General features: G+C 38.9%; 6 protein-coding genes across 9 annotated transcripts; 5 read left to right on the top strand and 1 right to left on the bottom strand.

Moving 5' to 3' along the window:
* Positions 1 to 38,794: 38,794 nt before the first annotated feature.
* Positions 38,795 to 40,204, bottom strand: LOC148294380 (uncharacterized). Its single transcript, XM_088253733.1, has 4 exons — positions 39,668 to 40,204; positions 39,316 to 39,542; positions 39,185 to 39,233; positions 38,795 to 38,869 (listed from the first exon to the last, which is right to left on the bottom strand). Exons 1-4 carry the CDS (start codon positions 40,202 to 40,204, stop codon positions 38,795 to 38,797), a joined length of 888 nt encoding a protein of 295 aa, XP_088109859.1.
* A 3,880-nt stretch (positions 40,205 to 44,084) lies between these two features.
* On the top strand, positions 44,085 to 57,214 carry LOC110758050 (glucose-inhibited division family A protein). Its single transcript, XM_088253393.1, has 13 exons — positions 44,085 to 44,533; positions 46,302 to 46,450; positions 46,922 to 47,013; positions 48,037 to 48,150; positions 49,109 to 49,439; positions 50,607 to 50,786; positions 51,692 to 51,772; positions 52,055 to 52,273; positions 52,452 to 52,594; positions 53,585 to 53,751; positions 55,496 to 55,713; positions 55,882 to 55,974; positions 56,684 to 57,214. Exons 1-13 carry the CDS (start codon positions 44,329 to 44,331, stop codon positions 56,882 to 56,884), a joined length of 2,193 nt encoding a protein of 730 aa, XP_088109519.1. The 5' UTR covers positions 44,085 to 44,328; the 3' UTR covers positions 56,885 to 57,214.
* A 10,326-nt stretch (positions 57,215 to 67,540) lies between these two features.
* On the top strand, positions 67,541 to 72,855 carry LOC110758071 (sucrose-phosphatase 2). 3 transcript variants are annotated; one of them, XR_015835973.1, is made up of 10 exons: positions 67,549 to 67,909; positions 68,021 to 68,326; positions 68,812 to 68,913; positions 69,518 to 69,712; positions 69,825 to 70,115; positions 70,921 to 71,107; positions 71,585 to 71,631; positions 71,750 to 71,854; positions 72,079 to 72,690; positions 72,798 to 72,855. XR_015835973.1 is itself a non-coding variant. In XM_021959863.2 (9 exons), the coding sequence occupies exons 1-8, from the start codon at positions 67,748 to 67,750 to the stop codon at positions 71,808 to 71,810; spliced, it is 1,347 nt and encodes a 448-aa protein (XP_021815555.2). In that variant the 5' UTR covers positions 67,541 to 67,747; the 3' UTR covers positions 71,811 to 71,854; positions 72,079 to 72,855. The 3 variants fall into 3 exon arrangements, 2 of the variants coding, with proteins under 2 accessions (XP_021815555.2, XP_021815554.2); XM_021959863.2 differs by having other exon boundaries at positions 67,541 to 67,909; positions 71,754 to 71,854; positions 72,079 to 72,855; XM_021959862.2 differs by having other exon boundaries at positions 72,079 to 72,855.
* A 7,372-nt stretch (positions 72,856 to 80,227) lies between these two features.
* GALS1 (glycosyltransferase family protein (DUF23)) lies at positions 80,228 to 82,712 on the top strand. The gene is made up of 2 exons (XM_021959865.2): positions 80,228 to 81,559; positions 81,828 to 82,712. The coding sequence occupies exons 1-2, from the start codon at positions 80,409 to 80,411 to the stop codon at positions 82,249 to 82,251; spliced, it is 1,575 nt and encodes a 524-aa protein (XP_021815557.2). The 5' UTR covers positions 80,228 to 80,408; the 3' UTR covers positions 82,252 to 82,712.
* A 2,458-nt stretch (positions 82,713 to 85,170) lies between these two features.
* On the top strand, positions 85,171 to 87,386 carry LOC110758075 (PLATZ transcription factor family protein). Of its 2 annotated transcripts, none has more exons than XM_088253633.1 (5): positions 85,171 to 85,411; positions 85,525 to 85,652; positions 85,784 to 85,977; positions 86,125 to 86,340; positions 86,614 to 87,386. In XM_088253633.1, exons 3-5 carry the CDS (start codon positions 85,810 to 85,812, stop codon positions 86,929 to 86,931), a joined length of 702 nt encoding a protein of 233 aa, XP_088109759.1. In that variant the 5' UTR covers positions 85,171 to 85,411; positions 85,525 to 85,652; positions 85,784 to 85,809; the 3' UTR covers positions 86,932 to 87,386. The 2 variants fall into 2 exon arrangements, with proteins under 2 accessions (XP_088109759.1, XP_021815558.1); XM_021959866.2 differs by having other exon boundaries at positions 85,172 to 85,411; positions 85,765 to 85,977.
* A 3,613-nt stretch (positions 87,387 to 90,999) lies between these two features.
* On the top strand, positions 91,000 to 92,109 carry LOC110758040 (uncharacterized). The gene has a single exon (XM_088252959.1). It carries the CDS (start codon positions 91,156 to 91,158, stop codon positions 91,816 to 91,818), a length of 663 nt encoding a protein of 220 aa, XP_088109085.1. The 5' UTR covers positions 91,000 to 91,155; the 3' UTR covers positions 91,819 to 92,109.
* The last annotated feature ends 20,729 nt before the right edge of the window (positions 92,110 to 112,838 follow it).

Raw genomic sequence — 112,838 nt, forward strand, 5'->3', positions numbered from 1 at the left:
CAACCACAGCCTCATACACTTCTCCCACAGATCACTCCATCCTCCACCTTCCCATCATTTCCCAAACACAATCCATACAATCCACACCATCTACACCACTTTGCATCTCTAGCTGCAGCATACATGGTGGAAGCTGTGAGAAGCTCTTCAACAACATAATTCGTTCTTCACGGGTTTTTCTTACCCTCACCATGTTTATTATGATTCAAATGTATTTTCCATTAATATGGTGTAACTAATTACCATAGCTAGGGTTTCAATGTAGCATGACAAAACAGTTTCATGTTTTCAAGTTAATGTTACTCTTTGTTGATTACTTCTAATTTTTTGGTCTCATTCACTTGTTCTTAGTTGAATCTTTATGCATGTTTAAATAGCTGGCCACTATTAACACCTGCATGTTGGTTATCTTGTTCAAGTTTACATAAACACCATATGACTCTTGAACTGATTAATGAATGAGTGGGTATGCATTTAGGACAAACACCATGTTTAAATGTTTACTTAGTTTCTTAGTGTTCTTCTCAAGCTTAATGGATTTAGATTTATAATTTAGACTAAACACCATAGCTAAATTGTGTTTCTGAGTACTTGATTAAAACCAAACACCATATGGATAATCATATATAAGAAAGAACGAACTCCATAAATTGAATTAATCAACTTGGATGATTGTTAACTTGTAGTTTGAAATTGGATTGTCATGGTGCAGTTGAACCCCTAGTGCTTGTTTCATTGTCTCTAAATTTTCTAAAACATCTGCTTGCTAGTCACTTGCTATTTTGCATTCCCTTTTAGTAGTTTTTAGTCACTTGCTATTTTGCATTCCCTTTTAGTTGTTTTCACTCCAAACAAACTAAACTCAACCTCATTTAAATTCTGTTTAGTCTTAGGGTTACTTGTGAGTCTAAGTAGCAGTAATAAGTGTCTTTCATCCAAGTCTCTGTGGAACGACCTCATTCTTGCATTCCTATACTATAATTGGTTCGTGCACTTGCGAGAAATAGATAGAGTAAAATCTATCCAACAGGAAGGAAGATATTCTTTCCCTCAAATGGAGAGATTGAGTCAATTAGGGATTTGGATTAGAATCAAATCCCTAATTGATGATAATGTCCCCAAAATAAGATAATATCCTAAATTGATGATAAGATCTTTAATTGATGATCATACTCCCAAATAAAGATAATATCCCATATTTAAGATACTATCCCTATTTTTTGTCTCAATTAATTGGCCAAATAAATGGGCTCAATTACTGACCTAGGTGATATTCTTCTTGTCCATGTGGTGCCTTGTGATTGGAAGCCGGAATATTTGTTCCCACATTACCTCCCACGAACGTGAAGTAGCCTGATGTGGAGTGTCTATCAGTAATATTGTCTGCCAAATGTGCCTATGTATATCCTTCAACCTTCAAATGTCCATTCTAATGGGAAAATAGTCCATTCCTAGGAGCAAACTTCAAATAACTCAAGATACGCATTTCAACCTCTATATGATCCTCACTCGGAGATAGCATGAACTGACTAATGACACTAACTGCGTAAGCGATATCAGGTTGAGTATGTGATAGATAAATTAATCTTCCAATTAACCTTTGGTATCTCTCCTTGTTAGTAGAAATTTGATTAGGATATACTCCAGGTGATGAACAAGAGTATCCACTGGTTTACACCCCAACATACTAGTTTCAGTAAGCAAATTCAACACATATTTTCGTTGTGATAGAAAAATTCCACCACTTGTACAAGCTTCAATTCCCAAAAAGTACTTCAAACTCCCCAAGTCATTCATTTGAATTCGGAAGCCAAATATCTGTGAAGCTTCTGAATCTCATCAGCATCATCACATGTGACCATAATATCATCAACATAGATAATCAACAAAGTAATCTTACCACCCTTGCTTTTGATAAATAAGGTATGATCATAGTTTCCTAGACAATATCAATATCATTTCATGGCTTCGTTAAATCTCCTAAACCATGCTCGAGGTGATTGCTTTAAGTCATAAAGTGCTTTCTACAACCTGCACACTTTACCTGAGCCATCTATCATTCCATAGCCATGTGGAAAGTCCATGTACATTTCCTATTCTAGATCCCAGTGCAAAAATGCTTTCTTCATATCAAACTATTTCAAAGGCCAATCTAGGTTAGCTGCTAAAGACAATAAGACACGAATGGTATTCAATTTTGCTACTGGTGCAAAAGTCCTATGATAATCCACACCATATGTTTGTGTGTACCCTTTGGCTACTAACCTCACCTTGTATCTATCAATCATTCCATTTGCTTTATATGTTTGATGTTGAACACCCATATGCATCCCACTGGTTTCTTCCCTTTTGGTAGTGAGACTACATCCCACGTCCCATTCTTCTGTAGTGCCTCTATTTCTACCTTAATAGCATATGTCCATTTTGGATCTTTCAAAGATTCTTCAACTTTGTTTAGAATCTTGATTGTCACCATTTGATTCCCAATTTCTTGATATTATGGTGACAATCTATGAGTGGACACATATTGGGCAATAGAATATCTTGTCTTCCCTTCTGGTGGTTTCCTATGATTATGTTTAAGAGGCAATTGATAAGATCTCTCAACATTAGTATTGGTTAATTTATTAATTTCCAAATTGCTTACTTTAGAAATATCCAAAGGAGTATGAGTGTGTATTATAAGATCAAGAGAAGGGGAATCAGCCGCAATGCTCCGGTCGGTTGGGGCAGATGAACACTCCACCCCCCTTCATACTCATATACCATTTTTCTTAGGATTCTCAGTAAAGTTTTGTTTGTGGCCTTCGCTTGACCATTTCCTTGTGGGTAATAAGGCGTGGAGCCACGATGCTTGATGCCATAGCCATTAAGTGTCGAGCTTACTTACTTGTTAACAAACGGCGTGCCATTGTCAGTGACGATTTTGTATGGGATTTCGAACCTGCACATGATGTACTCACGAATGAAATTTGAGATAGCAGCCCCCGTGGCCTTCTGAAGAGGAACCGCCTCAACCTACTTGGTGAAATACTTAATGGCCGTGAGGATCCATATGTAGCCATCGGAGGGTGGATGGATAGTCCGGATCAAGTCAAGCCCCCAAGTATGAAAAGGCCAAGGAGTGCGCATGTCCCCAACAGCTCAAAATGACACGTTCCTTCTTTCAACAGCTTGTGGTTAGGCACTTTTAGCAGCTCGGGATGTGGTGGCTCAGCATGGCTGGGAGTTCGAGACTCGTCATGTACCTTAAACCAACTCGGTCCTTCAAGTGTACTTGTACTCGTCTCTCCTTGAAGGGCATAATTAGACAACTCAGTGGTGAAAACTATCTCGGCTTCCAAGAAGTTGACATCCATAGTAACATACTATTTGTGTAGAAAGATGGTAGGAAAGATATCCTTTATGTTGTGGTGTAAAGCCAATGAAGCCACATCGAAGGACACAAGGGTTAAATTTACTCATTTGATGCTTGTGGAGATGAAAATAAGCCACACATCCAAAAATGCATGGGGTATGGTGTAATGTGGAGGACAAAGATACATGAAGAGCCAAGGCATAGAAGGCCTACATGAAGGGATCTAGTTCATCAAGTAGATAGCATATGTGACTACGTCAACCCAATAATGTGACAGAGCTGATGTACCAATAAGAATAGAATGGGCCGCATGTTCTTGCGTTGAGGAACTCCATTCTGTTGAGGAGTCTAAGGACAAGTAGTTTCATGCAGAATCCCATATTCTTGAAAAAACTGAGATAATTCGCCACCATTGTTAGAACAGAGAACCTTGATAGGAAGTGAAAATTGTGTTCTGATCATCTGATAGAAAATCCTAAAGATAGAGCCAACATCACTTTTATGTTTCATCAAATATAACCAAGTCATCCAAGTGCAATCGTCCACAAAAGTAACAAACCATCTAATTCCAATATGAGTAGGGACATGAGAGGGACCCCATACATCAGAATGTATTAAATAAAATGAAATGGTTCTTTTATGAAAACTTAGAGGGTAATAAACTTGATGACTCTTAGCCAAAATGCAAGCATCACATTTTAATTATGAGTCACAAACTCCAATAGACAATGAAGGAAGCAAATGACGCAAAAACCAAAAGAGGCATGCTTAAGACGACGATGCCACAACCAAATTTTCTTAATCTTCTCACTATCCATTCCATGAACCTGATGAGCCGGACTCGACACAACATCATGAACATAGTATAATCCCCCTTTCTTAGTACCACGCCCAATGATCTCCCAAGTCTGGATATCTTGGAGCAAGCAAAAACTTGGAAATATTAATACAATACAATCTAGTTGTTCTATAACTTGGTTTACAGAAAATAAGTGATTTGATAGAGCAAGAACAAGTAAGATGTGATGTAAAGATAGGGATGCAATGAGGGCAATATAACCAACCCCTGTCAAGGGTGTGGTTTCACCATTCGTAGTAACTACGTACACTATCTCTATGAGGAGTAGTCATATATTGAAACAAGGATTTATCATAAGGCATGTGATTCACGGCACCCGAATCAATAATCCAACCTGTTTCACATGCGTCAGACACAATTAGGGCTTTCTCAGGGTTACATGTATCTTCGTAAGAATAATAGAGAAAAAGTTGGGACATAAGAGACAAAATTATTGTGGTAATAGGAGTGTGAGAAGGGACCGGTGTGGCAGCAACAGCAACCACGACAAGCCCGACCCCAACCCCAGTGTCGGCGGTCTTGGCATGGCATGTGGATCAAGCTCGTTATGCTTCGAGTCGTTTTCTCTGCTCCAAATGCCATTCGGGAAACCCATGTTTATGAAAGCAAGTACCTTTGGCATGTTTGATTCCGTTGAAAAATGTTTACTGCAAGTCATCCTTGTCTTCCTTTTTAGATGTATGAGGAACACAAGGAGCCATTATGTTAAGGATCTTGGAAATCATGGCAACATATGGATCACTAACAACTTCGCTGGAACCAAGCATAGTAGTTTGATGTTGGGTAATCCTGTTGTCAATGCTGATAAGAAATATAGGCGAACGATAGGGGGTCAAGTATTGACTAAAGAATCTAGGCCAACAATAGGGGTTGGGCCAGCCAATCAAGGTATGGGAGACATGCTAAACCTTACTTTGATACCAAGAATCATATAAATTCCCCGAATTGAAAAAAAAAGAAAAAGAAAAGAAAAAGTTAAAGAGTGGCCCCATGTGAGGGGCAGTGTTGAAAATAAGTCCCACATCAGAAACTTGATCAAATAAAATACACCATATCATGAATGGTTCCACTACGAACAACATTGAGGCTTTTGTGATAAAATCCCACACCTACTAGGTTTTGTGGTTAAGTTGGGGATAATCGACGTTGTTAGTAGTGCACCATAGGTCCATCCCTCTGAAATCTTAATATGGTATCAGAGCGGGCTGATTGACTGGGCCTGAATGACTGAATCTTTATCCTTACCCCTTACCTAGTATGTGGTATCCACGTGTTGGGTTTGAATGTTTGACTTCACTGTCGACTTGGCTCCACGTGTAGCCCACTATGTGGTGGTCTCACGTGAGTGGGCGTGTTAGTTTATCAATTTACCAAGAAGAAAACACAACTCAAAGTTTTGAAAGACGGTGGTGGTGAAGTGATCGGTTCATAATTGTATATCATTTTGTACCCTTCTAGCTTATGATTTGGTTATGTTTTTGAGTTAAACTTGTGCTTTTAATCCTTTTTGTGTTTATCTTTCAGTTCATTGAGCTTTAGGTAATAATGATGGCTTTGGATAGTAAATGATGCAATCCATGCATGTTAGGGCCTAATTTGGATGAATGGATGAAGAGCTTAAAGACAAACTCAATTTTGGCTACGGTCCCCTACCAGCCCAGTTTCGTAGGTCATATTGCAAGCTTTGTTTCAGCAACCTACATAGCTCGGATGAGGCCACATTCTTCATGAAAGTTGTTCCAATGGGTGTGTAATATAACATATCCAAAATTCAGCCCCATTGGATAAATATGGAGTCTGTTACCTAGCAAACACAGAGCCATGCTCAGGATGGATTTTATCAGCGCGCAAAAATGAGTTAGCAATTTGTTTTGGCCTTAACTTCCTCCTCCGACCTTGGATTGGCCCAAATGATATATGGCTGGAAAGAAGACATTCTGAACTTCAAGTTTGAGTGCTTAAAGTCTTAATTTGCTTAAGGGAAGCCCAATTCGTAAGCCCTTGAAGTTGCTGGTCATGCTGACCTCAGGATGAGCTATTATTTCTGGTTGGAAGCTTGGTCATGGTGACATGAAGATGAGCTAGGGCTGCTGGTGGGATTTATTAGTGAAGTGCATCAACCATTTCAGATTTTATAATGCAAGTGTTGTATGCATTAGTGAAGTGCATCAACCATTTCAGATTTTATAAAACAAGTGTTGTATGCATTAGCCATACTTAATTCAGATTTTCAGCTTCCTTAGGCCTATATATAGTGAGGTTTCCCAAGCTTGTAAACACACCCCAAGGGGGGGAGCTCTCAAACACTTCTCTAGAGCTCCCTTCCCTTCTCTCCCTCAAATTCTCTTAATTTTGCTTTCTAGTTCTCAATTCTAGCTTTCCTTTTGCTTCTTAGTTGTAGTTTATTTTTCTTTGTAATGTAAATTCTTTTCTTAAGTTTTCAAGTTGAATTAGTTTCCAAGTTTCAATTATGGTTTTTGTTCTTATTCATTATGCTTATAAGTTAATATGCTAGTTTGAATGATTGATCACCATTTAGGCTTGCATGTTAGCTATCTTGGTTTGAATTAAGAGTAGACACCATGCTTTAATTCGAATTGAACTATGAATAGGAAGAGTATGTATGGACATTCGACAACAGGGATTAGATACATGCTTGGTTGTTTAAATTGTTCTTCTATGCTTAATGGGTTCCTAATGCTTAATTTTAGGTTAGACAACAAATGATCAAATTAGGGAATTAGGAACACAAGGTTATGACCAAACACCATGGCTTAATCATACTTTAGCTAGAATCAATCCGTTAATCTAATTGAACTTGGGAACTTATTTGCTTGAGTTATTTCTTCCTTGTTTTATTTATTTCCCTTCTTTTTCATTTCTGTTTTGTGTAGGGAAAATGAATTGAATCATTCAATCACCAATCCTCGTGGGATCGACCTCGCACTTACATACGCTATACTACCGAACGGCTCGTGCACTTGCGAGTATCACAAGTTGAGGATGCAGCTGAATCCATTTTGGTGCAGCTGTATCTACACAACATGAAGCGCCCGTTGATACGAAGCGATGGTGAACTGGTTCTATGATATTAGAGAGGCACCACTTTCTGCTCTGCGAGGCGCATCTACGTGAGGAAGAAGAAGACAGTGCGCTATTTTTTCTGAGGTGTCTGGTCGACGTTGTTTTGTCACTAGAGGTTGAGTTTCATCCTAAGTGGAAGGGATTCATATTGGTCTTGTTAAGAGAGGCCCGATGCGATGGTTTGTGCAAGTAGTATTCTAAGTTCTTGTTAAGAGATTCATATTGGCCATTGGACTAGGGATGGTACGTTGAACTCTTACACAGTTGGGTGCGTTGCTAAAGTAAGAAAGCCTCCCAAAATTGGCTGGTGAAAATTGGGTCTCGATCACTAGTGATTGATTTGGGCATGCCATGAAGTTTGAAGAGATGTTGCACAAACTATTATGCTACCTTAGATGCGGTGTAGGGGTGGGCCAAGGGAATGAAGTGAGCATTTTTGGTGAAACGATCAATGACCAGTAGAATGGAGTTCTTTCCCTTGGATGCCCAAAGCCCTTCAATAAAATCCATGGCTATATCTTGCCACGCATCAATAGAATGGCCAGTGGTTGTAGCAACCTGGGTGATGTATGGTCTCATAAGTCTGGCATTGGCAAGTGTTACAAGCGGCCACATAGGTTAATATCAGAGCGTGCACCTGACCAAAGAAAATTGCGACTTAGTCTTTTAAATGTGCGCAAAAAACCATAATTCCATGTTGTGACAGTGGAGTGAAACTCATGAAGGAGTTTCGGCCTGTTGGAAATATGCCCTAAAAGCCAGTCATGGGATGAAATCTTTTACAGTGTGTTCGAATGAGGGAGTTTAATTTTTCATAGAATTTGTAAATGATGGAATTTGTAATTGCATCATTTAAAATTTCGCCAGTTGCAAATTTCAGTGGTTTGGATGTCATGTATGTAGAATTTGGAAAATGACTGAAATTACTGTTGAGGCCCAAAAAATCTCAAGGAAGGTTCGTGCATATTTTAGGCCCAATACATTATCATGCTATTAAAGGTATGTAGAGGCCCATCAAATATGGCTACGAAGTGCCTAAACAAGCTTTGATATTTGCGCCATGCCAAATGAGACTACAATTTGGCATGTTGGGTGGTCATAATACAAGTTTTCCTATTTCACATGCAAACGTGTAAAGTTTAATAATGTCACATGCCTGAGCTCACCTAGCCTGCTGCTTCATCAAGAATTATCTAACACATCCCTAAGCCACTGCAATGCAGCGTAACCCAAGCATAATAAGCACACAAATAACATGCCATGCCTAGCGACTTCTGTTGTGTAGATTTAGCTCCACCAAAATGGATTAAGCTGCATCCTCAACTTGTGATACTCGCAAGTGCACGAACCGTTGGTAGTATAGCATATGTAAGTGCGAGGTCGATTCCACAGGGATTGGTGATTGAATGATCCAATTCATTTTCCCTACACAAAACAGAAATGAAAAAAAAAGGAAATAAATAAAACAAGGAAGAAAGAAAATAACTAACTCAAGTAGATAAGTTCCCAAGTTCAATTAGATTAATGGATTGATTCTAGCTAAAGTATGATTAAGCCATGGTGTGTGGTCATAACCTTGTGTTCCTAATTCCCTAATTTGATCATTTGTTGTCTAACCTAAAATTAAGCATTAGGAACCCATTAAGCATAGAAGAACAATTTAAACAACCAAGCATGTATCTAATCCCTGTTGTCGAATGTCCATACATACTCTTCCTATTCATAGTTCAATTCGAATTAAAGCATGGTGTCTACTCTTAATTCAAACCAAGATAGCTAACATGCAAGCCTAAATGGTGATCAATCATTCAAACTAGCATATTAACTTATAAGCATAATGAATAAGAACAAAAACCATAATTGAAACTTGGAAACTTATCAAACTTGAATACTTAAGAAAGAATGTACATTACAAGAAAAATAAATTACAACTAAGAAAACATTAAAGAGAGACTAAGAGAACTTTGAGGAAGAAAGGAGAAGTGTTTGGGAAAAGTGTTTGAGGACATGGAGGCTTTTTGGAGAAGAAAGTAGAAGTAGAGAGTTGTTTGAGAAAGTGTTTGGAGAACATGGAGAATGTTTGTGAACTTGGAGACTTTGGGAACTTAGGGAGTGGAGAGAAAGGTGTTTGTGAAGTGTTTGAGACATGGAGACTTTTGGAAGAGAAGGGAAATGTGTTTGGGAAATTTGGAGAAGGGAGGAGAAGTGTTTGGAGAACTTTAGAGATGGGAGAAGTGTTTGAGAGATTTGGAGAAGAAAATTTAGTAGAATGATCTTATTACAACAATTGAGAACTACAAAGGAAACTAAGAGAATTTGAGGGAGAGAAGGGAAGGGAGCTCTAGAGAAGTGTTTGAGAGCTCCCCCCCTTGGGGTGTGTTTACAAGCTTGGGAAACCTCACTATATATAGGCCTAAGGAAGCTGAAAATCTGAATTAAGTATGGCTAATGCATACAACACTTTGTTTTATAAAATCTGAAATGGTTGATGCACTTCACTAATGCATACAACACTTCCATTATAAAATCTGAAATGGTTGATGCACTTCACTAATAAATCCCACCAGCAGCCCTAGCTCATCTTCATGTCACCATGACCAAGCTTCCAACCAGAAATAATAGCTCATCCTGAGGTCAGCATGACCAGCAACTTCAAGGGCTTACGAATTGGGCTTCCCTTAAGCAAATTAAGACTTTAAGCACTCAAACTTGAAGTTCAGAATGTCTTCTTTCCAGCCATATATCATTTGGGTCAATCCAAGGTCGGAGGAGGAAGTTAAGGCCAAAACAAATTGCTAACTCATTTTGCGCGCTGATAAAATCCATCCTGAGCATGGCTCTGTGTTTGCTAGGTAACAGACTCCACAATTATCCAATGAGGCTGAATTTCGGATATGTTATAGTATACACCCATTGGAACAACTTTCATGAAGAATGTGGCCTCATCCGAGCTATGTAGGTTGCTGAAACAAAGCTTGCAATATGACCTACGAAACTGGGCTGGCAGGGGACTGTAGCCAAAATTGAGTTTGTCTTTAAGCTCTTCATCCATTCATCCAAATTAGGCCCTAACATGCATGGATTGCATCATTTACTATCCAAAGCCCTCATTATTACCTAAAGCTCAATGAACTGAAAGATAAACACAAAAAGGATTAAAAGCACAAGTTTAACTCAAAAACATAACCAAATCATAAGCTAGAAGGGTACAAAATGATATACAATTATGAACCGATCAAATACCCCCAAACCTAGATTTTGCTAGTCCTCGAGCAAAACAAAAGGAAAACAAAGATAAAAACAAACAAGAAGTTAACTAGACCACTTTCGTAGGTAACTCGATTGCATTGAGCATATGCAACAAGCCTTTAAACCTCTAGGCATCCCTAGTAGGAGGAGTTGTGTCTCCTGAGGGTTTAACAGATACGATACCCACAAACGTTTTACTGACTCTGTAAAACAAGGTAATTAGAAAACTTAAAAGATTGTTAGTCCGTAAGCAAAATAAAAAACAAAAACAAAAATAATTACAAAAACAAAACAAAAATAAAAATAAAAATAAATAAATAAAAACTCAAAACAATCTTTCCGAACATTTTATGAAGATAAATGACTCATGCACATGACTCAAAAGTTTAAAAGCTCAATTTTAGACATTATTTACAAGGCGGCAAAGTTCAAAACATAACATGTTCAAAGTGTATTAGTGTGATAGCCAAATGCAACAAATTCCCCAATCTTAGTTTTCACACAATTTCAAAAATCATACCAAGCACAAATGCTACTTCAAATCTCACCGAAGTTGTCCTCTCACAAATGAATCACTCAGAAGAGGGCTACAATGCAACACTCAATTATAAACATGAGATTAGAGTTAAATCATAAGGGACTTAACTCAAAATAGGAAAATGAAGAACTTGCATTAATATGATCTCAAGAAGGATGCCAAACACTTAAAAGTAGAAAAATGGATGCAATTCAACCACATGACATTTAAGATCAATTTAGGTCTTTAGTATAGGTTGTAATGGGGCCAAAGGTGTAAGGTGAGTAAGAAATGAAAGGTATGGATAATACAAAGTCCAAGGAACTCGCAATGTAAGAGCATAAAACAATTGTTTACAAGACTTCGAATCATCACGATTAGATTTTTTTTTCTTTTACATGATCAAAACTCCTTATACCTTCATTTACATTGATTCAAACTCCTTTCCAAACACCAAATTATTTTGAAGGCCCAAAAATGAATTTTCAAACAACCGCCACTTAATCACAACTTTCTCTTTTCTTTCACCAATTGTGTGATTTTTTTTTATTTTTTTTTTTGGATGTAATATCCCTTCCCAAACTTAGCCTGAAAAACACATCCGAATTAGAGCTCATGAATTCCTTAGAAAGGTAAATATTTGTTTTTCGGGCTAAGGTGAGGAAATATAATTGGTAAAATGAAAGAAAAGGTTTACATGTAGGCTCAAAATGGTAAACAATGGAAAATCATGCTTAAGCATGCATAAGGTTAGCTTGAAAGGCACAAACGATCCAAAGAAGGCCTTAATATCACTTCTTAAAATGTCATGAAGTCAAATTGCATAAGAATGAATGACTTTTAAGTGATCAACCAAATCAATGAATAATGAGATCAAACAACAACTTTGATGACAAGAAAATAAGAGTATGTGTATAACACTCATGAAATGAAGCACAAGGCTCAAAAGCTCACATTATATGGTTATATAAGTCTAATTTATGCTTGATACAATTATTTGGGTCATGCAAATCCTTTAATTGGAAAATTATGAAACAAATGGCAAGTGCAAAGAAGGTTTCGAGCATGTCATGCTAGAACGATGCCAAATTAATTAATTAATTAATTTTTTTTTTACAATAAAAATTTACAAGGAAAACAAAATAAATAATAAATAAAATTCAATTTTCATTTAAGTCATGCAAACATTTATCACAATCTCATCAAATGTGTTCGGAAAGTGAATAAAATCAAAATCAAAATCAAAATCAAAATAAAAGCAAGACTTAACAAAATAAAATAAAAATAAAAACAAGCAAATAAAAAAATAAAAAAATAAATTAAGGAAAAACCAAATTTACATGCTAAACTCCAATACCCCCAAACCTAGAAATGAACATTGTCCTCAATGTTTAAAATTTAGGCACAAGCAATGTCAAACATAACAATTGAAGGTATTAAAGCAAATAAATAAATAAATAAAACAAAAAACAAAAATAAAATAAAATAAAATAATTACAAAATAAAAAATTACAAAACAAACAAACAAATAAAAAGAAATGAAACAGTAAAACAGTCGAAACAAAAAGCCCTAAACAGACAGTCTTACGCAAACCAAAACCCAAACAATTAAAAGCCCAACCCAAAAGAAAGTTAACCCACCTTGAAACCTAAACAACGGTGAAAACCCGACCCACAATAAAATCCGAAGCCCAGACGTTTATTTTTTATTTTTTATTTTTATTTTTTTTAATTTAAAAAAAAAATGTGCATTGGGAGTGCAAAGAGTGTGATTTCTGAAAGGGAAGAGCGTGGTCCCTGATGCCTTGGTTCCTGGGGAGTCACGGGTGAAAGGGGTAAGGGACGTGTCGGCGTGCAGAGGCAGCAGTCACATCCCCCAAGCCAGAATTATTGGCTTCTTGGGTGAAGCGGGACGACTTTTTCACTAGAAGGTGGTGAAAGGTGAAAATGCAATTAAGGGGGTTGGGAAACGGGTGCGGCGACATATAGAGATAAGCGGTAAGGGCCGCACAGAACTCAGAACCGCAGCGGCTAGGGTTTAGCAGACTAAGTCTATAAAAGGTAAAAAGAAAGGGTAAAAAAAACACAAACTCAGAAACACACAAAAGAGAAAAGAAAGAAAGAAGAAAAGAGAGTGAGAAATCAAATGGCCTCTAACTACCCATTTTCGTTGGATCTCAACCTAGCTCCACCGACTCAGACACGAGGCCAAGCAACGGCACCAGTATGGATGCCCTACTTTGCTTCCGCACGGGGGCCTGTGACAGTAACTGACTCAATACTCCTGGACAACGATGTTGCCATTGGAGTGGCTAGAAATTTAGTGACTCCTAAAGATATACGTGTTCTGGGGACAAGGGATGACAACCGGGTCGTGAGCGATGCCCTGGCACTGAGCGTGCAGAGTACGGCAACAGTCGCAAGTTTGGGTCATCGCCTACTTGCGAAGTCCCATGAGGTAGAGGTGCTGAAAGGTCAGTTGGCGGCGGAGCGAAGTATGGTTGAGGAGTGTCAGACTGCTATAAAAAGCTTGAAAAGGGAGAGGTCAAGGATAGTGGAGGTGAATCGACACCAGCTAGAAGTATTGCGGGACGAGAATAAAAACCTATCAAAAATGGTAGAGTTGTACTCTCGCGACATGCGAAAACAGCTGGAGGACCTAGACCGACCGGGTAAACGCAAACAAGCAGATCGCGAGAGTAGTTACGCTCAAGCTAAGATTGCGATCTTTGGGAGCTCAAGTGATGAGCCCCAAGAAGCTGTGCGTGAAGCCCCGGAAGAGGACAGCCAGAGGGCCAAACTCAAAGCTCCAATGGTCGAGACACCAAGCACCGAGAAAAAATGATTTCCTACTGCATTATTGTTGTTTTTATTTTATTTTGTTGTTTTTGTATTTTCGTTATTTTGTTTCGGAAATAAAAGAGTAAGGTTGCAGAAAGAAAAAGAAAAAGAAAACACACTTCCCAACTAAAATAAAACAAAGACGACAAACGGAAAAGAAAACACATTTCCCTAACTAAAATAAACTAAAGATGATAGCCGAAAGGGAAAAGCAAAAACACAAAGCTCTAGAAAATGAAAGTAACGGGCAAAAACATTAAACACCAGAAAACACGGAGGAAAAAAAAAGAAAAGTAAAGTAAAGGTGCTCCCCCTTGAAGCGATTAGGTCGAGCATGCCCGGGAAATCCGAAATGGTGTTGGCTCTCTCTCATCAGCATATGTCTATTTAAACCACACCTCTGCAAGCGGATGATACCCAGCATTTCTTCCTGCAAACTCAAGGAAAAACATCAAAAAATTCAGAAGCAAAACAAATGGCATCCTCATGCACTCACCTTGATGATCTCAACCTTGAGCTCTCACTTGCACCACCGAATGCCCAAACAAGGGCTCCTCCAAACACTGTCTTTCCAAACTCTTCATATCATCACGGCACGGCCTCAAACTTTGCTGAGGCAATACCGAACTTTTCTGAGGCACTGTCGAACAAAGCAGTGCTGCTAGGAGGCATGATTAGCAGCAAGCTCACTCCGACAGATCATCTGCATGTGGCACAGAGGTCTGATAAGGCAGCGGTAGAGGAGTCCCACAATTTAACTGTGCTCCACGCGGTCTCCGCTACCAATTTGGGCATGCGATTACTGGCGAGGACAAGGGAGTGTGCCGCGATGAGCGAGGAAATAGTTTCCTTGAAGGCTATGGTGGCGGACTTGCAGAAGCGGCTCTACTGTGCCAATCAGCACGTGGAAGCACTGCAGAGAAAAAATGAGGACCATGTGGAGTTGCTGCAGATTCTACAAGTGCGAGAAAATAGAGGCAAGCCATGATGATGATGGAGATGAAGAAGATGAAGAAGATGATGATGAAGATGATGATGATGTTGTTATTTTGTTATTTTGTTTTTTTTGTTTTTGTTTTTTTTTGTTTTTTTGTTTTTTTTTGTTTTTATGCAATGTTTGAATTGAAATAAAGTTTGTTTTTAACACTCAGAGAAAAAAAACTAACTAACTAACCATACCACGTAAATAAATACATAAACTAACTTAACAAAACAAAAACAAAGACTTAACAGAAAAGAAAACAAAGAAAATAAAAAATATAAAAAAAAAAAAAAAAAAAAAACTTAATTTAAAACACACGAATATACAAGCAACTCATGGATGACCAGTTAAGGGCCTCAGAAAACACAGCCAGGGGATCCGGGAAGGTTGGAGGGGTCACAATGGTCCCGCTTAAAACCCAAACTTCTTAGACACCGAAGGTGTCGCCTATAGAACTCCTAGACACTGTATTGACGGAAGTGCTCACTGGAGTTACCATAAGTCAGCTCATATGAAAAATCTTTTTAAAATTTTTAAGATAAGAAACAAAAACAAATTAAGATAAAATGGAACAACAAACCATAAACGAAAATGAACTAAGTACTCTAAACAAATTCAAACAAACAACATAAATTGTTGTACTAAAAGAAACAAACCAATAAACCAAAGAAAAACACAAACAGCACTTTCTATCACCCGTTTATCACCATTTGGACAGATTCGTTTCTATGTTTTTCAACTTCGACCTCTGTTCAGTTTTTAGGCTATAACTTTCCAACCGTAAGTCCAAATTTTACGTTCTTTATATGGTTGGATTCAGCACAGAAAAACAAAGAACTCAACGCGGACCAAAAGGTAAAAACAATGACGGAAAGAAACATAATTCAAAGAAGAGAAATGATTGAAATGCTCCCCCTTGAAGCGATTAGGTCGAATGTGATGCACTTGGAGGTCGCGACTTCTCCCATTGCTCCACACTTCCCATTCTTATGATTGAGGTTGCCATCTCTCTCCATTTTTATTAAGCTATCATAAATTGCTAAAACAAACACACAAACTTGAAATGGAATTAAAAGGATTAAGAAATAAAAACTAAAATGAAAAGGAAAATCAACACACATCCAATTCCATGCTTCAAAGCAACAAGCACCAATGGGTTGTGTAAGCTGGGACTTAAACCCAGTTCTCTTGCTTGTTGGGCAATTGTCCTTTTCTGTTGGACTACAAACACAACTTGTCCATTAACGTCATTAACTTTAAAACTTGAAATTGTCTAGAAAAACATGAAAATGAAAAATAAAAATAAAACAAGTAGGGAAAAGAAATAGAACCAAACTATGTTGCCAATCCCCGGCAACGGCGCCAAAAACTTGTTGTGTAGATTTAGCTCCACCAAAATGGATTAAGCTGCATCCTCAACTTGTGATACTCGCAAGTGCACGAACCGTTGGTAGTATAGCATATGTAAGTGCGAGGTCGATTCCACAGGGATTGGTGATTGAATGATCCAATTCATTTTCCCTACACAAAACAGAAATGAAAAAAAAAGGAAATAAATAAAACAAGGAAGAAAGAAAATAACTAACTCAAGTAGATAAGTTCCCAAGTTCAATTAGATTAATGGATTGATTCTAGCTAAAGTATGATTAAGCCATGGTGTGTGGTCATAACCTTGTGTTCCTAATTCCCTAATTTGATCATTTGTTGTCTAACCTAAAATTAAGCATTAGGAACCCATTAAGCATAGAAGAACAATTTAAACAACCAAGCATGTATCTAATCCCTGTTGTCGAATGTCCATACATACTCTTCCTATTCATAGTTCAATTCGAATTAAAGCATGGTGTCTACTCTTAATTCAAACCAAGATAGCTAACATGCAAGCCTAAATGGTGATCAATCATTCAAACTAGCATATTAACTTATAAGCATAATGAATAAGAACAAAAACCATAATTGAAACTTGGAAACTTATCAAACTTGAATACTTAAGAAAGAATGTACATTACAAGAAAAATAAATTACAACTAAGAAAACATTAAAGAGAGACTAAGAGAACTTTGAGGAAGAAAGGAGAAGTGTTTGGGAAAAGTGTTTGAGGACATGGAGGCTTTTTGGAGAAGAAAGTAGAAGTAGAGAGTTGTTTGAGAAAGTGTTTGGAGAACATGGAGAATGTTTGTGAACTTGGAGACTTTGGGAACTTAGGGAGTGGAGAGAAAGGTGTTTGTGAAGTGTTTGAGACATGGAGACTTTTGGAAGAGAAGGGAAATGTGTTTGGGAAATTTGGAGAAGGGAGGAGAAGTGTTTGGAGAACTTTAGAGATGGGAGAAGTGTTTGAGAGATTTGGAGAAGAAAATTTAGTAGAATGATCTTATTACAACAATTGAGAACTACAAAGGAAACTAAGAGAATTTGAGGGAGAGAAGGGAAGGGAGCTCTAGAGAAGTGTTTGAGAGCTCCCCCCCTTGGGGTGTGTTTACAAGCTTGGGAAACCTCACTATATATAGGCCTAAGGAAGCTGAAAATCTGAATTAAGTATGGCTAATGCATACAACACTTTGTTTTATAAAATCTGAAATGGTTGATGCACTTCACTAATGCATACAACACTTCCATTATAAAATCTGAAATGGTTGATGCACTTCACTAATAAATCCCACCAGCAGCCCTAGCTCATCTTCATGTCACCATGACCAAGCTTCCAACCAGAAATAATAGCTCATCCTGAGGTCAGCATGACCAGCAACTTCAAGGGCTTACGAATTGGGCTTCCCTTAAGCAAATTAAGACTTTAAGCACTCAAACTTGAAGTTCAGAATGTCTTCTTTCCAGCCATATATCATTTGGGTCAATCCAAGGTCGGAGGAGGAAGTTAAGGCCAAAACAAATTGCTAACTCATTTTGCGCGCTGATAAAATCCATCCTGAGCATGGCTCTGTGTTTGCTAGGTAACAGACTCCACAATTATCCAATGAGGCTGAATTTCGGATATGTTATAGTATACACCCATTGGAACAACTTTCATGAAGAATGTGGCCTCATCCGAGCTATGTAGGTTGCTGAAACAAAGCTTGCAATATGACCTACGAAACTGGGCTGGCAGGGGACTGTAGCCAAAATTGAGTTTGTCTTTAAGCTCTTCATCCATTCATCCAAATTAGGCCCTAACATGCATGGATTGCATCATTTACTATCCAAAGCCCTCATTATTACCTAAAGCTCAATGAACTGAAAGATAAACACAAAAAGGATTAAAAGCACAAGTTTAACTCAAAAACATAACCAAATCATAAGCTAGAAGGGTACAAAATGATATACAATTATGAACCGATCAACTTCCTTTACTGCCAGACCACCAGACAAGCTTAAGTGGGCCTAAGTCAGGTAAATGTTTGGGGCTTGCTAAGCAGGTTGTAGTGTGGATGGGCACAAAGGTCCACAAAGCCCATAGAAAATATTGGATACTAGAGACTTTGGGCTGCTTAGGAGCACCAAAGTCCAAGCTCATTCCTTTAATTCTCCCATGTGGGCAAGCAAATGAGATATTCTTCAAGCACTCCCTATTACTCGATAGAAACAAAGCCTTTTCTAGCATTACCCACTGAAAATAAGTTGTTTCCGGCACTTTCTTTTACCCATAGGAAATAATTAATTTCTAGTACCTAGTTTCACCAGTTGAAAAATAGCATGTCCAGTGCTTCATTTTAACCCGTTGGAAATAGGCTGTTTCTAACACTTTCCTTTACCTATTGGAAATAAGGGAAACCCTCACCCTCTATAAATTGGCATTCATGGCTCAAGCATAGGGGACCATTCTTCAGTCATCAAGCCCCCTCATTTGGTTGCTACAAGCATCCCAACAGCCATCAACCCCATTCTTTAGTCATCACACCTCATTTGGCTGCTGCAAGCATCCCAGCAGCCATAAACTGTTGTTAATATTATGTTAACTGCAATTATACGGGGCAATTAGTAGTATAGCAAGACAAGTACGAGGTCGTACCCATGAAGACTGAGAAGTTAAAACTAGTTATATACTTAGATTACCAAATTCAAGAAAGTAGGAGATTATGTCTAAAACAGAATTTAAAGCAAGAGTGGTTGTGATTGTTGAACAAAATAAGCAAAATGAAATTGCAAACAAAAACAAGTAAACAAATGTAACAAAGAGTGGTTTTAAGAGATGGAAAACAGATTTGGAGACTAGGGCATTTGAATCACCATAACAATTCAATTCTGGGTTATAAGGAGTCAAGTAACAAGTCTAATTCATATTCAAAGATTGATTCTAGCTAAAGTATGATTAGGCCATGGTGTCTAGTTCTAACCTTGTATTCCTAATTCCCTAATTTGATCATTTGTTGTCTAACCTAAATTAAGCATTAGGAATGCATTAAGCATAGAAGAACAATTTAAACAGCCAAGCATGTATCTAATCCCTGTTGTCGAATGTCCATACATACTCTTCCTATTCATAGTTCAATTTGAATCAAAGCATGGTGTCTACTGTTGATTCAAACCAAGATAGCTAACGTACAAGTTCTAATGGTGATCAATCATTCAAACAAGCATATTAACTGGTAAGCATAATGAATAAGAACATGAATCATGAATCCAACTTGAAACTCCAAACTTGAAACTTATAAACCCAGAATATTCATGTTAGGTTACATCGAAGCCCTAGTTATGAAATTAGCTGCTCATAATGGAAAAGAAACTTAGATAGAAATGAGAAAACATAAGGAATGCAATAAGAGTAGAAAAACCCCTTTTATGAAGTTCTTGTGGTGTCCAAGACTTCTTCAAGTGCTTCTCCACGTCTAATGCTTCTCCAAGAGCTTCCCCACGTCTAGAATGATGTATGACAGCTAGTAGGTGATTTGGGATGAGTTTGGGTGAGTGGTGATGGCTAAGAAAAAGGAAATTCGTAGGGAAATGGAAGGGAGGTTTTTTGGAGCTGTTTGGTGATTTGGGGTAATTTAGAGTATTGGGTTGATTGCTAGAGTGTATGGGGTTGATGGGAGTGTATGAGGATGATTTCTGGATGTGTTGATGGAATGATGGAAGTGTGGAGGATGGGTGAAGTGAATTTTGTAGCTTGATGACTTCTCTATTTATAGGGCTAAGAGGGAGGAACATCATGATGAAATCCAACACCACCATTCCTCCTTTAATACAATCCATAACTCCCACTTTATCTTGTCTATGTTAGTGTGGTTGGAATCAATCACATCCCATACTTCTTTGCTGTACCTCAAGCTTTCTTCACATGGGTGTTCAAAGGTGTTCAATTGTGGCTGCCTTTTGTTGCCACCATGTGGGTTTTCTTTTGGTTGCTGGAAATAAAAGATTCTTATGAACCAGGCTTGGTGTAGGTAGGCCTGAGGTTTTAATATGTATCCAATGGGGCTCACATTTGGATATGTTATAATAGACACCCATTGGAACAACTTGTATGAAGAATGCATTCCCATCTTAGCAGTACAAGTGTACGTTTTGGGCCTTGCAAGTTGACTGCCGAAAATAGACTGGAATGTATGGTGTGCATTTTGATGGGCCCACGGATTGGGCTTGACTTCATCAATTGATACGTTTTAGCAGTCCATCTTGCAGTTCAGAATCTCTTCTTTCCAACCACATATAAATTGGGCCAATACAAGTTGGGAGGAGGAAGATAAGGCCGAAACAAATTGCTAACTCAGTCTGCTCATTTTTGCACCATTTTGCATCTTTTCCTATCCAAAGCCACCATTGCTACCTAAGGCCCAATGAACTGAATGATAAACAGAAAAGGGATTAAAAGCACAAGTTTAACTCAATAGCATAACCAAATCATAAGCTAGAGGGGTACAAACTGATATACAATTATGAACTGATCATAAACCCCTTTCTTCAGTCATCACACCTCCTTTCTAGTTGTTGCATGCACTCCAGCCATAACCTCCTCTCATTGAAGCCATTATTCCATGTAAAGTACATACACAAACAAAACCCCAAGTCTTTACTTCATCCTCCTACCTCTAGAACTCATAAACATCTCTAAGAGTTATACCTATAAATACCATAGCCTTCAAATTCTCAAGCTATGCATTCCATCACCATAGTCAAAGCCTCATTAACCACAAAAATCTCATAAAAGCCTTCTTCCCAAGCTCAAGAATAGCCAACACCAAGGAAACACATGAATTCTCATTTGCCAAACTTGTGGGTCTTTAGCTCCCACCCCTCATACCTCTTTTGCCAAGCCCTTTCTTAATTTTGTCTCAAACTTTAAATATCTTTTGCATTTTGTTGAACAAAAAAAAATTCAAAAAAAAAAAAAAATTCAAACATGGGTTTGGATAAGCCCCAAATCGTAGGGTCTCACACTATGCTTGTTTTCAAAACAAGTTTTAAACACCCAGGAAGTCAAATTAATTGTTCCTAATCTTATGCCTAGAGAAAAGGAAGGGATCATGATTCAATAAATAAGGGAAAAGGATAATATTATAAAGGGGAGGAGGAATCCAATTTGAATGAGGATTCTTCCATCTCAAATCTCTCTCATAAGGACTCTATAAAAAGGAGGAGATGAAAGAAAAGAAGGAGGCAATACAAGAGCAAAGGGAGGGCTGACAGATTTCTACAAAGAGCAACAAGCACGGGATAAAGAAATTCGATATGAATTTCTTTGTTCATTGTTCTTAAAGGTAGCAAGACAGTGAGATTTCTCTCACAGATGCCTTGAGCATCCAAAGCCACAAACAAACAGCAAAAGAAGAATAGCCCATGATGTGGGGGAGAACCCACCATGAAGTCAAAGACAAAGGGGGAAGGCAACCGTGAGGCTGTGAAAAAAAAAGGCTTATGAAACAGAGCAAACCAATGCTCCAAATCAATGAAATTGGCAGTTTCAATCCATCATGGGTGGCGACCCGCAAATCAAACAAATGGATGGCAATCCATGTTGGGTGGCAACCCACAAATCAATAATGCTCCGCCGAGTGAATCTCCATGCTCTGCCGAGCAAATCTTCATGCTCTGTAGAGCGAACCCCCATGCTTGGGTATAAAACCCACAAATCAAACAAATTGATGGCAATCAATGTTGGGTGGCAAACCACAAATTAGATTCTATGGATGATAAACCCATTTTGGGATTAAACCCATCACCAACAACAATCAATTGATGATATTCTTGCTGCCAGCAAACAAGAGGAAATCATGCCTTTTATTTGGTTTCAGCACCATGGATAAGGCACATAAATATCATTAGAAAGTCTCAAGCAAACAACATAAAGCTGTTGTGATGACAATGATCCACCAGCAAGAAAAAATGTCATTTCCCTTTGCCCATGGCAGTCAAGAAGTCATAAAGAAGATCTCAATTGCTACTGTCAGATGGGATGAAGTCCGCCACTTTGCTACAAGTTTTGGAATTGCTAAATTCGTATATGCTCCACTAAGTCACATACACGAGGCCAGGAGGAATAATGGATGTTTAGAAAAATAAAAAGAAGATGGATGATTAAGCCCTCTCTATTATGTGCGGGCAGCTCTGAAAGCCAATTCAAATGACAAAGCAAGTAATATAATCGGTGAACAAGTATTTATAAAATAGCTTAAACACACCACCTAATATGGCATTCAAGAATTCCCAATACAAGGCTGCTGTCAGAGGGTCCAATTTATTCCATTTGCTGTTGTTAGCATCAAGAAAACTATAAAGATGTGATGTAGGTTCGGTTCTACCAATTAAAAAAGAGACTAATTTATATTTGCTTTGCCAAGACCAGGAGGGGTGAAGGCAAATAAAAAAGAATTGGATAGAAAGCTCTTGTGGTGATTAATCCACCACATGAAAAATCAAAAGGAAAGAAGCAGCACAGTGCCTTCCTTTTGTGATACATCATGTCTCAAACTTTCACAGGCCCACATACTCAAGGCAAGTTCGAGAAAGCCAAAACACAAGGCTTCACTCCTGGAAGGATCTCCATCTCAAGTACGTCTACAATGGTAGTTTTGCTCAAATTCAAAGCTAAGTCAATCAGGGACTACCAAATCAGTTGAAGTGGGGCTTCATGGGTTTGTTGTACAAAGTCACAAAGACCATGCAACAAGTCCGGGAGCCAACGAACAGTCTAAGTTATGCCTAGGAAAATATTGGCTATCAAGTGAAAGGAAATATCTCAAGACCTGACGTCTCTAATCTCGCATCTCAAGATTTGATGGTATTACATATGATGGGCTCATCCCATTACAAATCTCAAGCTCAATGGAATTGTCCATTAAAAATCCGATTGGCAAACAATTTGTCCGAGTTCTTAAATTCACAAATCATGGATTAGTGGGTTCAAATCCAAAGCACCCATTAATTCCCAAGGCATCAAATGAAAGCTCATGAAGTGCTGTAAAATCACATCAAAAGCTTCATCGGTGTAAAACCACATCAAAAGCCTAAGTGGTACAAAATCACTTCAAAAGCCCCACTAAGAAATGTGGGAATCAATCATTGTGGCAAGGAAGCTATTCAAAAAGGAGTGTCAAGCGACTCAACCATGTTGTGACAGTGACTCCAGTCCAAATAAATGATTGGTCATGCCCCGAGCATCTAGCTCAATTTCAAAAGATACCAAAGGAGCATCAATATGCATTAACGGGAATCACAAAAGCCCATTAATCTCAAATCCTCCAAATCATGCATGGATACAAATGCATGTGTCAATGATCAAATTAAATTAGCGAGTTCATCAAAATTGCCCATTAGTTTTCTTTGATATTGATGATGGAAAAATGGTGTAAAACCATTCCAAATTTTCTCATGGGTCATCTACCTTTACAAATTGCAATGAGATCACATTCAAATTTCTCAAACACAAATGCTTAATTAGTGGGCCACAGTTACCCATTAATTTCCAAATCAATTTTGAACTACGCTGGTTTGATCCCATCAAGGGTACGTAGGCACCATACCAATAGACGCAATCGCAACCAAATTCGAATCCTTGGTTTATTCTAACCAAATTCGCCAAAACACTTTTCCAAGTGCAAATGTCAATTTTAGGAAATTAGTGGTGTTTAAACCCAAAATGAACTGCCAATGAGGACGAGACACGTGGAAGAAATCGAGCTTGGTCAGGGACGCCCTCGGCACCCTACCTACCGATCGCCCCATTAGGGCAACACCCTCTCGTGGGACACGTGGCATGCTCCCCAGCGACGTCCACAGTCCCACATCGAAATTATCAACAAAATGCACACCTCCCAAGGCCTATAAAAGAGGCCAACTACCTCAAAATAGAGGTAATCAGAACTTACGGCATACAAGCCTATTGATCTGTCAGTTGAACTTTCTATTCCCGAACTTACTTAAGCATCGGAGAGCCTTCAGCCGGTACCACACCGGTGCCCTAGGTCTTACCGTGCGTTTGCTCATATTGCAGATCACGTTGACTACCGAGGCACCAAGAATACCGAAGGCATAAAATTACTAAGTTGACCCTCAAAGTCAGAGAACCACTTTTTGGCGTCAACAATTTGGCGCCGTCTGTGGGAAACGATAAAATCGACCCTTTATCCCAAACACATGGGGACCACTGAAAAAACTGCGTTCCTACTGCAGGACGGGATGCCGTACGGTATGCCAAGCGGGGTTAGCCCTGCACCACCCCCATATACCCCGGCAACTAATCCACCTGTACTCCAACCCGCTGAAAATGCGGAGCTTTTAGCCCAAGTCGTGTCCCTTCGGCAGGACATGGCTAGGTTACAAGAACACAACAATTTCCTCTCATCCAGGGTGGACGAAACACAACAACTGCTAAACCAGCAGCAAACGCAAAATATCCAGACCGATCGAACTTCCGAGAGCCTACAGACTCCCCGTCGGCAGAGGAAGGGCAAGAAGGTGGCAAAGGCAACGCCTGCGCCGTCAAAACAATTGGTAGTCCCGGCACCAAAAAATAAGCCCCATGTGCCGAAGAAGGTCTATTCCGATTGCCGACACAGGTTGTTAGAGCGAGAAGTCGAACGGCAGACCGAATGGCAGGAATCGCCGATCAGGATAAATGCCCACCTGGACGATCCCCGACTGAGAAACATGGGGAGGAAGTAGCCGATATGGAGGATACAAGTCTTGGAATCAACGGCAGAGTCTGACCCAGAGTACGCTACTTCCACCAATCGGTCATCGTCCTACCGTTCGGCAACGCCGACGAAATTCTCTGAAGTTAACCCTATCAGGTCCCAGCAGCGATCGGTGCATCAAACCGCGGAGGAGATACCGGACAGGGACCTGATCGGTTCATAATTGTATATCATTTTGTACCCTTCTAGCTTATGATTTGGTTATGTTTTTGAGTTAAACTTGTGCTTTTAATCCTTTTTGTGTTTATCTTTCAGTTCATTGAGCTTTAGGTAATAATGAGGGCTTTGGATAGTAAATGATGCAATCCATGCATGTTAGGGCCTAATTTGGATGAATGGATGAAGAGCTTAAAGACAAACTCAATTTTGGCTACAGTCCCCTGTCAGCCCAGTTTCGTAGGTCATATTGCAAGCTTTGTTTCAGCAACCTACATAGCTCGGATGAGGCCACATTCTTCATGAAAGTTGTTCCAATGGGTGTATACTATAACATATCCGAAATTCAGTCCCATTGGATAATTGTGGAGTCTGTTACCTAGCAAACACAGAGCCATGCTCAGGATGGATTTTATCAGCGCGCAAAATGAGTTAGCAATTTGTTTTGGCCTTAACTTCCTCCTCCGACCTTGGATTGGCCCAAATGATATATGGCTGGAAAGAAGACATTCTGAACTTCAAGTTTGAGTGCTTAAAGTCTTAATTTACTTAAGGGAAGCCCAATTCGTAAGCCCTTGAAGTTGCTGGTCATGCTGACCTCAGGATGAGCTATTATTTCTGGTTGGAAGCTTAGTCATGGTGACATGAAGATGAGCTAGGGCTGCTGGTGGGATTTATTAGTGAAGTGCATCAACCATTTCAGATTTTATAATGGAAGTGTTGTATGCATTAGTGAAGTGCATCAACCATTTCAGATTTTATAAAACAAGTGTTGTATGCATTAGCCATACTTAATTCAGATTTTCAGCTTCCTTAGGCCTATATATAGTGAGGTTTCCCAAGCTTGTAAACACACCCCAAGGGGGGGAGCTCTCAAACACTTCTCTAGAGCTCCCTTCCCTTCTCTCCCTCAAATTCTCTTAGTTTTGCTTTCTAGCTCTCAATTCTAGCTTTCTTTAATGTTTTCTTAGTTGTAATTTATTTTTCTTGTAATGTACATTCTTTCTTAAGTATTCAAGTTTAATTAGTTTCCAAGTTTCAATTATGGTTTTTGTTCTTATTCATTATGCTTATAAGTTAATATGCTAGTTTGAATGATTGATCACCATTTAGGCTTGCATGTTAGCTATCTTGGTTTGAATTAAGAGTATACACCATGCTTTAATTCGAATTGAACTATGAATAGGAAGAGTATGTATGGACATTCGACAACAGGGATTAGATACATGCTTGGTTGTTTAAATTGTTCTTCTATGCTTAATGGGTTCCTAATGCTTAATTTTAGGTTAGACAACAAATGATCAAATTAGGGAATTAGGAACACAAGGTTATGACCACACACCATGGCTTAATCATACTTTAGCTAGAATCAATCCATTAATCTAAATTGAACTTGGGAACTTATTTGCTTGAGTTACTTATTTCTTTCTTCCTTGTTTTATGTTCTTTGTTTTTGTTTCTATTTTGTGTAGGGAAACTAAATTGGATCATTCAATCACCAATCCTCATGGGATCGACCTCGCACTTACATACGCTATACTACCGAACGGCTCGTGCACTTGCGAGTATCACAAGTTGAGGATGCAACTGAATCCATTTTGGTGCAGCTGTATTTACGCAACAGGACCCTGTCATTTGCCTCCTCCTTCAAAGGGTACAGAAGATGGAGGACGATCGAACTCGTTCTCAGGAGCCAGACTGGGGAAGGCTCCGGCCAAGACCCTTCACCGAACACATAAGGCGCTCCCGGCAAGACAGAGACGTACAGCCCCTACGCATAACCCCTTACACAGGAGTGGAGGATCCACTGACACACCTTCATTCTTTCCAATCGGCTGTAGGGTGCCGAGGGCTAAGCGACGAAGGACTGTGCCTTCTGTTCCCCTCTTCGCTCACAGAAGCGGCTCTGAACTAGTTCTACCGTCTGGAACCAGGAACGGTAGATTCCTTCGACGAGCTAAAACAGATTTTCCTGAACCATTTTATGATTCAGACGGACAGACTGTATTCTGCCGATGATCTGTATACCATCCGGCAGAGAGATGACGAACCATTGCGTGAGTATGCCGCACGATTCAGCCATGAATACTCGAGATGTCCAGATACCGATGACAGGGCAGCCTACGGCGCCTTCAAGAGTGGCCTACGGTCCTCACACTTTCGGTATCTGGTACCCAACAACAATTGGCGTACCTACGATGAACTCATGAAGCAAGCGGCAATCCACGCCAAAGCTGAATACTTCAACTCGAGGGCCGAGCCGTGGGCTCGGCAGAGCGAACCCATACAGCAGTCCTCCACGGCACAGGCATCGCCGTTCGCGCCAGCAGCGCAAACTGCCGGATTACCTTGAAAGCCACAAGGGCAAAGATGCCGGAAGCTCCCAAAAGGGGCATTCCAAGAAAAACAAGAGCAGGTACGGAAGGGACAGCTACCGAGCCATACTACCGGCGCATAACCAGGGGACAAAGGTGTACACCCTGCTCAATACCTCCTACGAGGCGGTGCTGATGAACGAAAACGAGATAATCCCGAAGCCATCGTTCCGAAAGCCTAGTCGGCAGGACGGCCGGGACACAGGAAAATTCTGCCGATACCATCAGCAGAACAGCCACAATACCGAAGACTACATAAGCTTGCGAAAGATCGTCGAACGGCTAATTCGGGAAGGTAAACTGGATCAGTACATAGCCGCACGCGAAGATGCCGAAAGTCAGGTGGGAACCCATCACCTTTTCTGAGGAAGAAGAGGAGGGGATCATCTACCCGCACTACGACCCTATGATAATCCGAGCAGAGATTGCCGAATTCGATGTCGGACGAATTCTGATCGACACTGGCTGTTCGGTAAACGTCATCTTCGCCGATGCATTTAAAGAACTCGGAATAGATGATAGCCAGGTCAACCGGCGACTCTCGCCTCTCCTTAGCTTCTCGGGAGACTTGGTCTAGCCGATCGGCAGTGTCAGCTTGCCGATCGCCTTCGGCACAGCCCCACGAAGGACTATGGTCTACGACCAGTTCCTTGTCGTGGACTGTCCGACGGCCTACAACGTCATAGTCGGCCGAACGGCACTCTCGGCGATCAAGGCCCACTTATCCCCCCACATGCTGCTCATGAAGTTCCCAACCTGCTACGGCACGGGGGCAATCAGGGGCGACCAGTTGAGCGCTCGGAACTGCTACGCCACGGCACTGAAGTCGACAGCCCATCAAAAGCAGAAAGAGACCTTCACGGTCGCAGGCTTGCCGAATGGCAATGAACCAGTGGACGATCCAAGGGAGGAAACGCCCACTCCGGTGACACAACCTGCCGAGGATCTCGAAACGGTGGCGCTGGACGAGCGTCAACCGGATCGGTGCGTGAGAATCGGTACCATGTTAAACGCCACCCTCCGTGCCGAATTCATCCAGTTCCTTCGGCAGAACTCAGAGGTCTTTGCCTGGTCGTACAACGATATGCCGGGCATATCCCCTGATGTCATCAGCCACAAGCTGAGCATCTCACCGGCGTTCAAACCTGTTAGGCAAAAGCGCCGATCCTACGATGCCGAACGGTATGAAGCTATGAAGAACGAAGTAGACAAACTCATGACCATAGGCTTCATCCGGGAGGTTGTGTACCCGGACTGGTTAGCGAACTCTGTCATGGTTCGGAAGGCAAAAGGTGGACGGCGCATGTGCCAAGACTACACAGACCTGAACAAGGCTTGTCCGAAGGACAGCTTCCCGTTGCCACGCATCGATCAGCTGGTTGACGCCACTGCCGGTCACGAACTGCTAAGCTTCATGGACGCATACTCCGGATACAACCAGATCTTCATGCACCCTTCCGATAGCGAACACACGGCGTTCATAACAGACAAAGGCCTATATTGTTATAACGTCATGCTGTTCGGCCTAAAGAATGCGGGGGCAACCTACCAGAGGCTGGTCAACCGAATCTTCGCTGAGCAGATCGGCAGTACAATGGAGGTCTATGTGGATGACATGCTAGTAAAGAGCCGAACGGCAGGAGAGCATCTGAAAAACCTATCACTCATGTTCGGCATCTTGAAGGATTACCGAATGAGACTCAACCCAACGAAGTGCGCCTTCGGCGTATCTTTCGGGAGATTCCTCCGTTTCATGATCAGCCAGATGGGTATCGAGGCAAACCCCGATAAAATCAAGGCCATAATCGACATGGAGGTGCCGAAGACACAAAAGGACATCCAGAGCCTTACTGGGCGAGTAGCAGCCCTCACTCGCTTCATCTCCAAAGCCATAGACAAGTGTGCACCGTTCTTTAAAGCCTTGAAAGGGGGCAAACATCATATAAAGTGGACTGCCGAATGTGATAAGGCGTTTCAAGACTTGAAGGACTACATGGGCAGAGCTCTGCTACTGTCAAAACCCCTCCCTGGGGAAATACTCTCTCTATATCTATCGGTATCCAACACTGCCGTCAGCTCAGTACTAATACGGAACCCGGAGAAGGCAGAACTGCCGATTTTTTACGTCAGTAAAGCCCTACAGGGGCAGAGTCACAGTACCCTCCACTTGAGCAGCTGGCTTTAGCCCTGGTCGTTTCTGCCCGGCGACTGCGACCTTACTTCCAGGCCCACACCATCAATGTCCTAACCAACCAACCTCTTCGGCAGGTTTTTCAAAAGCCAGAAACATCCGGTAGGCTGGTAAAATGGGCGATTGAACTGGGAGAGTTCGACGTACAGTTCAAACCCAGACCTGCCGAGAAGGGACAAGCCATAGCAGACTTCATCGCCGAACTGACACCTTCGGAGGCATCAGAACCTGAAAAAACCCTCCGTAGGAAAACCTACTGAACGACAGTCGTCTCAACCAGTCAACTCCTGCCTGGATCCTACACGTGGATGGCTCGGCAAACCAACAAGGGTGCGGAGCTGGCCTGGTACTCACCGCTCCCGATGGAACCAAAATTGAATATGCCATCAGGTTCGGCTTCTGAACGTCCAACAACAAAGCCGAATACGAGGCACTTTTGGCCGGCCTACGGCTCGCCAGAAGCATGGGGGCCATTCAGATCAGCATCTACAGCGACTCGCAGCTGATAGTGAACCAGGTAATTGCCGATTTCGCAGCGAAGGACGCGTCAATGTCGGCGTACCTCACGGCAGCACACCAACTGCTAAACAAATTCCAGGCATACGAAATTCGGCAGATACCAAGAAACGAGAACAGTCATGCCGACGCCCTCGCTAGGCTGGCTTCGGCAATCAACGACAAAGTGGGCCGAAAGATCCCCGTCGAGATACTGACCCTACCGAGCACCACCGTTGCTGAGATCTGCGCTATAGAGTATAACGTCACGTGGATGTCGCCTATTCATGCTTACCTAACAAACGACACCCTTTCTGGAGACAAGGCCAAGGCAAGACAGCTGCGTTACTGATCGGCAAGGTACGTCGTCATCAACGATGTTCTGTACAATCGTGGCTATACCACCCCATACATGAAATGCATCACCGAAGAGCAGGGCGAATATGTCCTTCGGGAGATCCACAGTGGAGTCTGCGGCAATCATTCTGGCTCCAGGTCCCCGGCAGACAAGGCCTTTCGGTAGGGCTACTATTGGCCATCCATGCACAGGGATGCAATCGCGATGGTAAAGAAGTGCGACAAGTGTCAACGGTTCGGCAATATCCCGCACCTGCTAGCCGAACCCCTCACCCTGATCGTGAGTCCATGGCCGTTCGCACAATGGGGACTCGACCTAATCGGTCCAATGCCGCAGGGCAAGGGACAGGTTAAGTATGCAATCGTTGCCGTGGACTACTTCACAAAATGGGTTGAGGCCGAAGCCTTAGCCACCATAACGGCAGCAAGGGTTGAAGAGTTTGTCTGGACCAATATCTGTTGCCGCTTCGGCATCCCCTACGCCATCATCACTGATAACGGCAGACAGTTCAATTCGGAACTCTTCAGGCAGTTCTGCACTCGCCTCAAAATCAACCTGTTCTTCGCCTCGCCAGCTCACCCTCAATCGAACGGACAGGTAGAGGCCGTAAACAAGATTATCAAGAAACTCTTGAAACGGCAGCTCAACAGTGCTAAGGGCGCCTGGCCGGAGAAGCTTCCCGAAGCTCTGTGGGCCATTCGAACGTCCTACCGAACCTCAACAGGGGAAACTCCCTTCAGCCTTGCATTCGGCTTAGAAGCCGTTGTCCCAGTTGAAATCGGTGAGTCTTCCTACCGAACGGAAAGCTTCGAGCCGAAGGCAAACGAGGCTGCACTCGCGCTGAGCCTAGACTTGATCGAAGAGCGTCGAACGATAGCCAACCTTCGGAACGAAGCATACAAACAGCGCGTCTCTCGGTATTACGACTCAAGGGTCAGACCCCGCTCCTTCAGAATCGGAGACTGGGTTATGCGCAAGGTTTCGCTTGCAACCAAAAACCCAACGGAGGGAACCCTCGGACCGTCCTGGGAAGGACCCTATGAAGTCATCGGCATCCTTCGATCCGGTACCTACAGGCTCCGAGGCACAGATGGGAAGACCCTCGGTCACCCATGGATTGTGGAACATCTTAAGAGTTATTTTAAATAAGCCCCCTAGCCAACGGCAGGATGGAATTTGTATTTTTGCCTACGGCACATATATATGAAAGGAGATTGTCCAGAATTGTACATGTTTGGAACGTTGTAGCCTACGGCATTTTTTCAAAAAAATGTTTCGGTAGGGCCCATTATATACGAGCCACAGCAATATTGCCTACGACAATTAAAAGCAACACGCTAGTGTATTTACTACCGACTCCAACTTAACTTCATCTATTTTCAAGTTTTTTGGACAACACACATTGGGTACAAGCCAACGGCAGTACCGTGCTCTGGAATTACCTACGGTATTCTCATCACACACAAACTACTTAAAACCAGTACGGTACCCTAGACTTGCCCACGGCACCTCTATAGGGAAATGGTTATTAGAATCTAGTGCCTACCGACGGTACCACAACTACTTTGGGTGTGTCTACCGAAGGTAGAGACACTTTGCGAATCCAAAGCAAACAAACTCCTAAGTGGCCAACGGCCCAATCGGTAATTATCCTAAGCAGTTAATAGCCTACGGCAGTAACAAGCATGGATGCAATTCGAACATAAAGTAATCAAAAACGCACAAAGTTTGATAAAAACAAATATTACTTAAATTAAAAATGCCCTCGGCATTAAGGTGTTCAGAAATTTTGCCAACGGCAATAAGCAAATACAAAACAATTAGCAAATTTTGAAAGGACTCAGGTTTCGGCACCAGGAGCGGCGTCAGGAGCGGCATCAGGGGCCCCCTCGGTATCAGGGCCATCGGTGTCTTCTGGGGCGTCCTCCCCTTCATACTCTTCGATCATCTCCTCAGTGACACCTTCCGGCAGAGTAGGGGGATCGGTAGCGAAGTTCAAGTTGAGTTTCTGCCCTGGGTTGAACCGCTTGAAACGGTAGATGAGGTCCGCCATCTCAGAAGCCACCTCATTATCCAGGAGAGTGGTAAACTCAGCTGAGGAACGGTAGCCCCTAATGGCTTCATCAACGGCAACCTCGATCTCCGCCGCCTTCGACCGCTCGGAAGGCTCGAGTGCCGCCTGCACAGCCCCCTTAGCCTCCTCGGCATCCTTAGCCGCCCGCTCTGCACAGCCCCCTTCGCCTCGTGCGCTTGGATCTGCCGTTCTGCAGCGTGCATAACATGAACGAGATTGGCGTGGTCCTGGAGGGCCTTCGTTGCGTCGGCTACCTTGGCGTGGTCCTGGAGAGCCTCTTGGCACGCTCGACAGCTGTGATGGCCCTCTTCATGCACAGCCACATATACATCGACGCCTGAAAGGTGAAGCCACAAGTCAGTACCGAGCGAAGGATAACAACAACAAAAAGACAATGGGAGTCAAAAGGTTACCGTGGCCTGGAGACGGAAGGCGCGCCCCGCCTCTTCCCGAAGGGCCTTCTTCGGCAACTCGTCTATCTCAGACAAGTCCATCTGCGAACCCACAATCATGTGGTTCGCAAACTGGACCGTCTTTGAAGGACACGCCAGTGTGACTGCCTCGGTAAGCCCCCCTACGTCCTCGGCGGCGAAGATGGCCCTCGGGGGATCGGTAAGCCGCACCCGCTTGGTAGTGGAAACGGCATCCAGATCCACCTGTATGGGCCGCTTCCCGGAAACCTTGGAGGTAGCAGCCTCGGCTCCCTGATTCGGGCTGAGCAACGGCTCGTCCGTCGGCGCCCTTCTGCTCACAGGATCGGCATGGCGCTACCTCTACCGTTCGGAGAGGGGCTGCTCCTCGAAGTCAGCTTGGGCAACCCTCTCGGCAGAAGCCTCTGGCTGCCGTTTCAGCCTCTTCCTCTTGGCAGCCACTTGGAGGCGCCTCTTCGAGGTTTCGGACATCTTCTTAACCTCGACAGTCTTCCTGGCCTCAGACACTACATAAACGAAACGGTGGGATTAGCCGAAGAAAAAAAAAGAAAAAAAAAAAAAAGAAAAAAAAAAAGAGACAAAAGGAAAAGGTCAAGTGAACTTACTCTCGGCAAGGTTAGCTAGGCAGGCTCTGATGAGGTTTTCGGTAAAAAGGAACTGCGGGTATTCCCTGTCACCGACAGGAACTTTCAACCTCACTTTGTCTATCTGCCGAAGCTCTGATTGGGTTGCCGTGGGCTGCTTCAGTTTGCCTGCAAAAAATAACAGAACAGATTAGTCCATTGAGCGAGATATGTGACTTACCGATTGGCATGGTAGCAACCTACTGGCAATCTGGAAAGTGGTGGGGATGTGGAAGCGAACGGGCACTCCCGAGGGCGATTCCCAATCGCTAGAGAGTAGCACCCGCCGATTCCTCCAGGACTTCTGAGAAGTCGGCAGGGCAGCTAAAAAATGGCCCCTTTCGGAAGCCTTGAGACAGTTCGCCTGAACCCAGCCACCATGATCGGTACTCTTGGACTTGGTGATGCTGTATAGGTGGGAGAACTGCTCGGAAGAAGGCCCCTCCTCATCGGCAAGTCCGAATGCCGTTACAACCCCCATCAGGACGGCCCAGAAGTTCGGATTGAACTGCCCAGGGGCATACCCAATTTGAGCCAAAATCCTTTGAAGTGGAGGCTGCAACGGCAGCCTAACGCCCTGCTGAAGGACATCAGTGAAGAACGCAACCTCGCCGTCCTTGGGGTTGCTCAGGGATTCGGTAGGGCCCGGGATCCTCATCCCTACCGAATGGGGGATCATGTACTCTGCCCTAATCTTCGCCAGCTCACGGTAGGTTAGCTTATTGGGCGATAGGTAATCTACATCGAGCAGCTGCTCCCTCGCTACCCCCATCGGTACCCTTTGGTTCCCGCTGTTCACTATCGTTACCCTCGGCAGGGTAACTGGCTCGGAAGACTCTCCACGACCAGAAGTGGAAGCCTCCGGACGGTGACTAGAAGATGCCTCTGGCATCCGAGCGTCTTCCACCTGAGGTTCGGAATGCAGGCCCAACCCAGCTTGACGACCGTCACTATACACGACCGCCAACGGTAGGGGCTGACTGGTCATAAGCCCCTTACCGATCCCATGGGTGGGCGCAGGTCTGAACCTCTCGCCAACGACCTCAACCTCAGAGTCGTTATCACTCTCCGTATCTTGACCCGTCTCCTCACTTTCGGTATCCCTTCCCCTATTTGGAGACTCATCTTCGAACGCGTTGGGCTCACTCTCGAAGCCTGACTCGCTATCAGACATCTACAAAAAACAACGGAAGGAAACTGCAGGGTACTATCCTACCGATGCCTACGTCTCTACCTATGACAACTAGACTACCGAACCACACCCCACTTGCATAAAGTTCTAAGTCTAGTTCAAACCAATGAGGGACGTACGCATAATGAAAGGAAAGGAAATAAGAGTTACCGAACGGTACCTTATGTAAATTGAGGTGTAAAGACGAAAATCGTTTTGCCTTTCGAATGATCCGCCGAAAATCGCCTCTGGTACCGTTAGCTGTTGTCGGAAATCGCCTCTGATATCGTTTGCTCTCGTCAGAAATCGCCTGGACAGAGCTCTCGCCTCACTCACAAATGCAAAGTGAGTCTCGCCTCAAAGACCCCTCCTATTTATAGGGCGAAAGTTGCAACGGTACGCCTCGAAAGACCAAACGGCGCATTAATGATGCCGCTCTGCGTGATTTGACACGCCACGTGTCATACGCTGAGTGGAACCTCTGACAGCGCGCTGGGTACAGAAGACGAATCGTCACCCTGCCACATCACTCCTCTTCCCAGTGCTTAGATCGCGAAGGAATAGCCAAACTTGCCCAAGTTCATGATCGATCGGCAGCCCCCTCGGAACCACTTACACACGCAAGGTGCTACCGAACGGTAGCCCTCAAAGTGACGACTCTTGGGCTCCCAGACGGGGATTGCCGAACGGATCGACCTGATCCAAGGAACGGGTGCCGCCTTAGCCAAACTACCGAACGGTAAGGCGATCATGTAACTACCGAAGAACAAGCAAGTCCCCAACCGAGAAATCTAGACTGAGAACTTGGGGGACTCCTGTTTATACCCAAAATGAACTACCAATGAGGACGAGACACGTGGAAGAAATCGAGCTTGGTCAGGGACGCCCTCGGCACCCTACCTACCGATCGCCCCATTAGGGCAACACCCTCTCGTGGGACACGTGGCATGCTCCCCAGCGACGTCCACAGTCCCACATCGAAATTATCAACGAAATGCACACCTCCCAAGGCCTATAAAAGAGGCCAACTACCCCAAAATAGAGGTAATCAGAACTTACGGCATACAAGCCTATTGATCTGTCAGTTGAACTTTCTATTCCCGAACTTACTTAAGCATCGGAGAGTCTTCGGCCGGTACCACACCGGTGCCCTAGGTCTTACCGTGCATTTGCTCATATTGGAGATCACGTTGACTACCGAGGCACCAAGGATACCGAAGGCATAAAATTACTAAGTTGACCCTCAAAGTCAGAGAACCACTTTTTGGCGTCAACAAGTGGGTTAATCAAAATTGCTCATTATTTTTCTTGGACATTGACAATAAGAAATTCTCATGGGTCATCTACCCATGCAAATTTCAATGAGATTAAATTCAAATCTCTCAAACACAAATTCTCAATTAGTGGGCCACACTTACCCATTAATTTCCAATTGTTCCCATGAAGTCAACTACCCATGCAAATTTCAATGAGATTAAATTCAAAACTCGCAAACACAAATTCTCAATTAGTGGGCCATACTTACCTATTAATTTCCAATTTTTCTCATGGGTCATTTACCTATGAAAATATGTAAATCTCCAAATTGTCTCAAAGACACAAATTCTTGATTAGTGGGCCACACTTACCCATTAATTTCCAAATCAATCCGAACTACGTTGGTTTGATCCCATCAAGGGTATGTAGGCAGTCTAGCATGCTGATAGACGCAATCGCAACCAAATTTGAATCCCTGATTCATTTTTAACTAAATTCACCCCAAACACACATCAAAATCGAATCCCTGGTTTATTCAGCTAAATTCACTCAAACACTTTTTCAATCAAATTCATTCAAATTCCCTCATTTGCAATGAGTCATTTATTCATTGCAATTCTTTGAACTACTAGTGGCTTGATTCTCGCAAGGGATACGTAGGCACCCTGAGGTTCGACTTAGGGGTAGCTGCAAAACCAAACACACATGTTATGTTTCTTTATGATGGAATCAAAGGGTTTTCCCTTGAAGCAAGGGATTGTAATTAAGAGACTTGCGTCTCGAATGGGTCGAACCTAAAATAATAAAACCCCATTATTTAATTAGTGGTGGTGAAATTATGTTGGGAGGTTCACATTTTTCTTCAACACATTTCCAACTCAAGGAGCCAATGAGGAGTCCAAACAAAGCACTCCCTAAGATCCACCCTTTTTCATAGTGTTTCGGGCCTAGTTCTTGCTAACTAAGGAATGGGGCACATAAAGGCTTGATGCACTTCACTTATGGCAGCCCATCCAAGTCTTTTGAAGGAAAAATACCCCAACAATTACAAATTCACATGTTTTGGATAGTTATGAGAGAATTCTCGACGGAAATTACAACACATCTTTTTTTTATTTATGAATTTATGAACCATACCGTTATTAAAAAAAAAACTGGCAATACATGACAAGCATTGTTATAAAACATGAGTTTAAAAAAGCAGTACCTGTTGTAGCAACTAACCATGACAAGTGCTACTGTTATAAACAAGTTTTAGTAGCAACTAACCATGACAACATATTATAAAAAACAATGCAATTTAAAAAAAGTTTAATTCACCGACAACAAAAGAGTGAAATGGTCAAACCAATTATTCCAATAATGTTTTAATAAAATAAAAATAACAAATGAAAGATTTCAACCGAATGTGAAATGTCTCTACGCCCTTGGTGAAATAAACATCAACAACATTCGTTTTTTTTTTTCTTTTCTCTAAATTGGAATTACCTTCAACATGAGAAACCATTTCTCATGTTCTATGAACCAAGTGCATGCCTTCAATTCTTCGTCTCGAATTGCAATGACTTCATTATATATTTATGTTGGATCAAGTTTTTGTGTAATAGCATTGATAAAGTGTTTCAAAGATAAAGCCATTTTAGTGACTGAGTCAACAAGAACATTAGTAGTACCTCTTTTCTTTGGTGAGGGAATATCAGAAGGTGTTTGATTTCTTTTCTTTGGACAACTAGAGCTAGGTGAAACATCATCAATGAGAGAGCTCTCAAAACTAGGTGTATCACCTTCCAAATCAACAGTATTATTGAGTTCAGTCTCATGGGTCATAACCTCAGGAGCTTCTACACATGTTTTAGCACTCTCTCCAGTAACTCTATCTTTGCCACATAAATCCACTATATCATCCTAATTTGCAATTACCTTCCACCGAAGAGGTCTAGCATAACTATCAAGTAGAAAGTAAAAAATAAATAACCGTTTATTTACCACAAAAATTTTATTCATAAAAATATATAATTGCATATTAAATTACCTTCACATACTTATCCCAGACATTTTCTTCATTTACATTGATAATCTTTTTTGTTGCATCCCAAATGAATCCACTCTGACGTAATATATCACTAGCTATACCATAATACCTTTTCCACGTCTTAACACAATTTCGTATGTTATGAGCACTTACTTCAATATTGAATTGTGTAGACAATGTGGCAACAACGATGTTGTAAGCAATTGCTTTCGAACCACCATCTCTTTGACTGATCTAGCGCTCTTCTCGAAGTGTATTAGCTAACGAACGCTCCATTTGTATATTCCTACGGAAGTAAGCTTTGTCATCTCCTTCATTTTCATTACCTTGCTTGTCTTTTCTTTTCCTCTGCTTTAGTTAGTTAGTTTTTTCCGTCAACTTATTTATTTGAAATGATTATAACTACAAAATTAATCAATAGAATAAACATAAAGAACATAATAAAAACATGAAGCTAAATAATAAAGAACAATAATAAACAAAAACAATCAATAGACATGATTAAATGCTAACAATTCATACATAAATTTAACATGAGATAGTTCCAACTCAATTAACATATCATGCTTGGAAAATCATGAATTAGTGGCGCCTCGTGCTTGATAATCATGAAACATCTACATTGCTAATGTATCCCGAAAAGTAGTCCATTGATCAGTAACATGAACACTTGTGATCCTATTTGCATTACTCTTTAATATAGAATGATTTGATATCTCATGATCCATGGAAGCTAAAAACCCCAAATCTTGATATTGTAGCACATGGTCATTGTGTTGCCCGATTCGAATGAAGTTATGCAATACAAAGCATGCATTTATAATCCTAATTTGTGTTTTAATATTGAAAAATGATGGCTTACGCAATATACTTCATCGTTTTTCAAACAACTCAAATGACCTTTCAATTAAATTCGTTGCAATTGAATGGTGTAAGTTAAATAATTCTTTATAATTTTGAGGCCAATTGTTTCCAGTACATTCATATCTAGTTCCTCGAAAAGGTGCTAAAAAACCAAGTCCATTAGCATATCCCGCATCCACAAGATAATACTTATCAACAATAGAAAAAGTTTCAAAGAATTGTTAGTTATTTATACCTAAATTTTTGGGTATTTAACAAGTAGTATAATAAATTACCACTTGAAACTTGAAATGAATTATCTCTCGCTAAAGCATCTCGCAAAACACGAGCTTCAAAAGTAGAACCCTCCCATCCGGATAGTACATATATAAATTGTAGATATGGATCACAAACTCCTAAAACATTGGTGAAAATATCACCCTTTCTATTTCTATATCTTGGTCTATCCTCAGCAGACACCGTTACTGGAATGTGAGTTCCATCAAGTGCCCCAATACAATTCTAATGACATAGAAGAAGAAAAAACAAAAATCATCTTAAGATAAGTGGTAAATGTATAACATGAACATACTTTTTCATTTTGTCCAAAAAAAAAAATATTCTTTTTTCTTTAGTAATAAAATTACCTCAAACCACTTCCACTTGTCTCTTTCTGAACCACCAATAGCACATGGTTGAAGTTTCAAATATTCTTGACTTAATCTCATCATTGCACGCAACACATCATTAAATTGGCAGCTAATTGTTTCCTTAGAACGATAATAGTCAAAACTAATGACCCTGAACTTCAAGTTGTGAGCAAGTATTTTTAGGAATATAGCAATGGATTCCTCAATAGAAACATTTCTTGTCCGAGCCAATCCACATATTTCATGTAAAATCGTACATAAGCTCTTAAATGCATTCTTGCTTACTCGTAATGGTTCAATACAATCAACCTCCTTCCCATTATACAAACAGTTCAAGCGACATTGCCTTTCTTCATCCCAATCACGTGAAGGCACTTTAACCAAATAATTTTCATTATACCATGCGATAACAATAGCAATCATAGATGTAATTGTACCAAGAATAATTGTCATTTTCTTCCTGTTTTCTTCTTCATGTTTAGCACGCTTGCGACTTAAGTGTGTCAAGAAGTTATCTACATCACCACTAGCCATACATGTTTATATGCATAAATAATCTTATTATGTAATCTACTTAACTTAGAACCATAACAAAGGATGAACCAATTGATGTTAGATAAGACTATGGCATAAAAAACTCTATAAGTAAAATAGATCGGTTTGTATACTAATTCATAGTCATACTTATATGAAAATTGTGACTGCAAAACTCATGAAGTAGCTAAAGCATGAAGAAATGGACTACATGACTTGTCTTGTTATGCTTGGAATAATGTGCAAACTAGTGGAAGTCAATAAGCATACGAATTAAAACATTTTCAAACTTTTGAAGCATATCACAAAGGAGACATTCAAACTTCATTATGAATTTTGAGACATAAAAGTATCATATTATAAGAAGAGTAGAGAATGATGTCTGGATAGCTAAGATTGCCTTGATAAGAAGAGCCAATACTCTTGTCAAATTGAAAGGTAGAGAGGAAGAATACCAGAGATAAGGTATGCTGTCATCATATCAAAAGGATGAGTAAACTAAATAGCATACACAAAAGCTACTCAACACAACTAGATTATTGAAGGATCACTTAACACACTCATAATATTGTATAGCACTTACATACATAGAAAATTGTGCTCATTCTATTATCTGTTTTTCTTTCAGTAAACTTTTTCATATGGTCAAAGCTCTCTCAAATGCTAACATTTCACTCACTGAAAGAATACATGATATTCAATTTTTTCCCTTGTATGCAGTAGGATTACCAATGACAACTTCACTAGAAGAATACTTATTCAATTTTCCCTTTTATACAATACAACTATTTAGGACTAACAAGCACAACAATTTCTTCATGTCTTAAGGTGCAAAAATCTTTCCCCTATAAATTACTTAATGTAAAATAGCTATAATCCAACAAAAGAATCAATAATTGATCTCATTGATCACATAAACGGAAAAAAAAAACTTGTAAGCAAACAACATATTATATCAAAACTCAAATTCGTGTCCCCAAAATTAGAATCAAGAAACAACCAATGCAGCACTGAAAAGGAGAAATATATACACTCATCGATAGAGGAGAGAATGATAGCTCAAACTTTTACCTTGATTGAGAGAGTCAAAATACGCTTGTCAGATTGAAAGGAAGAGAGGAACAAAACCGAAGTGATGAGGCCTGCTTCCATCACATCAAAAAAGATGAGTTAAGAGACATTAAACCGAATGGCAACGAAACAAATGGAAAACTGAAGTTAGATTTGCCCATCTTCTCTCTCTGTTTTTGTCTCTCCTTGTAGAAGATGTAGATGAGGCCTGCTCTTTATTGAGGAGATTTGGGTGCGCAGAAAATCTCAATTCCCGCTCGGTCGAGAATTTCACAATTCAGTCTATTTTCATACAATTTCAACTCGAGATTTTGGATTGGGAAATCCCGAGATATTTTCCACGCATAATTTGCCAAATTCTAAGTTCAATTTGCCAAACAGAGGACTTTCCCTTTTCCACGCTTCAAATCCCGACTTTTCCTAAAATCCCGAGTTATTTTACCTCATCCAATGGATATTTCAATTAACTAACTATTGAAGTTAAATAATAATGGAAATAATGTCGTTTTAGATAAAGGTTCACGTATCGCACATTACCTCACCATTCAGAACCCAATAGATCGCACTCGCATAAAGTACTCTTTGGATAAGTATTTAGGATGATAATTAAATCAATGACTATAGGGATTAGTTGATTGGGTCAACATTAATTAAAGAGTTAATTAATCACTTTGATTTAATAAGATGTGAAATGAGCATGAAATATAAATTGGGTTCCAAGGCCCATTGGGCTTGGACCCATTTGGGCATCTAAAATTAAGTTGTATGTGACAACTTAAATTGAGAAGAGTCCAAGAAACATAAGAGGGCCTACCACACCATATGGGTATTGGGTTTGACCTAACTCATGGGAAATGGGGTCATGTGATGACCCAATTTAAGTGACAAGGCTATACAAGCCAATCTCTGACTTAGGGTTCTTTAGGGTTTCACTTTGTACGAGGCAAGAGGAAGAGATAAAATCAAGGTCTTCCCTTTGTACACAAAGTGGCCAGCCATTACAAGGGGGTTGTGCTAGCATACTTAAGCCTTCCTTGTAATCTCATCCTTCCAAAGAGAAGCTTTAGTGTGGTGAATTTGGAGGTTGCATCCCTTGATTCAATTTGGTGAGAGCTCATCAAAGGGAAGCAGGATTTGGAAGTCAAGCATCCCATGTGTGTTGTTGGTGACTTGCCTTGCCACTGCAGCTCCTCATACTCACTTGTTGACCAATGGCTGTTTCCTCTTTCTTTTATTTTTTATTTAATGTTACCAATAAAAGGGATGGGCTAGATAAGGTTTGTATTTGGGTTTTTTGACGAGCAAGGCTTGGTTTTTTTTTTTTTCAAGGCAACAGTCAAGGTTTTTAAAAAATAGATAAGATTTTCAAATCTTGTCCAATTTTTTTTTTGGAAATGTTTAAAAAAAATAAAATTAACATATCATAATATACATTAAAGCAAAATAAATTTTCATATTATGAAAATAGCACGTATATAAAATTATAGCAAATATAGAGCTCCAGATATAGAGTCCTGTTGTGAGAGTGATATTCTGTAATAGTTATTATCAAATTATATTAAAGATTTCATCGGAGCTCTAAATGAGGCTCTATTACTTATTGGGCTGAGTATAAGGATAAGAATGACAATACCATCTCTGGTACATCCCCCAACCGGGAATTTCTACAAGGGTACATGGTCTAATACCCCCTTGGACTATCACGCTAATTGAAATGTCCACCCCGAACAAAAATTTCAGCCAATTTAGCCTTCGTATTATATTTAATCGCCAATTTCACCCCTGCCGTTAGGTTTACCCCAATTCCATCCAAATGACCGTCAAAAAAACCACGTGAGAGGCACGTGAGCACGTGATTCACTGTTGAATTAAATTTAATTTTTTAAAGTTTAAAATAATTAAATTGTTAAAACTACAAAACTGCAACCAAAAAAAAAAAAAGAAAAAAAAAAGGGAAGGCAATCATCGTCTTCCCCAGCCCCTTCCTCCTCACATGCAGCTCAAGAGCAGGGGTAGCCAGCTCGGACGGAGATGGATAAAACAAGGCGGAATGTTTGCTTCAGTTCGAGATCTATAGCTAGTTATAGATGCATATCCAGTTCCTAGGCCCGCAGCATACCTTCCGATTTGAGAGCCATAGCCAGTTGTGAAACCCGTTGATCCAGTTGGTTTCAGAAGCAAGGGTAGCATCCCAGCCTCCTTCCAGCAGCGCATTCTTTGATTAGCTAGTCCAGTGTGCAGCAACCATTTCACCAGCAGAACTAGTTTCCCTTCCCGACGAGCTTCAAAGTCTCCACGATTTCGCCTTCGCGAATCTTCCTTATATTGCCATGCGGATCAATTTCAGAAACCCTTTCGTGCAGGGCCCTACAAATTTCCGCCTTCCAAAAGCTTCTCACTTCGAATTTAATCTTGGGGTGTGTCAAAGTGTTCACCTTGAGCTGTTCTGGAACAAAAGAAGGGTTAGGGTTAGGGTTAGGGTTAGAGGAGGTGGCAGAGAGGGTGGAGATTAAATTTTAAAGGTTGCCAGTATAGCCGGGCGGCTATACCGTTTAAATATATTACATTACATTTTCCTTATTTTCTTAATGCATTACCTTGTAAAATGTCAAATTTACCCTTATATTTGACAGGCATTTGGATGGAATTGGGGAAAACCTAACGGCAGGGGTGAAATTGGCGATTAAATTTAATACGAAGGCTAAATTGGCTGAAAAAATAATTCAGGGTGGACATTTCGACAAGCCAAATAGTCCAGGGGGGTTTTCAACCCTTTACCCTTTCTACAATTTGAGAATCCCGTACCCGTCCATAATTTTCTCCCGAAATCTACCCCAATTAGGGTCGGAAACCGGCAGGACCGGAATTTATGCCATCACTAGATTTGACACCGGCTCACATTGTTTTTCTAGAATTTCCGCCTGTACCGGTTAAAAACAGAGCCAAGCTCATTCATTATCATTACAAATACAAAAATGAAAAAAGGAAAATACATAATAGAGCAAAGGAAAGCTCTCTAAACTTGACGACTGAGAGAGCCTGAGCAATAGCCAATGGCAACAACACCAGCGCTAACGGTTCTTCATCTCTCTCGCCTCGCCCGCCACTTACCCTTCTCTTCTTCCCCTCTCCTAACACCTCTTCTCTCTCCTTGTGCTCGTCTCCTTCCCAAGCCGCGTGACCTGCCCTTCCGCTGCAGTCCCTTCTTCCCCTGCAACCTCTCCCGCCGGTTCTCCGTTGCTGCCTCAACTTCTCTAGGTACAGCTCTAGTCATATTTCTTGCTTCTTTCTCTGTGTCTGTGAGGAATTTTGTTGAACAGGTCATGTGTGTTGTTGTGGAGTGTTTTGGTGCAGTTTTACTTGCTACATTCTCTTTGCAATGGAAAAATATTGTCCAAATTGGAGAATTAGTGACGTTTAGTTGCTAAGTATAGCGTCTTTATGAACTTCTTGTTGTCTCTCTTTGGTTTTGTTGAAGATTATGTGATATGTTCTGTTTGGTTGCTGAACAAAAATGTAGGAAAGAGTAGAAAGTTCTCCGTTATTTTATATTATTTTAAATTTGTAAATTTTTTCTATTTCTCGTTATTGGGGTCCTTTGTAAAGCAGAAAAATATGCTTACTTGTCATGAACGCCTTGAATCTTATTCTAATAGGTTATCCAGATAGCACTACTATAGCTTTCAAGTCCTCGGTCTGCTGGACTGGAGTGTATGTGCTGCTTATAAAAGTTTGAATCTTTCCTCTAGTGTTGATGCTTTTTTGGATTAAATGTAAGGGTACATACACGATTATAATGACTGGTTCATGTTCAGTGATCACTTGCGCAGTGGAATGTGTATGACGAATCCTCCATTACGTTGTAGAGCTAGAGATGTAAATACACACACACACACACACACACACATATATATATATATCTTGAAGATTATAAGGCAGTTAAGGGAACGAGCTCTCGGGAAAGTAAAATTTGGAGCAGCTCTTTGGGCTTCAGTTACGGTAGAATGCAAGGATCTTTCCTTTTCTGATATTTATTTAGATGGGAGGGCAGCCGTGTGATAATTTCAGTTAGGGTACTCTGTATTAATTCTTTTTAGTGTGTTAATTTGGGGCAGCTTGGACTGCATAATCCGAACAAGCTGGTGATGTCATCACCATCCTGCATCTGCCAACCACCAATCAGGAACTTCCTTCTTTGTGATGGAAGTATTAAAGTGTGGACCGTAACAAAATTTTTGAAAAAAAGGAAGAGTGATGTGATGAGAATTAGAAGAAGGATTCTAAAATACTGAGTCTGGTTATCATTTGAGAGCCAATTTGAAAATTTTACTAACTTTTCCCCTTAAGCTTCTGTATGGAGTACCAGTAAGCCTTCCCATTAAGTTCAACAAATAAGCAGTAGGATGTTTTAAACGCACAGCATGAAGTGGTTTTGGAACATATGGTTCACAGGAATTTTTATCTGTATGAGCAGTCTTTGTTTTGCCTCTATTTATTTGTTCTGGACTTTGCACCGCTTCTTTTGGAATAGCATTCACATAATAAACTGGAGAGGAGAGTTGATCTAATTTGTACCTAGCCTCTTCTTGTATTTCTATTTTTTCCTTTCCAATCTACCAACCTTTCTTATCTTCATCTGATCTAACTTCTAACTATTTATATATTATGAGCTATTTTATCTTTTATTGAATCAGAATATATCTTTCTATGGATCAGAATAACTACCTCTCATTAAGCTCCAAACTGATAGACTTATAAAACAAAAATTCTACTTCTAAAAGAATACATATTGTTTAGTTGGAGTGCAAAACCAAGAGACGTTCTCCCTGAATCTCAAGGAAAAACTTTCTGATCCTTCGATATTTCTGTTGATATTAGAAGTTTAAAACTATAACATGTGTGAGTTTTACGTTGCCCCTGTCTTTTGAACTTTAAGTTGGCCTTTTTTCCCATTCACAAATTTAGGAATTATAAGTTTGTATACTGAAGGTTAAATTCAATTACTATATTGTTTCCTACTTCACAGGCCTGAGTGATGATGGGATACTTGATGAAAGATATGATGTCATTGTGGTCGGAGGAGGACATGCAGGCTGTGAAGCTGCCCTAGCATCTGCTCGTCTAGGGGCAAAAACTCTTCTACTGACACTAAATATTGATAGGATTGCATGGCAGGTTTAACTCTGGATTTTCTTGATAACCTCTTAATTTTGATGTTTTATTTAGGACTTTTATTGTATTTCTCAAAGTTAGATATGTGAAATCAATTTTCGTTTTGGATTCTTAACTCATAATTCCACTAAAACGAACAGCTGTAAAATTTAATCATTTACAGCCAGAAAGTTCGCCAATTTTTTCCCTATTTTTTGGTCTGATAGAAAGTTCATCTAATGAGATGAAATGTTTAGAATACTTCTTGTCAATCACACAAACTGTGATGCAGCATTCCAACTTATTTATTCTGCAGCTCCTCAGCTTTCTATCTGATGTTATATGTATCTCTCTCTCTCTCTCTCTCTCTCTCTCTCTCATGTGCTCTCACACAAATAGAGGTGTGATCACATTACTTCATGCAAAAAGGCTTAGGTGTTTAGAGTCATGACCCAGATAATTTAAAGCGCTTCTTAATAAAAGTGTTCGATGCAGCCTTGCAACCCAGCAGTAGGTGGACCAGCAAAGTCGCAACTTGTACATGAAGTGGATGCCCTTGGTGGTGAAATTGGGAAAATTTCTGACCGGTAAAGTAATAGAATCTCCTATATTTGGATGTTCTTTCTTGAGAAGCTTGAGGAGTATGTTTGTAGCTTGCTCTTGATTTTGCTCTGGAGGATGGACATTAGAAATTTAGAATTGATACTTCACTCCATTTATTTGTTTATTTTTATTCTTCTGTTGTAAATATATATTCAAATAATCTGGACTCTTTCATGTTTTGGTTTCTAAGCAGATTTCTGAATCATTTTGATGAAGTTAATTCAATAAAAATGGCATTCAATAACTTAGTAAGTTTTGGAATTATAAGATTGCATAATTTGTGTAGGTGCATGAGCAGGTTTATGGTATTTACATCATACAAATGGTCAAATGGTGCATACATTAAGAAGGATGGTATAAAATGCTTGAATGTTGGTGTAGGTAAGCGTACTGCAAGCATAGGTTGATTGCAGAGATGAAAAACGAGTGTATTTTTATAAATAAAGAAAATAAGTATTTTGAGATAGGAGTATGATCAGAAAATACCAATTGTCTGGGGTATACAGGTGGGTTGGAAAGTATTGCTTTTTTATTTTGAAAGCCTTTTGGGAGCTATATGTTTGTGAAAGGTCCAATTGTACTTGTGTTAGGGGAGAAGAAAATGTTTTAGATACTATCTCAGTTAATTGGTGTTTTTCTTTGTGAACAAAAGTTGTTTTAGAGACTGCTTTTGCATGTGCTAAATCGTGAAGCGCAAGGGCATTTTGACATACTCTATAATTCGGGACGTTAAATTGGCCTAATGGATTTTGATTCTTGTTATGGTATGACATTCAAAATCTGGCCTACGAATCTGTAAGAATTTTCTTGTTAATGCTAAAACATTTACATGGTGAAAATGCAAGACTAATATTTAAGGGACATGCCAATTTTTTATTGGTCTAGCTTTTCAACTAGCTTTTAAATTGTTCAATTTTTTTGTTGGTTCCTACCATTTCAGCTTTAGAATCTCCCATTGTTCTCTTGAGCGTTTGCAACTGTTCCTGATTTTCATTTTTTATGCTTAGGTGCTATTTACAAAAGCGTGTTCTCAATGCCTCAAGAGGCCCTGCTGTTCGAGCATTGCGTGCACAGACTGATAAACGGGAATATGCTATGGAAATGAGAAAAATAGTAGAGAGGCAAGTATTGCTTAATCTCGCTGCATTTCTACTGTCCTTTTTAGTAGTGATAAAGTTGGGGCGTCTCATTACGATTTATACTGTGGTTTACTGCACGACGACTTCATGGTCTGGTTCTTGTGGATGTGTTGCAAATTCTATATCATGATTGCTTGAATTGGAGTATCTTTTTTGGGATTATCATGCTTTGAAATGTAATAGTTTTTTCCTGTAAATGCATGTATTAGCATTGGATTGATCTGCATCTCTTATTGTTGTTAAGCTAAATTTCGAAATTCCTCTTTTATTTTGGCTATTTAATCAAGTATTAGACAGCATAATGATACAATTATAGTGGTGCTATCATCATCATCATATTTTCCTCAAAATTCCCACCACCATGGAGGTAGTTGCCTCAAAAGACTAGCAAACAACTTTTGTCTCCTGAAATTTCTCCTTGAGTACAGCCAACTACTGCAGCCAAACAGTAGAAGCTTTTACATAAAAATTGTAAAAGCACCTGAGTTGTTTGACATGAAATTAATTTTGTAGTTTATAGTAATTCCTTGTTTAACCACAGCTTATGGATGGAAAAAAATTGGAAAAAACCAAAAAGGAAAAAAATTGGAAAAAACCAAAAAGGAAAAAAAAGATTTGGTATAAAAAGATAACTACATGAACAACGATCTAATATGGACCTAATTAGGGACCACTAGGGGCTTGCATCCCAACTGTTAGATCACATATGGATGGTTGATATGTACAACGGGCGAGAGTAGGCGAGATGCATCTTATTGTCAATATCACACTGAAGACTGATTTATAGTTATAATTATAACACTGAAGACTGCTATATACTTTTAATGATCACAACTGATTTAGACTCTTAATTATCGCACTTATTGTCGTCTTGCATATCTTTGTTCGTATGGCTGTTACTTTCTATCAGTTAACTAGTTTGCTCTGCTTTGTTTTCCAGCACACCAAACCTTTCAATTAGAGAGGCAATGGTGACGGATATCTTATTAGGAAAAAATGACAATGTAGAAGGTGTACAGACATTTTTTGGGATGAACTTCTATGCTCCTTCTGTTATTCTCACGACGGGCACATTTATGAGTGGTAAAATTTGGGTTGGTAGAACTTCTATGCCTGCAGGAAGAGCTGGCGAATCAGCTTCACTTGGACTCACTGAAAACTTGCAGCACCTTGGATTCGAAACTGATCGCTTAAAGACTGGAACCCCAGCACGTGTGGACTGCCGCACTGTGGATTTTTCTGGATTGGAACCACAACATGGAGATGAAGAGGTCCTTCTATTTTAATCCCATATGTAGGTTCAGTATATTGGTTTTGCAATACTCATAATTCTAAATCGTGCTTTATACTCTTGTCATGCAAGTAGATAGTAAATACATTTTTAATGTCATTATGTGTCCACATGATATAAGGCATGCACTGGACGTGAGTCACCTTCTTGGCCTCTCAAAGGATGGAAAGTTCCAAGATAAACACTTGGCTATTTGGTTCTCTCTCCTGGACTAGGCAAAACTATCTCTGCTGAATTTGAGACTCATTACATGGAACCAGAGGGCCTGTTTCTAATCTGACATAGGTTAAAAAATGAGTAACTGTCAGGGTAATGGAAATTCCTTTATTGGGGTTCTTTGGTGGCGAATCTGGGGAAAAGACATTTTGAACTTAGGGTGTTATTTGGAGTTTTGGTGGTCGACTAGGCATAATGAGATTAAGTGTTTATGGTTCAGGGCAGACTTTTAGCAGCTGCAATTTTATGATTGTTTTTTCTGCTGGAAACTCAGATTTAGGTTTCAGGAGTCTTATCGGGTGAGATATATTTTGGACTTTTAGCATTGAAGGTTTTTAGATTTTGGATTGCAAAGGTTAGGAAAAATTAGGGTAGTTTGGGTGAATGGTCTTAAGGAATGGAACAGCTATTATTTGGGGTTAATATAAGCAATTGAGAGAGGAAAATCAGTGCTGATTTCTTTTCTTTCCCCTTTAAAAAATATCAATTTAGTCAGTTCTTAATATTTTCCGGCAATTGGCCCTTGCTGCCAACTGGTGAGAGCTGACTGCTTTCAGCATGGGTGGTGAATTGTGGAGGGAAGCTGATAACAAGCAATTGTAAGATGCTGCCTGGGGACCGCAGGGTTTCCAGCAACCAGTGAGGATTGGTATGGAAATGCAGGTGGTGCAAATGGACTGTAAGGCACAATCATAACTGATTCAGCTGATAGATAATGCTGATTTAGCCTGTATTAAATTAACAAAAAAAATTTGCATATGTTATTCTTCTTGTAAATTCTCCCCCCGCCCCACCCCCCAAATGAGGACTCTAATCCTTGTGAGCTAGATAACAAGGACATTTACTTTTCAAATTTTGGCGGTTAATAACCAGAAGTGTCAGTTTTGTTGCTTTTAGAATTGTGTTCTAAATCTGAATTGATGGTTAACAGGTCAGCTGGTTTAGTTTTGATCTTGATTTCCATATTGAAAGGGAACAAATGTGCTGCTATCTCACACGTACCACAAAGGTCACTCACCAACTAATCAAAGACAATTTGCATGAAACTCCCACTTATGGAGGATGGGTTGAGGCAAAGGGGCCTCGGTATTGCCCTTCAATTGAGGATAAGGTAAGTTGAAATTGAACTAATATCGTAAAGACATTTTTGCCATTAATCATCTAATCATTTTATATGAAGTGGGCCCTTTAAACTATAATTGCACCACCAAGCGAAGTATACTCAAACCATAAAAGAACTACTAGTTTAGACACTTTCATATTTGTTTTTGTTGCAACTAAAACCTATGATATAAAGAACCGAGCGACGCAAGGACAACACAGAATTTATGGCTTAGTCTCTATGTGAGACCTTCCCCTTGTCTAGCACTGTTTGTTTATTTATATTTGATTAATGAAGGCATGTTTCTTATTTTAAAATAAAAAGACTAAAGTCTCTATGTGAGACCTATGTCCAGGGGCAGAAGATTAAGCTGCCTTTTACTGTAACTAGACGTCTGGAGTGAAATCTACAAGATTTTTCTCACTAATACAATAGCTAGAACTACAATTCCTTAGGAGGTGAGAAATGGAGAGGGATATTCCAAGTGATTCTCAAAGCCTCCTTTAATAGCATTATGAAATGAGGCCATAAATGAGTGAAATTTTTCATATGGTAATGCATTTAGTTGTTGCCATTCTGGTTATTGTGGAACTCTTTAGTTTCCCATTTTTGGGTGGCGGCAACAATATATATGAGGCTACCCAAATCTGTATATTTATGTTTGAAAAATTTACAAGACTGACTAAAATATTTCTAAGGATCAAACAATTGTAAAAACTAATAAAGGACGATGACAAAGCCAAATAACATATGCCAAACATGGTTTCCAACAATTTTCCTTCTTAGCCATCACTTGTTCAATATACCCTTGTTGAACATTGATAAAAAGATTCCTTGGTAATATTTTTTTCCCATCTTTTTTTCCCATTATGAGAAGTTTACTGATATAATTTTGGCCTTATTTTTTGGTTTAGATTGTTCGCTTTCAGGATAAAGAGTCTCATCAAATATTTCTTGAACCAGAGGGCCGAGATGTGCCTGAGCTTTATGTGCAGGTATCTTCTTTTTAGATGAAAAAGAGAAAAATATAAATATAAATATAAATATGAATAAATTAACTGCATGACTGGGCCCACTTTCTACTTATGATATCGGTGATATATTTTTTATGTCAATATTTCTCTAATTGAATGCATATAGATCTCCTAATTTTGCCAAGTTTTTACCAGATTTGCTATGAGTAGATGATACTTATAATCAATGTCTTATAATATGTGTTACATAGATGCTTCGTTTAAACTTTTTTTCCCAATATTCATCATTTCCTTCTCACACAGGGATTCTCAACTGGTTTACCAGAGAGACTACAATTACCACTCTTGAGGACTTTGCCTGGACTTGAAAATTGTTCAATGCTGAGGCCTGCTTATGCTGTAGAGTATGATTTCTTGCCTGCTCATCAATGTTCTCGATCTCTTATGACAAAGAAAATTGATGGGCTTTTCTTCTCTGGTCAAATAAACGGAACTACAGGCTATGAAGAGGCTGCAGCACAAGTAATTATTTAGAGTGCCTTTATTCAGTTGGTGTATTGTGGAATACAATCTATCTATAGTTGTTGATGTAATGGTACATTCGAAAGTATTGCATAACATAATTAACTTGTGTAAAAGAAATTTTTGCTTTCTGGTTATTGTTTATAAAAAATGATTGCTTTCTGGTTCTTTTCTGAAGGGCATTATTGCTGGTATTAATGCTGCCAGACATTCAGATGGCAAGTCCCTCATTGTTCTTGAGAGGGAAAGCAGTTTTGTAGGAACATTGATTGATGATCTGGTCACGAAGGACCTTCGAGAGCCTTATCGCATGTTAACAAGGTAATGATCTCATGAAAGTATCTAAATATTCATAAGTTCATTGTTATTTTCTTTCATACTTTTAGTTTTGATAATCAACTATTGAAATGGCATCAAGCGTAGGAGGAGTTTTAAATTTTGTGGGTTGGTTGAGGTTATTGCATATGTGATGGTTGGACTTGATTACTTCATAAGCGGTTACATCAATGTTTTGCAAGATACAAGCAAAACTTGCAAGACTGTTGAATTGTGTAGTTTTAGATTCATCAAAGAAGTGGATATCATCTTCCTTGAGTTGCCAATGGTGTTGAACAATAGGTGCATAATGAGAGGAGGTCACTTGATAAGAAGGAAAAATGAACAGATAGAACCTAGACAGGGAGGGTGCAGCTAGAATTTATGGGCCATTAGGAAAAGGAAAACCTCTCATATCTATATGGGGTGCTGGAAAAGGGGCGGATGTTCGCCCGACCCTGACTCGAGAATTGTCTGTTAAAGGGTTTTTTTGTGTGGGTATTTTCCTTATGTTTTTATTTTATGACTTGTTTGGAAGATATGCTCATCTATCTAGACATGGAAGTTTTCAGCTTGGCTCCAATTGGTTAATATGGTCAAGAAAACCATGTATGTCCTATCTAAGATCTTCCATGTCCTATCTAAGTTTGGGTAAGGTGCTGTTTTCTTTTTCTTTCTTCATTTTTTTTTTTGGCTGAAAAACAGCAAAATAGGCAATGTAAATAGTTGGAAGATAATTTTAAAAGGAGAGAGGAGAATAGCTAGTTCAAACTAAATTTATAATATAATACAGCTTTTAATTTTGGTTCTTATGGTGTACAAACGTTCCGAACATGATTTCATATAATTTTTGAGGTTATGGGCTGTGTGATAGTTTGACGTATCTGCTTAGCCACAGTCATCTTTGCGGAAAATAAATATATACTTTATATGTCAATTCTTGAGCTTATTAGTATTAAAATTCCATAACATTGTATCGTTTATTTTCCAACGTAGCCGCTCAGAGCACCGGTTACTTCTTCGATCTGACAATGCTGATAGCCGTCTCACACCATTGGGGCATGAAATTGGGTTAATAGATGATAGACGATGGAAACTCTACCAGGACAAACAAGCTCGAATTTTAGAAGAAAAGAAGCGATTGAAAAGTGTCAGAATTTCAGGTTATCATCTTTATTTAATGCTTCTTATATTTGGCAGCTTCTTTACACCTTTACTATTGTTGTATACTGTTGTGTACTTTGCTCTGTTCAATCTGGCATATTTAATAAACTACTAGAGGAAGCGTACATTTTCCACATCTAGTTCACTGAAAGTTTCAATTTGTCCTTGATTTCAACTTCAACTGTTAACCTTACAATTTAGGGTAAAAAATATTTTTGGTCACTGGGGTTAGGTTCAAAGACAATTTTGGTCACCATGATTTCAACTTTCTCAATTTTGTCATCTCACGTGCAGTCGTTAACATATCAAGTCCAATTTCTTAATTCCGTCAATTTGAACACACCTGCTGCAGATGTACCGGGGAATTATTGAACTTTCACCCCAGCCCAACTATCAGAACCTCATTCTTCTCGCAATTAACGTGGAGGATTAGAAAAGGGGATTTAGGGTTTTTACTAAATGGGACAAGGGGGCTCAATTTTCAGTCAATTTTGATCCGATTTACGGTTTGTGCGTTGATGTTATCTCTTTGGTTTCAATATGAACAATGATGCCAACCCTGCAGTTTTCACTTTATGTCAATGTTTTCCTTCCATTTAATTGTCTTAACTAGAAGGAAGAAACATCCATGCAATTTCATTCAGATCTGAAGTCCACGTAGCTAGGCAAGCATATAATTCACTCTCTGTTCATGTGAGCATCATGTGGTCCGTAACCCACCCTATGATCTATTATGGGTGTATAAATTCAAAGAGATTTGTATAAGAAAATTTATTGAATGTATCCCTTTCAATTTTGAAATATTTTCAGATCAAAAACAAAAATCTTGAAATATTTATCAAGATAGGTATCCCAACTTGCCAAAACTTAGGGCTTGCAGGTTACAGCAGAAAGTGGTGGGATAGTAACTGCGTACTGCTCAGGAACATGGTTCTCGAATCTGTGATTTGGGCACAAAAGCAATATGGTCATGTTAGGTTGAGATCATTTTGGAGACACCCAAAGTCGTTTTTTGTCCAACTAGATTAATAGAATTGCTTGGAGGGATCTAAGCGTGAAAAATTGAGTACAGTGTGTTGACATTGTTTAAACGGAAAAGGAGGGGACCAAATAAGCACAAGTTGGAAATTTTGTGGTTGATCTTGTTCAAATTGAAACTTTAAAGCAACTTGTGGAGAAAATTTATGATGGGAAGAAACTCAGATGTGGGAAATAACTCATGGAGCATTGTGGTACAAGTGACTGACTTGTTCTATTGAAGTTATTGAATTAGAATCTCTAAGACAGTCTTCTGAAACTTTTAAAACTGTAATCTTGTTATTGTTAATTGAACTCACTCCATGGCTTAATCTTCTCTAGTGGTTTTTTATCAAATGCCTGTCTATTCTGTCATTGAGTAACAGGAAAATATGCCCATCATATGTAATGCATTATTTTGATCCACATGTTTCTCTTATAGGAGCAATTGATAAAAATGTGACCTCTAAATTTCATTGCCTTTTGGAATGCTTCTTGCAAAGTATTCATGTCATTTGTTGAATACTTCTTTTCATCATGTTTTAATTTATAAAGTTATTGTTCTCCATTTTTTTGTCACTTAACCAGGATTCATTCCTTTTTATTTTTTCCCATTTAAATAGTTCATTAAGTTGGGTATAGTATTAAAAAGTTGAATAAACTGAGATCTGCGGGTTTTGGGATATATAACTGGAACTTTTAGTTATTGTTTTGTACTTCTATCAGGAGGGGAATTGGCTGCTGATGTTACTCGTCTTTCTAGTCAGCCAGTGAAGGACTTTACAACTCTGGAGAGTCTTCTCAAGAAACCACACATAGAGTATAAAGTTCTTGATAAGCATGGTTTTGGGAGTAAACTGTTGTCTAGAATAGAAAAGGAATGTGTGGAGATTGACATCAAGTATGAGGGTTTCATTTCGCGGCAGCAGATCCAACTCCAACAAGTGAGAGATTATCTGTTTTCAAGAAATCTTCATTACTACTTTAAATCATGCAACTCACTGATTGATTTTCTATTTTTAATAATCTCAAATAGGATTTTTAGATACTTAGCGATTTTGTATTTTGTTTATCCATCCTCCCATATTATCCAACTTGTGTTCTACTTATAGATGGTCCATCAACAGCATAGACGACTTCCAGAGGATTTAGATTACTATGCAATAACAACTTTATCACTTGAAGCACGTGAGAAGCTCTCCAAGGTGTGTCCGATATCTAATTTCATTATGGCTTAACCTTTTACCAAATGCCTAGAACTCTGCCGTACGTGGCAGAAATGAATTTTCTTTATTATATTATTGACAAAATGGTTGTAGTTCTAAACTCCTGTTCTAAATTCTTCCCTTTTTTGGGGGTCATTGTATATACATAGACACCCTAATGTAACGACTGGTGGATGAAAATTGGAAGCATGATACTGAATCTGTTACATGATATTAAATCGCCCTGGAGAAATTATGATTGTTGATGACTAAGAAGATGCACTGATGTAGGAAAACAAACGGTTAAAAAGTAGAAGATAGAGAGAAACTTAAAAGAGATTGATCTGTTTGATACCAAATACATTGAGTCTCACTAACTCTTGGCATTGAACTCTTAGATTGACCATAAGAGATTGATCTGTTTGATACCAAATACAGTGAGTCTCGCTAACTCTTGGCATTGAACTCTTAGATTGACCATTGATTTATTATTTATCCATTTGTGCCAACTCTTTTACTACCATGGGCATTTCTCTTCGGAACAAAGTGACCTCATTGTCATACTCGGGTAACAGGCTTCATCTCAGGCTTGCTTCTGAAAGTGATCTTTCCTCTGTTACCAAGCTGTTGCTCTCATTATGCATCTTATAGCAGTTGTATATTGCTTTTGTCTGAAAAATCTGGTTTAATCGAAATACCATGTTCTTAGGTGAGGCCGCAAACCATTGGTCAAGCAAGCAGAGTTGGTGGGGTGAACCCTGCCGATATCACTGCCCTCCTCATTATCCTTGAATCTGATAGGAGGAGAGCGCAGGAACAGAGGAAGCTCCAGCTGCTAAATTCTATCAAGACAGATACAGATCCACATGTACCTGAAGAAGTTCCTTTGACTGGGACACTCAGCTCATGATATTTCTGTGCTTTTTAGAATTGGCATTTGAGTTGTTGTATTCAGGTGTATCCGAAAGTATCAATGTAAAGGAACCACTCTGAGGATCGAGCTATCAGCTGCTGTGTGTTAACTGCAAGTCTGCAACAGAAGTGAAGATAGAAGTTAACGTGCTAGTGTAGTTGAAGTGCAACTTTTATATAACATGTTTTCAGGCAATCTATATTCTTAGTGGAAACGGAAACTATCTATTTAGGTGTTCTATTTTTACATTTAGGAAAGTAGCTTAGGTAACAAATGTTTTCTTTTAAAATTCGGAAATGCAATAAATCTATCAAAACCATTTTCACACTCTAATTTTCTCCTCGTGCACCCATCTTTTTTAATTTCTTTTCTATGTTGTGATGATTAGACCCTTCCAACTGACTGAAGAGACCTCTCTGGCCTGGCCCTTTTTCTTTTCGGTAGCACTCATCTGGTCTGCATACAGAAAATGCAACAGATTTTCTGTTTTTTTTTTATTTTTTTTATACAAGCGATATTGAAAAGGGGAATAAAATCTAAGGCCTCGAATGTAGGTGTAAATATTCTTAACCACTTCAGGATTTCGGCTACAAGCCCCTTGTATCTGTTTATTTTTTTGAATCTTTGGCATCTGTATTTGAGTAGGTTTTAAGAGCAGTTATCCCAATATTATTGTTATCCGTGTACTGGAAATCTTGTGCTCCAATATCTTTATTTTTTTCAAGAGTTGTATTTGTGAAGACTTAAATCTCTATAAATTGGGAAAGAAATAATGGGACAAAAAATTCAATTAGACGCGTATAAAAAACCAAAAAGGAAATGTAAAATTGAGATTCCAGTTATCATTTAGACTTTGAGACTTTTCTCAAGCAAATCCCAATTTTGGTGTTCTTGGAAAATTTGAATTAAGCAATGAGTTTAACTTTTTTGTTATTCATCATCTTACTAGGGATTGTGGTAGGGTTGGCAATGGGTCGGGTCGTGTCAGGTTCGTGTCATGTCAGGATTATATACGTATCAAGAATGCTAAACCCAAAATCAACTCGTTTAATAAACGTGTCATTTTCGGGTTGACACGTTAATTTCCCGTACGGGTTTCGGGTCATGTTGTGTTAACCCGTTAAGTGGTAGCAAATAAAAAATAAATAAATAAATCTAAATTTTGATAAATTAATCAAGTAATTGCATTTTTATTTTTTATATAAAATAATTATTGCATTTTGCCTCTACATTATAAAGATTGAGAATGAGAAATTAAATAAAAAATTTTAAAAAATTTTTACAAAATTAAAAAATTAAAAAAATTAAGAAAATGAAGAAAAAACAAAGAAATGGGTTGGCTTACATAGGTATTTTAGCAAATTGGTGGGTTATATAGGTATTTTAGCGAGTTAGAAGGTTGACTCGTTTAATAAACGGGTTAAACAGGTGTCAGGTTGGCAAGTTACATAGGTATTTTAGCGGGTTAGCAGGTTATATAGGTATTTTAGCGGGTTGGCGAGTTGACCCATTTAATAAACGGGTTAAACAGGTGTTTTAGTGAGTTGGCGGGTTGACCCACCCGTTTATAAACGGGTCACTAGCGAGTTGACTCGAAAATAACATGTTTTTTAATGGTGCGGATTCATGTCGTGTTTTTTCCGTGCGAGTTTCGAGTCGTGTAACGGGTCGTATCGGAAATTGCCACCCCTAGACTGTGGCTGTATCCCAAGCCACACCCATGTCCACATCTGTTAACATTTCGGAGGAATTTGAGCGATCGTTGAACGAGATGCAACGTAGCTACCTGAACAGTGAATTTGAACAAGCAAAGCGACAACTCTTCAACAATGAGCTTTTATGGCTTTTCTAGTAGTTGTGTGCAATTCTCCATCTTCGATTTCATTACCCCTTTTTTGATCCACCTCTTGTTTAATATCTTACTACTTCTTCTCTGCCTTTTATTCCTCGTCGTCGTCCAATTAAGATCTATTCGCATTGTGGCTATTAAGTCTATCAGGTGTTTCTTAAAGCTTTGACGAGACGACGTCGTTTTTGTCTCTTCTTCTATTGTTCTTTTGGCTCCCTTCTTAGCGGCAATTTTAGGGCTAGGGTTTCATTTATTTGTTATTGTAATTTGTTTGCTTTTATTCGACCTCTGTCATTTATAGGATTGTCTTGGTTGTCTCCTGGTTTGTTGTAGTTGCTTCTCCCTTACAACCCATCCCCATCCTCATATATGAGATTTTGATGTGACCAATACATGGATGCTTGAGCTTGATGCATGGTGGTGGCTTATTACCCCAAACCCATGCTCTACAAATCCCCTTTGTCAGTTACCATGGCCCTTCTTCCCTTTGCAGCAGCGGTGGCTACTTGTTGTTTCACGGGTTTCTATGTTTTGGGGTTTTTTGTTGTTGTTTAGAGTCTAAATTATTTGTATTTCGGATTGGATTTTTATTTTGTTTGGTTAAGTCCTTCTTTTTATTGTTTTGATTTTTGTGTTGTGTGCTTGTATGTCATGTTCTATGATAATTACATGTTCATTCCTCTGACAAAAAAATAAGGGTGGTGATTTTCCACTCCCCTTTTATCCACCTACACTCCCTTTTGTTTGTTAATACTTTTTACTATAAGATAAAGGGGAGTGTGAGTGACCAAAACAAGAGTGAGAACATGCAATTTTTAAAAAATGGAGTTGTAAGTGGATAAAAGGGGAGTGGGAAAATCAGAATCAAAAAATAAAGCTTGATGGAGTTGTATGATGCACAAACTCAAGTCACATAACTCGCCCCGAATTCTCCATCAAAATCTATGACGAAGTGCTTGTCCGACATCTAGCAGGTGTCGGGCCCAACGTACTAAACCACACTTTTTGGCCTAATTCAAGACCCATGGGGTTTCACTTCTGCCGGAAAACTGGTAGAGTCTCCCTTGTAATTAGCTCAAAATCCAATTGCCTTGTAGAAAAAAATCATAAACTAATACCTCAATCATTCAGCACGCACAAGATTCAGTCACACAAGCCACAAAACAAAGATACATGGCCTGAAGCCTCACAAAACCCTACCAAATTAAAGGCAATATCATAGCAGTCTAACTAGTTTAAGTTTACAATGATAAAAAGGCACTTCAAAGAAATATCTCAACCCTATTACGGCGGAATTGTGGTCCAAGCTCGAAAGTTTCCTCAATGTGGCGCGCTCGACCTCGTCTTTCTAAGTCATGAGGGTGCAAAACAGGAAAATGTGAGTGGACAAAAAGGAAAGTTTTTGAAAAATAATATACAAAATATACTAACCCATCCAATTTCGTAAAACTTTTTGAAAAACCACATGATACCCTTTATATATATACCATACAGAAAGATAATGACATCCACCAGACGTATATACACAATACTTGTAACCCATAACATAAATGATAACCAAAATTCAAGGTGAATAATCCCAAAGACGCAACCAGAAACTCAGGGTAAAACTGAACTATAGAAAATACTCAAGGTAAAATGTAAACTCAAAACAAGAAATCAAGTGAATCTAAAAGATAAATAACCGAACTCAAATAAGTCATAAACAAACCAAGTTATGAACAAAAGAAACCTTCATAAAAAGGTAAACATTTCCACTATGACTCTTATCTAATACCAATCATAAGTTTAACATAAACCATCTCAAACCAAGAAAATTATAAGTAGAAATAAGTAATTAAAACCATGTAAGCAAATCATCTCAAAATAGTAAAAGTACCATAGTCTCAAGTAACCCAATTGTATCATCAAATTGGTCAACCCTGTGCAGACCAAATGAACATGGTGGCAAGGAAAATCCTAGCAACTGCACACGAAGAACAAATCAACATGTGCATGCAAAAATCCTGGAAGTCGCACATGTAGAGCGTGTCATGCACGAATGGGCATTTATCCTGGAAACTGCACGTGTACGTAACATGTGTGGGCATATATTATGGCAACCACACGTGCAACATCTGTGGGCATGATCCTGGCACCACATGTGTCGAGCATCCCTGATACACGTGTGGGCATGTCATACACGCGTAGGCGATACCGAAGGCAATAGGGTAATACAACCACATCCAAAGGCAACTTATATTCCGAAGGCAATTGATAATCCAAAGGAAACATATCATTTGAAGGCAACTAGGGTACCTAAGGTGAGTTTGAAAACAATTTCCCAAAACCTTATTATAAATCCACTTCCTCAAATCCCATCAAATCAGACTCATATAAACCAGGCTATTCAAGCCACCTAACGAACCCTTAAGCCCTACTTTCCAAATCATATATGAAGAGCTGACTCATGAGTAATTTCTTTTCAAAGTTTCCAAACTCTAAAAGCAAAAGTAGATAAAAAGTTAAGGGCAATTTAGACATGAAAACCATATAAGTAAAAATGAGTCAAAACCTAAGATAGCATGAATGCACTCTCAAATCATATCTTAAGTTGTAACAACCCATGAAATCATAACAAGGAGGCAATAAAGCTTTCCGATGATATTACATAAAACCACCATAAAGCTTAATTATAGCAAAAACAAGTATCTCTAACCCACTTTATAAGTCATAAGAGAAAATGCACCCAAGACCTTGCATAAAACCGTGCATGAATTGAATAATAATCAAAATAAAAGCTTATAAGCATTTCAAAGTCTTAAATTATAGTTTAGAAAAGAAAGTCGAATCACAAATGGTCCAACACAAGCTCAACCCCAAGCAGGTTCGTCCTAAGCACTACGCATTGCCCGAGAACCTAATTTTAACGAATACAGGCATTAGATTAAACTAGAAACCAGAACCGGTGGTTAAATTGAAACTCTAGTTTTCCCAGAATCCTAAGTGTGTGTGAACTAAGGTTGGGCATTCAAACCGGTAACCCGGTCAAACCGCCTAAACCAAACCGATGGTTTGGGTTGGTTTGTTTGTTTTTTTTCAATCTTCTTTTGGTCAACGGTTTGAACCCAAACCAAACCGAAATATATGGTTCAGTGTACGGTTTGCAATATTCAAAACCACGGTTTAACCAAACCAAACCGATTGTATTAAAAAGATATTATATATAATATTATATATATATTACATAGTTTCCCTCTTCTTTTTTTCCTTCTTCTTCTTCTTCTTCTTCTCTCTCTCTTCTTTTTCTCCTCTTCTTCTTCTTCTTCTCCATCTCTCCCTCTCTCCATCGCTTTTATTTCTTCTCTCTCTCTCTCTCTTTCTCTCTCTCTCTCTCTCTCTCTCTCTCTCTCTCTCTCTCTCTCTCTCTCTCTCTCTCTCTCTCTCTCTCTCTCTCTCTCTCTAAGAAAGCCAAAAAAACCCAAACCGAACCAAACCAACCCATCAAGTCCGGTTAATCGAAGTGGTTGGTTTTCATCAATTATGGTTTGGTTTCGGTTTCCAAAATAGCCAAAACGAAGCCTATGATTCGGTGTTTGGGTTGAACTTAAAACCGAACCAACCCAAACCAAGCCCACCCCTAGTGTGAACCATAAACGGATAAGTCCAGGAGTTGTATCAAGTGTTCCCAAAGGTTAAGGCGGTCTCGGAAGAGCTTCGGTCAACCGAGCTGGTAGGGCCCACCAACTAGATCAATTGCGCCCGTGGTCCCCACAACCTCCAATCTCCCATTCGGAAGTTCCTAAAAGTCAACAACAGTCCGCTAAACACGTCCCAAGAGTTTGGCCATGATCTAACAATCGAATCATCATCGATCGCACAATAGGACGTTGATCAACAACACTAACCCTATAATCGTCGATCTAGAATATCCAAACCTTCAATTCTAGATCATTAAGTTCCTACATACTCCTGACAATACAAGGAAGAACATACTCCAAGATAGGACTGATCTGACTATTCGACCATTCCCAATTAAACAGTGCATAATTGGCGAAACTCTGATCGGCAATCAAACGATGGAATCTCGTCAATCCTAGCATATTGTCATGCTCAGGACGATGTTGGAATCATTCTAGGTCCAAACCAAAAGGTCACACGTCGTCACCGACAACGGTGGTTCGGGGAATTTTCCGAAGACTGAAAAACTCCAAATCGTCGACACACCATTACACCAACAGGTCAAGCAAGACAAAGGGAATAAGTTTTGTACCTGGCATGATGGAAAAAGCTTCCAAGATTGGTCTGAATCTGAAGAAAATCTGGCGGAAAAAATGAGAGCTTCCCAACATCAATTTTATTGGAAATATGCCCTAAAGTTAAACATGTGATTTTGCAATCTGGATATTTCACCACTATTGACGAGACCCGACCTGGATTCCCCCTCGAAATCCGTGACGGACCCCGTGGTTGTTTCGACATCTAATCGATATCAGGCCCATTTACTAAAAATAGTCCCTTTCTCCGAAACTAGGGAAAAAAAGGGACCGAGACTCCTACTGAAATTTCGGCAATGTCTCCCCTGGAAAATGGACTTTACCAAATTTCCACCTATCAAAAACAACATAATAACAACCAATTGCCAGCACACACAATGCAGTAGCACATAGAAATTACAATGGGCCTCCGGCCTCATAAACAATCCTTTAATACAATGTACTATAACAGATCAAACAAAACTCAAACATATCAATTTGCGACTGCACCTAGGTGAACCCAGGTTGCCTATGTACACTTAATGAGGGTTAAAACCACACGTAGTTCTTCCAACTAAAAAGGATCACAATTAAGAAAATATATAGATATTGTCCAAGTAAAACCAACAATTAAATTTAGATTCATTCTCAACTTTAATTTCCACAAGGCATATAACTAAATATTTTATAAATTCCTTTCTTCACATGATTCATAACTCAAAACCATTTCCCCGTAAAAACTCACATATACAATGCATAACTCTTTTAAAACTAACAATTTACTCTAAAACTCAAATTACTTTTCCAAAATCATTTCTTTCTCGTAACCATACCCTATCCAAGGCGTATATTGCAAAACAACACTGTCCATACATCATAACAATGATCACACCTGTGCAGAGCACTCACCATGCACATGCTCAAGAAACCCCAACCCAAAAACAAATCCACATATATATATATATACACACACACACTCACACCATCATCATGTACTAGGGGAAAACAATCCAACCGGGGAATTGTTTGACTAGACCACATGGAAGATTCCTCAATAACCATGTGGCTAGGGAACAAGCCGTCCAACCAGGGGACTATCGGAAAATCCAATGCCACGTGTGGCCAATCTAAGTCATACGTGCGCAGACTGCTTGTGAAGGCCTACGACACACCCGACCAAAGGTGCCCGGATCTTTATCACATACCGAAAAATTCAACGCCACGTGTGGTAAAGTGATAGTGACTAAGTGAGCCCACACAGCCGAAAATCCAAAGCCACGTGTGGGTTACGTAACTAGGGAAAGTACATATCATAGTACACATCATATACCGGGAGAAAACAATCCAACACGGGGATTATTTGACTAGCCCACAGGGTTTCAACTTTCTATCATACGTCTAGGGATGAGCTGTCCAACTAGGGGACTATCGCTCTACAGCACACACGCCGGAAAATCCAACACCACGTGTGGCCAAACCAAACCATGTCCTACGCGCGTAGACTGCCCAGCCAAGGGCCTACGGCACACCTGACCAAAGGTGCCCAGACCTTTACCACACGCTGGAAAATCCAACGCCACGTGTGGTAAAGTGACGGTAACCAATATACAAGGGAGCCCACATGCCGGAAAATCCAACACCATGTGTGGGTATAGGAACCAGGGAAGGTACATATGAAGGTGAGATTCACAAACCCATATATATATATATAATATTATATAATATAAAATAATATACCCTCCCTTAATTCAATTTCTCCAAATTCTCAATATTCCAATGTACCCAAATATTTATTCATAGTATAAAAAATAAACTCTCAAAAGCATAAATTCCATAAAGACCCAAAATATCATTCAAATAATAATCAAAGCTTGCGTACACATGCAATTTCCATAAAATACTTTCATAATTGAACCCTATATCACCCAAACCATATACTTTAATAATAGCCATAATAATAATAACTACGTATTTTCCATAATTCTCAAGTCACAGTGTAAAATACTAAAGCATCTTGAATGGATAGTATTGTTCTATTTGGTAACATAACTTGGGATGTTCCTAAGCCTTCAATAAGATCTGTAAGACCTGATATGGTTGTTACATTTGCTTTTGTAAACATCAAGTTTGAGAAGTACTTTCGATCTTGAAGGATCGTGTGAGTAGTCACACTGTCTGTGAGACAAATATCTTTGCCAGTGTTCTTGTTTTGGGAACATCCATCATTTATATCCATGCCTTCAAATAAATAAAATAAGCTGAATCAATAAACAATTATTCAATGTAAAGGAAAAACACTGCCACTTTTATTGAATTGAAATGAAAATTAAAAACAAATACTTTAGATAATGGATATCGCACATAAGGGGATTTAATCTAATTTGGACCCGTAAACTTCATTCCCCCTTTCAATTATAAAGTCAAAAATATATAGATGTGTCATGTTTGACTAATGCAATATTTCCAATGGGTCATGTGTGGTTGGTGGATCTGGTATATCCATTGGATCAACATGATCAATATAATTTGTCTCCACTTTTTTACCCTTAAATGAAGATTGATAAAGATCCGCCAAATGCTTCAGTGTACTACAGGTACCTGCCCAATGTCCCTTTACGCCACATCTGTGACAAGCGCCCTTAACATTTCTAGGCATATGGCTTGTCTGAGCTTTCCCCTTATTTCAAGATGCATTTTTTCTGCTCGTGGTTGGATAGCTCTTTGGACCCAAGCCATATGAATGGGCACTATGATCTTTTCTATTCCCTTGCCAGCGGTCACGCTTGCCTCCTCACCCACGTCTATGGGTACTGCAACGAAAGGAGGTGGCATTCATTTCTTGAGATGCAACATTCAATTTAGGGAATGGTGCTGAGCCTGTTGGTCGAGATTGGTGATTTTTCAACATGAGCTCATTATTCTGCTCAGTTAAGAGGCAACATACCAGCTCTGAGTACTTCGTAAAACCATTACGCCTATATTGCTGCTGCAATAGCACATTTGAGGCATGAAAAGTACTGAGGGTTTTTTCAAGCATATCATTCTCAGAGATATTCTCCCCACATAACTTTATCAGGGAGGTAATTATGTGCATCACCGAGTTGTACTCAGACATTGACTTAAAATCTTGGAATCTCAAGTTTGTCTCCTCATATCTGGCTCTCGGGAGGATCACTGTCTTTTGGTGGTTGTACCTTTTGCATAAGGCTTTCCACAAAACCAATGGGTTTTCAACCGCCACATATTCACTTTTCAGCTCTTCATGGATGTGACGGCGAAGAAATATCATGGCCTTTGCATTTTCTTCTGGGGATGCATCACTTCCATCCACAATGGTCTTTCCAAGGCTATTGGCCTACAAATGGATCTTGGCATCTAGGACTCATGACAGATAGTTATTCCCAGATATGTCCAAAGCATCAAATTCCAGCTTTGCTAAGTTTGCTATCTTCAAAAGAAAATAAAATGTGTCAGAATTTGCAATGATCTATTTGCACCTTATTAGAACTTCAGGTTCTCAACAATATTTTATTTTTGAATTTCAGGCCAAAAATATTTTGCAAATTTACCTGAAACTTCAGGTTCGAGATCTGGGACATTAAGCCATTTCTTAACAGGAACTTCAGGTCCTTTAATTGTTTGAGGAACTTCAAGCCCTATTGTTCATATATATTGACTAATTATTTTTTTTTTCATATAAATAAAGTACAGTAAAATAATACAATTAAATGGCATATTAATAAAATATTATATATTGGGTTTATCACTTCACACACTGGTACAGATGCTTAATTGCATCGTCCAAGTTGTGTATATCATTGTGGTATTTATATATCCAGTATAGAATAAATTATCATATTGTGGGCAATATAGTTGTGCCACTAAGATTTAATAAGATGGGTTTTAAAATCACACCACTCTTTTTATTACAATAATACATGTTACAACGTGATGGGCAATGGAACTACACCACCATATAATAATAGGATGGGGGATAAAACCGCGTCGTTCCAAATTACAGTACGAAAAAATAAATTAAACAAACATGAATGAAACAACATAAAAATTGTGAGAATACAAAAAAGAAAGTTTGCATGTCGTCGTCGTAGTAAAATGAGAGTAGACATATGACAGAGAGGAGATAGAGAAATAACCACAGTGTTTAGCTGAAAAAAATTAGAGGGAAAGAAAAGAAACTATCGTGCATTATGGTGGAATTGTATTTGCTCTTGTGGTTTTACACTGATAGAATTTTCTCACTCAAATAAATCTTTCTAACTCTCAGATTTCTCTCTCTCTCTTCTGTTCGGATTGGTGTCTCTTAAAAGAGTGAAGATTGCCTCTATTTATAGGCAGATGATATATGCTTCGTAACTAAAGCATTCACTCTACAACATTAATTCATAATTGTTTCTTACTATTTGTGAATAGTGACTAAGCCTATAAGTCTTCTTCCTTTTTTTTTGTGGTAAATACCACGAGGTTTCCCCAAACCTGAATTGTGGGATTAATCTCCGCTCGGAGTTTGGCTTGCTCCTAGCCACAAAGTGCTTCCAACGAGTTTCGAACTCCTGCCGTTAAGTCACTAAGCTTACAAGTCTTCAACTTTCCGTAAAACATGGTATTTCACCTCATTTTCAATGGGTGCCATCCATCATTTACAACAGAGGGCAAATTGAAATTCAGGGAAGCAACACTTTAACCTTGAATTTATTAAATATTGGAAGGATAAAGTTTGGTGTTTTCCTCTTTGACAAAGATGGTTCTGTACAGATTATGTGTTCAATTTCAACCAACAGAGCGATGAATCTCTTGTCTAATTGTGTAAAAATACAGAACTCTGTGAGCCATGGCGCCCAACCCAATCAAACCCACATGAACTCTCGTCTCAATGGCTCTGCTCGTCTCATGCTAGTCTCAGATCTTGATTACACCATGGTAAACTTTCACACTTACATTCCTTCATTAGCTAATGCTTTATTTCCTATAACAATAATTAAAAAGAGAGAGAAAAACAAATGGGTTTGTGATTCTGATACTGTTTTTCAGGTGGATCATGATGAGCCTGAAAATCTGTCACTTCTGAGGTTCAACGCGCTGTGGGAAGCAAATTACCGCCATGATTCTCTGCTGGTATTTTCAACCGGAAGATCACCAATCACTTACAAACCATTGAGGAATGAGAAACCCTTGCTAACGCCTGATATAACAATCATGTCTGTGGGAACTGAGATTATGTATGGTTATGGTGAGGCTATGGTTCCTGATGATGGGTGGAAGCAACATCTGAATCACAAGTGGGATAGAGACATTGTTGTTGAGGAAACTAATAAATTTCCTCAACTTACTCCTCAGGTACTTTTCCTTTGCTAAGGTTATTATTATTATTATTTTTTTGCACCATTTTTAAGGGGGCAATTAAACTTTGGACCTCGACACTGGAAAGAGAAATACCCTAAACCCATAGCTAGTCGGTTGTTTTGGGGCCATTATGTTAGAAATTTGTTGTAGGATGGTGTTGAAAATTCAAGCACAACCGAATTTAATCAAATAGTATCTATGTGGGACCCATGAGTGCAAGCAAAAGCAAAGGGTGTTTAGATTAGGACCGATTTATACAATACGTCGGTAGTCGGTTTCGTGAGATCAGTTCGGTAACCCCTAGTTTAGATACATAATGTGGCATGCTGATGTGATGTATCGAATCGAAGCAAAGAAGGGTCATGATTCCCGCATTGTAACTAGTGTGAGCAAGATATTAGTTCTTATATTTACCAGTTAAAGGTAAAGACTTGTATGGATTTCGAAATTTGATGTCCCCATATATGAGATTATTGCAGGAAGAGGGAGAGCAACGACCTCACAAGGTTAGCTTTTATGTAGAGAAGGTTGTGGCATCGGAGATAATGAATGTTTTATCACAACGGTTGGAGAAACGTGGGGTAAGAGTACATTTTATTTTCTTCATAAACCTCATGGCTAGAGCATTGACAGTTTCATTTTAAAGTGCTACTGACAGACTCTTACTGAAAATTGTTTCTTATATTTCTCACTGATACTACTCAATACATATATATATATATATATATATATATATATATATAGGGAGCTTCAGTTGAGGGATCCCTCAAATAAGCTTATTTGAGGGACACCCTTGTAGGGCCCACTTTGTATTGTATTTCACTAAACCAAACTGTCTATTTTGTAGATATTCATTCAGAGATCATAACTATAAAAAATCACTTGAATCCAATATAATTTGACCACTCAATTGAAATATTTAAATTTTAGTATTTTCTTGAAGTACCGTATTTATTGATTTTGTAGGACACAATTGGATGTCAAAATGGTTTCCGATTTTTCTAATTTTTTGCAAGGATGATCTATGGATGTAGACTTAAAAAATAAATTGTTTGGATCGTTGAAAAAAAATTCGTAGGGGACCCTAAAGGGTGTCCCTCAATAAAAGTGGACTGGCTTTTTGAATGCATCTTTTCTCAATGTCAGTGATACCTGTTTCTGATTTTCATATATATATTTGGCCAGTTAGATGTAAAGATAATTTATAGCAGTGGGATTGCTTTGGATGTTTTACCAAAAGGGGCGGACAAAGGGCAAGCTCTTGCATATTTATTGAAGAAATTCAAACTTGAGGGGAAGCTTCCCTACAACACTCTGGTTTGTGGTGACTCTGGAAATGATGCCGAACTTTTCAGTCTTCCTGAAGTGTATGGTGTGATGGTCTGTAAGTTATAAACATTGCCTAGTTCGTTTTGTTTGGATAATAATATTCTTAAATTATTCGTAAGGAAAATATTTGAATTGTATGGTCATGATGTCAAACGTCACGCAGGTCAGTAATGCAAAAGAAGAATTGTTGCAGTGGTATGCAGAAAATGCACACAGAAATCCCAATATACTTCATGCAACAGAGAGATGTGCAGCTGGGATAATACAAGCCATTGGAAATTTTCATCTGGGTCCAAATGTATCTCCAAGAGATATCAAAGATTTCCAAAAGTGCAAAGTGAAGAATTTTAGTCCTGCACATGAGGTTGTAAAGTTCTATTTGTTTTATGAGAGATGGCGGCGTGCAAAAGTGGAGAAATCTGAGCAGTATTTTCAAAACTTTAAATCGGTCTTTGTAAGTGTCATTTCTAATGTTTTTTCTCTTTCTATATGCAAAACTTAAAAACAGTCTTGACGTGTCATTTGGTCTTTTAATTCTCCAAGCACCTGAATTCTTTCAACCTAAACTTTTAGTCTTGAAAATTCAGGGTGTCTTGGTCACGTGCAACGAAGGTTGCAATGCTGTAGTAATACCCGATGCTGCAGGAGTTGAAGATTTAGTGCTGATTAATGCATGTATGTGAAAAAATGTGATTAATGATGAATGACCAAACCGAAAAGTGAAAAAGGAAAGGTTAGACCAGTAGCCATGAATGCAGTTGATTAGCTAGTAATATGACCCTAGACTGGGAATGACCGCAGATAGTTCGGATATGTTTTCCTTTCTGGAGTTTTTGATTTAAATCTTTATTACTGGAATCTTTGCACGACCATTTTATGCTTGCCAACTTATATGGAAGATTTATGCTTTTAGAGAATGAAATTTGTACTGTTAAGGATTTTGCTATGTTTCCCTAACAGCTTTCAATTCTGAATACGCTAAAAACTTTCTTTTCTTGACAATATTTGAACTTCCACTTATGATCGACTCCACCTTCCCTTACAATTAACCTAAAGCTGACGAGGCTTCGGTCTCAGAGATTTGGTTGAATTATCAGATCTTGAAGTGCTAATCTTTTCTTCTCTTTTTTTTTTTGGGGGTGGGGTGGCTTTCTGTACTTTGTAGAAGTTGACAGAATATTTTGGTGCTGTTGCAGTTGTGTTTTGGTAGATTGCTTACTTTCTCATTCTGGTTTTGCTATTTTTCTCCAATTCTCTAGCACCCATTGGCTATCTTTGTCCATCCCTTGGGAGTTGAGCTACCTATCCACCAGTGCATGGATGCAATGGCAAAGTCGTATGGGGATAAGCAGGGAAAACAGTTTTGGACATGGGTGGATCGATTATCCTCAGCTCAAATTGGCTCAGACACATGGCTTGTGAAGTTTGATAAGTGGGAATTGAATGGTGAGATTGCCTTTCTGGCACAATAAGTAGATTTATTCAAAGAATGGAGAAAAAGTGATACATGTTTATATTAGTTTAACTGGTGGCTAATTGTTGCAACAAATAAAAAATGGTGGCTAGTCAATAGGTAAATATCTGAATAAAGGAGGAATCTCCAAACATCAATCAAAGCTGAGAGAAAAAGATAATGAAAAGTGTTTACTATTCAACCTGTGTATGAGTTCTATTAGTTCTGAAGCTAGGCAGAGTTCCTTTTTCTGCCCCAATAGATTAATAATTTTCCTTTTCAGCTCATTTCCTTGAAATCTCTCATTGGACTCTCATCAAAGGGGCAACTAAATTCGTGAATGATAGAATTGTTATTTTGAATTCCCCATGCCCCTTAGATAACGGATTGTCTTTGTCATTATGTCATTTAAACTAAAAATTCTTCATTTCACTGATTTTTATTGATGAGACATTGATTGATTGTTGCAGATGATGAGCTACAATGCTCTCTGACTACAGTCCTGATGAGTTCAAAGGTACAACCTTAGCTGGGTGTTTCCTTCCTTTTAAAATCATGTCCCTTGTTAAATTGGTAACGTGGAGAGATCTTAATGTGGTAACTGTCTTACTCATGATCTGTTGTGGCTTCACTAGTCAGAGGTACCGGATGCTTATACTTGGCTGCACATGCATCAAACATGGTTGGATGGTGTAGAACTTAAAGAACCAGAAAGATGGGTATTCTAGGTTCCTAATGAGGTCAGCATCTATTTTTCGCAACCCCAATAAATGATACTGATTATATACAACTGACTTATGAAGGCAAGTTCAGGGTGCAGCTAGAGCTTGCCCCTAGCTGTTTCTGTGGCAGCTAGGGCTTGCCCCTCAGGGTCTTCTTACTATTATTTATAGAAACTTATAAGTTATTCACTGATCTTTCACCAGTTTCTTAATAATTTTGCTTTTTATGTGATTGTTTTTAGGTGGGGCTCTGATTCCATATTGCTTACACATTCTATACTGCATGCTGTTTCTTAAAGAATTCGGTAGCCCTTTCCACGTTTTCTGGTCATGCAAAGACAAATGCAACTTGCTAGGTCAAAGGAACATGATGATTTAAGACTGAAGATTAATTTGGATTGTAAGTCAATTGCAAAATCATGAGTAGTGAGTACATAGATACACTAAGGTGCTCTCTTACAAAATCTTATGCATTAAATACTACATTCAGTTGTGGTAATTTAATTCCCAAGCAATTGAAGAACCCAGAAACTTAGATGAATGTTTGCCAGGATTGTTAAGTAACCAGTATCTGCCAGGGCCATAGGTAGGAGAAGTGAGACAGCGATTGGTTTTGTGCCCCTGCTAGAAATTAGTAGAAACATGCCTCAAGATTACATATGGTATATTGAATTGCAAATGTTAGAATTCTCTACTGGAAGGTGTAGAGTGGAAAAGATAAGTCCGTTATGATTCATGACTTCCGGGTTTGTGGTCATGCTCACGGATGGGGCAGCTAATGATGAAAGAACTTCACTCTTTGTTGGGCAATAATACTATTAGGCTCTGGGATACATTCCAATAACGCATTTAAGGTGGATATTTTGTTATTGTTTTTCCATTGATTTTTTTATCTGTTTTTATACATCATGTAGAAAAATAGTGACTTTGAACATATCCTTGGTTTATATTTGCCTTGTAGTTCAAATGAAAGAAAAATAGTGAGCATTTGGAGACAGGTAATATATTCCATTGCATTATATGCAGAACTTGAATGATCATCATGCCTTTATTTCCCTTCTTTTCCTTCTTGCCATATTGTTTAGATCAAAGATTTTGTACAAAACAATCCCTTCATGTGTTATTATGATGTTATCTTTTTTATTTCTGTTGCAACTTTTTGCGTGGGAAATTGAGACAAGAGGACACCCACCGCCCCCCCCAAAAAAAAAATGGTATTTTAAGATTCTGTTTACTTTGTGTGTTAGTTTGGTTGGCTTGTTATAATGCCTTAAGATGACATTTTGTCTACAGGAGTTTCCAATCCTGACTGTTCTCTGACATACTTGCCCTGTACTTTTGTAATTTCTGGTCCATAGAACTATTTTTATACCGAAAAAAGTGTGTAGTTACTGATATTAGCTTTTTTGTTTTCCCCTTTCTTTTGATGGATGGGGAAAGCCTCATTTAAACCAACCTAGAAAGTATCAACAGAACACACAAGATCCTTCAATGCAGGGGCGTAACAGTCTTTGAAACAGGCAATCAGCTAGACCAATGTACAAACAAGGGTTATTTGCATGATGGGAAAGAAAGGCAAAAAAAAAAACAAGGCAACGCGGGCCCCACATAAAATCATGAGTCCAATTCCTGGGAATTAGGAGGTAGGATTGGGTAGGGATGAATCAGAATGAGTCTTTTTTGTACCCCAAATTGCCCTCATTTTTCATATTTCAGATTTTTTAAACTTATTTATGTTTAGATATATTGGAAGTAAATAATTAAATACAAATTTTGTTATGCCATCCCCAATGGTTGGGGCTCTAAAAAGGGTTTATAGAGCCCCATTTAGAACTCCGATGGAATCTTTGGGGCTCTAAAGGAATCACTCCCTCAATGGGAGGCCCTATATTCATAGCGGGCTCTATATATTTTTTATGATGTAATTTGATTTATGTGGGTTTTTTTTTTGGGTTAACTATTTTACTTTAATGTTTGTTCATGTTATATTAGTTTTTTATTTTTTGTTTTTTTTGTTTTTTGTTTTTTTGTTTTTTTGTTGTTTTGTTGTGAACATTTCAAACAAAAAAAATCAAAATTTGGACAAGATTTGGAAATCAACATTTATTTCATAGATACGATACAACATGATTAAATTAAAATAAGAGATTAACATAAAAATTACAAAAAATTAAATAATCTAGTGAGTGAAAAAATTTGACAAATTGATCAAGAGTGATAAAGATGTTGTGGTGTGTAAAAATTATGAGAGATATGGTGGATATTTATAGGAAGAATTGAGTTGCAAATCATTTTTTTTTTAAAGAAAAAAAAAAAAAAAGAAACAATATGGCCCTGTATAGCCATTGGACATTAATGTAGTAGTTTATATTTGTTGGCTTTGAAAAAGTGGTTTAACAATATAGCTGTTTACACAGATTTTGAAAAATTGGTTTAGCATGCTGGGTCAACATGCTGTTGACAAAACCAAAAAATGGCAAGTATGGCCTTGTACGATCGCAAGGCAAGTGAGAAAGCAAAAAAGTTGGGCTGCAGCCTTTTTCCTTGAGGGACCCACTTGGTTTCAAGGGCTTCAACCAAGTACATACATTTAGCTACTACTCCGATTGGGCTTCAAGTTTTAGAGCCCCAAATTTGCACCATTGGGGATGCCTTTTTGAGGAAAGTTTGTATATGCGGGAGCCTTGTGGTGGTTGAGCCCCAAATAGAGCCCCCATTGGGGATGGCCTTATATACCCAATTTTAGACATAGTCTGATAAAGAAACCCTATACCATTTAAAAACTATAAACACAAAAACAAAAAAAAACAAAAAAAAACAAAAAAAACCCAAAAAATCAACGGTTGTCGATTTTTTCAATTTAATAGCTATATTTTAGTTTATTTGTGTGTAAAATACCTATATTACCCTTGTACTATGGATTTGAGAGAGAAAAATCAAATCTACCAAAAAACGAAAGCAAATCTGCCAAAAAACCAAATATGTCAAGAAACCAAATCTACCAAAAAACCAAATTAGATTCATTTTCTCCTTTCTCGGTGTTGGAGCGAGAGGAGCTTCTATTGAAGCTCAGTCTCATGTCCAACTATATTCTTCATCTCTTATCTACAATTTTCAATATTTCACCTTCAATTTCTTGTTCTAAAATCGTGCTTCTATTCATTTTTTTTTTTTCGGATTGTTCGGAACCTCGAACGAACCTTGATCAGATGCTCTTAGCTCTACTCCTCATCTGCAAGCTCTACTCCTCTTTTGCCACGTCGTCGTTGTCGTTGTCGTCATCATTGTCATCGTTGTCGTCGTCGTCATCATTGTCATCGTTGTCGTTGTCGTCGTCGTCGTTTGGTTTGGACTTGAGATTTTTGATTTTTTTGGTTCAATTATGTGTTTCTCTTCGGATTTTAGTTTATTTTCGGAATGTATTTTAAGCTTTGATGATTGATTTATCTTTTATTGCTATTTCAGTTATGAATCTCATTTTTGTTTAACAATGTATTTCTATGACAGAGTATTAACAATGTACTTCTATGACATAATAGTATTAACAATCTGGGCTCGGCTTGTTTTGAGTTGGTCTGGTTTGTTCTTTCTTCATCTTTTCTTTGGTGGACATGTATTAGAAATAGCAACATGACAAGCAATAATCAACATGATAGTAAACTAGCAGTGTTATTACCTTAGACTGGAACATTACAAGGGTAGACATGCATTAGAAATAGGATGTCATGGGAAACTAGCAGTGTTATTACCCTAGACTGGAACATTATAGGGGTAGACATGCATTAGAAATAGGATGTCATAGGAAACTAGCAGTGTTATTACCCTAGACTGGAACATTACTGGGGTAGACATGCATTAGAAATAGGATGTCATAGGAAACTAGCAGTGTTATTACCCTAGACTGAAACATTGCAGGGGTAGACATGCATTAGAAATAGGATGTCATAGGAAACTAGCAGTGTTATTACCCTAGACTGGAACATTACAAGGGGTAGACATGCATTAGAAATAGGATGTTTTAGGAAACTAGCAGTGTTATTACCCTAGACTGGAACATTACAATCATTAATCAACATGACATTAAACTAGCAGTGTTATTACCCTAGACTGGAACACTACAACCATTAATCAACATGACAGTAAACTAGCAATGTTATTACCTTAGACTGGAACATTACAGGGGTAGACATGCATTAGAAATAGGATGTCATAAGAAACTAGCAGTGTTATTACCCTAGACTGGAACATTACAGGGGTAGACTTGCATTAAAAATATGATGTCATAGGAAACTAGTAGTGTTATTACCCTAAACTGGAACACTGCAACCATTAATCAACATGACAGTAAACTAACAATGTTATTACCCTAGACTGGAACATTACAGAGGTAGACATGCATTAGAAATTGGATGTCATAGGAAACTAGCAGTGATATTACCTTGGTGTTGGCCTAGCAAAACTCACGACCTGGTGCTCCGGGCCGAGGGGATCTACGTCAACACGGGTCGTCCTTCTTTGGTGCCGTGTGGTTGTGCACAGGCGTGCCAGCACGGTTTACCGTGCGTTTAAGGATGAGTTGATTGGGTGAATAAATGAGGAGTGCGCCTGTTTAAGTTTAACTTCTAATCCGAGCGCCTCTCCGTTGGTCGATGTGGGATTTTACATCAGATGTGTCAATATTAATGATAACTCATTATTTCGATGAATCATTTCTTCGGATAGAAAATGATTATATAAACATTTACTCGAAATATCACTTATTAAATTCCATTGTGAATGACACAATATTTTCTGAAGAATTTGTCATGGTATATCTGATCCATGCATAATATCATGAAAAATGGATACACATTTTGCCACTTAGTAGTGGCAATAGGTCTGAAAAGTATCTAAAAATAATTTAGATATTTGTATCATGTCAAAGCAAGTTCTTCCCTTCTGAATCAGACATATTCATATATGAAAGAGATTGACAATAAGTACTTTCAAAATTTACTATTTGTCCCTCTGTTAGAAGTGTTCGAGAAATATTTGCGATTGAGTACATAGCTCTATAAACGAATGGATCATATCGAATTGGAAAATGGAAAGATTTGTACAAGTTATACATTTCGTCACCAATTTCGAGCCCTAATATGAAATGGGGGGAGTTTCAGACAAGCTTTTACGCTCAAGGGTTTTGGATCGACGAAATTGTCTCTTGCACCGTCAAAGAAATTGACAATAATACTAACTTGTTCTTGAATTACTACAAATACGAAACTACAATGACAAAATTGATGGAATTGAAACTACATGGTCAAAAGAGGTTGAAGTGCCAAACTATAGGGACCAAAAGTCACTTTTGGTCTTTATGAATTTAGTTGTAGGGCCACAATAAAAATACACATTAAAATAAGTACACTTTCAATTCTGTTGTTGAACATATTTTCATTTTGATAATATATGATTTTTGGTTGCATTTAATATGTATTTGTCTTAAGTTAAAGCTTATTGGAAATTGCAAAGGGCTTGTAACTCAAATAGTTAAGACCATTTACCCTTGTTTAAGGTTCAATTTTCTCTCCCCCAATATCGCTTGTATCCAAAGAATATTTTTTTAAATGATTAGAAATTAGTCAATTGAGCTATAAACTAACGTGGTTTATACGATTTAATGTACACTTTTATTTTTACAAAGACTAGTGTTGTGAAATTATTGCAAGCGCACAATTCGCACAAGTAATATAGAAATAAGTAGAGTATCGTTCCCACGAAGACTGTAATTTCCTATTAATTACCAATTATGATTAATTCAAAAGTTTATCTGAACAATTGATTAAGAAGATTGATTGATTTAAGTAACCTAAAACAATTATGAAAAATAGCAATTTAATTAATGATAGAAAATTAAGATGATGAGACACTAGAGCATCCGATTTCACCATAACCAATTCCACTTCATTCTTATAGCCAATTAACCCTAATTACTATCCATGTTGACAGTTGGTTTCTCCTAATTTATTTGATATCCCCTCTCGGGCTCAACCAAAAGTATTCTTAATTAACAACCCATTCTCTCTCGAGCAACAGATTTAGAAAATCAAGAACCCATTAAGTTATATGAGAACCTGCAAGAAAACTGCATGAGTCATGTTAGTCCCTCTCGGGCACTCATTCAAGTCATGGTATTTGTTACAAGAAGCAAACACCAAACATCTCCTCTCGGTCTCCGCTTGGATCATCAATTAAATATTAGCTAGATATTTAAATCATTAAGAACAGTAACAAATACTCAACATGGGATAATAATCAAGAATTAATATAACTATAAAAATTAAGTATTCATGGTTAGGCTACATCGTAGCCCTAGCAAGGGAAATTAGTTCATGACAAAAGAAAATATAAACAAGAGAATTATTGTCATAAAACCGATTTGGTCGATGGACTTGATCTTCGGAGTCTCCACAGGAACACCTTCGAAAACTCCTCAAATAGTGCAGCAGCAAATCCTTGGCTCTCTCTGATGTTTCTCTGGGTGTATGAAAGTTGGTGGAAAAGTATGGTATATGGGAGGATGCTCTAAAGAGATCCTTAGGGTGACCTTATATAGTGTAAAACAACTAAACCCTATTCTTAAAAGGTCTGGAAAAACTCTCCTAAAGCAAAACAAAATCCCAAACAATTAAGGAAACAAATTAGGAAAGAATCCTTCTTTGACTTGGAAACACGTCAGCCATCTTGCACTCACGTTTTGGGGTCGTTCCACTTCCTAGAAAATTCTGGAAAAAAATCAGAAACGTAGCTTTATATCTAAGCTTTCCAAGCATATATTACACGCCACTAGGAAAAATCGGAAAGGTCTTCAAATCTTCAATCTTCCACAGCAGTGCAGTTCTGACGGGATTTCAACTTAGGCTGTCTTGACTTACAAGTCTGGAGCATTTGGCTTGGTAGAAAATTATGAAACTTTGATACAATGATCTTCAATGCCTTAGATTTCTTCTCCAATTGGCCTTGTGCTAAAATTCATTCGAAAAGTTGATTTTCAGTTGAAATCCTTCCAAGAGCGCAGAATCGCTGAAAATAAGGAAAGTAAGGTAATAATGCTCTTTTTAATTAACTTTCCCTACAAAAACCAAATAAAAGAGGTATAAAAATATAGGAAATAATGCACTTATCAACTAGAAATTGTAAGTTAAAAAAAAATGATCACTAAATATTTAGCTAATAAATATAAGTAAAATTCATGGTTCCTCCCTTGATTACATACATAATCCTTTCCCATCTTGCAACTCCTTAATAAATGAAGAAACATATTAGATAAAGGTGGAATGATTTATTTAGTATACATGGTCATAACCATAATTCAAGGAGAAAATAAGGTATAGAAAAGAAGGCGGAGGAGAAGCTGCTTGCTCTGCCTAACAGTAACAGTGCAACGCAACATGTATTAGTATTAGTTGTCGGGCGATGAATTGATTTGGGAGAATCTGATATCTGGCGGCGTATGCATCGCTAGATACCAATATCGAGAGGATTGTTGGTTTGTCTTGATTGTAAATTGCAATTACAAGTCAAAACAGATGGTAAAGTGGAGTTGGCTTCCTTCCCTTGGAAACTAATGTGTGAGTGGTAGGTTGTTCCAAAATTAAGTAATGGCCCAATCATTTATCTTACTTTGGCTTTTTCTTTCACAAACTGGCAATAAATTGGCAAATTGGTAACCGAAGAATATTATGAACAATAACTGCAATGATTAGTGGTTGAAGCAATAGCGCATATGCATAAATTATTTATATATATATATATTTATGCGTAGTTTATGGCTCAATGTATGGAATGGAAAATGGATGGTAACGTCTACTTATTACAACTTGCATGTAATGCATGGGGTCTTTTTTTAATTTTCTTTTCATTTCTAATGTGTATAATATATGGTTAAAGAATGAAGAAGATAAATAACTTAATTCCTTCTCTTGGGAGCTTGGAGCCAATCATATTCATATCACATTAATTTCTCCACTTCAACTTTATTATAAGAGTTTATAAATCTGCGACAGCTGTTGTTGAATAGGAAGCCGGGGGCTGTTATACATAACTCATTTATGTATTGTTATAGCCAATCACAAGGCACCGCAACAATCCCCTATCAAATGAGGAACTGCGGATTTAGGTTAGGTCAATTCATCACGACAGTAAACATGCCTCCTTGTGTTTGAATCTCTATATTAGATTACTCTAAAGTTGTTCAGGCTACATAAAGAAGAGAGAGAGAGAGAGAGAGAGAAGAAGTGTCTCTTTAGCCGGATCAGACAGGCTCAGAGTGTGGGTCTCAGATGGGGACCCCAATTTGACCCTCTTTCTCTTTTCATTTTCTCTCTTTCCTCTCTCTCTCTCTCTCTCTCTCTCTCTCTCTCTCTCGATATTTCTTTATTCTCTTCTATAATTCTATTATTGCTACTAGTATACGAGTATAGGAGAGTAGTATTACCGTTATATTATAATCGATCCATCTGCCAAAAGCCTAAACTCCACCATCACCACCAGCCACCAGCCACCAGCACCGACACAGAATTAGCCAACCCAAGCAATGAGGAAGGAGGGCCCACCATCCTCCGTCCCCGTCGTCCCCGTCGTCCCCGTCGGCCCCGTCGCTAAACTATTCGGCAGCTGCTTCGAGAGAAAGCCGTTGGTGCTCACATTGCTTGCTCTCACCTTCGTCATGCTCATCTGGAACCTCCCTCCCTACTACCAAAGCCTCCTCTCCACCACCACCCGCTCCTCCTCCTCCGCCACTGCATTAACTGCCAATGCATCTCTGCGAGCTGTTTCTTCTTCTTCAATTAACCCATCAGTGACAGAGCAGAAGCTTTCCACCCCAAAACCCAACGACCCCAACAAGCGCGTCTTTCAGTCATACGGCAACGCCGCCGCCCTCTTCGTCCAAATGGGGGCCTACCGCGGCGGCCCCACCACATTCGCCGTGGTAGGCCTCGCCTCCAAGCCCATCCACGTCTACAGCCGCCCCTGGTTCAAGTGCGAGTGGATCTCCTCCAACGGCTCCTCCACTCGCGCCTTGGCCTACAAGATGCTCCCCGATTGGGGCTACGGCCGCGTCTACACCGTCGTCGTCGTCAATTGCACCTTCCCCGTCAATCCCAACCACGACAATTCGGGCGGCAAGCTCAGCATCAACGCCTACTACGGCGAAAATCCCAGAAAGATGGAGAAGTTCACGGCATTGGAGGAAGCTCCGGGGGCTTACAACGAGTCCAAGTACCGCCCACCTTACCAGTACGATTATTTGTATTGCGGGTCGTCTCTGTACGGGGACCTGAGTGCGGCGAGGCTGAGGGAATGGATGGCATATCACGCGTGGTTCTTCGGAGAGAAGTCGCATTTCGTGTTCCACGACGCGGGTGGGGTGTCGGATGAGGCAAGGGCAGTACTGGATCCGTGGGTGAGGGCCGGGAGGGTGACAATGCAGGACATCAGGGCTCAGGCGGAGTTCGACGGCTATTACTACAACCAGTTCTTGGTGGTCAATGACTGCCTCCATAGGTACAGATACGCTGCCAACTGGACTTTTTACTTCGATGTGGATGAGTACATATATTTGCCCCATGGCAACAGTTTGGAATCTGTTCTCAGTGACTTCTCCGATTATACCCAATTCACTATTGAGCAGAATCCAATGTCCAGTGCGCTCTGCCTCAACGATCCCACCCAAGATTATTCCAGGTATTTCCATCTTTTTGTTTTTATCACACAAATTCATTTGCTTCAATTTCTTTTAATTTCCCAGTTCCTGCCTGCCTGCCTATTTCATTACTTATTAAGTAAGTAGAATGGATAAAATTTGACCAATTGTTAAATTACAAGTTTCAAAGGGACAGTTGGGAATTCTCTGCTATAGTTTTTAGTCAAATGTATTATATATGCTATGGCAATGTTGCTTTGTAACTTCTGAGATATATGTAGAATTGAATTGAGTTGAATTATGATTCAGGCAATGGGGGTTCGAGAAGCTGCTATTCAGGGACTCGAGAACAGGGCTCCGTCGGGACAGAAAGTATGCAATTCAGGCAAAGAACGCCTTCTCGACGGGAGTACACATGTCCGAGAATGTGACTGGAAAAACATTGCACGACACAGAGACTAAGATCCGTTATTATCACTACCATAATTCTATAACCGTACAGGGTGAGCTCTGCAGGGAGTTGGTGCCAATGTCGGCCAAGAACAACGTCACATGGTTCAATAAGCTCCCGTACGTCTACGACGACAACATGAAGAAGCTGGCATCCACCATCAAGCAATTCGAGCTCGAAACCATTGGCAATGTACAGGAACAGCAGTTCCCTCAACCTCAACCTCAACCTGAGCCTGCCCACATGAACAATATTAATACTCCAAGGACAACGCATACATAAAATTGAACAACAAGGCCTAGATAATCTTATTTGCTTGCTCATCGATTAATGGCTAATGCATGAAAATGTGTCTGCGGTTAACGGCTTAATGGTGAAGTACTACTGAGACTTCTCAAGCGTGCCTTGGTTGAGTTGAGTGCGGCATTGTAATGATTTTAGATGGCATCAAAAAGGAGTTGGGGTTGCTCCAACTTCACTACTCTTTCTACTCTTTTCCTGGTGGTTGTTAGGATGTGGGCCCCCACCCTTCCCTTGAGTGGTCACAGACAAACTAAATGCTAAAACAAGAAGAGCAAGAGGAGATCGATGAAGGAAGGGGGGGGCCACAGTTTCAGGTCTGCAATTGATTTGTTTGTCAATAGAAAGAATTTCTTTTTGTACACCACAAACACCAACTGTTTATTTATTATTTGTGGTATGTATATGGAAGTTAAGGTCTGTATAAAAAGGAGTTGTGGTAAGGATTTTTCTCTGCTTTTCATGGGGGACAATTTCGCTTTTATAAAGTCCCAAGTAATCATAGACTGTGCCATGTGATTCGTCAATTAACATAATTCAATTAGGACGACAACATGATTAAATTCGGACAAGAAGGATTTTGTTCAATGACTGATGATGTGGACATCTTTTTCTCTCGCCTTTTATCTATCCATGTCACGGGCACGGATCTCCATAGTGGGCTATCTGGGCTAAAGCCCATAACCATACCATGTCAAGAACTGATCATATTTGCCACCAAACTACATTCATTTGATCTGCAGGAATTGCCAAGTGATCTTGTGGCAGCCCACTGGTGGACTTGCCTGGCTCACTTAGGGTTGCTCTTTCCAAAGGAGGGAGACTGATGCTCAAGCTTTTAATTGAATTGACGTTTATTTGGAGATTTGCAAAAGAACTTTTTCAGGGTTGATTTTAAGGTTAGATGTGAGTTCGCCTCATTTTACTGTCAATTCGTAAGTGTTCACGATGTGGTTCAATTGATCATTATTGACAAACCTACAAGAATTTGATTGCACTTCATCCTATTTCGTAGATAGTGAAATAAATTTTTACTCTTCACATTATGGATTGCAATGGATAAATTTTTGATTTTACAGTTTTTTTCCTTTCTTGATCATCTTGTTGATTTTTTGTATTGTAATGCCCTTGCTATCAAACCCCAATCGATGATCTTTCCCAAGAAGCATACCTTTCACCATTTTCAACTTCTTTAACCACCAAATCTCTCCAATTTTTTTCAATAGAAAAAGAAAAAAGTAAGCCTAATCTCTCACTTTATCAAAATGGCTCACTTTGCCTCCTTAATCAAGGTTTGATGTTCCACATTGCCCCCTACTGTCAATTTCATGCAAAAGTTTGTCAAATTTGATGATGTGACAAAAGTATTTAAATAATTGCATACATGTGGGCTATTTACCCACCAATCTTAGTGGGGGATGTGGCAAAGTGGAGGCATACCTCCACATAAGAAAAATAACAAAAAAAATTAAAAGAGCCCAAATTAACAAAAGATGAATTAAAAAAAAGAAAATGATAATGATAAATTTGACTATTGTATTGTTTATGAATTAAATATCTAAAAATAAAATAAAATTCTTACACATAAGATTGTATTGAAGTATTTGTCATTTGTTGTTCAAGTCTCAAATATTTTGCACAATGACAATTTGACAGGACACGCCCCAATTCTCCTTTTGGAATCTGTAATGAACCCTGTGTTTATCCGACATCTGTTATATGTCGGGCCCACTTATTAAAACTCCCTTAATCTTTGTTTTTGAACCAAATAATTAATGACTTCTGCTAAAAGTCAGACAGACTCTCCAATATAATTAGAACATTTCCCAAATTTACCACCAATATAAGATCACAAATATCAATCCCAAAGTCTTAGTATGCACAATTTAAGGATGATGAGCCTGTTCACGGGTTTGTCTCAACCTGTTTTTCGACATGTGTTTATGTTTTTATGGTGGCGACGTCGGTGATTCTACTTTCTGTCATTTCGGTTCATTTTGTAGTTTTTTTTGTATTGTAATAATTATATGAACTCTTTGTGAATTGGGTGTTTCGTTGGTAGTTGAGTCTCTACTTGTATTTTTACTTGTGAGAGTTTAGAAGTTGTAGTTGTATTGGTAGTTTTAGGCGTTGCCTTCCACGTCTTATTTGTTCAAGCTTGCGTCTTTAATGTCGAAATTTCTTTGGCTTTGTGGTATTATTAATAGAGATACACCTTGTGGTGTATTTCTATGTATTTGGAATATCATTGCCTAAGTTATGAATACAATTATCGCTTACTCCAAAAAAAAACACATAAACAAAGAAATAATATTTGGAGTAATAAATTTATAGATTGCCATATCTGTTCAACTATTATGTACAGAATATTCTTCTGATTTGATTTCGAAAATAATTAATATTCAAGATTATCTATCAACAATCACATTTAGTCGTTCAATTCAATTATGTAAATAAAAAAGAAAATAAGAAGCCCTAATTGAAATTTGAGGCTTTAAGTTGGGCTGATGGTTTGGTTTGACCAGCTAGGTTTGGTCTTTTGTACCCGGCATTCCTTGGACTCTTGGCGGCGTTGAAATCAACATCTGTGCATTATGAAAGAGAGGCCCCCATTGCCCATGGGGCCAACCTGTAACCACATCCAACGGTGGAGCATATAGACGCTGAGATCGAACGGGTAATAAAAGAGGAATATCATGTGAATGCTGCATTCGAGTAGTCCGTGGAACGTCGATAAATTCGTCTGTTACCAAATGCGGGCACGTTTCCTTTTCTCGTGTCCTGCTCCTCCTTTTAAGTTATAACTTTCCTTTTTTATCCTTTTGCCTTTTTTATAATTAATTAATTAATTAATTAGTTAAATATTTGGAGATATGCAGCTTTTTTTGAGTGACCGCCTTATAAATTTCTTAGCAATTATCATAAGCGTCTGCTGCTGTGTCTCCCATTCTCCAGTGTTTTCCATCTTTTTTTTATTAGGCCAATACAAATCTCTTTATATATACAATATATAGTCTTTGTTTGTGTGCTTGAACAGCAGTGTCCTCTTTTTACCCTAGTTGTTGAACACCTCCACTTTCCCACCCCTTTTGCTTACTGCCGATTCCACTACTTGCGACTTTCCTTGTTGAAGTTCTTGAAGGTCTGCTATTATCTTCATCTTCTCCACATATTCGTATCTTGGTCTTTCTGTAATTAATGTGTCTTTATTTCAATTTTGTTTTTTTTTTGGCTTTCTTGAATCTGTGTTTTCAGATTTCAATCTCCATCTTGGAAAAGGGTTTGATTCGTCTTGGTAGAAGCTGGACAGGCTGCAGGAGCCTCTGCTTCGTCATAATCAACAAGAAGAAGAAGAAGAAGAGCAGAACAGAGGCAGAGCCATGGTATGTATCTTGTTATCTTTACTTACACACTCGCATGGCATTGCTTAATTTGCTCTGCTTCAGTTAGGTTATTAATTCATTCGTATTTGGGTTTGATTGTAAATGTAATCAGGTGAGTTCAATACCAATAGGTCGATTTGGGAACGAACAGGACGCGATGAGCCCGCCGTGGTTAAAGCCAATGCTGACTGCAAACTACTTCAGGCAATGTGAAATTCACGGGAGGGCCAATAAGAGCGAATGCAACATGTTCTGCTTGGATTGCATGGAAGATGCTATGTGCCCTTACTGTTTAATTCATCACAAGGATCACCGCGTTGTTCAGGTTGGTTTCCTTTGATTGATTTCCACCAATTTAACATGAGCTAGCTGCAGATTGTAAACCAATTTCTAATCTTTTTCGTTGGTTGATTTTGTTTAGAATGCATCAAAAGATTTATTGCGTGGTGTGGGTTCTTGTTGTTGATTGTAGATAAGGCGGTCCTCATACCATGATGTGGTGAGAGTGAATGAGATTCAGAAGTTCTTGGATATATCGCACGTGCAGACGTACGTCATCAACAGCGCAAAGATTGTGTTTTTGAACGAGAGGCCGCAGCCAAGGCCTGGAAAAGGTGTCACCAACACTTGTGAGATTTGCTGCAGAAGCCTCCCCGACTCCTTTAGGTTCTGCTCCTTGGGTTGCAAGGTAATTCATCGTCTGTAATTAATGTGACATTTGTTTTTATTCAAGAAATTGCCTTTACTTTTTATTGTTCGAGTTTCGCGTTATTTGCTTTCTTGTTTGTTGCTTGATTTGGGGGGGGTTAGAAAGTACAAGTTTTTGTTATCTGGGAATGGGGACTAGTTTGAATCCCCTGTTTTTCTGCCCTGTTTTCTTTTGTCTCCAGTGTATTATATATACACACACACACACACCTGACTGACATTGTATTGATTTGGTTTGGTTTGTGAATTGTAGCTTAAAGGAATAAAGCGCGGAGACGGTGAGCTCACATTTACAGTGCTGAGGGCGAAGCACTACAGGGATGGTTTCTATGGCGGGTCAGAATCGGATGAATCAACAACTCCAAAGAAGATAGCAAGGACGGTGAACATGTTCAGCCGTCTAATGGATGGCAATGCAATGAAATACCAGGGCAGGACTCAAAGGGAGGGTACTAGCTCAAGTTCTGGTGATGAGGAAGGCACTACCAATATGTCTCCGTCCACACCTCCCATTTACAACCACAACAATGCCAGAAGACGTAAGGGTATACCTCACCGCGCACCCTTTTGATCAGATTCCCATTCCCACTAAGTTAAAAGTACATAAATATATAGATACATACACATATATGTTCATATAGTAAATCATCGACATAAATTAGCTTTTAATATGTTTAGTGGCTCAAATAGAAGGAACAAAGTAAGGATGAAGAAGTACATATATATATATAAATGTTTGAAAGCTAGGGAATGATATGTTTGGAAAGCATCATGGATGGTCCCTTAATCCATCACACTCTCTGTCTGGGATTCTGTTTTGTAAATGAATCAGAAACTCTAGGATATATATATTACTAGCTAGCTAGCTAGCTCCCCCTCTGGTTTTTGTACAGCAGTATGACATATAGCTTGGGTTTCTTTCTGGTTGTTAGAAAATACAACAGTGATCAAGTTTGAGTGGTTTTATATGTACATATGAATATGTAGAAAACATATTTTGTGCATATAAATGGTGTTTCTTGTAAATTGCAAGTTCTGGTTTATTCCGTATGCTCTGTGGCTGGCTTGTTTGTGTGTGGCAAGTTGCGGATGCATTTGGAGCTATACTTTCAGACAAGATAAAAGTCGGGAGAGGGAGGGAGGCTCCAATATTTATGTGAATTGAATTTTTCAGAATTAAGTTATTAGGGGGAGGGAGTGTGAGGTGTCAGATGCATAGTTTACCAATTTAGGCTATGTCCTGCATGCACTAGTGATTGATATGAGGCAAATACCCAATGCTAGATATTTCCTTTTTTGTTTTTGGAGATTCACTATTATACCCAATATAGGGGTGTAAATTTTTTAAAAAAATCTTACATGAAATGGTTACAACATAACAAAGAGGTTTCGAACTTTTTATAAATTATAAAACTGTCATCGATTTCTTAAAATAAGTTCAATCTTAAAATTTCATAAATAAAAAAAATTCAACACACTTAATAGGGCATCAAAGTAATTTAATAATTAAAATTAAAATTCAACAAATATTCCAGAGGATATAGATGGGGTTGACTGAGTTAATTAGTGATTTTGAAATTAGGGTTTAATTAATAGTAATAGGGAGGGAATGGTACTTGGACACTGGACGGAAATGAATGAAGACAAGGTAGGTAGCTTTGGGGCTACGCAGTTGGTTTATGGATGTTGGATGAGAGACGCAGGAAGGGAGATGATCTATGCAGACAAAAAAGATTCTTAAAAGAAAATTAATATTTCATCAATTATGTTTTATGGTTGAAATTAATAATAAATAATTGCAAATGGATGACAAATTGAAAATGATTGAGTTTGGACATTTGGAGTCTGTATGAAATGGAGGTTGCTATCAGCGAAAAGAAAAAAAAAATGGAAGAAGAAAAGAAAGGCTTGGTAGACACGTAAACCCCACGCACAAAGACAAGGGCAGCCATTGGTAATTTTGGTACACACTACACTAGTAGTACCTCTCCCTCTCTATCTCTTTATGGGGTAGTCTTGTCCAGATGAAGATGCTTCCAGTCTCTCTCTCTCTCTCTCTCTCTCTCTCTGTGATTGAATATAAAAAATCATCTCCTAAAATGAATATGAATAAAGAATAATAATATAACAAGTGAGCAGACAGACACAAGTGGATGAATGAGAGCCGTGAAGAATCTGAAGTGAAAGAAGGCTGCTGGTAGTTGTGTGGTGGCTTCCATCCTCTCTCATCCATTCGTTTATTAATGGGATGGGTGGGGCTTGGCCTTTTCATCTCTTATCAATAAATTTTAATAAATTATTTGTTCGATTTTTAGTTGTAGAAAAACAAAAAGAAACAGAAACAGATATGAATGAATGATACTGCTTGTCTCCTCCTTATCCCTGTATTCTTGCAGGTAAGGAGATATTCTTTCTTTCTTCCGGTAAATTACAGTTTGATACATACAAAAATAATTTATCGCGGTGTGATACTGTTATTAATAGACTAGTAATGTATATAAATAAAAAATGAGAAGGAGATTGGGATTGGGATTGGGATTGGGATTGGGATGAGGTTGGTCCGCTCTGTCTGTCGGCTTCCTTGATACGTTACTTGTTACGAGAGAGAGAGTGAGTCAGGACTCAGGAGGACTGTGGGTGCCAAATGAGTGCCACGCTTACATGACTAGTGTTGTTTGGGTAGACACGTCGCTTTCCTATCTATAATTCTGGAAGGAAATAGGACCCACTTTTATCCTCTTCTTGTTTTACGAGGGAGAACCAGCGATGTGTGTTGTGTTCGTGTTGTTTTGTTTGTGTGTAAGGAAGGATGGTTACTCACTCCAATGCTGGATGCTTCTTCATTTGTTCCACCGAGTCAGAGAGAGAGAGAGAGAGAGAGAGAGAGAGAGAGAGAGAGATATCGGCAGTCGTTGGGTGCGTCCCACTGTGGATAATGGGGCTTTCTTTCTTTAGTTTACCATATTAACTTTCATTCATTATCTGTCTGCACTATCCAATCCAAATCATCAAATCAAAAATTTGGGTCAATACCATCTCACGCTCTCCATATGAAAGTTTTCATAAAATTAAAGGCAATCTGTGATGGGTCCGCGGTCCACCTCTTTCTCTCACCTTTCGGTGCTCTACAGATATATATTTATGTCGTGATGACACTCCCTTCACTTTTTCTTTGGGTCGGTAAGAGAGAGATAGGCCTGCGAGGGGCAAAATAGGCTTAGTCATCAGTCCATTACTGCTATTTGGACTTCGGCCTGTTTTCTAATAATTTGAGGAGAAACATAGGATAGGACACGTCATAGGGTATTGTGATTATTCATCAAAATGAGCCTTCCCACAGCAACCATTAGAAACTGAACAATATTTGCCTTCTACCTCTCTCGTTCGATTTCCCAACTAAATTCAGTTGAATTTGATTGAAAGTCGTTTTTGACACTCCTAATTGCTCATTTAATATAACATACAATTTGGAAAAAGGAAAAAAGAAAAGAAAAAAAGATTAGACTATTCACTAATGAGATTCCGCATATAATAGACTATTCACTAATGAGATGTATTAGTGACTATTACTAACGTAAAAATATCTGAAAATATAAAATTGGTTTCTCTACACTATTACTGACTTATATCATTGATGAAGTTAAGGGGTGTCTTAATCAATTTCAGAGGACTACCTCTTCGATGAAGTTAAGGTAGCTCATAAATTAGCTAATTTTTTCTCTCAAGTGTCATCAAGACACTGTTATTCAGGATGAAGATGTTCCTCCTTGGCTGGAATCATTTGTAGCGAATGATGTAATTGTACCCCCTTGATTTCAATCAATGATCTAAGGAACTCTAGTTTTTCAGTATGAGACTAATTTCAACTCGAACATCTAAGGACTAAAGTGACAGTGGATGTTATTTTTACCTTCGGCTAACGTGACTCGGATGGTATGAACAAAAGACAATTCACAAAACAAATTTGGAGGATGATGTGACTCGGCTCGGATGTTACTTTTAGGCAACTGTACAAACCTAACTCTTACCTTTTTTGTTGTTGAGTCATACTCATATCATATATAATCTTATTTTGACTGTTTGTTTGAAGCCGTTCCCACGGGAAAGAAGGTTCTGAGTCCAATCCCTGTGTAGATGTTAATTTTCTGTTGATCTCTGTTTGTAGATTTTTGGGTCAACTAGTGTTGTTGGTCAATGGTCAACTAGTTTCTGTTTGTAGGAGAGGAGGTGTTAGCTCTTTTGAGTTTGAGCTGGGATTTGTTCCCTTGTTCTGTATCGGGTTGTCTCTTGGTTCCCCGGAGCCGTTGTGTTTGGACTTTTTGGGCTTTTTTCTTTTTTATCGCGTTTCATTTGTTTTATTTCTTGCATGGCAAGCAGATATAGAGCGCGCAGCACAAGTTTTACTACGCGTTTAGACGTCATCGCTTAGGCGGACTGAGGCTGCATTAAGAACAAGGGGAGAAGAGAGTCAAGCCGTCCCATTCTATCGGAAAAGTTGTCGTTTATTGTCTATTGAGTCTCCTGACGACCTCGCTTACGTATTCCCATTCCCTTTCAGCACTGCCATACAATTTCCTTTCCTTTTTCTTCTACTTTTCCTTTTACTTTCCCTTTCCCTTTCCCTTATTAATATAACCCACACACCCCTCTCTCCCCTCAAATTTCAAACCCCTCTCTCTCCTCTCTCTCAAACAAACAAAACCTTCTTCATCTCCTCACTCATCAGCCCTAGCTTTCTGCTTGATTGCTTCTCAGAGTAATATTACCCACAAGCAATCAATCAATCTGGAAAATAATGGGTGGATGCTTGTCGTCAGTGATCAGGAGTAGTCATAATGAAGAGCTTCTGCTCAATTCGCCCACCGCCAAAGTTATCTCCATCAATGGAAGTCTCCGCGAATGCCCAGTTCCCGTGATTGTCTCCCAAGTCCTCGAGGCTGTCCAAACGGCATCCTCTTCCTCTTCGTCGTCGTTTATATGCAATTCAGACCGTTTGTATTACGACAACTACATCCCGGTTTTGGATTCCGAAGATGAACTTGAGGCCGATCAGATCTACTTCATACTCCCGAGATCGAAGCTCGAACACCGCCTCAGCGCCACCGATATGGCGGCCTTGGCTGTGAGAGCCAGCCTCGCCTTCCAAAATGCCTCTTCCTCTTCTTCTAGTTACAAGACCAAGGAGAAGAAAAAGGACCTTCATCCTCGCCGTAATAACAACAAGGCCCGCATTTCTCCCGTTCTGATTAATTATACAAACTCCGACGTGGACAGAGATGACTTCAATGAAATTACCATCGGAGCCTCGGCCTACAAAGGGCAGATGAGCCAGAAGCAGCAGATTTCGAGATCTAAGTCGGTTAGGAAATTGCAGAGATACACATCCAAAAGGGCCAAGATGGCCGTCCGATCTTTCAGACTTAGATTGACGACCATAGACGAAGGCTCCGTCCTCTGAATCTCTGAGTTGCAACCCCAACAAACAATTATATTCCGGCTTCCGACGTGTTTTTATGTCATGTTGTTGTGTAGAAATACAATCAGACAAATTTACAGAATTACATTTTATTTATTATGCTACTCCTTTCATTTTCTTTTTTCTTTGTTTCTTGTATTTTAAATTTATAATTAAGAAGAGGACATATGTACATATAAATACTACGCAGAGTGTGTGCGATTTTAGTATGTTGTCGCCCATTTCAATAGGAAAGTTTCTAATTAAAAAAATACTACACGAATATTTTCGGTCTTGGCTTTCTTCAGTTTTTAATTGAATGCCCGTTATTCTCATTCTGTGTTTTCTCTCTGCCAATAATGTTGCTGTATTTTTTTTTTCTTTCTTACAAATGATATTGTACTTTAATCTAATAATTATGAGGTCATGGATTCAAATTCGGGTGCAAATGAAAAACACATGGGTACTAAAAGTCTGCTTTGACTAGCAATTGTTGGAGAGCGGAGAAGAGAACACAGTTTCGGAAGGAAAGGCAGTATTCCGATTTTGAGAGGTGAAAGCGTGTAGAAGCAAAGAAAAATCAAGATATTTGGCAGAATTTTCCTGCTTCCTTACTGCCTCTGAAGTCTACAGAAGGGAACACATTCCTAAATTGACAGCAATAAGTTAAACATCTTAATTTTATTCTTAATTGCGTTTCTTTTCTCCAACTTCATAAATCCCGTTTAAACTAACTTTTAGTTGCCTGTGTGGTTGTAGAATGTAGACTAACAACCTACACAGTTACACCCCAAAAATGATATCACCAATTTGAAAAATGGGAACGAGTCTGCATGTTCACCACATTGGACCCTTCTTCTTGTGTACGGTACGTACATTCACTTGCTGATGAATCATAGCTTCAAAGAATCGTGCTCAATTTTCTTTCTTTTTTCTTTTTTGTTAGTTTGGAATGGAGTCAATGACGGAGCTAAGATTTCATATTAGAGGGGGCTCTTCATAAAATTTGTCTTATCTTCATAATTATCATGAATTTCATATTTTAAATTGGTTAAATACTAATTTTAGGAAATTGATTAAATACCCATTTCTAGACATAGTTCTATAAAGAAACCCTATACCATTCAATATATATAAACACACCCAAAATAAACACAAAAATTGACAGCTGTCGATTTCTTAAATTCAACAGCTATGTTGGATTACTGTTTTGCCCTTTTGCCTTGTCTATTAATCAACTCAATCTTCATCAACACACATCTCGAACTTTCTTCTTCTTCTTCAACAATCGAGATTTGCTTCTGGCTTTTCTCCTAGTCCAATTCCCATTTAATCTTCATCATCTCCACCACAGCCCTCGCCGACTCCATCACCACAACTCGTCGCCGATTCACCTTCGCCCAAAACTCTATCTCCGATTTCCCTTCGCCCAAAACTCTATCTCCGATTTCCCTTCCTCCATCTCCTTCAGACGCTCCAATGAACGCACCATCCTTCTTCATCTCCGACGCTACCGCAATCATCTCCGTCTCAATCTCCATCGGTCGAAGACACACCTCCAATTCCTTCTCCAGCGTCATCGAATCCGAGCGATGTCAACCACATCAACCTCAATGCAGACGGAGACGAAACTAAGAACTCCTCTAGAGGAATGAGTCTGGCAAAGAAGGCAGGGATCGTACTTGGATTGATCGTTGGATAAAATTCATCAATCTCAGTATGGATACGCCACCAGGAGAGAGATTCTCTGAAGAACTACTCAATCTCTCATACACAAAAGCTCTTAGAGGTTACTGTGAAATTTTTAATTTCTCGTAATTTTTTGTTGTTGTTAATTTATGTGTTTGCTTAGTGTATGATTGAATTGAGATTTTGGCAATGGAGATATGGTGATTCAATTTTATTCTTCATTCTTTGGAGCGCCGACGAAGGTAGAGTTGGTGGTAGTCATAATTTTGGAATGAGTTCTTGGAGTAAAATACTTAATTAGTCAATATGAGTCATTGCTGTATTGCTTTTTCTATTTTAGAATAATATAATATAGTATTTGTTGTCACATGTATCTACATATTGACATGTCTCTGTGTTCTTGTACGCATGATTGCCCGTGTAGTTTTCTAATGTATGTCTTACATGTATATATCAATATGCATGTATCTATCTATATACACAAATAGCCTTAGGCTCCTAAAGCATGTTAGTTGGGTCATTGATTAGGATTACAATTCAGTGAATTCACTCAAGTAGGCATCCTTCTTATTTCAGGGGAAATGCCCCCCATTCTCCCTCTCGCTCAAGTAGGCATCTTTCTTAGCTTGTGTACTGTTTGGATTCTTTATCGTACCTATTATGCAAATGAAATGACGTAGTTGTTAACTTCCAGTAAGTGGTATGAACAATTGTTATACTGTTCATACCATGCTACTGAGATGATTTCTATGACATAGTATTAACAGTGCACTTCTATGACATAATATTACATAATATTAACAATGTACTTCTATGGCATAGTATTAACAGATTTTCAGTAACAAAGCATGCTCTATATTTTGCTCTATATATAGCTATGCACTTGAAGTTTATGATATGCATAATGTAATTTTTACTAGGAAGATAGTGTTATGACATAGTATTAAAAGTGTTTTTTTTTCTTCTTGTAAATGTATTTCATTTTGCCTTTGCGATTGTTTCTGGTGAAACTGTGAACAATTGGAGGTGGTTTCTGCAAAGGATATTGGATGTCTTGCTGGGCCTTTTTTTTGGGTTTTTTGAGTTTTTTTGTATGAAATGGTATTAACAATGTACTTCTATGATATGGTATTAACAATGTACTTCGAGCTTGCTGGGCTTGTTTTGGGTTTTTTGTGTTGGGCTTATTTTAAGTTAATCAATGGCAGTCATGTAATTTATAGGAACTTCTACACTGTACTTCTATGACATGGTATTAACAATGTACTTCTAAGCAGAAACTAAGTGTATTAAAGAGAAAGAGAAAGAGGGGGCAAAACACACAAACTCAGAAACACACAAAAGAGAAAAGAAAGAAGAAAAGAAAGTGAGAAATCAAATGGCCTCTTCCTACCCATTTTCATTGGATCTCAACCTAGTTCCACCGACTCAGATATGGGGCCAAGCAGCGGCACTAGTATGGATGCCCTACTTTGCCTCCGCACGGGGGCCTGTGACAGTAATTGACTCAATACTCATGGACAACGATGTTGCCATTGGAGTTGGTAGAAATTGAGTGACCCCCAAAGATATACGTGTGTTGGGAACAAGGGATGACAACCGGGTCACGAGTGATGCCCTGGCACTGAGCGTGCAGAGTACAGCATGTGTCGCAAGTTTGGGTCATCGCTTACTTGCAAAGTCCCATGAGGTAGAGGTGCTGAAAGGTCAGTTGGCAGCGGAGCGAAGTATGGTTGAAGAGTGTCAGAGTGCTATAAAAAGTTTGAAAAGAGAGAGGGCAAGGATAGTGGAGGTGAATCGACACCAGCTAGAAGTATTGCGGGACAAGAATAAAAACATATCAAAGATGGTAGAGTTGTACTCTCGAGACATGCGTAAGCAGCTGGAGGACCTAGACCGACCGGGTAAACGCAAGCAAGCAGATCGCGAAAGTAGTTACGCTCAAGCTAAGAGTGCGATCTTTGGGAGCTCAAGTGATGAGCCCCAAGAGGCTGTGCGTGAAAGCCCAGAAGAGGACATCCAGAGGGCCAAACTAAAGGTTCCTATGGTCGAGACACCGAGCACTGTGAAAAAGTGATTTCTAATGTATTATTGGTGTGCCTGTTTATTTCGCCTTTCCCTTGTATTTTTTTTGTTGTTGTTTTTGTTTTTGTTATTTTGTTTTGGAAATAAAAGAGTAAAGTTGCAGAAGGAAAAAGAAAGAGACAAAGAAAACACACTTCCCAAACTTAAATCAAACAAAGACGACAAACGGAAAAGAAAACACACTTCCCAAACTTAAATAAAACAAAGATGACAGCCGAAAGGGAAAGGCAAAAAACACAAAGCACCAGAAAATGAAAGTAACTGGCAAAAACATAAAACACCAGAAAACACGGAGGAAAAAAAGAAAAGTAAAATGAAAGTAGAAATGCTCCCCCTTGAAGCGATTAGGTCGAGCATGCCCGGGAAATCCGAAATGGCGTTGGCTCCCTCATCAGCATATGTGTATTTAAACCACGTCTCTGCAAGCGGATGATATCCTGCATTTCTTCCTGCAAACTCAAGGAAAACCATAAAAAAAAAATTCCACAAACAAAACAATGGCATCCTGTAGGGGTCTTTTTCTTCCGGCAGCGAGTGGGCTGGGCTACCCCAAGGAGAAATCTGATGCAATTGTCCCCTTTGTATCTGAGTCCGAAGATTAAGCCCCAAAAACGTCTCGAAAGAGTGATGACGCCTTAGGAAACTCTTTGGTTATCTTTACCAATGAAAATAACAACAAATTGCAAGTAAATCTTCTAGCTTGGTATGAGAGAGTTATGGCATGAGAGCAAAATTATCATGGGTTTAGCACTTTAGGAGAGAGAGCTGTGGGTTCCTATGAAGGACAGAGGTTCTAATGGAAGGGTAGAGGGGTTGCAAGGAGGTTTGGTGAAGAGTTTTGGGTGATTTTCGTGGTTTCCGGCAGCTTGACAGTGACTCTGTCAAAGCTGCTACCAATATGTCAAAATAAGGGCAATAGGGGAAATGGGCAAGGATAGCACGAAAATTACTGGGTTTTGCATGTGAGAGAGAAAGCTTGCTCTCTGATGGATGTGGGTTGTGCTGTGTTGGGTAGAAGGGGTCCTATTTATAGCTGCTGGGAATGGGTCTTCTCCAAGAAACCCTAATGGCTTCTTCCCAATATAACTAAGCTTTCCTCTTCCTTTCTTCTCCTATTTCTTGACTTTCCTTATGGTGGCAAAAATCAGTTCTGCCCAATCCCACAAAATCAGAGATTTTTGGGAGCTCCAGGCTTCTTCCGACGACTGCTTCAGAGGGGAGCTTCCATTTTCGACCATCTTCCTTCCCCTTTCCATGGCCAAATCTGATAAAGGAAAGAAAAATGGACATGCCTACTGGTTCGAAAAGTGGCATCCTTCCCTACGTGCCAATATCCCTTGGTCCTTCGAATGCCTTTGCTGGAAATTTGTTCCCCCATCACGTGCTGAAGCTTCCAGCGACCCTGCATACATGGACACCTTCGCTCCTTTTCGTAGCTTTTTTTTTATTTTTTATACCCAAGTGATGAGGCTCCTGTTGACTTTTATGCTAATTGTATGGGCTTCTTGAGATAACAATATGACTTGTCAAATAAATGGGCTAAGTTTATCAAGGGTTAGGCCATCTTGGTTGTAGTAATGGGCTATCTTTTGGTTGGGATATTTTAATTGGGGCAATGAGCTAATTTCTCTCTTGTGCTTACCCATGTTTGGGCCTAAGAAAATGGGCTTGAGTCCCGAGGCCCCCCAAGTGACCCGAGACTTCCATTCCTCGACCCATCCATGGGTCCCATGACAACTTGTCACCATCCATACCACAACCCACTCAAGCAAGCCCTGGGCATTTGAGTGACTTGGGCCCACTTAAACTTGTCGTGGGATAATAATTTCCTGCTTGGTACGGCTTGTCGCTTGGCATGCTTTTGAGCATAACGCTTAATAGGATAACTGGCATGGATTTGCAAAGCTAAACGCATTCTTATAATTTTATCTCAGTTTCTAGCGTGATAGATTTTTATTTGGCATGGCATGTAGGATATGGCTCGCACACGGCAAACTTCTGTGCACATCAAATTAGGCCTTTTTCCAATTATATATCGGCTTGGGCTAGGAATTTATTTGGACCTAGCCCTGGATTTTTTGGGCCTCAACACATCCTCATCTACTCACCTTGATGATCTCAACCTTGAGTTATCACTTGCACCACCGAATGCCCAGATAAGGGCTCCTCCAAACCCTGTCTTCCCAAACTCCACATATCAACACGGCACGGCCTCAAACTTTGCTGAAGATTCCGAACTTTGCTGAGGCAATGCCGAACAGAGCAGTGCTGCTGGGAGGCATGACTGTCAGTAGGCTCACACCGACAAATCATCTGCATGTGGCACAGAAGTCTGACAAGGCTGCAGTGGAGGAGTCCCACAATTTAACTGTGCTCCATGCGGTCTCGGCTACCAATTTGGGCATGCGATTACTGGAGATGACGCGTGTGCAGCACTGAGCAAGGAAGTGGCTGCCTTGAAGGCTCAAGTGGCAGACTTGCAGAAGCGGCTCTACTGTGACTAACCACACCACGTTAAAACAATAATAATAATAAAAATAAAAAACTGACTTAACAAAAATAACCAAAAAAAAATATATATAAAAAAAACAAAAAAAAACACACGAATATACAAGCAACTTACGAATGACCAGTTAAGGGCCTTAGAAAATACAGCCAGGGGATCCGGGAAAGTTGGAAGGGTCACAATGGTCCCGCTTAAAACCCAAACTTCTTAGACACCGAAGGTGTCACCTAAAGAACTCCTAGACACTGTATTGACGGAGGTGCTCATCGGGGTTACCAAATGTTAGCTTATATGAAAAATCTTTTTTTATTTTTTTATTTTTAATTTTATAAAAAGAAACAGAAACTTAAAATCACTGAAATAAAAACAAAACAAGTAAAGAGAAGGGATTGAAATGCTCCCCCTTGAAGCGATTAGGTCGAGCATGGATGCACTTGGAGGTCGCGACTTCTCCCACTACTCCACACTTCCCATTCATATGATTGAGGTTGCCATCTCTCTCCATTTTTATTGAGCTATCCCAAATTGCTTAAAACGAACACAGAAAACTTGAAATAGAATTAAAGGATGAGGAAATAAAAACTAAAATGAAAAGGAAAATCAACACACATCCAATTTCATGCTTCAAAGTAACAAACACCAATGAGTTGTGTAAGCTGGGACTTAAACCCAGTTCTCTTGCTTATTGGGCAATTGTCCTTTTTCGTTGGACTACAAACACAACTTGTCAATTAACGTCATTAACTTTAAAACATGAAATTGTCCAGTTATAAATAAAAATAAATAAAAAGTAGGAAAACCAAATAGAATCAAGCAATGGTACCAATCCTCGGCAACGGTGCCAAAAACTTGTTGCGTCGATTCAGCTGCACCAAAATGGATTCAGCTGCATCTTCAACTTGTGATACTCGCAAGTGCACGAGCCGTTCGGTAGTATAACATATGTAAGTGCGAGGTTGATTCCACAGGGATTGGTGATTGAATAATCCAATTCAGTTTTCCTACACAAAATAGAAAAACAAGAAAGAAAATAAATAAAACAAGAAAGAAAGAAAAGAAAATAACTTAAGCAGATAAGTTCCCAAGTTCAATTAGATTAACGGATTGATTCTAGCTAAAGTATGATTAAGCCATGGTGTTTGGTCATAACCTTGTATTCCTAATTCCCTAATTTGATCATCTGTTGTCTAACCTAAACTAAGCGTTAGGAATCCATTAAGCATAGAAGAACATTTTAAACAACCAAGTATGTATCTAATCCCTGTTGTCGAATGTCCATACATACTCTTCCTATTCATAGTTCAATTCGAATTAAAGCATGGTGTCCACTCTTAATTCAAACCAAGATAGCTAACATGTAAGCCCAAATGGTGATCAATCATTCAAACTAGCATATTAACTTATAAGCATAATGAATAAGAACAAAAACCATAATTGAAACTTGGAAACTAATCAAACTTGAAACTAAAGAAAAGAATTTACATAACAATGAAAAGTAAAGTGGAACTAAGAAAAACTTAAAGGAGAATTTCAGCACAAAGATTTCATTACAACAATTGAAAACTAGAAAGAGAAACTAAGAGAATTTGAGGGAGAGAAGGGAGGGGAGTGTTGTGTAGATACAGCTGCACCAAAATGGATTCAGTTGCATCCTCAACTTGTGATACTCGCAAGTGCACGAGCCGTTCGGTAGTATAGCGTATGTAAGTGCGAGGTCGATCCCACGAGGATTGGTGATTGAATGATCCCATTCATTTTCCCTACACAAAACAGAAATGAAAAAGAAAGGAAATAAATACAACAAGAAAAAAAAGAAATAACTCAAGCAAATAAGTTCCCAAGTTCAATTAGATTAATGGATTGATTCTAGCTAAAGTATGATTAAGCCATGGTGTGTGGTCATAACCTTGTGTTCCTAATTCCCTAATTTGATCATTTGTTGTCTAACCTAAAATTAAGCATTAGGAACCCATTAAGCATAGAAGAACATTTTAAACAACCAAGTATGTATCTAATCCCTGTTGTCGAATGTCCATACATACTCTTCCTATTCATAGTTCAATTCGAATTAAAGCATGGTGTATACTCTTAATTCAAACCAAGATAGCTAACATGCAAGCCTAAATGGTGATCAATCATTCAAACTAGCATATTAACTTATAAGCATAATGAATAAGAACAAAAACCATAATTGAAACTTGGAAACTAATTCAACTTGAAAACTTAAGGAAAGAATTTACATTAAAAAGAAAAATAAATTACAACTAAGAAGAAAAAGGAAAGCTAGAATTGAGAACTAGAAAGCAAAATTAAGAGAATTTGAGGGAGCGAAGGGAAGGGAGCTCTAGAGAAGTGTTTGAGAGCTCCCCCCCTTGGGGTGTGTTTACAAGCTTAGAGAACCTCCCTATTTATAGGCCTAAGGAAGTGAAAAATCTGAATTCAATATGGCTAATGCATACAACACTTGTTTTATAAAATCTGAAATGGTTGATGCACTTGTATTAGAAAATTTGAATTGGTTGATGCACTTCACCAATAAATCCCACCAGCAGCCCTAGCTCATCTTCATGTCACCATGACCAAGCTTCCAACCAGCTCAATAGCTCATGCCTAGCTCACCATGACCAAGCTTCCAACCAGAAACAATAGCTCATCCTGAGGTCAGCATGACCAGCAACTTCAAGGGCTTACGAATTGGGCTTCTCTTAAGCAAATTAAGACTTTAAGCACTCAAACTTGAAGTTCAGAATGTCTTCTTTCCAGCCATATATCATTTGGGCCAATCCAAGGTCGGAGGAGGAAGTTAAGGCCAAAACAAATTGCTAACGCATTTTGAGCGCTGATAAAATCCATCCTGAGCATGGCTCTGTGTTTGCTAGGTAACAGACTCCATATTTATCCAATGGGGCTGAATTTTGGATATGTTATAGTACACACCCATTAGAACAACTTTCATGAAGAATGCGGCCTCATCCGAGCTGTGTAGGTTGCTGAAACAAATCTTGTAATGTGACCTACGGAACTGGACTGGCAGGGGGCTGTAGCCAAAATGAGTTTGTCTTTAAGCTCTTCATCCATTCATCCAAATTAGGCCTTAACATGCTTGAATTGCATGAATTATGCTCTTTTGCTCTTTTTGCCTACAAAACACACAAAGAGAGGCAAATAACATAGAAATCTAGGAAACTAAGCAAAAGAAGTAAGTAAATTTGGGCATGTATATGTATGAAATTATGAGCTTAACAGGGAGCTCTAGAGAAGTGTTTGAGAGCTCCCCTCTTTGGGGATGTGTTATGAAGCTTGAAGACTTCTCTATTTATAGGGCTAAGAGGGAGGAACATCATGATGAATTCCAACACCACCATTCCTCTTTTAATTGTTTGTACCAAAATTTGCACTTTTTTGCCAAAACTCTTCATTCAAGCCAGTCATCAACATTCTTGGAAATTGGGCCAAGGAACATCGGGCCTGTCATTTAAGGCCCAGAAAGAAAAGATAGAAATCAAGCCCAAGAGATTTCGGATCCCGAGAGCCCAAAATCCAAAGAAGCACCACCTGAAATGAATCAAGATCAAGCTGAATAGAAATGGGCTTCAGGAAAACCAACCTTTGGTTTATACAATTCAAAAGGAACAAAACAAAATGATTAGAACCCATGTGCAACACCTTTTGAAAAGTCAGCAAATTCAACCAAAAAGATAACAGGGACATGCGTACGTGAAGAAAGAGAAGACATTTCTGGAAAAGCCTTGCCACTAGGTACCACCAGGAGATTGTATATTCAAAGATAATGTTTTCTCCTCAAAATGCGCAGGCCATAGGAGAAAAAGCAAAAAATGGAATGATGAAGAATGATGGTTTCTAAGTGCTCATCAGCCCGAATTGATCTGGCAAAAATAAGCCACCCACACCCACTCACGTTCAATATTTCCTATAAATATGAAGAGAGGGTGAACGCATCAAAGACACCAAATCAACCAATCAAACAATCAAAATTGCCAAGGGCAAAACAATCAGTTCACTGATCATTCTAGCCTTCAATAGAAGCAAAGCCAACAAAGGTACCAAGGACCTTCAAAACTATCCTTGAGATTCTGCTCAGAATTCCCAGCAACTCACAACTCAACTTGATCATAGCTCTGCCAATTTCAACATTGGTATCGATTTCCAGCTAATATTTTTTAGCTGAAGGTGCAGCCAATCCAGTCCAGCCACACAATCCAGTGCAGTACAGCCTGACCAAAATAGCCTCAGAAATGGCATTTCAGGCAGAATTCGAAGTCCAATATTTTGATGTATTTCCGGACTCAGCAGTTCCTTTTATTTACTGTATTTCAAACAGTTCTCCTTGAACTTGTTTTTATTTTCAAACACATGTATTTTTGCTTCACTTCCCAGTTTTATTTAGATAAATTATGAAGTCCTTACCAGTCTAAGGCATAGAAAAGAACTTACTTGGGAGATATTCCTCACCCAAATTCACAATCGTTTGTTCACAGTCAATAGCTTGGGGCGCAAGTTATTTTTTACTCTCAAGTCTGTTAGAATTGAAAAATTGCTAACGGTGGCACGCTCGACACACAAAGAAAGTTAATTTATTGACCAACCATGGTCTTTGGATTAATGGGGAACTTTACCCTACCATCACAGGTACTAAACACAAAAAGGGGTGAACAATTTGGCACGCCCAGTGGGACTTCTAAATAAGCATATTACCGACAATTTTGTTGGTGTATGAATATTGGAAGTGCAAGCTTGGAAATACAGGTTATCATGGTAGGACATTGAAGCATGGATTACGATGACTATGATTCGGAAGATAGCGATGAGTGGCAAATTCAGCATGAGCCAAATGGAGAACAGGGTTACAGGTCTTATCTAGGTTGCCAAAATAACCAAAGTTATTATTCTGAAAAGAATAATAGCCAACTTGGGTACATGTCATATAGCCAGAGTAGTGAAAGTTATTATTCTGAAAGGAATAATAGCCAAGATGGCTACAAATTAGCTTGCTCAGACAACCAGGACATCACAAGTTATTCTCCTGAAAAGAATAAAAGCCCACAAGGTTGTAAGGAACAACCTCCATGTATTCAAGATACTTATTCAAGTAGTGGAGGAAGCCAAGGTTATTATTACAACATTAGTAATGTTGAGTATAACCAACATGGTGGCTATGAATATGGTTTTAATCATTATGATTATTTGCCAAATTATGGTGATGAAAATTATGATGATCAAACTTATTTTAATGGTTACAAAGAGCCATTTTGTGGTTCTAGTAGCTGATCGGTGCATATTTACATATCATTTTGTACCCTTCTAGCTTATGATTTGGTTATGTTTTTTAGTTAAACTTGTGCTTTTAATCCTTTTTATGTTTATCTTTCAGTTCATTGAGCTTTAGGTAATAATGAGGGCTTTGGATAGTAAATGATGCAATCCATGCATGTTAGGGCCTAATTTGGATGAATGGATGAAGAGCTTAAAGACAAACTCAATTTTGGCTACAGTCCCCTGCCAGCCCAGTTTCGTAGGTCATATTGCAAACTTTGTTTCAGCAACCTACATAGCTCGGATGAGGCCACATTCTTCATGAAAGTTGTTCCAATGGGTGTGTAATATAACATATCCAAAATTCAGCCCCATTGAATAAATATGGAGTCTGTTACCTAGCAAACGCAGAGCCATGCTCAGGATGGATTTTATCAGCGCGCAAAATGAGTTAGCAATTTGTTTTGGCCTTAACTTCCTCCTCCGACCTTGGATTGGCCCAAATGATATATAGATGGAAAGAAGACATTCTGAACTTCAAGTTTGAGTGCTTAAAGTCTTAATTTGCTTAAGGGAAGCCCAATTCGTAAGCCCTTGAAGTTGCTGGTCATGCTGACCTCAGGATGAGCTATTATTTCTGGTTGGAAGCTTGGTCATGGTGACATGAAGATGAGCTAGGGCTGCTGGTGGGATTTATTAGTGAAGTGCATCAACCATTTCAGATTTTATAATGGAAGTGTTGTATGCATTAGTGAAGTGCATCAACCATTTCAGATTTTATAAAACAAGTGTTGTATGCATTAGCCATACTTAATTCAGATTTTCAGCTTCCTTAGGCCTATATATAGTGAGGTTTCCCAAGCTTGTAAACACACCCCAAGGGGGGGAGCTCTCAAACACTTCTCTAGAGCTCCCTTCCCTTCTCTCCCTCAAATTCTCTTAGTTTTGCTTTCTAGCTCTCAATTCTAGCTTTCTTTAATGTTTTCTTAGTTGTAATTTATTTTTCTTGTAATGTACATTCTTTCTTAAGTATTCAAGTTTAATTAGTTTCCAAGTTTCAATTATGGTTTTTGTTCTTATTCATTATGCTTATAAGTTAATATGCTAGTTTGAATGATTGATCACCATTTAGGCTTGCATGTTAGCTATCTTGGTTTGAATTAAGAGTATACACCATGCTTTAATTCGAATTGAACTATGAATAGGAAGAGTATGTATGGACATTCGACAACAGGGATTAGATACATGCTTGGTTGTTTAAATTGTTCTTCTATGCTTAATGGGTTCCTAATGCTTAATTTTAGGTTAGACAACAAATGATCAAATTAGGGAATTAGGAACACAAGGTTATGACCACACACCATGGCTTAATCATACTTTAGCTAGAATCAATCCATTAATCTAAATTGAACTTGGGAACTTATTTGCTTGAGTTACTTATTTCTTTCTTCCTTGTTTTATGTTCTTTGTTTTTGTTTCTATTTTGTGTAGGGAAACTAAATTGGATCATTCAATCACCAATCCTCGTGGGATCGACCTCGCACTTACATACGCTATACTACCGAACGGCTCGTGCACTTGCGAGTATCACAAGTTGAGGATGCAATTGAATCCATTTTGGTGCAGCTGTATTTACGCAACAAGTTTTTGGCGCCGTTGCCGGGGATTGGTAACATTGTTTGATTCTATTTGGCTTTCCTACTTTATTTTTTTTTCTTAACTAGACAATTTCAAGTTTTAAAGTTAATGACGTTAATGGACAAGTTGTGTTTGTAGTCCAACAGAAAAGGACAATTGCCCAACAAGCAAGAGAACTGGGTTTAAGTCCCAGCTTACACAACCCATTGGTGCTTGTTGCTTTGAAGCATGGAATTGGACTTGTGTTGATTTTCCCTTTCATTTTTAGTTTTTTTATATATATTTCGTAATCCTTTAATTCCGTTTCAAGTTTTTGTATGTGTTTGTTTTAGCAATGTAAATAGCTCAATAAAAATGGAGAGAGATGGCAACTTCAAAGATAGGAAGTGTGGAGTAGTGGGAGAAGTCGCGACCTCCAAGTGCATCCATGCTCGACCTAATCGCTTCAAGGGGGAGCATTTCAATCCTTTCTCTTCTTTGAATTCTGTTTATTTTCGTAGTTGTTTTTGCCTTTTGGTCCGCATTTAGTTCTTTGTTTTTCTATGCTGAATCCAACTATATAAAGAACGTAAAATTTGGACTTACGGTTGGAAAGTTATAGCCTAAAAACTGAACAGAGGTCGAAGCTGAAAAACATAGAAACGAATCTGTCCAAATGGTGATAAACGGGTGATAGAAAGTGCTGTTTGTTTTTTTGTTTTTTTTTTCTTTTCTTTTCTTTGGTTTCTTGGTTTGTTTCTTTTAGTACAACAATTTATGTTGTTTGTTTGAATTTGTTTACAGTACTTAGTTCATTTTTGTTTATGGTTTGTTGTTTCATTTTATCTTAATTTGTTTTTATTTCTTATCTTAAAAATTTTAAAATAAAAAAAAAAGATTTTTCATATGAGCCGACTTATGGTAACCCCAGTGAGCACTTCCGTTAATACAGTGTCTAGGAGTTCTTTAGGCGACACCTTCGGTGTCTAAGAAGTTTGGGTTTTAAGCGGGACCATTGTGACCCCTCCAACCTTCCCGGATCCCCTGGCTGTGTTTTCTGAGGCCCTTAACTGGTCATCCGTGAGTTGCTTGTATATTTGTGTGTTTTAAAAACAATAATAATAAATATAAAAAAAAAAATTGAAATTTGAAATTTGGGTTTTTATTTTTCCTTGTAAATTGCAATTTGGAACTTCTTTGTTGTTTTTTTTCTTTGTGTGGTCAGTTAGTTGTAAATAATAATAACAAAAAAAAAAAAAAATTAAAAAAAAATTCAATTTGGAACTTCTTGGTTTTCTTTTATGTTTTTTTTGTTTTATTAGGTTAGTTTATTTATTTACGTGGTGTGGTTAGTTAGTTTATTTCTGAGTGTTAAAAACACATTTTTATTCAAACATTGCATTCAAAAAGATAAAAAGTTTAAAACAAAAAAAACAAAAAAAACATTCAAGTAAATTAAAAATAAAAACAACTTCTTCATCTTCATCTTCATCTTCATGGCATGCCTCTGTTTTCTCTTACTTGCAGAATCTGCAGCAGCTCCACATGGTCCTCATTTTTTCTCTGCAGTGCTTCCACGTTCTGATTGGCACAATAGAGCCGCTTCTGCAAGTCCGCCACCATAGCCTTCAAGGAAGCTATTTCCTCGCTCATCGCGGCACACTCCCGTGTTCTCGCCAGCAATCGCATGCCCAAATTGGTAGCCGAGACCGCGTGGAGTACAGTTAAATTGTGGGACTCCTCCACCGCTGCCTTGTCAGACCTCTGTGCCACATGCAGATGATCTGTCGGTGTGAGCTTGTTACCAATCATGCCTCCCAGCAGCGCTGCTCTGTTCGGCATTGCCTCAGAAAAGTTCGGTATTATCTCAGCAAAGTTTGAGGCCGTACCGTGATGATATGTGGAGTTTGGGAAGTAATGGTTTGAAGGAACCCTTATCTGCGCATTCGGTGGCGCAAGGGACAATTCAAGGTTAAGATCATCAAGGTGAGTGCATGAGGATGCCATTGTTTTGTTTTTGGATTTTTTGATGTTTTTCTCTGAATTTGCAGGAAGAAATGCGGGGTGCTCTTCTACTTCACCGAGATGAGTTTAAATAGACTTATACAGACGAGGGAGCCGAAAGCACTTCGGATCTCGAGGGTGCTATCCTGTGCTCTTTTCTCTCGGATCCCTTCATTTCCGGCGCAAATTGCGAGCACGTTTTTTTTTTAAAAGGGAGCATGCTTACACTTTCACTTACTTTTGCCTCCCTGTTTTCTGATGTTTGTGTTTTTGCTTTTTTCAGTTGTTATTTTATTTTATTTTTTTTCAATTGTTTTCTTCTTGTTTGTCAGGTTTCTCAAGAATTTAGTTGGAAGAAGAGACAAAATTAAAGATGCTTCTTGGACACCTGGTGCAAGAATCCCATCTCTTCTTTTAAATTCTTGTTTGAATTGCGTGTTTATTTCAGTTTTTATTTATTTATTTTGTTTTTATTAGGTTTTATAATTTAAAACTCATAGGATATTCTTTGAAGGAGCTAAATTTTTGGTAACTCCAGTGAGCAACCGCAGTCTATACAGTGTCTAGGAGTTCTTTAGGCGGCACCTTCGGTGTCTAAGAAGTTCGGGTTTTAAGCGGGACCATTGTGACCCCTCCAACCTTCCCGGAACCCCTGGCTGTGTTTTCTGAGGCCCTTAACTGGTCATCCTTAAGTTTTTTTCTTAAAAGAAAAAGAAGATATTTGTGTGTTTACTTAACTAATAAAAATTTCATGTTTGGGTTTTCGTGTTTTTGTTTGATTGTCATTCTTTAAATTTAGGGTCAATCGTCTCTTTGAGATAGCATAACATTTTTATATAAAAAAAAAAAAAAAAAACTTTAAAAATAAATAAATAAATAAAAACTGAAATCATTTCTTCTTGGCGCTCGGTGTCTCGACCATAGGAGCTTTTAGTTTGGCCGTCTGGATGTCCACTTCTGGGTCTTCACGCACAGCCTCTTGGGGCTCATCACTTGAGCTCCCAAAGATCGCAATCTTAGCTTGAGCGTAACTACTCTCGTGATCTGCTTTCTTGCGTTTACCCGGTCGGTCTAGGTCCTCCAGCTGCTTTCGCATGTCGCGAGAATACAACTCTACCATCTTTGATAGGTTTTTATTCTCGTCCCGCAATACTTCTAGCTGGTGTCGATTCACCTCCACTATCCTTGACCTTTCCCTTTTCAAGCTTTTTATAGCACTCTGACAATCTTCAACCATACTTCGCTCCGCCGCCAACTGAGCTTTGAGCACCTCCACCTCATGGGACTTCGCAAGTAGGCGATGACCCAAACTTGCGACACATGCTGTACTCTGCACGCTCAGTGCCAGGGCATCACTCGTGACCCGGTTGTCATCCCTTGTCCCGAACACACGTATATCTTTGGGAGTCACTAAATTTCTGCCAACTCCAATAGCAACATCGTTGTCTAGGAGTATTGAGTCATTGACAGACACAGGCCCCCGGGAGGAGCCAAAGTAGGGCATCCATACTGGTGCCGCTGCTTGGCCCAATGTCTGAGTCGGTGGAGCTAGGTTGAGATCCAACGAAAATGGGTAGGATGAGGCCATTTGATTTCTGATTTTTTCTTTTCTTTTCTCTTTTGTGTTTCTGAGTTTGTGGTTTTGTTTTTATCCCCATCTTTTTCCTACTTATATACATAGTCTTTGACAAACCCTAGCCATTGCAGCGTCTAAGCATTTCTGAATCTCCAGCATTCCTCGAGTCCCACAACCTTCTCGCTTTCCAACCATACCCAACTCATTTATCACGACATGTCTTTTCTGAACGGACGCGTTCAGTAAAGCCTTCGCGCCTTTCCATGAGCCCGTAATTTCTGCTTGTGAAATCTGCGGCGCTTCTATCTGTCAACACGTGTCTCGCTCAGTCTGCCCATGACTATCCATGAGACGACATCAGGGACCACATTCCCTCTTTTTAGAAATCCCGCTTTGCGCTCATAATTCACGTTTTATCTTTTTAAGAAAAAATTAAAATTAAAACGTGTGGGCTTTGGATTTCATTGTGGGTCGGGTTTTCACCATTGTTTTGGTTTCAAAGTGAGTTAACTTTCTTTGGGGTTGGGCTTTCAAACGTTTGGGTTTTAGTTTGCGTAAGACTGTCTGTTTAGGGCTTACTGTTTTGAGTGTTTTACTGTTTCGTTATTTATTTATTTGTTTGTTTGTTTGTTTTGTAATTTTTATTTTTATTTATTTCATTTTATTTTATTTGTGTATTTTAATTCAAGTGTGTTTTGTGATTTATATTTACTTTAGTACCTTTCATTTCTTGTTATGACATTGTTTGTGGCTAATTTTTAAACATTGAGGACAATGCTCATTTCTAGGTTTGGGGGTATTGGAGTTTAGCAAGTAAACTTGGTTTTTCTTAAAATTAAAAAAAAAAAAAAAATTTAAATTTCTTTCTTGTTTTGAATCTTGTTTTGTTTAGTCACTTTCCGAACACATTTGATGAGATTGTGATAAATGTTTGCATGACTTAAATGAAAATTGGATTTCATATAAATAAATAAAAATAAAAATAAAAATTGGCATTGTTCTAGCATGATATGCTTGAAACCTTCTTTACACTTGCCATTTGTTTCATAATTTTCCAATTAAAGGATTTGCATGATCTAAAGAATTGTATGAAGCATAAATTAGACTTATATAACCAACCATATAAAGTGAGCTTTTGAGCCTTGTACTTCAATTCATGAGTGTTATACACATACTCTTAATTTCTTGTCATCTAAGTTGTTGTTTGATCTCATTATTCATTGATTTGGTTGAACACTTAAAAGTCATTTATTCTTATGCAATTTGACTTCACGACATTTAAGAAGTGATATTAAGGCCCTCTTTGGATCGTTTGTGCCTTTCAAGCTAACCTTATGCATGCTTAAGCATGATTTTCCATTGTTAACCATTTTGAGCCTACATGTAAACCTTTTCTTTCATTTACCAATTATATTTCCTCGCCTTAGCCCGAAAAACAAATATTTACCTTTCTAAGGAACTCATAGGGAATGGGTGTTACATTTCGAAAGAAAAAAAAAATATATATATATCACACAATTGGTGAAAGAAAAGAGAAAAGTTGTGATTAAGTGGTGGTTGAATGAAATTTCATTTTTGGGTTTCATTTTTGGGCCTTCAAAATAAATTGGTGGTTGTTCAGGAAAGGAGTGAATCAATGTAAATGAAGGTATAAGGAGTTTTGATCATGTAAAAGAAAAATAAATTCTCATTGTGATGATTCGAAGTCTTGTAAACAATTGTTTTATGCTCTTATATTTTGAGTTCCTTGGACTTTGTTTTATCCATACCTTTCATTTCTTACTCACCTTACACCCTTGGCCCCATTACAACCTATGTTAAAAACCTAAATTGATCTTAAATGTCATGTGGTTGAATTGCATTCATTTTTCTACTTTTAAGTGTTTGGCATCCTTCTTGAGATCATATTAATGCAAGTTCTTCATCTTTCTATTTCGAGTTAAGTCTTTATGGTTTAACTCTAATCTCTTGTTTATAACTGAGTGTTGCATTATAGCCCTCTTCCGAGTGATTCATTTGTGAGAGGACAACTTTGGTGAGATTTGAAGTTGAACTTGTGCTTTGTATGATTTTTGAAATTGTGTGAAAACTAAGATTGGGGAATTTGTTGCATTTGGCTATCACACTACCACACTTTGAGCATATTATGTTTTGAACTTTGCCGCTTTGTGAATAATGTTTAAAATTGAGCTTTTATTGTTAAAACTTTTGAGTCATGTGCATGAGTCATTTCTCTTCAGAAAATGTTCGGAAAGATTGTTTTGAGTTTTTTTTATTTTTGTAATTTTTTTTGTTTTGTTTTGTTTTGTTTTGTTTTTTTGTTTTGTTTTTGTTAATGTAATTATTTTTTTTGTTTTTGTTTTTTATTTTGCTTAAGGACTAACAATCTTTTAAGTTTTCTAATTACCTTGTTTTACAGAGTCAGTAAAACGTTTGTGGGTATCGTATCTGTTAAACCCTCATGAGACACAACTCCTCCTACTAGGGATGCCTAGAGGTTTAAAGGCTTGTTGCATATGCTCAATGCAATCGAGTTACCTACGAAAGTGGTCTAGTTAACTTCTTGTTTGTTTTTATCTTTGTTTTCCTTTTGTTTTGCTCGAGGACTAGCAAAATCTAGGTTTGGGGGTATTTGATCGGTGCATATTTACATATCATTTTGTACCCTTCTAGCTTATGATTTGGTTATGTTTTTTAGTTAAACTTGTGCTTTTAATCCTTTTTATGTTTATCTTTCAGTTCATTGAGCTTTAGGTAATAATGAGGGCTTTGGATAGTAAATGATGCAATCCATGCATGTTAGGGCCTAATTTGGATGAATGGATGAAGAGCTTAAAGACAAACTCAATTTTGGCTACAGTCCCCTGCCAGCCCAGTTTCGTAGGTCATATTGCAAACTTTGTTTCAGCAACCTACATAGCTCGGATGAGGCCACATTCTTCATGAAAGTTGTTCCAATGGGTGTGTAATATAACATATCCAAAATTCAGCCCCATTGAATAAATATGGAGTCTGTTACCTAGCAAACGCAGAGCCATGCTCAGGATGGATTTTATCAGCGCGCAAAATGAGTTAGCAATTTGTTTTGGCCTTAACTTCCTCCTCCGACCTTGGATTGGCCCAAATGATATATAGATGGAAAGAAGACATTCTGAACTTCAAGTTTGAGTGCTTAAAGTCTTAATTTGCTTAAGGGAAGCCCAATTCGTAAGCCCTTGAAGTTGCTGGTCATGCTGACCTCAGGATGAGCTATTATTTCTGGTTGGAAGCTTGGTCATGGTGACATGAAGATGAGCTAGGGCTGCTGGTGGGATTTATTAGTGAAGTGCATCAACCATTTCAGATTTTATAATGGAAGTGTTGTATGCATTAGTGAAGTGCATCAACCATTTCAGATTTTATAAAACAAGTGTTGTATGCATTAGCCATACTTAATTCAGATTTTCAGTTTCCTTAGGCCTATATATAGTGAGGTTTCCCAAGCTTGTAAACACACCCCAAGGGGGGGAGCTCTCAAACACTTCTCTAGAGCTCCCTTCCCTTCTCTCCCTCAAATTCTCTTAGTTTTGCTTTCTAGCTCTCAATTCTAGCTTTCTTTAATGTTTTCTTAGTTGTAATTTATTTTTCTTGTAATGTACATTCTTTCTTAAGTATTCAAGTTTAATTAGTTTCCAAGTTTCAATTATGGTTTTTGTTCTTATTCATTATGCTTATAAGTTAATATGCTAGTTTGAATGATTGATCACCATTTAGGCTTGCATGTTAGCTATCTTGGTTTGAATTAAGAGTATACACCATGCTTTAATTCGAATTGAACTATGAATAGGAAGAGTATGTATGGACATTCGACAACAGGGATTAGATACATGCTTGGTTGTTTAAATTGTTCTTCTATGCTTAATGGGTTCCTAATGCTTAATTTTAGGTTAGACAACAAATGATCAAATTAGGGAATTAGGAACACAAGGTTATGACCACACACCATGGCTTAATCATACTTTAGCTAGAATCAATCCATTAATCTAAATTGAACTTGGGAACTTATTTGCTTGAGTTACTTATTTCTTTCTTCCTTGTTTTATGTTCTTTGTTTTTGTTTCTATTTTGTGTAGGGAAACTAAATTGGATCATTCAATCACCAATCCTCGTGGGATCGACCTCGCACTTACATACGCTATACTACCGAACGGCTCGTGCACTTGCGAGTATCACAAGTTGAGGATGCAATTGAATCCATTTTGGTGCAGCTGTATTTACGCAACAGTAGCCAAC

This window comes from Prunus avium, chromosome 5 (genome assembly GCF_965620075.1).
Source record: "Prunus avium chromosome 5, drPruAviu1.hap1.1, whole genome shotgun sequence".
NCBI lineage: Eukaryota > Viridiplantae > Streptophyta > Magnoliopsida > Rosales > Rosaceae > Prunus > Prunus avium.

Coding starts and splice junctions, on each gene's coding strand:
- LOC148294380 (XM_088253733.1), bottom strand. CDS start 40,204: ATGGCTAGTGGTGATGTAGATAACTTCTTGACACACTTAAGTCGCAAG. Junction 39,543..39,667: donor ACAAGTGGAAGTGGTTTGAG/GTAATTTTATTA, acceptor CTATGTCATTAG/AATTGTATTGGGGCACTTGA. Junction 38,870..39,184: donor CTAATGGACTTGGTTTTTTA/GCACCTTTTCGA, acceptor TCTATATTAAAG/AGTAATGCAAATAGGATCAC.
- LOC110758050 (XM_088253393.1), top strand. CDS start 44,329: ATGGCAACAACACCAGCGCTAACGGTTCTTCATCTCTCTCGCCTCGCC. Junction 48,151..49,108: donor ATGAGAAAAATAGTAGAGAG/GCAAGTATTGCT, acceptor TTTGTTTTCCAG/CACACCAAACCTTTCAATTA. Junction 53,752..55,495: donor GAAAAGTGTCAGAATTTCAG/GTTATCATCTTT, acceptor TACTTCTATCAG/GAGGGGAATTGGCTGCTGAT.
- LOC110758071 (XM_021959862.2), top strand. CDS start 67,748: ATGTGTTCAATTTCAACCAACAGAGCGATGAATCTCTTGTCTAATTGT. Junction 71,108..71,584: donor TGATAAGTGGGAATTGAATG/GTGAGATTGCCT, acceptor TGATTGTTGCAG/ATGATGAGCTACAATGCTCT. Junction 71,632..71,749: donor CAGTCCTGATGAGTTCAAAG/GTACAACCTTAG, acceptor TGGCTTCACTAG/TCAGAGGTACCGGATGCTTA.
- GALS1 (XM_021959865.2), top strand. CDS start 80,409: ATGAGGAAGGAGGGCCCACCATCCTCCGTCCCCGTCGTCCCCGTCGTC. Junction 81,560..81,827: donor CCCACCCAAGATTATTCCAG/GTATTTCCATCT, acceptor ATTATGATTCAG/GCAATGGGGGTTCGAGAAGC.
- LOC110758075 (XM_021959866.2), top strand. Junction 85,978..86,124: donor AGGATCACCGCGTTGTTCAG/GTTGGTTTCCTT, acceptor TGTTGATTGTAG/ATAAGGCGGTCCTCATACCA. Junction 86,341..86,613: donor TCTGCTCCTTGGGTTGCAAG/GTAATTCATCGT, acceptor TGTGAATTGTAG/CTTAAAGGAATAAAGCGCGG.
- LOC110758040 (XM_088252959.1), top strand. CDS start 91,156: ATGGGTGGATGCTTGTCGTCAGTGATCAGGAGTAGTCATAATGAAGAG.